The following is a 133,289-nucleotide window of genomic DNA, read 5'->3' as shown; positions in this document are numbered from 1 at the left end:
CTTCAGCTGTGAAGTTTAAGACTGTAGGGCAAAATATAATATTAATTAATGTAAGTTTGTCTTTGATTTATTTTTATGTGGACTGAAATTTAATTATGTCAAATATTTATTATACCTGTTGAAATGTTTGTAGGCTTCATGGTTCCTGTTCCAGTTGTAAAATGTGTTATGTTGGTATTTTGATATGACCATGTGGAAGAAACGTCAGATATGATAGTTGCTGTAACTGTATAAGGAGGAGAATTGAAAGAGTTACTTAGATTGTTGGTTTTTCACTCTTGTCAAAATAATATGAATCAAAACAAAACCATAAATGTATTTCATTAAAAAGCCCATCATGAGTATCATCAGCATACTGTACTTTAATCTTGTTTTTCATGTTGATATACTGCTCAAAAAATGGCTTTGTAGTAAAACAACTGAACTCAACTGCGTGCAGTCCAGACTTTTCACCAATTGAAAGTATTGTACACATTATCGCGTAATAAATATGACAAACATGACCAAAGACTGTGAAAAGGCTAAAATCCTGTCTCAGACAAGAATGGGTCAACGGTTTTCTTCTAAACATCCAGCAACTGGTCCTCTCACTTCGCAAACATTTGCAGACTGTTGTTGAAAGAGAACTGGCTGCTACACAGTGGTTCTGTGCCAACCTTTTTGAGATGTGTTGGCACCATCATTGTCAAAATAAACAAAGTTTTTCTTAAGTCACAATTTCTCAGTGTGATGTAGCATAACTTAAGCAGCAAGGAAGGTGATAAGTAAATAGCATTAGCAGACGATTGAAGTTCTTTTAAGCATACTTTATTGCTGGTATCTCCATTTTACCATAAAACAATCAATCAGGCATGCAAAAATCCCACTTGCTTTATACAGGACTTTGCCCACACCTGACCTCGTTAGTCCCTAACATTGAAACAATTAGGTCAGACCAAACAATACAATTCTAAACAAAGAACAGGAATAAAGTCATGCATGAAACTGACAAACTCATTTACTAAACTAAATGGTTTGTAAAGTAAAACACTGCATACAATATAACTCAAAAGGCTACTTTAAAGAAAACAAACAATACTATACAAAATGAAAAACCCTCCATTTGGTTACACCCAGTGATGCAATCATTGACCTCATGACCCTACATAAACAGGAAGTAGTGGGCGGCCCTTCCCATACACCTGTCTTACATATAGGACCTGAATACACAACATGGACACCATGGTAAGTAGTGATGTGACGTTCTGTATCGAGGCTTCGAAGCTTGTGTCGAGTAATGGACGGGCGTTTCCGCGATGCGCGTATCGAGGCTTGCTTCATTTATGGGAGGAGCTGAAAATGATGACGTCCGAAGCCTCGCTGCCCGGCTGTACCACGTGACTGGTTCATGAAGTGGTTCGAACTTTGACAGAGATATAAACAATGTTCAGACTTCATTCAAAATGTGGGTGTTTGATGGAGAGTTGCGGTTAGTGAGAGTTTGGAGACAGTTTGGAGGTTTATGAGAGTGAGGAGAGAAAGTCAGGAGAGAATGGAGCCAGCTAAGAAGAGGAGGATGTCCTCCCCTGTGTGGGAACATTTTGATCTTATTCCTCCCAACAAGGTATGTAAATTTCTACAGAAGATGTATTTTCATTATACTGATAGTGCAATACAATTTATGTTAAGCTGTCTTTACTTTTGTACAAGGTGAAGTGTTTGCTATGTGCCAGGGAGCTGGGATATAACAACAACACCTCATCCATGCTTAGGCACTACAGAGCTTTGCATGAGAATAAGGGGAACACCGATTGTGGAGCAAGACTAGGTGAGCCATCAAATGTCATGATAATATAGCATGCAGTAATGTTACTAAATGATATAACAATATTATACAACTGTTATAAGTTACGTGTGTGATATTTATATTTGTGCTTTGTTTTTGTTGTCTTTCCTCAGGAGAACAATCTCAAATAGATGAAGACCTGGTTAGCATGGTGATTGAGGACTCCCAGCCATTTAGCATTGTGGAGGATAAAGGATTTAAAAGATTTGTTAAATCATTAAATCCTAGCTATGTTCTCCCCACTAAAAGGTCATAAAAGCAGTGAAAATTTAGTTTTTACAGATTAAAATGTGAACAGGCAGGACTCAGTGTGTAGCTGTCCATACCTCAACGTTACAAAAGCACAACCGCTGTCCACACCCCAACCACACCTCACCTCACAGTAAATGATCATTTCCATTTTAAGCATTTCCAAATAATCATTTTCCATACTGCCAGCATAAATATACACAGTATACTGCATCACTACAATATACATGTTTTGCACACTCCTTTTGTTGTTGACATTTACAGGCTGTGTGCAAAAGGCCACACTCTTCAAATTCATGCCAACTAATATTTTTACGTCCAGTAGGTGTCCTACTAGAGCAAATGAAGCTTCAAGACGCTTTGCGCTGGGGTGAACCAATTGGATGAAAAGCTTCAGTGCTTCATGAAGCTTCATCTGCCCATCACTAATGGTAAGTATAACCAAAGCAACATAAAGAAACATAATTTACCAGACATTTGCCTGTAAACAGAAGAAAATTCAGATGACCTGATGGTTAGTAGTGTTTGCTTTAAAACACATGCATGGATGTAAAGGATGCAACTACTGCTACCACAAACAAAACCCGGGATAGTGTGTGTTAAGAGAAGTTACACCAGCAATGTCTAAATTAAAGCATTATGGCTGACTGTAAAATAACAGAACACAAAATAACAATATATGCAAGTGACAAATGGCAAATGAATTCTGTCCTAGCCACTTTGTCACACTCAGATTAAACATTTGACATTTTTTTCTATGTCCTATTATGACACAAATTTGACTTAATGAGATTTGCAAATAATTCCCCTCAGAGAATGAATGCATAGATGCACATTATACTACCAACTAGGAGCTGTTCCTCCATTAATTTACAGGTGTAAAATTAAGAGTATTGGTGTATTTTATTTAAAGGTGATAGAACAATATACGTACCTTCCTTTACTGCAAGCTGCACTTCAGTATATGTGTCCAAACCAGGCCTATCCACTGCACACCAGTATTTCTGTGAGTCTGACAGCTGGAGATGACTGAAGGTCACAGTGAAGGATCCATCCCCAGAGTCCACCAGAGCAATCCTCCCTGACTCTGCTCTTCTGCCAGGTTCTACAGTAACCAGTTTTTCTCCTTCGCCTTTACATGGATCTTTGCAAAAATACTTGTTGCTGTTCGATGCAATTTTGTGTTTGCACTGGAAGGAGACATTTCTCCCCTCGAATCCCTCTACATTGATTATGGCTCCATCAGTAAGGGGAACTGCCAAAATTGATCATGTAACAAGATATGAAAGATGAAATTAAATCATTCAATGAAAAAAATTTAAGTACTAAATTTGTGAATTCACTTACCAAACAAAAGGAAGTTGAGAAAAGAAATGGTCTTCATTGTTGCTGAAAAAGTAACAGCTATGTACCAGTAGTTCTTTCTTGCTCCCTTCAGGCTCAACATTTACAGCCTTAATTAAACTTATACAGTATACTAATAAATAAGACAACAAGGTGCATGTAGAATTAACTAGCCATAAGTGCACAAAGCACAGTTAGAATTGGTGAGCGGTGGAGGACAGAGTTGCTTCTGCAGGTAACTCAGATCTGCTTGCTTTGGTTTGTGGGCACAAAAGGGCGGAAATGACACCTACACAGCCTCCCTGACGAGAGCCTCTTTTAACTGGGTAGCAAACTGGGGCAGTAATTTAAGTGGCGTTTTATACCACATCTGCTTAAAATTAAAATTTGCTGCATCAACTATGAATTTAATTTTTTTAATATGTGCCTTTAGATTTACTGACAGTTGAGCACTTCATTCTCGGACTGAGACAGACACTATCTCTACTTTTAACATTAACCTTAAAACTTTTCTTCTTCTTTAAGCATATAGTTAGGGCTGGATCAGGTGACCCTGAAACATTCCTTAGTTATGTTGCAATAGGCATAGGCTGCCGGGGGATTCCTATGGTACATTGAGTATTTCTTCTTCAGTCACCCTCTCACTTATTATGTGTTAATAGACCTCTCTGCATTGAATTGTACTTGTTATTAATGTCTGGCTCTCTTCTGTAACATGTCTTTTATCCTGTCTTCCCTCTCTCGTCCCAGCCAGTCCCAGCAGATGGCTGCTCCTTCCTGAGCCTGGTTCTGCCAGAGGTTTTTTCCTGTTAAAAGGGAGTTTTTTCTTCCACTGTCACCAAAGTGCTTGTTCATAGGGGGTCATAAGATTGTTGGGTTTTTGTCAGTATGTATTATTGTAGGATTTACCTTACAATATAAAGCGCCTTGAGACAACTGTTGTTGTGATTTGGTACTGTATAAATAAAACTGAATTGAATCAAATCTAATTGAATTGAATTTTAAAGTCCAAGAGATTCTGGGGTAAGTGCTGAAGCATCCAGGCCTAAATGCCTAATTCTAAAAGACTTGCCAGCATTGCCACCCAGCCTCTCCTGGCATTGCTCCCTGAACTCACTTGCCTGCAGCTGAGTCAAAAACTACACCCAAGCCACCACAGTGTGCTACCAGCAAGTTAACTGGTAATAATTTTTGAATAATTTTGCCACTAACAGATATGTAATATATATTAATACTTAACACAGTTCTTCAGAAACTACAGTATTTCGGACATGCCAACTTCAGAGATCGAAGACAATTCATGGCCCACGCTGCATCATTTTTATTAACTATTACCCACAAAAAGGAACCAAGTTGAGTTTTATGGGCGTGACACTGTTTCTGCTTGGATCGGCTTGGATTGGTAAATAATATCATGAAATTCGCAAAAGGGCACCAGAAAAAATATTTATTTATTTTAAAAAGAGAATGCAGTCATATTCAGTGAACCTTGTTTGACTTAATTTTTTTTTTCCCAGGTTATCCTCGTCCCACCTTTTGCAACACCCTGCCCCACCAGTGGAGCCCTGTCCCACAGTTTGAGAAGCACTGTCTTACAGAGTGGCCTTAAAGAGAATCGAGATGTTTCAGATGGCCTCAGGGCCTGCGCCAAAATCCCAGCAAATGCCATGGGTGTTAGTTATCAACTCGAGAGAAATGAGAGGACATTGACTTCGTGTGTGTGTATACACTTAGTTTCAGTCAAATGATTCAATCTTCAGCATGAATTAACAAACTAAAACAAAGCAGGAACTGAAATCCAGCAAAGCTACAAATTGACAACAACAAAGCCAATTACACTTCGCTACATACTGCTACATTTTCATCTTCACAGCTTTGCTCATTCATATAGCCAGCTTTTTGCAAAGGATAAAATTGTATTATTTTAAACAATAGCGAGATAAATAATTCACAATATAATCTGTTCTATTGTCAAGAGGACAAAACAAAAAGCAAACACTTTTTTAATAATTTTTATTAAAAAGTTGATTTGTTAACACACAAAAATAACTGGTGGGCTTTTTGAGGGATTCACAGGGGGCTCTGCCAACACAAGGACATTCACTGTTTGTAGAGCTTTCTGTATTTTTTTTTTTTCTTTTTTTGCACATTTTCAATTTAAATGTGTAGTTTCTCAGGATACTATCACCTGTTCTTTCACATATACAAAGCTGGCAAAGGACTCATGTAGATCCCAGAGTTATTATCATTGTGATTTTGGTCCTCTGTGAGTGAATATCCTGAACCTGCAGGAAATTTGGAGAAAGAGATGTTTTCATAGATATCGAGGGGTACCCCACATTTGGTTGGTGTTGGTGGATCTTGTCTGTATTGGTGAGCAGACAAAGAGAAACTCTCATGTGACTTTTTACTACACTTTGTCTTCTTCTGTGTCATTGTAGCTGATGATCTGTTGAAAAGGACTAAGACAAAAGAAATGAGCATTTTATGTCCCACATTTATCCCATAATGTTTACTTTTGTTAGAAAATCCAAATTCTTCCGCTTATCTTGGGCTGGGTTGCGTGGGCACCAGCCCAAGTAGAGAAGCCCAGACCTCCCTCTCCCCAGCCACCTCCTCCAGCTTATCCAGGGGAACACCAAGGTGTTCCCAGGCCAGCCGAGAGATGTAATCTCTCCAGCGTGTCCTGGGTCTGCCCCGCAGCCTCCTCCCGGTGGGACATGCCCGGAACACCTCACCCAGAAGGTGCCCAGGAGGCATCCTTGTCAGATGCCCAAACCACCTCAACTGGCTCCTTTTGATGTGAAGGAGCAGCGGCTCTGCTCTGAGCCCCTCCAGGATGGCCGAACTTCTCACCCTATCTCTAAGGGAGAGGCCATGCACCCTTCGGAGGAAGCCCATTTCTGCCGCTTGTACCCCCGATCTTGTTCTTTCTGTCACTACCCACGACTCGTAACCATAGGTGAGGGTAGGGAGGTAGATTGATTGGTAGATCGAGAGCTTCGCTTTTACACTCAGCTCTCTCTTCACCACAACAGACCGGTACAGCGTCCGCATCACTGCAGCCGCAGCACCAATCCGTCTGTCAATCTCCCGCTCCCTTCTCCCGTCACTCGTAAATAAGACCCCGAGATATTTAAATTCATCCACCATGGTGGTGGCCATCACCCGATGAAGCCAACAGAACCACATCATCCACGAAAAGCAGAGATGAAATTCTGAGACCACCCAAGTGAAAGCCTTCCATCACTTGGCTATGCCTAGAAATTCTGTCCATAGAAATTACGAACACCCCGAGGGACACGGTTGAATGTCTTCTCCAAGTCCACAAAACACATGTAGACTGGTTGGGCAAACTCCCATGCACCCTCAAGAATCCTTGAGAGAATAAAGAGCTGATCCAGTGTTCCATGACCAGGACGAAAACCGCATTGTTCCTCCTGTATCCGAGGTTCGACTAGCAGACTAACTCTCCCTTCCAGCACTCTGGTATAGACTTTACCAGGGAGGCTGAGGAGTGTGATTCCCCTATAGTTGGAACACATACCCGGTCTGCCAATCCAGGGGTACTGCCCCTGATCTCCATGCAACATTGTAGAGGCATGTCAACCAAGACAGCCCTACAACATCCAGAGCCTTCAGGAACTCGGGGCGGACCTCATCCACCCCAGGGGCTATGCCACCAAGGAGTTGTTTAACTCCCTCAGTGACCATGCTCCGGGGATTGGCGGGCCATCCCCTTTGTCCCCAGAATCTGCTCTCTCTGCGGAAGACATGCCAGTGGGATTAAGGAGGTCCTCAAAGTATTTCTTCCACCGCCCGACGGCTTTCTTAGTCGAAGTCAGCAGTGGTCTGCCCGCACTATACACAGTGTAGGTAGAACACTGTTTTCCCCTCCTGAGTCGCCTGACGGTTTGCCAGAATCTTTTCGAGGCAGTCCGAAAGTCTTTTTCCATGGCTTCTCCAAACTCCTCCTACTCCCAAGTTTTTGCTTCAGCCACTACCCCCGCAGCGTTCCACTTGGCCTGTCAGTACCTATCAGCTGCCTCTGAAGTCCCTCAGGCTAACTATGCCTGATAGGACTCCTTCTTCAGCTTGGTGGCTCCCCTTGGTGACCCTGAACATGGTCCATTCGGACTCAATGTCCCCAGTCTCCCTCAGGGAGCTAGAAAATCCAATATTTTATTTTTTTAGACTGCTAAAGTATATTGTGTGAATTAGGAAAAAAAATCAGGATCTTTGTATCCATACATATATCTACTACAATTATCTGCAAGGATGCCCAGATCTGCCTCAGCCTAGTGGAATCCAGCTCTCCTGTCAAAATACCAACATTCTAAAATGGCGATCTAACCACCAAAAGGCTACTTGAGGGAGTAGTCACTTCCAAGTCACTTCCAACTTGTGATTAAAAAACCGAGGTCAGCCAATTGAGTTAAAAAAAAAAAAAAAAAAATACAGCACAAAGAAAAAAGAACAGGACATCAGAACCAGTTACCTCACATGAGTGAAAAACTGGGTGGCTTTCTCCTAACTTTTAGAAACAATTGTCAGGGTGATCTTCAGTTTCTGATTCATAGCTCTCTTTTGTTTGCATTGCTGAGGTCTGTTATGTTGCAATAAACTTGTAGGTCATGTTTTGAGTTTTTTTTGTACTTCCTGAAGCATACTGCCTGTAGCAAAATAGAGATCAAAGCAAAACCCCCAATGGTGGCGTATACAACAGTGCCTGATAAAAGCAAAAGAATTGTCAAATTTTATTCATGTAAATTCTTTAAGTCATAATATTGATCAGAACTTTACCTGTGCTGATTTTAGGTTCTTCAGTAATGAAAATTAAGGCTGTATAGGACAGAAAGGGATTTCACTTTGTTTTAATTTATATGTGACTCATATTTATATGGACTGAAATTTGATTATGTTATATATTTATTGTACCTGTTGAAAGGTATGTAGGCTTCATGGTTCCTGTCCAGTAAGTGGGTTCTGTTGGTGATTTGATATGTCCTGTTGGTTACTCTGAAAGGGTGAATGACGCAACTTGTATAAAGTTGACTAACGTTGTATAAAGTGCTTTGATTGCTCAGGTAGAGTAAAAAAGTGCTATATAAGAACCAATCCATTTACCATTTTACCATTTACTAAAAAGAGCATCTATAGAGAGTTTTTTAGAAGATGGGCTGAGGTACACCAATGTGCAAAACACTCCTCTCCATAAATAGTCGAACAATTTCACAATTATCCTGAAAGTTTGAGGCCCAGATGTACCCTACATTTCATGGTGGTGGGCTGCTCGCTGTAGGCCTTTGGGTCTATCCATATTGGCCCCACATCTGTCCCAAGGGGGCATGTGTGGTAGAAAAATGGATTGGTGGATATTACCTTCTCTTATTTGAAACACATTTGATATGCTCTCTATGTTCTATTCTCAATAAACTGAGATTTGAATATCACTGTATTCTGTTTTTATTTACTCATCTGTCACAAGGAGCTACAGTCAAATCTTAATGCAAAAATACTGAGAACCACAAAATTATTAACATTTATAAATACACTTTATTTTATAACCTCTGCCTGTAACATAACTTCAACTGCTGTAAGGTTCTTATGGGGTAAATATATATTTACTTTTCTGTAATCAAAAAGCATGTTTTTCTGTTGATTAGTAGCAGAAACTTAAATTTCCTGACTTACACTACACCATTAATGGGGAACAATACCTTTGTTAATCCAGAAATAGCAATTAAATTAAGCGTAACTATACGTTTTATTTAACTCAAATACAAGCACCTTTCTTTACTGTAAGCTGAACTTCAGTATATGTGCCGAAACCACGCCTGTCCACTCCACACCATTATTTCTGTAAGTCTGACAGCTGGAGATGACTGAAGGTCCCAGTGAAGGATCTATTCCCAGAGTCCACCAGAGTTATCCTCCCTAACCAGTATGTCTCCTGTGCTTGTACATGGATCTTTGCAGAAATACTTGTTGCTGTTCCATGAAAATTTGTGAGAGGACTGGAAAGACACTTCTCCCCTCAAATCCCTTCTACATTGATTATGGCTCCATCTGTGAGTGAAGCTGCTATAAAATTTGAGAGATATTAGGCATCAAAATGAATGTTTAATTAACTAAAGTATGAATTTTTAGAAATCACTTACCATATAAAAGGCAGGATATGAAAGAAATAGTCTTCATTCTCGCTGATAAAGTATCATCTTTCTTATTCTAAGTGGTCCCTGCAGGCTCTACATTTACAACCTGAATAGTGAAAAACATAAAAAGTGGTAACATGCATTAACATAATCCACAACCGTGTGAGCTTGCCACAATCACGATAAAATATGTAAATGAATATTTAGCAAGTAAATATATTCACTGACAATTTCAAAGGCTGGACAATCCGGCCCTAAGCTCACAATGCAGTCACAATGCACACAGACTTGCCTATTGAGTCGTAGAGGACATATATCTGTAAATGGGTCAGGTCTGCTATTAATCTGACTTTTGAAGGTTTGTCGGTACAAAAGCGAGTAAATGAGAGCTACATTTCCACCATTATGACAGTGTTTAAACTGTTTTGACATAAGTGCTGTTTTATGCCATATTTATTTATATTTTGAAAAGTAAAGTTTTCCACATCAACTATAAAAACTCGGTTTTAGCCATATGCTATTACATGTGCTGACAACTGTCAATAAAAAACATTCTTGTTGTTTGTTTTTTTTTATTCTGATATCAACATCAGAGGTCATTCCACCAATTATGAGAAACACAAGATCTAACCAAAGGCTTATATTCAGACCACATGAGGGCAAATAAAAAAAATAACCAAGCATGATTTTTTTATGTCATTTGTTGTGGGTAATGTAATAAGTTTTGCAATAGTAATCCCTTACTTTACTCGTTACTTGAAAAAAGTAATCGGATTACAGTAACGCGTTACAAGTAACGCGTTACTGCCCATCTCTGCTCATCATGTGGTCACAGTGCTTACGAACCATAAGTTCTTTAAAGAATACTGAAGCAGAACCACTTTATAAACTAAAAGTATATTTTCATATCAACAAACGTTTTAATAATTTTTGTTTCCTTTTGTCTCCTTATGAATAATCTAACTAAAATAATCTACACCTATGCTGCTTTATACTGCATGTATGATTTCCATCTAAATAATCTGCATCCAAAGTCACTCTTCTATATGCTTTCTGTAGGTTTAAGTAAGCCGTGTGATGTGACAGCAAGTAACAGACAAACTAAATGAAATAAATGTGACCTAAGGCCACATTCTGTAAAGGCTGCTAGAAAAAAGTGTAAAGGTTGAATATACCGCTTGTGTGTCGCACCATCATTTGGTATGACTATGATACCACTTTGAATTTTCGTTTAGAAATACAACCTTTAGTTGTTAATCATAGTTCTTTATGCTGTTGTTCATGTTTCTAATGTCTCAGCTTATTGTTTATGATATAAAACCAACTAAAAGATCCAAATACAAATATAGAAATATGAAAAATCTCTCAAAGAATTAGAGTCAAATAGTTTACTTTATTTTTTTTGTAAAATTCAAAGAAGAAAATAAGCTGTCAGGACAAAAAAGACTTTTCAGTCCATGGTTTGAGGTTCTCATGCCTCGTAGATGGCAGCATATTCGGAGGTGTAATTATCATCGGTCTCTGGAGCAACATCTGACTCAAAGGCCTGCAGCTCCACTGCAACCTGACCAGATCCAACATCTGTATTTTCCTCCCAATGATCACCCTGTGAATAAATCACCATTGTAGCTATTTTCTGAGCAGTGAACATTAGTGTTTGAAACAGCCTTTAGATTTGGAAACTCAGTTTTGAAATAGTTGAATAACAAATGGTCACTCACCTCACCCTCGCTGTCTTCAGCTCTGTTCGGACCTTTTGAGATAAACAAAATAATTTGTAATGTACCTGAACAATACCCTGCCATGGAATTATTATACTTTACTGTCTCTAAACCTGTGCTACTAGCCTGTGTGACTCCGCCAGTGTCCATAGAAAATAACAGGGATGATGGCACAGACCAGAAGAGCTAAGCTCCCTGAGACAATGATGACCATTGTAGTGTCTGCACAAAACAAAAGACTTTCCTTTAGTTTGGAGAACAGCAGGTTCAAAAAACAAATCAAGACAATTGTCCTAAACACATTTTAAATCTTCTTATTTTTATGGAAAAAAAGCACTAATCAATATCTTGTGTCATGTTAAAGTTTATTTCTGTTGATAATATTCCCTGTATTCTAGGAGTAAAGTTACTTTTATGGTGTACCACTTTGCCAAAGTTCGTGTGACAAATGTGACAGTTTAGTTAAAACTTTAAATTTTCATTTATTACAATTTTTTTTAATCTATGACAACATTTAAAAATTATCTCAGGTGAACTACAAAACATGACATTGTACACTGTGTCATTATCTATTTAACAAAACCTAAACCAAAATGGAGAAGCACTGTGTGAAAAACTAAGCAAACATTTGATGCTTGCATGGGAATTAAGAAGGAAAGCAGTAGCCAGGTGCTGCTAGTGTAAGTGGGACTACCTCTTGCACTAGTTTTAGCAGTTTTCAGGTCTGCAGCATTCAGGTATTCACCTGAATGTTCTTAAGACTTCTGGAAGTATGTCCCTTAGACAGATGAGAAAGTGTAGATGTTTGTTATGTGAACAGTGCCACATTTGGTGAAAGCCAAAAACCCAAACCACTAAAACAATTATTATATTACAAGTAAAATTTTAAGTTCTATCCATTCTCTTCCGCTTATCCTTGTCAAGGTCGCAGGGGGCTGGAGCCTATCGCAGCTATCATAGGGAAAAAGGCAGGGTAGAGACCCTGGACAGGTATCCAGCTGTAGCTAGATTGTGAGTACCACAAATACAACTATGACATCTGCACCATGAACACATCAAAACAATGAAATGGAGAATGTGTAAGCAAGACTGTGGAATGTCATTATGTTGTTATTACTGAGCAAGTATCTTCATGCCATCAGTTGGAAGCAATGCTATGCTGTAGCACACAAAAAAATCAACTTTGGTGTAATGTATAAATCTGAGTCTGATTAAACCATTCTTATCCAGAGTTTTGCTATACATACATGCTGTATTTGCTGTTGTTAAGCTTGCTATCAGATCCATTCGGCCTTGAAATACCTGTGAGTCGGGATGCTTCATGTCTGTTTCTCTTTCCATCTGAGGGTGAAGATGCTGCTGGTGATTGCTCGGTGCTGGATGTAAAGCTGTCATGTGACAGAAGTGCTGTTTTGTTCGGAATGATAGTAGTGGAGGAAGGAGATCTGGGAACAGTGGAAGCTTTGAGAGAAGAGGACGCAGGAAGACTGGTGAGAGATAATGCTTGTGTGCTCATCTGACACTGTTATTAACTTTGTTAATAAAGAAGTTAATATACATTTCAGTCTTAATTTAGTTAAGTATTGCAAATGCCAGCCACATACTGGTGGGCTCAACATTAGTGCACAAAAATGGTCAAATGATTGCATTATGCTAACCTACATTTAAAACTTTAACCTTAAAATGGGTCACCTGCAGAAACCTGCAGGAAACTTAACCTACCTTCTACAACTATGAGATTAATTTCCCGATACAACACATTCAAGGTTTTCTCCACTCCACAGCGATATCTCCCTGTGTCCGCTTTCTCCAGCTTCTTTATAGCCACATTGAAGACTCCATCTTCTCTGCCATTGTTAATGCTGTATCTCCCTTGACTTACGACAGTGGATCGCCTCCTCTCACTCTGAATGAGAATGCTTTCACTGGAGCAGACTCCTTTGCAGAAATACATGCTATTGTGTTTGGCACCGCTGTCTCTGTTCCAGCTACCGGAGCAGAGGATGGAGACCTCACCTCCAACACAGCCGCTCACCTCTAGCACTTCTGAGGCCACCATACTCACAGCTGCAGTTTGACACAAAAAGGCCTGGTTACAGCTTAACACTGGCTCTAACCAGCATACAAATGTGGTGAACACAAATTATATTTCTTGCTGTACTGACTTCTTTATCTTCTCATGCATTTTGATCTTGGAAAAACATTTCATTTCATTCAAATTGAAACTTGATGTCCACATGACATGGATCATGCCCTACTGACCTGCTCAGGGTTGATCTTTATGTTTGTTTTCTCTGAATGCTTGTCTTCTAGCTTTCCATTTTCTCCTCACCCCAAATGGTTCAGGCTTTTTTCCCTCTGTGTCTAACACCGCTGAGTTTCTTTCTTTCCAAGGGAACCATTCTCTTTAGCTTTACCTTATGATATAAAATGCACTGAGGAGAGTGCTGCTTTGCTATAGAAATAAGATCAACTGATATACCATAGTTAACTGTTGGTTTGAGTCAAGGAAATTATAAAATACAGTTTAATGGCATTAAAAGAAAGCACTGTAGACTTCTAATCCTTCAAACATTCTCTGCAAATTAGAAAAAAATGCATATCCATGCAGAGAAGAGGCTAAACAAAGAAACCTTTTATTTCACAGCCAGAGTTAAGTATCCTCAAGCATTATAAAACATTGATGAAAAGATAAACAGTTTAACTGATTTCTGCCAGACAAGCTCTCTGATATTTGTTTACTATTTTTGAAAGGGACTATTTTAACCCAAACCATGGTTCTTTCATAAACTTAACCTAAAATGTGACTGAAGACTAAATTAAAAATACAGACTACTTCATAATTTATTATACTTGCAATTCATCGCATTGAAATAACAACATTTTCCCACTCTATTCTATTCTATCATAATATTATGCTGCCATTTCATTATAAATATGTAAGTAATAAAGTTTAAAAAAAAGCATAATTATTAAGAATTGTATGACTGTAACTTATTAATATATATATAATATAATATAATATAATATAATAATTAATATAACACAAAAATGATCACACCAAACATCTTAACTTACTCTCTTGTTGTACATATCAATTTAAGATGATTTTAAGATGATAATATAATAAGAGTAGTACATTCAACTATACTGAATAAGATCGCTTTTGATGGCTTAACATTATGATTATATTGTATGCATTGCAAATAATCGCAAAATTTTGTTTTTATCTTTTTTTAGAGTTTAATCAAGATTCAAAGTCACTGTAGCTGCATTACAAATAAAAAACAGTTAAAGTCTATATATCATATTAGACCAATCTTTGATTGTATTATAGCCTCATAATTCACATACATTTAATTAATCAGACATTCATTAAAAGTAAAATATTCTATTTATTTTTGAAATTACTGGAGATGACCTGACAATTTCAAAACTGCTCTAACAGATCAAAAAGATCCATTTTCATTTAAGAAAATGCCATGAAGATAACTCCAAAAAATGATTCACCTACACATATTGCATTTATTTCTTCACTTCAATTCATGTATAAGTACACATTAAAATAGAATACAGCTTTTACTGATTAAAACAAATGTCTCTGGATAGAACTGATCAAAACTCACCTGAGAAGCAAAAAGACACGAGGACATGAAGGGGCTTCATTTTTTTATCCGAGTAGAAAATACGGTAAGTAAAAAAAATAAATAGCGTAGCAGAAATGTCTAGCAGTCCGCCTCAAATTAGTCATCTGATTCACTGCTCATAGACTGAGTAAAGGTACAAAGCTGTGATTGTACCAAGAAATGATTGCATCTTGTTTGCCTTCAGCTACTGTCATTATTAAATGGGCATGATGTTGTTTGACCGTCCCTCTTTAGCTAAAAAAAAGAGGGAGAAAGGGAACATACCATATGGAAGCCTTCATCAGTCTTCTAAGAAGAATTAGTTCATGACTCTTTCAGGGTATGAACTCTTCACCACTGGCTCTTCCATTTGTTTTAGTACATACAGTCCATGAAGCTCAAGGGCATCAAACTCAACAAGCAGACTCTGCTGACCATGTCACAGGTATCAGAGGACAGTCTGAGGATTCTTTCATATTGCAAAGTAGCCATTCAAACCACAGCTATATAAGAAAATCATACTTATGTTCATTAAATACTCCCAATGAACTCTAACTAACTGGGATGAGGAGGGGCCAATCCAAGGCATCTTCTTGGCATTGCTATCTCTATTATTAACTAAAAAACTGAAATGCCTTGTCTTCTCAATATCTCAATATTATAACTTTATTAGGAAATTTAAAATGCAGCCTTTAAGGCTGCATTTTAAGGCCGATTACATCACACCGACGCGACGAAAGCTGTCCCAATTCAAAAGCTGCTCGAAATGCAGCCCTCAAATGCGTCCTTCATTTCCCTGAATTTTAAGGCTGTGGCGGTGTAGACTTCGTGGCCCAACATATCCCACAATTCATAGCGCGGCAGTCGGCGTGGATAATTTTGCCGCAGACGGCAGAAGCGGAGCGGCCGAAGAGTAAACTGTTAAAAGTAAGTACTGAATATTATGTCACTCATTTATGTGAAAATGTTTAATAATGAGGAACATTAAAACATTACTGTTGGCCACATGTCGGCAAAGTTATTTGCCATTAGCGATGTTTGTACTTTCAGCGTATACTTGGTTTTAAAGCTTTTAAAATATAATAATACAATAGCTGACCTTAATCTTACAGAGAATGTGATGATTTTATGGATAATTAAAGTCAGTCATATATCCACAAACACAACAGGCTGAAAGTCAGTGATGCTGCTCGGTTTGCAGTCCTGAATATCACGGCACCAGCAGGATTCACTGCACTGTTAATGTTAGCTATGTTATATTGCTGCCTCTGTTCGGTGGTGTCGAGCCAAACGGACTTTAACGTGTGTTTGAACGAGCTGACGGTTCACTCGTTAAGCTGAAAGAAAGATGCTTTAATCACAGGAGTCACACATGTGTCCACTGTACCATCTGAGAACTCTTCTTGTTTAGCACTCGTAATAACACAAACACTAAATCCTCCTTCTCTTCTGCTGTTTTGTAGCAGTGTGTACACCTGAGACTGTCACCTGTCTGTCTGTCCTGCACTCTCTCTCTTTTTCTTTCTCTCTGATTGTGTAATAAAAGTATGAGCATGTATTTATAAGTTACACTTGTGTTTGAATCCTGCAGCTTATCACACATTTGATTTCCATGTGTGACAACTGCAAGTGTCCAGAGTGAGGACAGACTGAGGGACCCACTGCTGCACATCATCTGTGAGGCTTTGCATCCCTGATGATCCACCAGGACAAACTCAGCAGTGTGTGAGGAAGAGGAGGAGGAAGAGCCAGCAGCAGCTGACAGATGGAGAGAATAGACAGACTGTTCCCTGTTTGTGAAGGACTGCTAGGAAAGTTTAACATAACTAATTGTCTGTCCTGAATCAGTCTTATTGGGTAATGTTCAAAAAATTTTTATCATTCCAGTGTTTTCAGTGTGGGAGAAAGTACTCAGGGCCTTCAAGTTAAACACTATGAAAGGCAGCAACAAGTTTAATATTCAGAAACCTAAAGTATGTATCAGCAGCAGAATGGACCTAAAAATAGATGTTTGTTTCAGTTCTTTGAAGCTTTGAGTATTTTGGATTAGTAGTACTGCTGTGTTTATTGCATCATATTGCTGTAATTGTTTATATGCTTTATATATTTTGAGGTAAGGTGATCTATAGTGTTACATCATATTCTATAAGGATGTTATGTGTTTGTATACTTTCTGCCCAGTTTGACCCATTTAACAGAAGTCAGCCTGTTTAAGGCTCTGATATCTATTCTGTATGACGTAAAGCAGTTATGACATGGTATGATTTTCTCACCCAATGAAGGAATATTTTATATATCAGTCTACTCTTCATTCTATCAGAAACAGTTATCACAGCTCGTACATTTGCTTTTTACACATATATGTAAGCATTGAGCCACATTTAGTAATGCCAACATATTAAAAGAACAATATTTGTCTCTTACATATAATACACCTATATATACACTGTCAAAGATACTTGTCTTTGAGTGAAGATTTAAGGTGATAGGAACGATAAATAAATGCAACTTGAATCTTTACTGAAGCTCAGTATTTGACACGGAGTTCAATGACACGGAGCTGTAATGACTAATAATGATTAATATAATGACTATAATATTGGCCATATTATATTTACATTACCAAAGTGAGATGACTTTAATCTCGTGAACAACATTAGCTAATTGTTATTCACTAGCTAATCTTAAAATGACTGTTCAGTACAGAAATGAAGCCCAACAATCATGTTTTTACAGTCCCGTGGTCTCGGCCTCAGATACTTATTAAATCACACAGAGCTCATGTAGAAACAAATGAACTAAATGTGTTCTCCTTCATTTCTGTCAAACAAAGCTGTATGACACGTTTCCAGCTCTTAGTATCATGGTTGCTAGGCAACCTGGGTAGCGCGACGGAGGCTAGACCGTCCCATTTCACAAGCCTCGCACTTCCGGCCTTAGCGGTCTTTGAGTACGCGGCCCTTGAGGACCATTGAGGTTGCGTACTTTAAGGCTGCAGACCCTGAGTTGGGATACAGCCAGAGGCTGCCCAGGCAGGGAAATTTTGCTTTTACATTTTGCGACTCATTTTATTTTTCTATCTGATAAGAAAACTATTCAATCAGATAGTTATTTGTGGTGAATGAAATACAGTTACACTTTCAAGCACCACATCTGAAATTCAAGCACTTTTCAAACCTTAAAAAATGCAACATTCAATTCAAGCATTTTCAAGGATTTCAAGCACCCGTATGAACCCTGTGCATGTTGTGAGCAAAATCTGTGATGTGCAATGTATAAAACTGAAATAAAGATATGACTTTTAGGAAGTTTTTTTTTTTACCATATGTCTATGCTTTAGCATGTAGTCTGGTAAAAAACGACCCAAAACACAAAATAAACAAATTAAATAACCTTCTACTAATACTTTTATTGAATTAGGACAAATGTTAACATCCTGTGCAGAAATACATGGGTTCAATAAATAAAATTACATTTTCTTTTGTGAAATGGTTATCATGTGTATATATTTTGATAATAAAGAAAGCATTATTCAGAGATGTCAGAACTAGTCCAGATTCTGAATAAAGGCCATATATGAACAACATTGGGATGAACATCAAATTCGAAATGTAAATGAAAAAGAAGCAAATCTAAGTAATAACCACTGCAGGTGCTGTCAAGCCTGCCTGGTGATGTTGGCTGGTGGTTTGTGTAGAGTGTGCCCTACCCAGCACCATCTTTTCTTCCTGATTTCTTCCTCTATTGGGAGTCGACAGGTTCTTTCCCATAGGTTGATGTTGCTGATGGTGTCTGGCCAACAAATGTGGGGGTTCCTTTTGAGACAGCTATTGAGGAATGTTTATTTGTTTGAGGGGTTTTTTTCCCCAGGTGTCATCCCCGTACAGCAGTACTGACTTCACATTGGATGCCCAGATGTTCTTGATGTGGATGAAGGTGACTATTGTTTTGCCAATCCTTGACATTCACCAGAGGAAGAAAATCATGGGGTAAAATTTGCCCTTATTGAATTTTAATTTTCCTTCCATTACATGGAAACAGTATCACTTTTGACAGACCTTAATTTGAAATACTCACAGAGCAATAAAAAAACCAAACAAACAAAAACAGTAAGACTACTCTCTTTAACATTAAACAATTTTAATGTCTTTATTGTCCAAAGATAGCACAACACTTGTGATTTAAATGTCACTCCTTACAGCATCAACTGCAACCCACTCATTCAAACACACATAAAATCTCTTGATGTCAAGAAGCAAGTCTCTCAGAAAAGGAAACTTTTTATCCATCATTAGAAACTTTATAGGACCTCTACACTATATAAACATTGCAATGGAAACGTTCCTGTTGCAACTTCTTACAAAAAAATAAAAACTTCTTAATGAGACTTTTAGAATGAACAAGAGCTCCCGCAGAATAGTGCACATGAATTTTATATATTATACACTCAGTGTCATCAAAATATAATATTCAGTAAATCAAACACCACACAGTATCGGTCATATATTTACATTCTAGTCTGTGAATTGCTTCACCCATTCAGGTAAGCGTGTTCCAAAGGTGGTTCTGACACTACAGATGATCAAGTAGACCGAGGATGATCTGACTCATCAGTTTGTCCTATACTGGCTGGAGTGAGTTTAACCGCCACGAGTAACCACGTGATGTTTGAAAACATTTATATTGGCAGCTTTGTTTTCGTTTTGTTGGTATGATTGTCTTTTTTAAGATCGAGGAAGGACCTGAGCAATTGTGTCCCGCGTGCTCTGAGTGAGCCGCTCTGGGAACCTGACCTCATACTCTACTATTAGGTCTCCCCGACGATCAGGTCGTTTGGGATAAGGTAGCCCTTCTCCACTAATTCGTCGCTTCATCCCCGGATGCACAATATCTGTTGATGACACAGTGACTGTTCTGCCATCTACTGTGGGTGCATTGACTGTACAGCCACACAAAGCCTGGGGAATCAGAAGATAAGATAGAGAAGAAAAACATTAGGAATTCCAGTTAACTTCATATGTCGTTTAGTTAACATTTAAATTGATTAAAAAAAAAAACTAAAAAAAAAACATTGAAAATGTATTTTTAAAGTTATATGTACTCTTACTTACATCTCTGAGTGAGATCTTGGCGGAGTAAATGATGTCAGAGCCGTCACGTTTGAACACTGGATGTGGCTTGTCTTTCAACACAAATACAATGTCAGCTGGAATGTTTGTAGGAGTCTCGTCTCCCTCTTTAGGAAACGTAATTTTAGTGCCCTCTTTCCAGCCTTTCTTTATTTGCACCTCTAGGATTTTCTCTTCTTTCCTTAATGTTCGGCCATCAGGGTTCAGCCTTTTCCGAGAGATTTTCATTTTTTTGGTGCAACCTGACAACACTTCCTCCAAGGTCACCCGGAGATCGTGAACTACAGGAGGATCCTGCTGCTTCTTTACCACACTAGTGTGACCACCCATACCAGAGCTGAAGGAGCGAGGGAACCCACCCATTCCCCCCATTCCGCCGCCACCCATCCCAAAGCGGGCAAATGGGTCATCAGTGTCCATTTCCTCATCCATGCCTCCATTCCGCCCGCCAAAAAACTGTTCAAATGGGTTACGTCCACCGAAGAACTCTGCAAAGATGGCATGGGGGTCGCCCTGGAAGGTGTAGCTGAAGGTGCCAGGACCACCACCACCACCAGTAGGGCCTCCGCCTTTCAGTCCTGGAAGCGTAGTAGAAACAATCAGATTAAAAGGATTCAGTTTGGGTTTGGCACACTGCAGTAAGTTTGTTTGTTTGTTTTTTTTATTCTTGTAAGAAACAGTTGTTAGTCATCATTATCTTACTTTTGTGCAACTTATTTAATGCAAATTACTAATTTTAGATTTTTATTAGTAATGATTTTAAAATATCCCATACACTAATGAGGTTCACGTGAATGCTGGTATAAAGAGAATTTTATCATGTTTTTTCGTTTAAACAATAGTATGAACAAAGTTATTTTGTGCTTTGATTTTGCAAACACCCTTTAAAGTACAAAAGCAGATGTGAAACTAGCATAACACTAAAATCAGCCAGGAAACAGGGCTAAAACACATTTGTCATGTTAGAATTAATAGCACCCCCCCCCCAAAAAAAAAAGTGGCACAAACCGCTGCTGTATAACCAAAGTTATACAGCAGCTGCTGTTTAACTGTGTGCCAAAATATTACTTGTCAGCATCCTTATTTGGAAATGCTCTCAGTTCAGGAGGTACCAAGAAGAATGTGAAGAAATACAACACGAATGCTTGTGTAATGCTGTGATCACTGGGGATAACTGAGGTTTCCACTGCATGAGTGCACTGGATAGGTGATTTTTCACAATTTTACCAGGCTTTACTAGGAGTAACTTAAGTATTCCATGAGAGTAGCTGGGATCTGTCCAGTTGGGTGCATGGAGTGGCACTGCCCCCCCTCTACCAATAGCCTTGCGCTAGAGTACTGTTAATCTCACAATGTCCATCATCATTGTCTAACAGCATGAATAGGAGCAACGGTGGACTGCAGCTTAGTACAACGAGGACAACGCTGAAGCACTTGAAGGTTATGCTTCCACTTCACTATACTTTGGATGTAAATTTTTTACATTGATATCCATTTATTTTAAAGCTTTGCTTTGTTGTTGACTTTGAAGACTTTAAACTATAAGCATATTATGCTTTATACTTTGGCTTGTTGTAATGTTAAAACATCTGTGCTAATACTTAAGTAGAAGTTTCCACCATTTCAGGTTTTTGTGAACTAAAAATATCAACACCGAGGTTAGCTAGTCATCGTTAGGGCCTAAAAGCCGAGCCCCCCGCCCCTTTCCTGTCCCGTCAGATGCAGAACCCTCCAGCTTCTCTACGTACTTCATCAAGTTCTTGCAGAAACATGCAATGCGAGTATTGCCGTCAGCAGACCAGCTCTCCTGTCCTGGCTCAGAGACAAGCCACTGACTGAAGGTCGGAGGACAGGAGGAGAGCCAGGACAGCGCCATGACACACAGGATTATCCCAGTTTAGTCTACACATGTTCAGAACTGTTGTTTCCACCCAGCCTTGTTGACAGCTCGTAGCTGCTGTTGATGATTATTGGCCCAGCAATATTGCATGATTTAGAAAACTTACCTTCTTCGCCAAAACGGTCGTATATATCTTTTTTCTTAGGGTCGCTCAAAACGTCGTAAGCTTCAGCAATCTCCTTGAATTTCTCCTCGGCTCCCGGTGACTTGTTTTTGTCAGGATGATAACGCAGAGCCTGCTTACGATAAGCTTTCTTGATGTCGTCCTCCGATGCTCCTTTCTTAATCCCCAAAATCTCATAGTAGTCTTTACCCATTTTGACCAACCAGTGGTCTAACCTGTTGTAGCTGTTGGTAAATTGCTGGTGATGAACTTGTGCCGCACGTCCTCAGTCCTGTCTCAACTCGATCCGCTCAGCCCCGCATATTTTCTTTATAAACAGTGTGGAAACTTCCAGAGTTTTCCATAACCAGCCTGAACAATCTCCTCGGTGACGCTGCGCCAGGGACACGCCCAGCGGGACGTCACGCCATGATGCCTTCATGTGCTGTCGGACATATTTCTCAACCTACGTTTCATGCCTGATCCAAGAGTGTCAAACATATTTTAGTTCACGGGCCACACACAGCCCAATTTGCTTTCAAAAGGGCCAGATCAGTACTCCAGTAAGTACTCCAGAACAACCTACTCAAAACATTTTCTGCTAATTAAGCAGAGTCAAAGGAGCTTGCAAAGAAAAGCGTCTGGACTTCTTTAAGTTACTTGAAGACGTTTCACCTCTCATCCGAGAAGCTTCTTCAGTTCTAAGGTCAAATGGTGGAGAGTCCCAGATATAAACCTAGTGGGAGTGTCCCCCCACAGAGGGACAAAAGGACCCCCTGATGATCCTCTAATCGCCTGAGCCAAGGTGTGAAACTGGGTGTGGGTCCCAATCAGCCAGAGTTTCGGGTGTGTTCATTGTGAAACCTGGCCCCACCTTATCATGCGAATTCCTGAGGTCAGATGGCCCAGGATGTGAGTGGGCGTTAAGGCGTCTGGGAAGGGATCTCAAAACTGGATTATAGATGGCAGAGAGTTGGTGTCGTAAACCCCCGCCTCTGTTCAAAGATGGTCGCTCACAGTGGACATAGATGGCTTCTTTCACTCCTCTTTCAAACCATCTGTCCTCTCTGTCCAAAATGTGAACATTGGCATCCTCGAAAGAGTGTCCTTTATCCTTAAGATGCAGATGGACTGCTGAGTCTTGTCCTGTGGAGGTGGCTCTTCTGTGTTGCTGATTGGGACCCACACCCAGTTTCACACCTTGGCTCAGGCGATTAGAGGATCATCAGGGGGTCCTTTTGTCCCTCTGTGGGGGGATACTCCCACTAGGTTTATATCTGGGACTCTCCACCATTTGACCTTAGAACTGAAGAAGCTTCCCGGATGAGAGGTGAAACGTCTTCAAGTAACTTAAAGAAGTCCAGACGCTTTTCTTTGCAAGCTCCTTTGACTACGATGACCTGGATGACTGAGAACCTTCACAGACTAATTAAGCAGAATTTGTTTTTATTTAAAATTATATTAATGACATATAAAGCCCCATATGGTCAGACTCGTGTATGTATATGTATGTATGCTTTATAACACCAAATGGCCTCTCAGATCATCTGATCAGGGTCTCTTTCAACAATCTTATTTTAAAACCAGAGGTGATCACTCATTTGAGGTTGGAGTGCCTAAACTTTGGAGAAGCCTTTCTCACCCTGTTAGGGCAACTGAATCAGTTTTCTGTTTCAAGGCACTGCTGAAAACCCTTTTTATAGGTCAGCCTTTTCTGAATCCTTCTCCTATTATTTTTGGCCATAGTTTACATCTGATGTGTGCATTCAAGTGTGTATGTTAGAATTAGAACATAAGAACGTCTATTTAACTTTGTGTCTGTATGCTTGAACATATATACTTACCTTTAATATGGAGTTTTGTTTTTTACAAACGGTGTGTTTCAGAAAGCACCGTACAAATAAATAAATTACTTAAAAGCATAAAATCTTTATATGTAGAGTATTTGTAAGTAAAGGGCATAGTACTTTATGTCCATACATTTTTGCTCTTGTGTAGCAATGCTGGCAATACGTAACTTTACAGAGAATACCATTTCATTGAAAAACTTTATTTCGGGGCTTTTCTCCAATTTTCCCACCCCACATCCTGCAAAGCCATGACTAAGTTGTTTCTGGTATGTTTGACAGCCCTCGCTGTCTTGATAAACATAACTTTAGGTTTATTTTGATGCAAAACAAAAATCACAAGACCACTCTTGATTACTCTAAAATATTTCAAACATTAGAAAAAATCCATTCCTACATGTCCCGTGGGATTATTGGCTTGGCACACCAAATGCAATCTGAAGCTGAGTGAACTGCTGGCAGGAACTTACACGCTTGGGTGCGGCTCAGATTTAAGACAAATAAATTCACTGCTTACTGACTGGTGGTGAACAGGACGATGTAACAATAACACTGTGCCATCAGGAGGGATCAGCCTTTTTTAGACCCGTTACCTCAATCAGAGGAAAGCAGACAAGAAACATGTGAAAGAGATACAGTAACTGCCATGTTACTGTGACTTGGCTGTATTCTACCATGTAGCCACATCTGGAAGCCCACTTTTTCATCTCTTTAAACTACTTTTTTTTTTTTAAATCTGTTTTACACAAACTGATTTAAATGTTGAAGCTAGATAATACATAAATGTAATGATTTGTTGCCACTGCTAAGACCACCTTTTCATTATAATAATAATAATAATAATAATAATAATAATAATAATAATTATTATTATTATTATTATTATTATTATTATTATTAATCGCTTATTTTAAAAAAGGATCCAAGCTAAATCTGACTTAAGTACAAAACACACAATAGCATCAACAAACTCAAGTTTTATTATTTACTCAATAGAAATCTACCATATTGAGTGAACATTTTTGTCTATCAGTGGGTAACCAACCCACAGTTTGAGAACCTCTGCCTTAGAGGAAAGGTTCACTGCAAATTAATACAGACACCATCATCAAAACACCAAATGCTGTGATATTCTTTGGTAAAACGGGCCTCCATCTCTCTTGAGTTTCAGAGACTTTAATATAAGTTAAAATAACGATGCACTGGAGCAACAGCGGGGTTTATGGTAACATAGCCCCTCATTACCATACTATATATATAATTCACTATGTTTTATCAAAACGTGACTAAATCTTTTTTTTTTTAATTACAAGTATCACTAGACTCCTGTCTGCACTCTGTGGGTTTCCTCAGTTTCATTTGCTGTTGTGCAAGACAGCACTGGGTTGTATAAAAGTAATATATTCCAATTTGTAAGATAAACTTCTTCGTCATGTGAAGGAAAACCTGTTTTCCAGGCGAGTGCTGCTGCCAGTACAAACTGAAAGGGTGGTAACAGAAAGACCCACCCAAATCACTGTAGCAGTCTCCTTTTTTTTTTTTCTCATAGGACGAGAGGCAGGGTACACCCTGAACAGGTTGCCAGCCTATTGTAAGATTAACAACACACCAGAGTAGAGAGAGACAACCATTCACACTCATAGATTTGGCTAGTTTAGAATCACCAGTTAACCTAATCCTAAACCTTTTTGGGGGGGTTTGCTGTCATTCCCTTTGCTTATTACCAACCCACAGCATCATCTGCACAGCAGCATGCAGAAGAATTTTGGAGGCTTGCACAGAAGCACTTTTACACCTATTGAAAACTAGGTAAACAGGTATAGGTAAACATAAGTTACATAGGTAAATAATGTGTATTTACCTATGCACAGTGGCAAACTGACACAATGGCACTACCATGCGTTAAGCACAAATCCCAACTGCATGTTGCTCGACTTGGAGGATGCTGTCCATTGGTCAAATGTTGAGTGGTTGAAAAGTGATTCTGAAAGAGGAAATGGAGTGACAAAAGAGTCCACCAGTAATGTGACAAACAAAAACATACAGAGACACTAATGCATCAAATTTGAGACATTGAAGTGACACATGACAGGTAAAATAAAAAATCAAACTTTATTAATACAACACTTAATTTACAAGGATAAGATGACCCATTAGCTAGATTAGATGACCCAAAGACTAAGCAAACATTTAAAGTTTAAATGATGTAGTTCCAGTCAAAAAATATCCAAAGTAAAAGCAATTAAACATAAAAAGTACTAGATAATTGAGAACGGGTGACTGCAGGGAAAAACCGTTTTCTACAATCTCTTGTTCACTTGAGAGAGCTGCCCTTTAGACTACAAAAAAATCCAACAATATCGGCGTAGACGCGACCGCTCCCAATGCTCAAGTCCCATTGGCTACATCCTTGATAAGCCGGGCGTGTACGCGCAATTGATGCGGGAGCTGATTGGCTGCGGCGCGATCGCAGTGCTGACCTATGGTGCACGGCTCTGTGCCTCAGCAGTTGTGTATTACTTCGCTGATTGGACGGTCTCCTGTCACTCATCTGGGATACTAAGGAAGGGGTGCAAACTGCCAAGATGAAGCACTACGAGGTAAGTAGTATCTATGAAACTTTACCCGTCAGTGTGGCTACAAATGAATTAATTAAATAATCCCACAAGTTCCCAGACAATTCTCCAAATCAGCGAAAAGAGGTTCAAATTTAAAGCTTTAAACGTGAGCAGTGAAGCACGCTGCTGCATCGCCGCCTCTCATATACTGTGCCCTATATGAACGAGGTGCTGTGGCCTGTTGTCGTTAAAGTCGCGGTTTAATTGGCAAATCCTGTATCCGAAACACAAACAACACCCGCTGATATGATTAATTATACTTACGCTGAGCGTTTGATAAGTTCTCATTGTAAAGTGTAGGCTACTTCTCTGTTAGCTGAAGACTGATAACTGGGTGTAGGTAGGATAATGCTCGGCATCATCGCCATCTCTGGCCGGAGTGACTCATGGCGCTTCTTATCTTATTCTTACCCAATGCAGGTGAACGGTCAAGTGCGCAATCTCAGCACTTCTAAATTAACCCCTGTAGTATAACTGTGGGTTAAAAAAAAAAATAAAAAATACATTTTAAATGAGGTGGAATGAGTGAAATTAATTAGATATTTGTATATTAAGAAGGAAAAACGTGCATAAGGGCCTCTTTACTGCTTTATCGCAAACGTGAAAAGCTTCCTGTTTCAAGCAGCCGTTTTACTTGTGCAAGCACCTTACGTTTCTCCAGATGTTAACAGTTTCATGAGCACAAAAAAACCCATCAGACAGGATCTGAAGCAGTCTGACAGAAACCAACCCACTCAGTAACTGCTCTGGCTCCCCCTTTCTCCGTTGACAGGTGTCGCTTTTGAGACCTGTTGGCAGGATTAGAATTTAAATGAGGAAAAAAAAAGACGGAAAATGATTTTTAAAAATATCTAAGAGCAAACTCCATTAGATTATCTCTGAAGTAAAATGCATACTTGTATGCTTTTAAATTGTATAAAACAATAAATCATTTATTAAACATTGGTTTAATTTAACAATTTCTTCTTCTTCACACTGCATCAACTTTATTTGCACTGTAAGGGCTTTTTTCCATGCTTACAATCTGTCTACAGCACACTAGGGCATGCAGCCCTTATGTTGAGTTAATTTAAAGAAATATATACATTTCATTGATTTATGACTACTTATTGTACTTCATTACATTTCTGGTGATTTCCTCTAACTCTGGCTAAAACCAGTATGGGACGGTGCCAAACATTCCTCAGTACAGGATAAAAACTTGACTGGCCAATGGGGCATAACTGTCTCTTAAGATCTCTGATCAAGCTGCCTGACTCACCTTATCTCGTCAGTTATCACTTGTGTACAAGCCCTTTAGTTGGATTTGAAAATTCTAAACATTTTAGGTGTGTACATGGAGTTACTGTGTAATAACCAGATGTATGACAGCGCCACATGGAATCAAATACAGCAGGTGTTTATACTAACATTTATGACTCAGATTTTTTGGCAAAAATACCTATTAAATTGGTCAGTATTCATAAATATTAAGCATGGTTGTTCACTGACTTTTGAAGCAAAATGCACATATTAAACTTTAATTAACATCATATCTGTGGTTCTTTGTCTCTTTTGGAAACCAAACAGCTAAACTGGATTCAGAGCGCTCTGTCATCTTGACTAACTTGACTTGAGCTAAAATCAGTCCACCACATCCTGGGTTCTGTACGATGAAGTGAATTCAACATACCCAGGCTATCTTTCTGTTATCTAGATTCACTTAGTCAGGATAAGCAGTCACATGAAGCAGATTATTAACTAGCTAATACTCAGGTTCCCTCTGCGCGTTCACACGAAAGTGGTAGCATTGGCAGACAAATTACAAACATTCACAAGTGTATACGGCCATCAGAAAGGCTGATTTTTACAGATAGAACTGTAATATAAAAATATGACTCAGAATACTTTATTAATCCCTAAGGAAATTATGTGGTTCCAGTTGCTCCAAGACAATAAGAACAGTGACAGACTGAACTAAATGAAATAATACAATATATTACAAAATATAAGACATGAGTCTAATATATACGAATAGCTCAATTACAAATATCCAGAATATTACAGAGATTAAATATATATGATTGACATTTTACTCTAGAAATAAACCAGTATAAAATAAAATATTCTGGCACATGGCCTTCTCTGTAGCAGGTTAGATTCACAGTATAAGTTACTATGGCGATGTAGCCCAGTAAGAAGTGAACCACCTTTGTAGTCCTGAAAAATCAGGTTTACCCTGAAGTTAACTGGATAACACGAAATCCTAAATTCAATCTGTTCTGATGTTATTGTCCTACTTTTATTTATATATATATATATTTTAGTTAACTGCCTCCTCAGAGAGTAACCTATGAAGATAAAAATAAATTGGGCTGCAGGTGTTATAGCTCATGATTCTTCCAAAACATTAGTGTGACTTTTTGGTTTTAACTGTTTAATCTCTGTTTTAATGCATTTACACAAGATAGCACCGGAGAGCAACTTCACAGTCATCAACATGTAATGAGTATCTAGAAATGCATACAAAACCAAAATGTTTCTACTTTGATTGGTGAAAAATATTTTAAAATGATCTCTTACCTTGAATAAATAGGTTCTGTGTAGTCATTATGCAAGTCCACTTAAGCTTGGTGCTCCCTGTTTCCCACTGTCACCCCAGAGTGTATTAGCAGCACAGTCACTGCCAGAGCTTTTATATAGATAGATGAGACAGGGGGAGGTGCTCAGGCAGAGGGTATGCCTGACACAGAAACTGAGATAGGATTATTTTCCCAAAGTCTCGGCAGCATTGTCATGTGTCTGCCTCGTTTTTTTTTTCTTCCCAATCTATGTGACTACCTTTTTCAGGACAATAATAAACTAATTAAATCACTTCATTTAATCAGACACGCTGCCTTGCAAAAATGACAAAACAATGGTCAATGCGTCATCTGATTCTTGTACATTTAATCAAAGCAGTGTGAAGGTGAACAAGTGTTCACAATTCTGACATTTAAAACTTGTATAGTAAATTATGAGTGACACAAAGTTATTTTTTATTTATTAACCTATTTTTTTTTTTTTTAACCAGAATAACATTCAAATTTAGCCCCTGTTTAAATCTGATGTTTGGATACATGTAGTGGACATACGGGTAATTAGCTACATAAGATGGTCTGCATTTACACATCCAAATCCAAGTTCGGATCTGATCCTGCTGACACTTGTGACTGCATGTCTTTCATTCATTTTTTGAAATTGTATCCCAAGTCTTCGTTCTTCGGTAGTGGAATGGTGAAGTTTGCCAAGGGGAATACCCTGACTAAGCCCTCAGACTTGGGAGGGGGGGTGGAATTATCACCCTGAGGTGGCAGAAATAGGCGACTGTAGTCGTATGTGACTGAGACGTTTGGCTGTTCAGTTTGGTTTCATACTGTAAAACTCCTGTAGGCTGTGATAGTGAAACCTTAAACTGTGTTTAGTGATGGACATGGGGGTTGAAGTTAGGAGCTGATTGAATGTCAGCATAGTATGGTTAACAGTAAGAGCGTGACATCACAAAATAGACACAGATGGCTGTGGGGTCTGTAGGGAGAGGTCAGGTTATGTGGACTTAGCAGGAGGTGTTTTATATTTAGCTGGGTAGAGGAAGACTGGGGGGGTCTAACTAGAAAGGGGTGTTGTCACTCTACCTCTCCTTCATCATCCTACTTAGCTGGGAGTTGAGAAGTGCCAGTGGTCATCAGGCGTCTGTTTTTAGAAACGAGTTATATTTCAAATGCAAGTCACTGCAGCTCTGTAAGGAAGCTGCTGCTCTCAGCTCCTGAAGTTTCTTTAATGATAAACGCAGGTGACAGCTGGGGAATACTGGGCATTCCTACATATGCACACACACACAGGCGGCATATGTTTGTGCTGCAGGGGTCGCCTGGGAGTTAAAGTGGCACAACAGAAGTGAAGGAATGAGTGGGGTGCAGACAGGGAGGGAGGGAGAGTAAAAGAATGGCAGAGGAAGAGGGAGAGACAGATTTATTTCCACAGCTGAGAGCCTCCTCTCTCTTCTCCAGCTTAGCCTGCATCTGAGATAAACATTTGAGAGGTGGAGAGTGACGAGAGAACTGAGGGGAAGACGGGAATAAACCGAGAGCAGGAGAAGAACTGTGGACATGGATGCCCTAGCATTAGAGGCCACAGGCAACAAAAGGGTGGCTAACGGGGCAGTAGTGCCGGCCCCGCTGCCAGTCCAAGCCCAGAGTAAACGCAAACCTGCCAAAAAAACTAAAAAGGCTGTTGTTTTCTTTGAGGTGGAGATTCTGGACGCCAAGACCAAGGACAAGCTCTGCTTCCTGGACAAGGTAAGACGTCAGTCCTCTTTTTTTACACATTTGTGGAACCTTTTTTTTCTTAAATATTTATGCAACTTTAATTTTACTTTCACACCTAACTTACTTTGATACCTGATCTTTTTAAAAACTGCTTGTGCACATGTAATCATTGCTTCTCTGCTCAGTCCAGTAGACCCAATATTTCTCTCCTTATACTTCAGTAGAATGGTCTTTTTATGTAAGTCAGGTGTTTTCTAGAACATGGAAAAGCTGCTATAGCTGTAGTCCCCACTGTCTGTCAGTGGGTGTACACAGCCTTTGAGTGCTGCTGTCTGTAAATGGTGCACACACTGAAGTGCCTTTCATACATACAGCACAGCACTACTGGTTTTATTTATCTGGATATGGTAGAGGTTGTTGACGCACATACAAGAAGACATGTACAAAATAAGAGTAACAACTGCAGCCTAATGCAGTCTTGTGTTACATCTGTAGCCTGTATTTATCCCACACTTATTATTTTGGAGGGGTCGGACAGATGGTTCACTTAAAGCACTGGGCATTACAATATAAATGCAATCACAGTTGTGCATGGCCTCAGACATGCATGCGCTTATGTGCAGTGAAATATGTTGATAATGTATGATTACGCTACGTCCAGATGAACAGAATCAACTTTTGGAAATGTATGATTAAATATTGCTAGACACTTTCAAGGCATTCCCATGTTGCACTATGACACTTTATAAAATATGACCAGAACCACACTTGAGTGGTTGCCTGGTGATTGTGAACAATCACAAGTAGGTGTGACGAACAGCTGGTTGCTCAGAAGTTCAACATGCAACACCCTCAACATTTGGGCACTTTTGAGGTTACAGGACACCTGGTGGGAGGCATCCTGTCTCCAAACAGTCACAGCCCAACTCAGACTAACAGCTGTTTGTTTTGCATATTGGCAATGGTTTGCAAGTAGCCGTGTAATTTCTAGACACAGACAGTCTTTCAGCATGTTACAATCATTTGGAATCAGTCTGAGTCGATGACCGTAACTCAACTGCAACTCACCGCTTTGCAGTGAGAGACTTGATTCAACTGGTTGACAACTGGTTGTATTCTGGTTATTCTGGGTCCTGCAGCAACAATTTCACTATCTGTTGAGGAATTTCTGTTTCAAATCTATGTGCTTCTGGCTGAAGGTAGCTAATATGATTATCAATGTATGCAGACAGCAACACATTACAATCTTTGCTACTTTATCACGAACAGATTGTGTATAATTGCCAACACAAGTCCTTTCAATAGCAAACTAAATCGATCTTATTGCTATTTTTTTGCTATCTTTGCACACCAAAGAAACTTTAAAGAAGGCTACAAACTGTGGGTGTTCACAGACCTGGAGTCAGTTTTGCACACGTTGCAGCAATTTTGGTGGAGCTGTTGTCTCTAACCACTGTTTTCCACAGTGTGACTGCAGCATAAGAGCAAAAGAATGATTTCTACTATAGAAATACACCTTAAATTGAGCAGCTACTACAGTATTGCAGCACATGTGTAGTTTTTCAGATTTACTTCTTGTTTGTCACTGTCTGGTCAGTGGTATTAATCATGACAATTATATTGATCTTATATATAAAGTGTGTGTATATGTATGAGATTCAGGTTTGGCTCTATTTAACCACTCCTACAGTCTGTGAAAAATGCAAATATTTCTGCTTTTGTGCTGTTCATTCCAAAATATGATTGAACCTGTTTGAAGATACACAAGATATTAAGACAAAAAATATGAACAATAGTCTGTTGATTGCATCAGTTTAACTCTAACAGCTTTAGTAGCTATAAAATCTATCACAACAGAAGCAGAATTAGTACAAGATTGCTTTAGACTTTACATTCATTGACATTTAACATCAGTTTTAAATTTCTTTTTAATTTTGAAGTGTGCCCTGTTTCACTGCTGCAATACAACAAACCATTTAAATCGCTGTTACATTTGACCAATGTGTTGACTGATGGACTTCAGTTGTGTTTACAGTTGGGACTAAGTGGGTATCAGCACTGCATTAGCCATATTTACTTTGAAAGGATGTTTAAGCCAACTTTATCAGGCATATTTACAGTTATTTCTACTCCCCCTGTGCTTATGTCATTGTAATGTTTGACAGATTTAAATTGTTAGTGCTCAGCCTGCAGGTTATTGCTCTTGCATTAGAACTGTTCACGGTGTGATCAGCCACGGCAGACTCTGCTTATTAAAGGCTACTCCTCAGGACCGCAGAGTATAAGGTTGTATCCTTATGGGATTATACTCTGTTGTCAGCTTAGCAGAGTTTCTATGGTGATAACATCATCAATCTTATCACCTCTTTGGAGGCAGCTTGACAGATGTGACAGATATAGATTTGGAATCTGGACAGAAGGCCCTTTGGGAGAGAGGTTTGGTCCTCCAAAGTAGGCTAACGGAGCTAAACTGACAAGCTGTGTGACACATTTAAAAAAATAAATAAATAAAAATCAAGTTCTGTATTATGTCTGGCTCGGTGTGTGTATATGACTGACTGACTGACTTCATACTAAATGAGGCCTGCAGAAAGAGTGGGAGTTCAGAGAGGTGGTTGGTCCATCTAATTCAACCATAGTGATGTCATCCTGCTGAAAATGGCATGTGGTCTTCGGTGGGACATGAACAGAAGCCAAGTCAATTACAGCAGCAGACCTGCTCAGTCTACTACTGATTTGTCACACGATCTTTGAAAGCCAAGACGAGGGAGCGACACTTCAACAGGCAGATGATGACAGAATGTAAAGCAGTATCTCCTTACACTCCTTGTGAGCACTGAAATAAGCAATCAGCAAGTTTGATTTAAAGCTTAAAAAATAGTTCCCATCCTTTCTTAAAGACGTTTGCAGAGATGGCTTACCATTGCTAAATTGTCTACACTGAAAAGTGCTGGCCTGGCTGAGAAACTGTAATGGCATTTTAGTCTTAACTTAGTGTAGTGGTTCTCACAATCACCCAATGTGCAAAAAAGGTCCCTGGTTCCCAGATGGAAAGAAACGCAGGTTCATCGAGGGTTGTGTTATTGATACTCACAGCTTGCAAACAGCAGCATTTTAGCAAGTTAAAGTAAATGAAAGACATTTTCCTTTTGTTATGAGCTACTGCTGTTTATGAGACCGTACCTTATTCAAAGAGCGAGTCTACTGAAAAAGGTGCCTGCAGCAGCGTTATAGTACAATAGTAGTGACCCAGCAGTATATCCAGTGACATATTATAAACCAAATGTAAGCACAAATTTAGCTTAGGTAGTGTTTTCCCTGGAAATTTTAAGTTGAAGTATAAAACAACTGTTTTTAAATTAACTTAACCTTATTGTGGTTAAAATATCGTCAACTAGTAAAACACAAAAAATATTTTGTACCAAGAAGTTGAAGCTTGGGTTGAGCTTTTTAACGAGATGCTTAAAACCTTCATTTTCAATCTGCTTGCTCTTCCTGTCATATTCAGCGCAGTTAGCGAGTGCTCCAGCAATTCTTGGGGTCATTTGTTTACATTAAGATCACTGACCACCAGTTGCTGCCATCTCCTCCTCCATAGCCTGGTTGTACTTGATGGTGTTTTCACCTTAACTGGTGAGAGAAGTTTGTTGTTTCCATCTTCAGCAGAAACAGTTTTCTTCAGTTTTGTTTGTTAGAGGAGGTTGAAGTACCTCCCTTTTAAGGTAAATGAATCAAAGGCTGACGCACAGCTCTCGCTGTCAGACTTGCCCGGCTTGTCTCAGTTTTATGGGCACTAGTAAGTGGAACAGAATCAGAATCAAATACTTAATCCCCGAGGAAAATATGTTGTTACTGTTCTTATGGTCTTAGAGCAACTGTAACAGACTGAACTAAATTAAATAAGACAATATATTATAAAGTTACAAAATGTAAGAAATAGCTTTAATATTTACAAATAGCTCAATTATAGATATCCAGAATATCAAATGTATGGCGTTGTTGGAATAACAATATGACACTTTTGTCATGTAGAAATGTATACAGTGGCCCCTCGTTTATCACGGGAGTTACTTTCTAAAAATAACCCGCGATAAGTGAAATCCACGAAGTAGCCAAGTTACAGTTATTATAGATGTTTTAAGGCTGTAAAACCCCTCAGTATACACTTTTCTTAGACAGGCATGAACATTGTCACACTTTTCTCTCTTGTTTAAACACTCTCAAAGTTCAAACCTTTGTATTATAGAATGAAACCAAAGGCACCTGACGGTGCAAAACGTTTCGTGGACATTGTTGTGTTTGTTAGGGAGAAAACTTACATAAAGTACAGCACTTCAGAGTCGCACTGCTCGCGATCGAAGATTTATGTAAATTTAACAAGGTGAATGCATTCTATACTGTGCAGGAGACACAGCACGAGATTGATTGACAATGGTTTACAGCCAATCAGGGCGGAGAACACAATGCGCAAAAAAAGAAAGAAAGAAAAACAGGCATAATTGCACCAAAAAAATCCACGAGGCCGCGAAAGGTGAACCGCGTTTTAGCGAGGGACCACTGTATCTGTGCCAGATTTTATAATGGCACTATGCTTGGAGTCAGATGACACAAAGATGTTAAATTCATTTCTGCCTAATTGTACATTGCTCCAAATAAATCATATCACAGATAACATTAGAAGTTAGTATGTGCCTTAAGATTAGCAGAACTCACCACATTGTCAACCTGCTAAAAGCAGCCTGCTTTTTTAAGACTGTAGTTTTGTTTTGGTTGTTCATTTTGTTTGAATGCATGCCTCCTTAGCTTAAACAGATAAAACCACTTGTTCAAATAATTGTGACAGTGATTATTACTTTAAACAACAAGATTCAAGCTAATTCCCCAGGGTTTCACTGTTTGTTGTCCCGTAACAACTGTTCATGTCCATATTTACCTTTGTGCGCTCTTCGTGTTTCTGTTTCGTCGTCATTCCTTTTTTATATTGGGGGGTTGTTGAGCCATTGCTGGCAGCCTGGTATGAGGTTGTGTACTTTGGCTGTGTGTCTCTGTGCCAAGTTTCTTTGAAACCCTAATACCAGCTGTTAAATAGCTCACATCCATGGGGTGTGCGCACACAGTCAAAGCTAAATTTACCCCTAATCACCATCATGAATGGAAAACAGGGTTATTATCTGTTCCTTTGTATGTACACGTCCCTGCACTTATTTATTGTGATGTTATTTGTAGGTTGAGCCAAATGCCACCATTGGGGAGATCAAGTCTATGTTCCACAAAAGCCGTGAGTGCCATCTGTCTGCAGCCTCATATATCTAAGTCAAGATCAAGGAAATCTTCTAACGTAGCCTAGATAAATACTTCAAAACAGTCTTAAGAAGATCTGTTTTTGTTTGTTTCAGATCCTCAGTGGTACCCAGCCCGACAGTCCATTCGCCTCGACCCCAGTAGGTCCACTTAAATCAATGTTCTCCTTCTGACTTTAAATCATTTATTTTTATAATTTATTTATTTTAAATACATTTTAAATCTCATATTAAGTAACGTGTGTTTTTCAGAGGGGAAGTCTCTGAAGGACGAGGACGTTCTGCAGCATCTTCCTGTAGGGACTACAGCCACCTTCTATTTCAGAGACCTGGGAGCTCAGATCAGCTGGGTCACAGTGAGTACAACACAAAGACAGCTCCAAAGACAGGAACATATTGTGCTGCCATGAATGGGTCCAATAGCCCTGTCAAGCCCAGATACATCAGTGCAAGTGGGATCAAGCAGAGCTATATAGAGTTTTCCCTGTGTGTAGAAATTGAGTGTGTGTTTGTGGGTCAGACGTTTAGACCTAACTTTGAGGTTAATTTGCTACACAGAAGTCGACTTTGACAGTGAAGGTTGTTTTGACTCTGCAGGGAGATGCAGGACAAGCAGATGGAAAATAATTTATGACCAAGGTTAAAATGACTGAGAGTGTATGTTCATTGTTTGAGTCTCCAAAGTTCTGACTAATCTTTCTTGTTCCTTTGTTTTTTTTTTCTTTCAGGTTTTCCTAACAGAGTACACTGGTCCACTGGTCATCTATCTGTTGTTCTACTTCAGGGTTCCCTTCATCTACCCACCCAAATATGACTTTACCACCAGTAAACACTGGGTTGTACAGTGAGTGTCTCAAACACACTTTCAGAACACTTAGGTAGTCAAACAGAGCCTGCTTGTCCTCTTTTGTGACCATCTCAACAGCTCAAATAGAAGATAACACTCTTGTGCCTGTCATCTAAATATAAAGCTTTAGCTGTAGTAAACAACATTGTAAGCTTAGTGTTGTAAACACTTCTGATGAGTTTTATCCCCAATTGTATATCAAATACAAACACTGATAAGCGGACATTAAAGTATTTGCCTTATTTTAGCTCAGTGGTGTCAAATGTGGTCGTATAGTGTGAACATTGCACATTTAGGATCAAACTAATGACCTGCCAGAATTTTAGATGTAGACTACAAACTGTGTTCATCGGTTTATAAATGGATTTTATTAAATGTGAACTAGTCTGTAGTCTGACAAAACCCCAGAAACTTGCTGTAAGCAGTCAAAAGAAAGTTGCATTAAATAATCTAAACTAAAAGAAGCATTGCTTTGTTTGCAACTTAATGAAGGACACCTATTTTATTTATTTATTTTAAAAAGGCTGATGGGTTATTGTTGTCACCCTGCCAGGGAGGCAGCAAGGCTTAAAAAATACTAGCAGCCGCCAATATTTTTTAAGTTTATTTTAAAAAAAAATGTAATAAGGCTAATCAAGTGCCTATATTTTTCCAGTCTTGCCTGTATGTGTCACTCTTTCCACTACGTTAAGAGACTCCTGGAGACGCTGTTTGTCCATCGCTTCTCTCATGGAACAATGCCGTTACGCAACATCTTCAAGGTGATTTAAAAATGCATATCGTTTACATTCATCCATGTTACCTTACCTCATACATATGTGTTTTGAAGATCTGATTTAAGTACAGTACAAGATGAAAAGTGTTTCATTTTCTGACTGAAAATGTTGGGCTGACAATGCTTCTGTCACATTCTGTTTTAGAACTGTACCTACTACTGGGGCTTTGCAGCATGGATGGCTTATTACATCAACCACCCGCTATATACGCCACCCAGTGAGTATGCATGCAGCTACAATTTCTTACAATCAACGCTCACACGTGCCAGTGTGTCATTGTAACTCTTTTTTCCCCCTTTGCTGATTACATTGATTGCCTCTCTTGCAGTTTATGGGGAGCAACAGATAAGAATTGCCCTCATCATATTCTTGGTAAGAACATTTCTACGATTAGATTTTTTAAAACACTTTTTTTGTTTTGTTTTGATTTAACACGTTAGGAGTGACATGGTTTCTTTTTCCAGTTTTGTCAGATCGGCAACTTCTCCATCCACATTGCTCTTCGGAACCTTCGTCCACCAGGTAAACACACCTGTCAAATCTGTACATCAATATCTCCATACCTTTTCTTCTTTTTCTAGAAATAATATTTGAAGAGTATTATGATTTTAATATTTCCTAATAGAAAATGACAAAAACTCAAACTACACCTATGACTATGAACAAAGTTATAATGAAGTATAATATTGTGACATTAGACATTTTCAGTGTAAAATAAAAACTTCATATAGAAACTTCATATAGAACCCTGTTTTCGTGTGTGTGCGTTCATGCTATTTTCATAGTCCAAATCTGACTGAAAAATTAAATTGTGGTCTCTCTGCAGTCTCAGTAGTTTTAAACAAAACATTATTCTGTCAGCAAATAATAAAACTAAAGATCACTGCATGGATTGAAAATATTTTGAATTTTCATTCACCCACCCTAAATCCAGGCTCTAAGACCAGGAAGATTCCCTATCCAACCAAGAACCCCTTCACCTGGATCTTTCTGCTGGTCTCCTGTCCCAACTACACCTATGAGGTAACAGGTTTAATGACTTTGGTGGCTAAAGGTTTTCTGTCCACTGTAGTAACAAATCAGTTTTTATAAGGGTCATTGATGCTTTAACCATGCAGCTGAATGTTCTCTCACTTGAATATATAAATTGTAGTGTCTCACTTGTATTGAAGTACGTTCAGTTTGTTAAACTATGGGGTGAGCCAGTATAGGTCTGGGGGAAAATATGGATTGAAACTGCAGATTTAATCCCCCCCCCCCCCCCCCCTTTGCTTTCCTTGCGCTTTAATTCAACTCCGGACCCTTTTGTTGTTAACAGCTTTTTTCCTTCTTCTCAAGGGGGGGAGCAAGTCTGAAGGGTTCAGAACTGCTGCATTAATCAAAGAGTCTGCTGCCCTCTGGTGGCATTAGTACATCTTTATCACATAACTGGCTTTTCGCCTTGAGAGAACTATACATTGTTCATTTTTGTTCATCGATCAGGTTATGGACCCAGGACCTTTGATGTCTTACAACAGATTTTTTGGACTTGTAGTTGGATTGGTGGAGCTCTGTTTGACAATCTATAGCAGATAATCTAGTGATTGGAATCTGAAGTCTGAAAGTTAGGTCAGTTGGTGGTGAAAAAAAATTTGTTCGTCCCACCAGATTTTAATCTGACTGTAAAGTAAATCCATTGTGTAGTTACCTCCATTAATCTTTAGTGAAAAAAAAGTCATTTCCATCACATGTGTATGGATTCATAAAAATCTGAAAACTCAGTGTACAGCTCACTGTTGACAACCGTCTCTGTAGGAGTGTAGTGACAAAGGAACCAGATAAGGGGAAAGGAAAGCTTATGTCTCACATCCTTCTCCTTCCTTCTGCAGTTGGGCTCCTGGCTTGGTTTCACCCTCATGACCCAGTGTCTGCCAGTGGCCTTCTTTACTTTGGTGGGCTTCATCCAGATGACCGTTTGGGCAAAGGGGAAGCACCGCAGCTACCTGAAGGAGTTCCGAGACTACCCTCCTCTCCGCTCGCCCATCCTGCCTTTCATCCTGTAGAGGACTAGTCAGCACTGCCTGTTTGTAGGAATCAAACCCTCCCCTTTTCTTGCTTTAAAATCTACAGTGGAACTTGGACTGGGAAAAAGGAGCCTGGTTTTTTTTCCCCCATGATGTTCAACCTTTGTTTTCCCTTCCTGTAATCTGTCCCCTTTTGTCTTGTGTGAGAATGTAAAACACTAGTATTGCTCTAAATTTTTTTTATTGAAGACAGACAAACCCTGATTGGTAAATTGAGTTTTGATGTATGTTTGCTTTCCCAGAGCAGTTTTCACCTTTAAACTAACCAGTGTATATATGACACCAGTTCCTTTTTTTTTTCCATCCAGTACTGTTGTTTAGGGGTTGAATTTGCACCTGGTGATATTCAGCATAGTTCTCAGTTTTTATTTCCATAAATCCAAATCTGAAACCGTGACAGAACTTAATTTGTTAATGTCTGATGTAATTTATTAAAAAAGTAAACCAACATGTGGTTGTGTCATTTCAGGTTAATTCATGACATCTACACTACTTGAAAATTACCTTTTAAAACAGTAATGATCAAATAAATCAAAATCATTTTATGGTGAAATGGTTCATCTGAATAGGCTGAGTTGTCTTTTACAACATCAGTTTGTATTTTCAGTAATAAGATGCTGGATGTAGAGCTTAAACAATATTGTTTAATGTGAACAGTAGCAGGTATATACAAAGAAGTAGAATCAGAGGATGAACTGATTATGCCGCTTGAGCCTGAGCCTCAATTCTCTTCTTCCTCAGCTGGAGCCTCCTCTCCCTCTCGTACTCTTTCATACGCATCACATAGCTGCAGGCAGAAACACACAAGCATCAGGGTGAAGTTTATTGATGAAATCTGGGGTTTTGTGTTGCTTTGATATTCAAAGAAGAAAACTAGTTGCTCTGTTTATACCGAGCAGGAATTTCTGAGGCTTAAAAATTAGGAAGTGCAAGAAACTTCAGTTTCAAATGTGAATTGATCCTCACAGACTTCCATGTTAAAATCCTTTTTGGTACAGCTAGTTCAAGAAATTTACCCTCCTAGGACCTAGCATCCACATATGTGGACATCACATTTTGGGTTGTGTAGAGCAAAATTTAGTATTTTGGTCTTGACAAGGGCCTAATATCCACTTATGACGACATTATACTGCCACTGTTATATTGAAATTTAAAGCAAATGTCCTCTTATGTGGATCTCATTTTCTCAGAAACAAATCAGGTAAAAAAAAAAAAAAAACAACCCCCCCCCCCAAATCTGGTCATTCTTTGTTTTTACATTCATCAGGTCCCAATCAGCCCAAATAGTAAAGGGAAATTAAAAATGCATGCCATGAAAGAGTTCGGCTCTTAGGAGGTTAAAGGAAAGCTAAATGGACCTTGTGTTTTTTAGACTCCACATGACCAGATTGTTTTCATAGACTTCATAATTACTTTAGATATTACTTTAGAATCATGTGTGGCTAAGATTTACTTACATCTGACAGTAATACATGCTTCCTCAATATCAATAGTTTTAAAAAAGTGAATCTACCATAAATATCTACTCATAGGAGCAGACCTCAGTTTTCACTTTATATATATGTTTTTTTTTAAGTTTTATTTTTAAGTTTAATTATTATTTATCGTTTTAAATTGCAGCACTAACAGCAATGTCTATACAACTGTAAGCACTTACTCCTGGTGCTCGCAGTAGTCCCAGTCGTGTCTCTCATGCTTGCAGGCTAAGAAGTTGGGCCAATTGTCCCTCTTGCACTTCATGAGTTTCAGGAGGTAATGGGCACAGTAGTCCCTCTGCTCCACAGGCAACTGGGCCAAGTTCATCTGCTCCTGTGTCGCAATCATCTCTGACAAAGGGACACAAATTTTGAATCATTACCAAGTAAAACACCCTGATGTGCTAAATAGAATATGATATAGAAGCTTGCAATAAAAAAATAATTGGTCTGACCTTATTCTTAGTCACAATTATGGATAAACACAATATGGCTAAACTAATATCACCAAACATTTTCATGTCTTGATTGAAAATATTGAGAAAGCAGTTAAAGTGCAGTCTGAAAAAACTAAGTGAATCACAAAAGTAGCTGCTTCTGACACTTTTCAAACCATTGCTTGCACAAAATGGTTTGATTATGTTCAAAGTTTCTGGGGTGATTTAACTTTACAGCCTTTTCAATATCACACAAAAACATGCCAGCTGGGTCGAGGTCAGAACTGTTTTTCAAACAGGAAATTCATTCTTATTCTCTACCCTTTCCCCTCACCCCCCATCTGGCGATTGGAGACAGAAGTTCCTCCAAGGACTGGTTCTACTGGAAGTCTCTTCCTAGTAAAAACGAGTTCTTTTTCCCACCGTCGCTAAGTGTTTGTCAAAAGTGGCCTGCTGGATAATTGGGGTTGTCTTTAATGTACAGATTCTTTACGCTGCATTAAAAAGTTCTTTAAAATTATTGTTGTTACTATATGAATATGTAACTCTGCTAAATATAGTATCCTGGGAAAAGTCATTTTTTCCGACCAAGGATCTCTCTGTGCATTTTAGATAGCTTTGCCTCATCTCCCCAAAGTAGTATTGAGGAGCTTCCTAGAGGACTTCTGCAATGTTGCACTGGCTTCTGTCACTTTTATCACAGTGGATACATAAATATAGGTTAAGCAAGTCAGAGGTAGGCATTTTGAAGTTGCTTTTGGGACGCCCATTCGACATAAGAATCGAGAATTTCCTCCATTTCTAGACAGGATGTCTAATTGTAGTTTGATGAACACTCAGGTCTTCTGTAAACTGTTGCGAAAGAGATAATGCTCAAACTAAACTCTTGAGAAGAGTAAACTTTGTCAGTATAGACTTTGTTTGTATACTTTTGTACATCTGACTCCAAGTATCTTGGCACAGAGGTCCATAGAAAGTTTCTAGCCTAATCTGAACTGTGAGTGATTAAACCAGTTGTGCAATGCAACCATGAAAATACAACTTTTTCTGTGATAGAAACTTAGTTTGATGGCGGAGATAAGAATCCCCTTCATGAGTAATCTGTGCCGAAATCCTGGTACAGCTCATGACAAACTAACAAAACCAGTTAGCTGGTAAGCTAACCAACACATTACCGCAAAGCTAACGTAAGCTAACACTTGACAGGCCAAACTAACTGCTAATAAATCAATTCCAGTCTCAATTAATAAAAATAAATAAATATATAATGCAGCTGTAAAAGAGGCCGAGCTGCTAGCTGCAGACCAACCTCTCTCCTTCCTTTCTGCAAAGCCGAACTGCGGGTCGAACTCGAATTTCTTCGCCGGGTCGGGTTCGGTGTCCGTCTCGGTGACATATCTTTTGACCAGGTGGGCTCCCATGACACCGAGTAAACGTACACTGTTGAAATCAACAAATTCTGGTCGCTTTTCTTTGGCGCTAACGAAATCTTTACAGAATTATTCCGCTATCTGCCATTCGGTCACCTCCACAAGCCTCCTGCTACCACTTCCGGCTGTCACCGGAAAAAAACAGCCGAGCCGAGCCAGTCGGGAAACAAGACAAATGAGAAAGGTTCCGCTTGTTACCCCGTCACTGCACTCACATTCACCTTTCTCGTTGTATTTGTAAACTGTTGTTTCTACATATAATTCACTACTACTGATGAGTTTCTCATTTGAATCTCACAACTCATCAAAACAGTTTGTGACTTTGTCAATCAGAACTGCAGAGTTGTCACTTACCTAAATGCTGTCCAGCATTGCACTGGTGCCTTCAATGAAATCTTTTTGTTTTGTTTTTTAGATATGGATTTGTCTTCGCTTTGGAGACGGTGGCAATGACAATAAGATAAGACGCAGAGCTAAAGATGTTAGATTGTCACTGGGAGTTACCAGGAGGGATGGCTCAGCTTTAGAGACAAAGCTGAAATTGTTTGGACATGTGGAGTTCAGGGTTAGTCTATACATTGAACAAAGGATGTTGAAGATGGAGCTGGCAGGCAGAAAGAAAAGGGGAAGACACCAGAAAATTTTTTTATAGATGTAGTCAAGGAGGAAAACGTTGCATCGAGAAAAACAGAGTCAACTTTTTGGGACTTCCTTACATGGATAACTGAGCATACATTAAGACAAAGTTAATTTTTCCAGAGCTGAAACCTCATCAACTAGCTTATATTTTCATTATTATTAATGATTAATATAAGTAATATTATTAATGTTTAAACTGTAATTAATTCATTATTATTTTTATGGTCATGTTAGTTAACTATATAGCTTTGAGTGATGGTGTATGAAACAAAGACCCTGAAAATGTATCTAAATTGGGGCTTTTCCTGGCTAAGAATGGGGCTCTGGAGGTGACTATGTACTTAAGTACAGTCACTCTGTATGCAGTAAAGATTTGTTTTTGCAGATCATTTTCCCGGGCTTTCTGATCATTTGATAAATAAATTAACAACAACTGTACAAATGAACCAGTGTTGATGTGAAGCAACAGTGCTTGTGTGTTTGCACACATGTTTTGTTTTTTACTTAAGAGAACAAGAAAATTCCTTCGGGCAAGTAAAATTTATGTAAACCCACATTTCAACTTATTCATTTTATTATTTAAAGAAAAATGCAAGTCATTTAAACTGTAACATGGCAAAATCACTTGTGTGAAAATATGATAGTATTTGGTACACAGTACAAATCACGTTCAGTATACTACTTGTCAGCACAGTGTGAACATCTTCATGATGTCCCCAGTGAGCGTGAAAGGAATTTAAAATAAGCTTGTATTTAGCTTGTAGCTTGATCCAAGACCTTCTGCTGGTTGAGTCAAGCTTTGTCATATAGAGACTCACTGCTGCTAACGCTACTCATAAAATACAAATTTTCAAGAAGAAGACGTTTTTATTCATTTCTTAACTGTTAAACAGAAAAGTGCAAACTGATCACAGTGACAACCAAAGCATGTTGTTAGGGTATGTTTATGTTTATAAATTGACTGCGTGGGGACAGTAAAACAAATATTAGTCTGCTGGTCTGGAGCATTCAGGTGTGAGCATTCAGGTGACACCAGTCACCCAAAAAATTCACCCCAAGGTCAGACCGTGCAATGCTCAGACAAACTATAAAATCCTAAGAGCTACATCTCCGACTCTACAGTGACCCCAGTTAGTATGTTAAATGTTAATGTTCATGAGTTGCATCCAAACAATCAATAAGACTTCTAGAACAATATCCTCAGACAGATTTTACAGGAGATATTTAGCCATACTGCACAAACACAGTAAATCAAATACAAATACATCATATCAACTGACAGACACAGTGGTGGAGGGGTCATGATTTGGGTTTGTTTTATAGACACAGGACCCGGACACCTAATTTAGTCACCCATGAAGTTTGCTGTGTATCAAAGTATTCAAAAGTAAGGCCACCTGTGCACAGCTGAAACAATGTTGTAAAGAGGAGTGGGCCAAAATTCCCAATGATGTGAGAGACTGATAAAGTCATACAGAAAATGATTTATTATTCACCCTCTTGTTTTATGATTTTATTAAAATTTTGAAAAAGTTTTTCTTTTCTTTTTTTTTTTTGTTTACAATTTTTTACTTCCTTTAATCATCTGTCTCATTCCTCCAGAGAAGCAGTACACAGTAGCTGACTGCAGTTTTTGTCACTGGTAGAGATCATCATCGCCTTCATCTCTGTACAGACTCGGCCTCCCAGATCCAGAACCTTGACTTCCAGACTGGGAACCAGTAGCAGAAGGAAACCTGGGTGGGGAGAAAAGAGTTTCAAGTACAACTAAAACAAGACTGGCTTGTCCACAACTACATGTTTGATAAGCATGTGCACCTGAAGTTTCCAAAACCTCGGCTTTGTTGCAGAGTTTGAGCAAACATCTCATATTTGCGTATGTCATTGTCACTAACAGAGCGACGGGCAAATCGCATCGCCTCTTCAAAGTGGTCCTTCCTGATCTCTGGGACTGGATCAAAGTCCTCATCCTGCAGTCAGAAAAAAAACAGATAAGGATTTCATGCAAAAATAATACACTTTGAACATGTGTGTGTGTGTGTGTGTTCCCAGTCCAAAGGCTGAAAGTTACAAAACACACAGCCGCCCTTTAGGGAACGTTTTATCTCCCACAGTCTCTGTCTGTACCATGCACACACAGCCTGGTACAACTTTGAGATGTGATTTGTAGAGATAATAAAAGAAAGCCAGAGAAGCCCAATTAGCATTTTCTTCTATAATACATTATATTTTGGTGTAAACAAGCTTGAGCAGCTGACCATAGGGACGCCTGGTCTGTTCTGCCTCTGACGCTCAGCCTTGATCTCGGCCTCTATTGCCTCACGGATGGCCAGCTTACAGGCCCGCTGACAGATCTCTGTCAGATCAGCTCCAGAAAATCCATCTGTGATACCAGAAAGGTATTCAAGATCCACATCCTGAAGACAAGAGGAAGAGTAAAAGACAGAAACTAAGACAGTGTAAAAAATAATTTCTGTTTCTGTACACTCCCACAGTGGGTTTTAAATCAAACAGTGAAGATGTGATTGAAGTCAAGGGATTCAACAAAAGTTGAAGCTGTTTAGGAATTTCAGTCATTTTTATCCACAGTCTGCTCATTTTCAGAGGCTCAAATTCATTTGACAAACTAACATAACTGTAAATACAGGGATTTTTCAGAATAATGAGGAAAAATTCCAAACTCTTGCACCAATGGGTATCAAATGCTGTGTTTCCTCTCTAGAGAGGCTGTGACGGGCCTTTACTGAAGCCACATTCAGTTGCTATTTTTGTGCCTTTAGTTTTGTCTTCAGTAACTGAAAAGCATGTTTTATTTGGTTGAAGCACTGTCTGATCAGTTTCACAGCATTTAGTTGAATCTGAGGAGACACTTGAGATTTCATCCTGGTTTTTTGATCAGCAGTCACATCATCTATAAACACTACATTCGCAGTTGTGCTGGCAGCCGTACATGCCGATGCCATAACGGTGTCTCCACCATGTTTTACAGATGATGTGTTACGCTTTGGATTAGGAGCTGTTTCTTTCCTTCTCTACACATCATTTTGGTACAACTCAATCTTGGCTTTATTTGTCACAAGATATTTTTTTCTAGAAGTGGACGGGATTTTATATGTCTTGTGGCAAAATCTAATCCGACCTTATTCTGAATTGTAATACGTGGTTTGTACCTAGTTGTAAACTCACTTGATTTCCATTCATGAAGGCATCTCTTGATTGTAGACTTGCAATAATATGCTTACCTCTTCTAGAGTATTCTTGATTTGGCTAGATGTTGTGAAATTGTTTTTCCTCTCCCCAAAATTTAATTCTGTTCATCTGGACGTAGCGTTTTGTGGGAGACTCACACAAAAATTTACTTTCCTGGATGATTGAGAATGCATCAAGATGTTTTTCCTCTCAAACAAGGAAATCATTCTGATCATCCACTTTATTTGTCTTCTCTGGTTTTTCAGGGAATTTGTTGTTGACCAGCACATTCAATTTTTTGAAAAATGCTTCAGATGGTTGGTTTAGCTGCTCCTAATTTTTGGTTTATTTTGTTTTTCAGTCTGATTATAGCTGCCCTCACTTGCCTCAGTGTCTCATTTTGTATCTCATATTGATGGCTCTAGTGAACAAATTGCAGCGTCACCACTTGGAATCACCTACAGGTCTTTTATCTGGTTAATTTGTCATGGAATACTCAGGGAGCAGGACTCATCTGGCCACATAACTGCTTCTGAATTAATTGTCCAATTACTTTTTAGCCTGCAGTAAAGGCCTGGCAAAGCGTATCAGGGGAAAAAACACATCATTAGGCGAGGTCCATGGATTTTAGACTTAAGGCAGTCATTGAAAGCAACGCATTTTCATCCAAGTATTAATAGCAGTTCCTATATTTAAAATTATTTTAGTTTGTCTGATTACTTTTGAGCCTCTGAAAATGGGGGACTATGCATAAAAACTGCTGCAGTTTTGAAACTGTTAATGCAATCTGTTGGTTAAACACCCTAAATTAAAGCTGCAAGTCTGCGCTTCAATCACACCTCGATTAAGTTTAATATCCACTGTGGGGGTGTACATGGGTAAAATATCAAAATTGTGTAATTTTACAAAACTTATGAATCTAACTGTATAGAGCAATTGGTTTTTGTATGTGTGTATCACTAACTCTTGCAACAGGGGATTTGCGTAGATTGGCTTTAAGAATTGCTGTGCGAGATGGCTTATCAGGCAACGGGATGTAGATGAGCTGATCCAGACGACCTGGCCGCAGAATGGCTGGGTCTATGATGTCTGGCCTGGGATGATGAGAGGAAGGATGAAAGTGAGAAGAAAAGTCGGTAAAGAGTTTCATTTATTGACATCTGTACGATACAGACACGCAAAAATGTGTGCACCTGTTTGTGGCACCGATGATGAAGACGTTCTTTTTGTCCGACATGCCGTCCATCTCTGTGAGTATCTGGTTGATGACTCTGTCAGCTGCACCACCTGCATCACCTGCACCGCCTCCTCTAGATTTGGCGATGGAGTCTAGCTCATCAAAAAACAAGATGCAGGGGGCTGCCTGTCTGGCCTGGAGGCAGAAGGAAAAGGTCAAGAGGTCAAGAAAGGTTAAAGTGTAAAGCCGGAACTACAGATTTGATAGAGTACTTTAGTCTGTATTGAGCTCACACTTTCCTCTCTCCACTCTTACCTTATCAAACACATCCCTAACATTTGCCTCTGATTCTCCAAACCACATGGTGAGCATCTCAGGTCCTTTGATCGAGACAAAGTTAGCTTGGCATTCATTGGCGATGGCCTTAGCCAGTAGGGTTTTCCCGCAGCCTGGAGGGCCGTAAAACAAAACTCCACGAGATGGGGTCATTCCAAACTTCAGGAATTTGTCAGGATACTCAACAGGGTACTATGGTGAAGCAAGATGAAGATTCACAGATTATGGATTGAGCTTGTGTTTGTAGTATTGTGGCAAAATTAATGCATGAGTGTTTCTTCCACCTGGACAAGCTCTTGGAGTTCTCGCTTGACCTCGTCCAGTCCGCCGATGTCCTCCCAGTTGACCTGAGGCACCTCTGCAACCGTCTCTCTCAGAGCTGATGGGTTGCTCTGACTTAAAGCCCACTAAAGTGAGGCGATGTTTGGTAAAGAGATGCATATCTATTCATTTATTAATTCCTCAAGAAATATTGATATGCATCTCACATTCATGTTATATGTTGTTCTTTCACTCAATTCTTATAGTTCTACCAACACAAAGAGCTAAATTCATGTGCATTCATGTCTTTTGTACCTGGAAGTCATCCATAGTGACAGCCATAGAGTTGAGCAGGTCAGCGTCGATGGTCTCATCCTCCAGATCTATGAGGGTCATTTTCTTCCGGATGGCTTGCAGAGCAGCTTCTGAGCACAAAGCAGCCAGGTCAGCACCCACGTGGCCATGGGTCTCTGTGGCAATCTGGAGTATTTGAAATAAATCACAGTAATATTAACATACTAAGTATCAAGCAAGCAAATAATATTTATTCATATAATTTTTTTACTGACAAGAATCACAAAGGGATTTACAGAAGAAGAAAATAGCACATAAAAGTATTAAATCAGTTAAAAGGAAAACAAAAGTTTAAGTATTTGGTGAGTTTGCTTATATCACCCTAACATTCAACTATATTAAATTAAACTGACCCTATATTGATAAAAAAAAAAAAATTATTTAAAAGAGATAATTTGAATAAATATCATTAGTTTGTTGCATAGATTCCTATATCGCCCCTTCTCAGAGAAGGTTATGTTTACAATTGATATTATAATGCATACGGTCTAATACAAATTGCAACACTTACAGCAACAAAAGGAGGCATTGTCAAAATGTTTGATTTCATATTTAATTACAAATTCCATTTAAAATTTCAGTTTTATTTCAGTAAAAACTGTTATAACGAATCATCAGGGTCTTTACATTTATGGGGAATAACTCTAATTAAATGATACTCTCTTGCCATAAGTTCAAGCTGTATTACAAGAATATCAAAAAGACCTACTGCACCTAAGGATCCTTATTCATCTGCCAGGGCAGGAGGGCCAAGGTGGATCCTTGGTAGAGAAATGCATGTTTTCATCCTGATTAGTTTATTTATAATTGCAAAATAGGACACTGGCCTTGGTACAGGATGTGCTTCTTGTTGCTCTACTTGCAAAAAATGCTCACCTTAACTTTCTAGTGGTAATTTTTAGACTTGTTACCAGTACAGTGCTGTAAGATATTAATTTTGTTATCAGATCAGCTACTTTCAGCTGCTCCCTTAGTCACAAGGTTTCATCACGGCAGAGAGCTCCACATATGTGATTTAGCAGATTTTTACACCCTTCAGGGATGTTTCATTTGATTGGTAACTGTGTGTAAACTACTACACTGTGAAGCCACTAGCTTTGGTATAACGTTCACAAACTCCACAATTTAAAAAGTTGTTGGCTTTTTTTGCTTGAGCCTTTAAGGTGATTGATGAAAAAATTGCAGATTTATTTATTATTATTTAACTCACCATTTCAGTTTTAATTTTATATTAAAGCATTCATTCATTTTCCACTGGCTCACCCTCTCCAGATCGACATCTTGAGCCAGTTTCATGTTTTTGGTGTGGATCTGCAGGATCTCCAATCTACCAGTCGAATCTGGGATTCCAATATCAATCTCACGGTCAAACCTGCCTGGAAAGAAATTGCAATATTTGTAAATGTGTGTGTGTGTGTGTGTGTGTGCGTGCGTGTGTGTGTGTGCATATGGTTCTCCTGACCAAAGCGTCTCAGAGCCGGGTCCACACTGTTCGGTCGGTTTGTTGCAGCCATGACAATCACATGAGCTCTTTGCTTCAAGCCATCCATCAGGGTCAGGAGCTGGGACACTATACGCCTCTCCACCTCACCATGAGTCTGTACATACACACAGACTCACACGTGGTCAAAAACATTTAACTGTTATTTACATGGACACAGGAGAACAACAGGGGGTTAGGTCACTCCCGTCTTAAATCAGCAAATTTTTAGAACATTTTCTGCTTGAACAACTCAGATTTGCCTAAAATTGTAATGGTCCAAAAAAGGTCCATTGACCCACCTTCAGGCCCTTTCCACGCCCATTGAAACTAACTAATTATTTTTTGCAATGTGAAGAGTTTTTATTAGTTTGTGCTGAAACATGGGACTAGACTTTTTTCATATTTTAACTAGCCAGTATTCAGAAATCCAAACAGTGCTTTAGATTTCAATGTGCAAAAAAATGCCTGAAAGTTGGTCAACAGACCATTTATACACACACACACACACACACACACACACACACACACACACACACACACACACACACACACACACACACACACACACACACACACACATATATATAAACACACATACAGGTCCATGCTGATTTGCGATGGAATGATAGTAAAGACTTGCTGAAAGCCAGTTTTCTGCAGACACTGATCTGACCAAGCAGAAACAGGTTTCTTGAATTGTCCCCTCATGTTTACCTTCTCTCTCTTGGGAGCAATGGCATCCAGCTCATCGATGAAGATGATGGCAGGGGCGTTATTCTCCGCCTCCTCAAATGCTTTTCTTAGGTTGCTTTCTGACTCTCCGGCCAGCTTACTCATGATCTCGGGACCTGGTCACAGAATGATACTTTACAAACATCTCCTGCACAGGGCCAAGAACAAGAGAACCACTATTTACCACTATAACCTCTAATCAGGTTCTTGTTATTCAGCTGACTACATTTTAAAAGTTTTTCTTGAAAGGTCACTAGTATTCTTTGTTGCAGTTATTGGTGTGTTGTTAGTTTGTTGCAGATCTTGCACTTTATGTTGTATTTAATGGATTTTTAATATATGACCGCTACCTTGGCAAGAGATGTGATCTCAGTGGAACTTCCAGGTTGAATAAAGGTAAATAAATAAATAAATTCCCCTTTTAATTTTTCTCTCTGTTTATTTTTTTTTAAGATTTTGAGTTTTTGAGTAAAACGTTTGTTGTTTTTCCTTTTTCTATTTACTGTGCATTTCTGTTTTACCTTTCAAAGAAGGTTCAATCCGTATTACATCTCTTGGTTAATTGACACAAGACACTCAACAGAAAAAGAACTGGAGCACAGTTTTTACAAAAGTAAAGAAATGCAAAACCATATTAACTCAAAGTTTTAATTAATTTATTACTAGTATTTTTTGTTTGTTTGCTGCATTTATTTGCATAATATTCTGCTTTGCAGAGAGTCATTTATTTCCTCCTGTGCTTTAGATTTGAGCATTTTCAGGCCTCAGTAGACAAAAGTCTCACCATTGATGAGGAAAAAGAAGGCACCAGTTTCATTTGCTACAGCTCGGGCCACCAGGGTCTTTCCTGTTCCTGCAGGGCCGTACAGCAGGATACCTCTGGGGGGCTGAGAGAGAAGGGAAGAACATACCAAGTAATGCAAAAAGATGCCATGTTAAAATGGAAACAATCACTATTATTGGTGGCTGGGATGATAATTTGTTTTTGAACTGCATGTGCGTGTGTGTGTGTGCATGATACCTTAACTCCGATAGCCTTAAACAGTCCTGGGTGTCTAAGAGGAAGCTCCACCATTTCTTTGATCTGGGCCAGCTGCTTCCGACAGCCTCCAATGTCATCGTAGCCAATGTCATTGAGACTCTCCTCTTCATCCTGTCATGCACCAGAAAGCCAGACAGTTTATTACTGTATGTACTGATTAAAAGATGAAGCGATGAGATTTCTTTGGGTGCTTGAGGTTGTCATAACTGGATTACTGAAGTCTAGAAGATTATTCAGACTTTAGTAATGAGAATTCAGGAATCCATATTAATTCATTTTATCAGAACAGGCTATGCATAACAGCATGCACGTGTATCTTTGCATCGTCAAAGGTCCCTTTAAGCCATTTTTATAAATTTGATAGTATCCTGAAACAAGTAAGTAAGTAGTAAGTAGTAGTAAGTAAGTAAGTTTATTTATTAAGCGCTTTTCATAGACAGGTAGTCACAAAGCGCTGCACACAGAGATTAAAATAAACAGTACGATAAATAGCAAAATGCACAATATACACAATATAGAGTTTAAATGTAAATTAAAAATATAAAAATGTAACAAACAAGAAAGTCATTTGTCCTGAGTCAGACGTTCGGTTCTACAAAAGAGACTTCTTTTTACTGGAACAGGAAGAAATTGGATGGGATGAAAGAAGAATGAATGTCACACTAAAAAAAACCTGCAGAAACCTAAATAAACCCCATGTAGTCACAATCTTCATCTAATGTTTAATCTAAAAAGTATTTGGAGATTGTTAGTTCAAAATAACTAAAACTGGGGTCAATACAAGCAAACAGAGAGATTCATGGAGTTGCTCTGTAATATAATTTAATATAGATGTGAGAGAAGTGAGTCGTGGCTGGAAATAAGTGAAAGTATATGTCTATTTTTGATGCAACAAATGAAGCAACAGTTTATACAATGAACTAACAAAAAATTAACAAATCTATGAGAAGAATATTTACTAGTTTAATTTTAAATGAGCCAAATGCAGTCTGATTAATGTTATTTATTTATTGTACAACAACACATTGCCAATATGATACATGCAATTTGCAGTTTCATAAAGGACTTTACAGTATAAGCTCTACAATCTGGAACAAACTGGTGCAATACTTCTTGCAATAATTCCCCTGATAGGAGAATTTTGTTATAAAATGGTTTTCTTACAGTTCTTTAAATGTTAACACACACTAACATCACACAAAGCAGGCTCTTTAATCTCTCACAGACCTCTCTCTTAATTGGTTCTCCCTCACAGTAGATGACTGTGTCAGGGGCAACGATGCAGTGAGGGCTGGGGTCCGTCTCCACCACCTTGAACTCCACAGCTCGCATGCTTCCCCTCACCAAGAAGATGTCACCTAACAATGAAAAGGAGAAGCCACTACATTCACAGCAGCTTCTTGTGCTCTTTGAGTTTCTGTTTTATGTTATAATGTGACCTCAGCTGATTTTATTGCGCTATAGCTAGCAGCTGAGGTGTTGTTGTACCTTTGTGCACAGGCCGGTAAGCCTCCAGAAAGTACGGTTTGAGGAAAACATCAAAGAGGTTCCCTGATAGGCCTTCAATGGTGTCATCTATGGGGAGCACGTGGATCTTTTTCCCATACTTGATATCAGGACAGGCATGGATACTGTAATGACACGCACATCAGCAGACACCTGTGGATTATGGTAAAATCATAGCTCCACACTACACTCAAAGCCACAGGCATGAGGTCCACTGCACCTGATGACGTCACCAAGCCGGACACGCAGGTTGTTGCGCGTCACACGGTTCATCCGAATTCGTTCATCTCCACAGGTGTCATCCGTCAGGACGATGCACACTGTTTGCCGTCGTTTCCGCCCTCTCAGCACCACGGTGTCTCCTCGGAAAAGCTGGAGCTCCTCTGTCTTTCGCTAATGCAAACACACACATAAGCCTAACAGTCTAACAAGAAGACAAACAGGACTCTGTGTGGCTATATTTACACCTTACACACACCTGTGATAGGCTGACAATGCTGCTGTCTTCACTGACAGCCTCATCTACAATGAGCCTGTTTGGTCTATGCTTCTGCTTCAGGATGGCAGTGGAGTAATCTTCTCCCTTTGGGCTTCCAAACAAGAGACGCATTATGGCACTCTCACATGTACGTGAAGCTCTAATTTCCTCATGTGACTCTGTGCTGTATTTAGAATCTGTGTGGCTCTGCACATAGCAACTATTTGATTTCATAAACATGAAAATATTATTTGATTATCAATAATTAACTGTACAGGAGTTTTAACATTTTTATGATCTTGAACAGCTGCACTGTGATTTCTCATTATTCAAAGTTTCATGACACAAAAATCCATATTGGATAAAATGTCTTTACTCCTTAAAATATTTTACTGCATATTGAAACATGCATGACTAAGCACATACACACACACACACACACACGCATGCATACACAAAGTTACTGTGTGCATACGCAGCTGTTTCACTCACTCTGCTCCTCCTGAGCCTGGCATGACTGCTCCTCTTTGTCCTGTCACACTTTAGATTTCCTTCAATTTTTCACCCTCAGAGTTCACTCCCTCACTGTCTTCTGTAGGTGTTTGCCCTCGTAGATTCAAAAGTTGATCTTGTGTAGTTCTAATCAGCACTGAAGAGCTCAGATTTCCCTCTGATCTGACCAGCGCTGTTCAGGTTTTAGTCTTTCTGAAGCTCAGATATTTTCCCAGCAGTCAGAGTCCTTTTTCTTTTCCTCTGTTTTCTTAAAGCAGCATGTTTACAGGAGGTGCTGTCTGCCTGTTTATCAGCGAAGGTATAAATATGTCCATCTAGTTCTCTGTCTTATTATAACCCCAACATGGGTGGACCCATACACACACTTTCACACACACACTCCCTTGCACACTTACCTTGGAGAGTGTCCCAGAACAGATACAGTGTGATATTTCCTCCTCCTCCTGCTACTAACCAACAAATGCAAGCAAGAGCTGAGCGAGCCTCAAACGCTGTGAAATATTTATGGGTCACAATAAGTTCTGCTTTCAAAAGAACTGACATATCGTCCGTTTTATCTCCTGGACGAGTCCTCTCTTTTCTAAAACACAGCATTGTCCTTCGACTCCTTGTCACCGTGACTGAAGTGAACTGCTGTTGTGCTCCGGCTGCTCTCGGCCGTTGGTGTATTTATGTTTAGTACACACATACATAGACACACCCTCTCAAGGACACTCACAAAAACACCACCACAGCTTGCAAACAACTGAGCATTCACTCACTGTGGATTATTTTTATTTTTTATGTTTTATTACTAAATTGTTTAAACAAATGAAAGGAAACAAGCTACAAGGGCTTAAACATACTGTACATTCCCCCTGTGAGAATCAGAACTCGAGCTGTTCCCTCCAACAGATTTAACGAACAAGAAGGAAATGATGTTAACAACACATCGAACACTTTCTTCTTTCTAATGGTAATAATCTTTCAAACACAGTTATTGGAAAGACAGTGAGAGGTAGAGGAGGTTTAAATGCACAAAGAAACATTGAATCTGATTTACGCATCAGTGTACGTTGAAATGTATTGGATATGCTGAAAAAAAAAGAAATAAAAATAAGACAAAGAGACAAAATTACAGTTTTTTGTATCATAAACATGGAATGTATGCTGTTACAATACAGATGGAAATAAATTATGTGACAACTGGACACATTTGGTCGCCTTTTGTCGTTATCAGTCAATAAAAGCCATTAAAAAATGCTGGTGGTATGAGGTCACTTGATTGATCGACTCAACTTTACCCACAACATCTCTCAGTAAGTAATGTAATCTTAGTAATTAACAATCAGCCAAATGGGTTTGTTTTAATATATACACACACATACATACATATATATATATATGTATGTGTGTGTGTGTGTGTGTGTGTGTGTGTGTGTGTGTGTGTGTGTGCGTGTGTATATATCGGCTGATTTCAGTTCAATTAGCCAAACTTTACTCTGCAGCTGGTTTCACAGAGATATTTAGATGCTTCATAGGTGTTTTCTACATTAAATAGGCCACAAAGGCAGTATTTTTTTCTTTAATGTTGACTATCAGTAATATCTATAGGAACAAAAGAAGTAAGCATGTCTATAAGACTTGAGCCTTTTATGTAAGTAAAGCGCTTTTAGTGTTTTTTGCTCAAATTTGGGATTTTTTATCATATGTTTTTTTACATCGTCCATCAAAATGCACTGTCCCTGTTAAAAGTAACAGTCAGGTGTTTTCATAGACCCAGGAAGGCAAAAGATTGAACCAGCTGTCTGTCCCTTCAGGCTTTTCCTAGTTATGTATGACAAAATTAAAATCTATTTACTAAATATTAAAAAGTAACTGCCAAGTGTAACTAGCTAACAGAAGCAACTAACAAAGTTAATATTACCTTAAGTATGTGTCTGGAACTGACATATAATACACAAATAAAAAACCTACATTAAATAAAGACATATTTAGGGCCAATAAAATGTGTGTGTGTGTGTGTGTGTAAGGCATGCTACCTTTTGCTGCTACATCCTGTTTTACTTTTATCTTACATTGGTGTTGATTGAACAGCACTAAAGTGTTTTCAAGACATCGAGCGAAATCATTCTCAACGATTAAGCTAGTACGCTAAAAATACCATACAAAAGACTTTACATTTAAAGCTAGTGGTTGATTCATGATGATCTGACATATGCTGTCATATTAAAGAGGAAGTTCATACAGAAATCGAATTGAAATATTTTTTTCTCTGGTGTCTAAAACCATAAATATTTGGATGAATATTGGGAACAGTTAGAGAGCTGCACACCACCACAGAAGATTTTAAATCAAGCATTGAAGATGTGACTCAAGTGCAGACTTCCATTTGAGGGGTTTTAACAAAAGTATTGTATTAACCGTTTCGCACACATTGTTATACAAAGCCCCTGATTTTAGAGGCTCAAAAGTAACTGAATAAGAAAATTTTAAAAATAAGGATTAATTAAACTACTTTTGCTGGAAACCTTGAAGTCTAGAACCATTGGACATTACCAAATGCCTACTGCAGGCTAAAAAGTATGATTGTGATCAGATGAGGTCTGTTCCCTTGTTATTCCATGATAAATACAGCTGATAAAAGCCCCTGAAAGGATTGCATTTAATTCTCAATGAGGTCCAAAGCGGTGTTGATGCAAGTGAAGGAAGCTATCATTAGCCTGAAAAAGCAAAATAAATCGAAGATGTGTTTTAATATTTGGATGAAAACTGACATCATCAAATGCTGCATTTACTCCTTCAGATGCTCTGCCAGGACTTTACTGTTGCTCCTTCAGTTGCTCTTTGTGGGTCTTTCTGCCACCATTTTTACATTTAATAACTAAAAACATGTCAGGTGACTGTCTTAGCCATTGAAGAATATCACATTTCTTTACCTTGAGAAACTCTTGGGCAGCTTTTGCCCTGCACTTTGACTCACTATCCATCAAATTGAATGGTTCTTGGATCAGTTTCGAACTTTTGGCTGAATCTGAACCTCAGCGGAGATCAATGCCTCGCACACTTAAGAACTAATTTTGCCACTTCTATCAGCAATCACAATATTAATAAACACTAGAGGTCCAGTTGTGTTGGCAGCCACACATGTCCATACCATTACATGCCTTCACCATGTTTGACGGATGATGTGGTATGGTATGTTTCTGTCTCCATCATTCTGGTTATTCTTTGCAATATTTCTTCAGAACTGTGCAGGCTCCTTTAGATACTTTCTGGTGTAATCTGGCCTTCTTGTTCTTGTGTATAACAAGCAGTTTGAACTTTGTTGTAAACCCTATTTTCATTCATGAAGGTGTCTCTCGATTGTTCACTTTAGAAATACTTAATTAGTGGTTGATTAATATTTCAGTTTTCTTTGGACCTCATAATGAGAATTCCAGTGAACAGCTAGCAAATGCAAGCTTGGAATCAGCAACAAATATTTTATCTGTTTACTTTGTCATGAAATAACGAAGATAACAGCATCACCATAGAGGTGCCTGTCAGTCAGTTGTCCAATTACTTTTTAGCCTCTGGAAACTGAGGACTATGTACAAAAATAGCTGTTATTCCAATTTGTTTGTTAAAGCTGAAGGCCTGCACTTCAATCACGTCTTGATTTCTTGATCTAAAATCAGCGAGGAGGCGTCCAGAGTCCAAATTTCATTCATTTGGAATAATTCAGCAGTGACTCAGTGAAAATAACAAAAAAAAATCCAATCACTTTGCTTTTGGGTGAGCAGTTTCTGTTAGGAACAAGTTTCTTTCTACTGAGTTTCTTTCTACCCATCAATCTTTTCAATGTGACTACAAAGAGAGCGACTATTATCCCCCTCAGCTGAGCTGCAATATCTCTTTTAGTAATAAAGTACTAGATAGTTCCCTTTAATTGGATTTGAGGATGAACTGTCTTCAAGAAATCACAACATCTTAACTCTGGTCCAAGATGTCATGATAACTAAAGATACACTTAAACACTTTTAAATACACTTAAAAATTACACTCTTTGTGTAAGTCATCACTGATGAGCGGATCACTCCCAGTAGATCGATCCATTTAGTTTGTTTAGGAAAAAAGCTCTCAGTTTACTCATAATTTCTATAAAACTGGACCTACATAAGACAGTTAAACAGTTCTGTGTGACATGCGATTTTAGGTGTCTATTAAAGAAGTAAAGTCTGATGTAAAGCAAATATCAAAGTGTATCTCTGTAAAACCAGCATATAAGGTGGTGATGCATAGCCCTAAGCAGATTTAAAAAATACTTTTTCCATATGAGATATTAAGTTACACAAAATCAACCAGCTGACAAGCTGACATGGTCCAAAAGCCTCTCAAACATCTTAGTCAGTTTATTGCTTTGACCAGCAACCATTTCCAAAATTTCAATAACCCTGCACAGGTTTTGTTTTAAACATAGAGAACAATATAAAGGTTCATCATGCCAGCCATCATCAGCCTACTTCAGCTTTGGGAATGTCTCAAATCCGGTCAACCTCTAATTTCTTTGCTGTCCTTTTCAACATGTTCTGTCTATTTGTAGAAGGAAAAGTACACACCAACAAGAACATTCTCAGATCATAGCCCAAAAATGCAAATGACCCCTTCCCCAAGTCCCAGAAAAAAACCCATACCGCTTTCAAAATGTGCATAAAAGGCAGCATGAAGTGACAGCTTAAACCAAAACATTTTGCACAGTTTAATCAGTACAATTGCAAAGTGCTTAATTGTTGTTTGTCTTAAAGGAGAAATTGCATGGTTGTTTGAAAATCTCTGCTCTACTTTCTCCCTCCGACACTTGTGCTCTGATAGAAAATCCTTGTTGTCTACAAAATCCAGTCTCATTTCTGATGTCAAGAGGCAGGAGGATAAGAAACAACAGTGTGTGTGTACCTGTGTTTTTGTGTTTGCATGTGTTGTGTGACATGAGATGAAAAGTGAAGTGTATTGTACTGTATATCATGCATGCATTTTTATACTACGTTAGCTATATGTAGATACAAACACAACAGTCTGCTTGTATTTGATTCATGCTGTTAGCAGTCGTCATCCTCAAAGTGTGTTTTCTGCAGAACCTTTACATGACGTTCATAGATCTTGAGGGCGGGGCCAAGTCTGATTGACAGGCCAGTCAAAACATCATTACGCTGCATGAGGAGAAGTGACTTTCCATCGATTTCCTAATGAAAAGAGCAAAACAGCGCATGCAGGTGCATGTTGATTACAAGTGTTTAAAGTGAAGCGCAAGCCATTGAGCTTCTGTATGGTGCACTCTAGTGGCAACTAAGGAAGATCACAGCCTTACCTGGGTCCTGAACGCAGCAGCCTGCTCAGGGAAACCCGCTGCTGTGAAATAACTGACAACATCTGACACTGTCCAGTTTACTGGGCTCCCATTGACGCCCTCAGACTTCATGAGCCTGCAAAAATAACACAGTTGGTCAAACAGAAAACATGCAGGAGGAGATGTTGAAACAGTCAATTTTAACAGTTATAGTGCTGCCAGATTTATTTTTCCTCTCTTTTGTAAATTCATAGCATAGCATGACTGCAGAAAAACTATCAATGCTTTTTCATTTCATAAAACTGGTAGAGAGCTGGGGCCAGAGAAAAAACCTATTAGAGTTTGGTGCTGATCTGGATCACTTTGTCTAACCTTGCAGAAGTCATTCCCCTCTAGTATGCTATGCATTGACTTCCTGTGTTTCAGTGATTACTTTTGTGTCACAGTTGGTATAATCATATGTCTCACTTTATTTTAAGTGTATAATGTAATCAGGGAAGTGCTTATATTGCACTACACAATATCCTGTGATTAAGTGCTTGGTGGTGATTAGTTGGATATTAAGGTTGAAATTAAACTCACACAACTGTTAAAATGTTATAACTTTTTTGTGTCCTGTCTGCAGATTGAAGCTAAGATCTCACAGGTTAAGTACAATTGTTTAGTTTTGGTCACATCCATATTAGCTGAAAAGAGTCCATCAAATATGGGCAAATATCAAATATGACACTAAACAAATGTAGGATGTTCTTCACATGAAAAATAATGTGAAAATGAAAGTACACCGTCCTTGAATTTCAGGGTTTTTATATATTATAATAAATGTCACCTTGTAGAACCACCTCTGCCACATCACTGTCAAACAATTTTAGCCAGCTCTTCTTTACAACGTTGCTTCAGTTCAATGAGGGGAGTTGAATATGCACAGTTCTCTTAAGGTCCCACCACAGCATTTCAATCAGGTTGAGGTCTAGACTTTCAGTGGGCAGTTGGAACACCTTCCTTTTCTGTTTTTAGCCATTTTTTGTAGATTTGCTGCTGTTCTCATTGATCATTGTCCTGTTGCAAGATCCAATTTGGGACAAGCTTTATCTGTCAAACAGACAGTCTCATGTTTCACTCAAGAATACTTTGGTATACAGAGGAGTTCGTGCTCAACTCAATGACTGACAGATGCCCAGGTCCTGTGGCTGCAAACCAAGCCCAATTCATCACCCCTCGACCACCGTACTGACAGCTGGTCTGAGGTGTTTGTGTTCATACGCTGTTTGGTTTTTTCTAAATGTGACACTGAACATTATGGCAAAACATCTCCAGTTTAGATTTGTCATTTTTCCAGATGCAACTTTGCAAACCTAAGCAGCGCTGCCATGTCCTCTTTTAGCAAGAAGAGGCTTTCTCCTGACAACCCTTCCAAACAATCCACGCATGTCAGTCTTGTTCTAATTGACTTGTAATGAATTTAACATTAAACATGCTGACTGAGGCCTGTAAAATGTGAGACGGAGTTCTTGGGTTTTTTGCAATTTCTCTAAGCATTGAAGGGTCTAAGCATGGAAGGAATTTACTGGTACATCTACACAGACAGACAAATAGATATTTTATGATCCTGCAAAGGAAATTGCTGTGTTACAGCAGCAAGAAAAAGAAAAAAAAACATAGTATATCATACAATAAAAACAACATTTTCAAAGGAAAAGTACCAGAGGCCCATAGTGAAGGTCTTATAATGAGAGGTAGTGCAAAAAATGTTATGTAGAGAACAGTAAAAAGCAAAAAAAACCCTAAAAATATAAAACTAAGATTGTGCAAAAGTTGACCGCAAATAGCATTAATAAATAATATGTACACAACAAGAAAAAGCAGAAACAAGCTGGGAAGATGGACGGCTGTCTTGAATGTTTTCCACCTGTGAATAATCCTTCTCAGTGCAGAATGATGGACTTTAAAATGTTTGGAAATGGTCTTATAACCCTTTCTGTATTGATGGGCAGGAGCAATTGCTTCAGATCATTGCTGCTGTGTTTCTTCTTTTGCACTGTGTTAACACACACCTGAATGCTCCAGACCAGCAAACTGCTAAAAATCTGCTTTTATAGAGGAAGTCACACTTGCTGATGATTAGTTAATCAAGTGCATTTGGCTGCTTCTCACCCTGTTAATTCCTATCAAGGTTTACTTAGTTTTCCACACACTGCTTCTGCATTTAGTTATAAATTATATAAATAATAACACAGTATAATATGTCATGTTTTGTAGCTCATCTGGCGTTCTAATTTTAGAACCTGCTAAAGCCCAGGTGTCTTTTTAAGGTATCCTGATATTTTAAACCTTGCAATAGAATCAGGGCGTACTTTCTTCATCACATGACCTTATCTTAAAAAAAAAAAAAAAGCCTCCAAAACAAACAAGAAGTAAATCATCCGGCAGAATTGGCTCAGCAGAGCATCACCAAGAAAAAAATATGTCTTAATGTCTATCTAAAATTGATCAAAATATGAAATAAACTCAATTTTATTTATTTAATTTTAATCAGTCAAATGTTACAATGCACACTGGTCGGTGCAGGACTGCAGTGAGAAATCTGTTGCAGAGTTATTAAAGTTTTGTAATTCATCTTTTTTTTATCTAAACAGTTTTTAGTTTTAGGAATAGTTTTCTTGTTTGAGTTTGATTGTTTTTTCAAATTATTATTGTTTTGAAGAAAATGACAGCATACAGACAAGGACAACACATCACTCCGAAGTATTTCAAGAAACTGCAAGACAAGACAGAGCCTGTAAAGAGAATAATGGGAGGTGTAAATGTGAGTGTGTGGGTTTTAGTTTCAGTCTGTTTTCTTTTTTCTTTTTTTTACTTGGCAGGACAGTGCAGAGAGTGGGCAGGAAAACTCAGAAAAGAGAGAAAATGTTTGCGTTGAAAGACAGTTTGATGAACCTTCTGAATTCTGAATTCTTTGTTTTGCTAGCATAAAAGCAATTTTTTTTAAAAGGGAGCAAATACCCAAAAAGCAAAGCAGAAATAAAATCTGTATCAGCACCAAATTGATATTTTTAACATATATATTGGTATGTATCGTCAGAATTTCACACAAAGAAGCTGTTGACTTTTGTTCATAGTTTTCTAACGCTTGTGTGCATGCATGCATCAGTATCTGCAACATCTCTACTGTACTCACACTCCACTGCTAATGGTTATCCCTCGTTCTTCAGATCGGCTGGAGTCTCTCGGGGAGGCTGTGGGTGTTAGCAGGCAGGACGACACACCGACCTCTGTCTTGCACTCCAAATCTACGAAGGAGGCAAGTATGATTCCTTGTCGTGAAACCCAAACATGCACTCAGTTTGAGATTATCAATGAAACGAAACTCACTGTTAAAGTCTGAGGAGCTGTGGTTTATTTCATCATGCTGTGTCTGATTCTGTGCATGGAGAGGAAAGAAAGACGGGGGTTAAATTAAATGCAAAGAGGGAGTGTCAGAGCAATACAGAGAGAGTCATATGACCTCCACCTAAAATGAAGGACAAGAGGAGATAGCAGCATGAAGATGCATCATGACAAAACCACAGTGGGACATTGAGACCATCTGCTGTGGGAGTAAAAATGATGATGTGCAAAGGTATGAAGTGGACTGGTGGGGGGGGGAAGTTTGACAAAGCTGATGAGTCACCCTGGTGGAGAACTGAAGTCTGCCTTAGACAGCTTTTGTAATAGGATTTTTCTGCCCGACTTTTGAAAGCATAGAAAAGCCTCCTGGAGATAAATGGATGCCTCCACATACTGAACCTCTCATTACTTTAACCAACAAAACTCTGTAATTGCATTTGAAATCACTCCTCTGTTGACATTGTCATTACACAATACAGAAGAAGTGCTTGGATAATAAGTGCTATGTTGAGCATTGCATGGTATATGTTCAAAAAAAGGTATATACACACATTACGCAAACCACATTTGTGCTGCCATGCTGGAATTGATTAACTAATTTTTTTGTTCAGGAATGCAAGTGAATAGCTGTATTTTGGCATCTTTAATTAAAAAAATGATAATTTACTTTAGTGTTTTTTCTGCTTTTTGTAAAACAGTAAATTTTAAAATTTGTGGATAACAACAATAATTAAAAATTCAGTTAAAGAGCATGCACACAGTGGTGATTAACCAGTTATAGAAACATAAAAAAGATTTTGATAGTTACAAATACCTTTAATAAACCTTACACTGGGTGGTGGTCTAACACAGCGGTCCCCAACCCCCGGGCCTCGGACCGGTACCAGTCCGTGAGTCGTTTGGTACCGGGCCGCGAGAGTTGAGGCTCAGGTGTGAAATGTATGGTTTTCAGGGTTTTTATCGGTTTTCAGAGTTATTTTGTTATCGTTTGTACCGTTAACTCGGTTTTCCTGGGTCTTTTCACGTGTGTTATGAATAAATCTTCTTTTTTTTCGGTACCGGTACTAGTTTTATTTTGTTGTATTTATCCGCGACACCTTAAAGGCCGGTCTGTGAAAATATTGTCTGGCACAAACCGGTCCGTGGCGCAAAAAAGGTTGGAGACCGCTGGTCTAACACATTTTGAAGCAGTGTATATCAACATTCATATACCATATATACCACTGATACCTAATAAAGTCCTTATCGGGTACTAATTATTTATTTTAATCATTTTCATATAAAATGCCCAGCATGCACACGGCTTCAGTGTTTGGGTATGTTGTTGGAGAAATGTTAAGAGTGTGTGATAAACTGCTGTTTACTCTGATTACATTTTCTAGATCAGTGTGGATCGTAGTTAACAAATAATTACGAAACAAGAGTAATCTGCCTGCTACATTTTCTTATAATTTATTTGAACCTCTTGAAAAATGTAAAGTGTTGCTAGAGGCTTCTTTTCTGGCATTCAGAACTCTTACCAGGAATACTCATTTAAAAGCACTATTTTGCGTAAGTTAAAAAACGTGATAAAGGTATAACTCCCTCACCCAATCAGAACAACAGAACTAATGAAAGGGTCAGAGAGATGTCAGTCTAGCTCACTCTGCACTTACACCCTTTTTAATATTTTGTTCCTCCTTAATAACCCGTTAATCAGCATCAGGCTCTTAATCACATATTGGGCATATCCTGTAGTACAGTGTAAGACATTTCCTGATTGTATAATTATCTAAAGTGTGACAAAGCTTGGCCATTCAACATTAATCATAACGTAATATTTGCTTTTCCAATGAAAGGGAGAACTTGCACTTTTGAGATTTTACTGTTGCAGAGAGCAAAACACTGACTTCTGTGTCAAAAATTGACACAGCCTTCATTTCAAGGATAATCACTCCCATTCAGAGCTGGTTCTCTGATTGTAACCCAGTGAGCAAACAGCAGTTTTAGTTAAAGAGGCCACAGTTTGCAACCATAAAGTGACTCATCAGATCAGAAACCCAACTAGAAGCAGGCTTGTTGCTTTTTCAACACTAAGAGCAACAATTTGCCCTCTAGGTTCAGTTAACACAGACTATAATGCGCTGACATGTTTGATGGAGAACAGTAATGGAAAACAAGATGATTCTTGGAACATGCCATTGTGTACCTGAGATTTATTTTTAAAACAACTCATCAGATTTGGCTCCGTGGAATTTTGTTTTTGGAAATCCAGCATGTGTCGCTGGCACAAGTATTAAAGGTAACAAAACTTTCTTGGAATGATCTACAAGAATGTTGGAAGTGGTGCAGGACTGGCCAAGGAAGTTATCTTAAAATCAGGTTTAATTTTTTACATTTTTATACAAGTTTTGTAACTTCACAATCATGAGTTGTAGTTACATTGTGACAGTTAGACCTATAAGACCTACAAAACCATTTAAATAATAACTTCTACAAGCAGTGCAGAAAAAATATAATGTGAAATCTTTAATATTTTTAATTATTATTTTTATAGTTATTAGTGTCCCTGAATTAAATAAGCGGATGGATGGATGGATGGATATTTACTTGAGAAAGTTCTTTGATGAGTTAAGATAAATTAAATGAAAACAATTAGTGCATATTATTGAGTTTTCTTAAAGTTTGCTCTCAGATTTGTTGCTTGAACTGATCTGTGTGCTAAACTTGGTTTAATAGGTTAAACAGGGGAAAAGCATGAGATGGATTTTCTGTAATTGGTTGCAGGATTTTGAGTTTTGGGGTTTAAATGTTTGTTTCCATTCTCGTGCTCTAAGTTTTTGATTATTTGTTAGGCTGACTTTGGGATTTCCTGTTTTGATTTATTTATTATTATAAGTATATTGTGAGTGTTTTTTATTTCAAGGTTTCTACTGATATTTGTAGTAGGAGTAGTAGTAGCTTTCCTTACTCTGATAAAAAATAATTGGCTTGTATATTTAAACAGACTAATAACATACAGAAATTTCCTTAACAACGTAAGATCAGCCAAGTAAGTACAGAACTCTGATTCCGCCTTCAGATGATTCCTCCTTCCTTCTTATGAGATGCTGAAAAAACGCTTTTAAGGGAATTGAGAAAAAAATCAAATATGCGAAAGATGTCGATGAATTAAGGTATTCAAATTGAGTGAAGTCATTGTCATGTTGAAAATACCCCCCAGTTTTGGATGATTTGAGCTTTGTGATATGGCACGTAATCCTCAGAAGGTGGGTATGCCCTTATCATAAAGGGATAGCATTTTCTATGGTTATGTAGGAAAGTTGCAGCAGATCAGCAGTTTCTGAAATACTCAGACCAGCCTGTCTGGTACCAACAACCATGCCAGGTTCAAAGTCACTTAAATCAACTTTCTTCCTCATTCTGAAGCTCAGCTTGAACTTCAGCTGGTTGTCTTGATTATGTCCACAGGCCGATATGCACTGAGCTGCTGCCATGTGATTGGCTGATTAGATATTTATGTTAGTTGGCAGTTAGACACTTCTGAAATAATCGGAAAAATTAGTTCCTGACTAGGAAAACTGAAAAGTCTGAGAAGGCAGCATCATGGAGGATAAAAGTAGATGTCAATTCATGGTTAAAATAGTCCAAATTCAAATCTTTTGTTTTTTTGCAAACATTTAACTTGTAATTTAGGATTTTCACTAATGACCACTCCTCTAGGAAAAGAGCAATACTACACAAAGAATACTTTCACATTTAATGCTCCAGTATATTTGACTTATAATACTTGTGTACTGTCAGTCAAACCATTTTGAATGATTGAAAAAACAGAACAAAACAAAAACAAAGTGGACGACACATGTACTTACACTCACTTGCACCTCCATTGGTATCTGATCAGGGGAACCAGCTCTCTCTTCCATGACTGGACCATTACTCTGTGACTGCGAGGCTCCCTGAACTGGTGTGTCGGGGATGAAATCAAGCACCGGCAAACCTGAAAAAAAAAAAAGTCAAAGCAAGGTGAAAAGACTGAAGAAAGGAAATTCTGTATCTGAAAATAGTTTAATGGTAGCATAGGAGCAACTATTTATGTAATTTACTGTGTACAGTACTGTCAAAAAGTCTTGAGCTACTCCTCATTTCTATATTTTTTACTTCCAAGGAGCCAGACTTCCTTCTGATTTATTAAAGTGCTCTTGAGTCCAGGAAGGTATTTTGAAGGTTCTTTTGGACATTGGTTGCTTTTTCATTCATTTTCTGTCCAGTCCTGGTAACTGGCTATTCACAGAGGACTGGTGTTTTGTTTTTTACGTTCCCTAACACTGACCTAAGTGTAAAAAAAGTATAAATTGTATGTGTAGGCACTTTATTACCAGCACCCAGTTGCAAAAGTGCATAATGCGTTCCCAATCCTTTAGCTGAATTCACAAAATATGTCAAAGATAACACAATTTCTTTGTGTTATTAAAGAAAATGTGTATATGTATATGGACTGACCCAGTGAAACCTCATAAGAAATGGTCTCAGTGGAAGGGTGGTTATCAAGAAGCTGTTCTTAAGAAAGAAAAACAGGGAAAGAGCTGATGCATGGCAAATTACATAAGAACTGAACTGAAAATTAGTAGCAACAGGTTCAAATACAGACATCGACATTACTGAGGCACTGTGAGATCATCTTGCCAGAGACCTGAGCAAAAGGGAGCCAACATCCGAAGAAGAGCTTTGAAATGTCCTTCAGGAAGCCTGGAGAACAATTCCTGAAGACTACTTAAAAAATAACAGGAATGCTTACCTAAGCAAGTTCAGTCTGTGCTGAAGAACAAAGGTGGCCAAGCCAAATATTTACTTTGAAATGCCTCAGAATTGTACAAACTCTATTTCTATATATGTCTGCAAAGTTCAATAAGTTGCTGCCCACATTCCCATTTTCATAGCAAAACATAAAGAAAGAAAAAATTGTTCAAGTATTAAATAATTACTAGTATTAGTTATTAGTTATTAGTATTAGTCTGGAGTTTGAAATTGTTGTTGAAGCAAAATTAAAAACTTAAAAAAGTCCAATTTAAAGTTGGAAATCTGTTTGAAAAGAAAAAAACAAATAACCACTCGAAGGTTTTAAGAAGCAGCAGCAGTGGTCAGTAAAGAGCTATTTAATATAACCGTGAGAATATTACTAGTTCTTTAATGAGGCTGCCTCTGAGTACACACAGCCATTCAGTGCACACACCTTTGCCTCCCTCCTGCTGCTCCTGCTGGGGGCTCTCCTGCTTTGATGCTTTCTGGATCTCAGCATCTTCTCTGATTTTCTCAATGAGCACTGGTTCGGTTGTCATGGCTACCGGGGATAGTCCTCCCTCCTCCTCAGAACTCCGAGTATCCTCCTCCTCCTCTTCTACCTCGTTGTCTTCCCGTTCCTCTTCTTCACTGGCTGTTTCCATCGGCTCATTCTCCTGGAGAGAGGGTGACGGCGGCTGCAAGCACACATAAAGTTGTATCAGAAGAAACGCAATCAAAAAAAGGGTGGGGGTGCACTGCTTTTCGAGATGAGTTTAAAGCTAAGTTAATCGCTCCCTGAGTTTTGAGGGGTTTAAGAGCATATCAGGTCTGCTGAGCTTCTCCGGGGCAGACAGTGCTGCTCATAAACACCCCCCACTTGGAGAAAGACATCAGAAATAACGATAGCCGCCTACTATAGCTAAGTTTGCACGCACACACAGGGGGAGAGGGAGAGCGCGAGGGAGGAGAGTGCGCTGTCAGAAATGACACAAAGGACTTAATGAAGCAAGAAACGGGAGGGGTGGTGGGACATGAACGGGAAGGCTATAATAAAAACGTTAGAATGGCGCTTTTATTATATGAGTAAACACGATGTCCGGCTGATGGGGCTGAGTCCTCCGTCGGCCTGCGCGACAGAGCAGCGCTCACAGGAGCGCGGCAGCGGCACGTCTCAAGTTTAGACAGACACCGCCTACTGCGCGGCAGGCCCAGACACTCCGCGCTCCGGTGTGCACGGCTAAAGTTTATAGGAACGAAATCAGATGTTATTGACCCGAAAACAGCGAAGTGGAAACGAAATCTGTAGGTGCTCGGGCTCGCGCCGCGCACAGACGCTCTTTGGTGCGCGCTCTCGCCCTGGGAGCCGGGGAAAGCCGCTCCGGAGCTGTCTGCTCCTCTCTGTAACCCGCACCTTTTGTGCAGGAATCCGAGCTATACGTACACACACAGACAGAGACACGCATTTGGCGAGGCTACAGAGGACAAACGCAACACAGGCACGGTCGCATCCCACTGACAAGCAGCCGAGACAATAACGCATTTCCTCAAATCCCCTCAAACACTTTTTGAAACATTGAGGTTTGACGAGAAGAAGAAAAAACGAAGCACACGCCGGGCGACGGAAGCGCGTCCTAATGCTGTGCGTGCGGTTTCAACCCGCGATCATTAATTTATCGGCAATCCATCGAGCCAAAGCTGCTCGCTGAGCCCCGCACAGTCCAGACGTGTCGAAAATATTAAGTTAGCGTTGCCCACCTTTTTCACAGCGTGTTTGTCCTGCAGTGCGCTCTTTGCAAGTCTGTCAGCGGACGCATTCTTCAGCATCGGTTCCTCTACCACCACCCCCCTCAGAGGGAGAGTAATGTTCCCGCAGCGGGTCCTGCGCAGCCTGCCCCTCGCCACCTCTCTCTCCATGACCACTTTGACTTTGCCTCGGGTCAGCTTTTCCTCCGACAGCCGTTCCTGGCTGCTCAGATAGCCCAGGATCTCCTTCAGCCCAAGCGGCTTCATGTGGCCTCTGGTCACAGTGGCTGAGCCCCCTCGGAGGCTCTTCTCGGACAGGCTGCGAACAGAAGCGACTAATCTGTCGCCCAGGTCCGAGTTAGCGTGGTTCCCCGTTGTTTTGGTGCTCCCTCCTCCGATTCGAAGTTTGGGCTTGAGGGGCACAGACTGCTTCTGCCTTTGATTCTGATGAACACTGCTGACACTCCCAGGGCAAGTTTTGCTCTGCGTGTCAGCCCGGGACACAGCACACTCCTTTTCTGCGCTAACTGCACCGGCTTTGCTCTGAGCCGTCCTGCCGCCGTCAGCCCCGCTGTGTGCGCCTGTCCTGTGGCCGAAACCGGGCGACGGGCAGTCCCCCGCCGCCTGCTGTCCTAATCCCTTGTCTCTCGGTGCACTCGCTTTCTCCTCTTTACAGCCGCTCCCGACAGCACAGCCCGTTGTTGCGCCACAACTGAGGCACCCGTTTCCGCTACTCGGGCTGGAGGCAGGCTTGAGCTTTTTGCCGGTGGTGCTGCCTGATGTTTGAGTGTGTGGATCTGGGCTGGGCTCCGAGTCCTCCTCTGCCTCCTCCTGGTCCGTGAAGCTGTGCGCACTGTCGCCGTTGTTGTTCATTTGATCGTGTTTGGTCCGCTCCCTCGCTGCCTCCGCGCTGCTGCTGCTGCCAGCGGCCGTAAACTCACTCTTCTTTCTGCTTTTCCTCTGCACCTTCGCCGCGTTTCGGTACGATATGGACCCCTTGTAGCTAACTTTGAGCACCGTCTGCTCTTGAATCAGTTTTTCCAGTTCTGTCCTGGTTCGGTCCGGGTCTGACCCGTGTCGTCTCCGGACCATTCGACAGATCCTCTCCAGATCCGGACGGGCTTTTCTCGAGCGGAGAGAGTCGATTGTTTCCAGGATCCACTCTCGGTACTTGTTTGGCTCGGACATCTTCTCCTGCTGGTGCGGATGGGGTTTGGCCCGAGTGCGTCTTTTTTTCCTTCTCTGTTGTTTCACAAGTGACGCTGTGTCAAAGCTGGGAAGCCAAAGTGCGATCCCCGGCTGGAGAATGAGGACGGAAGCCTGGCTGGTACGCTTGCGTTCGTTTGCCACATTGTGCGCTTAAGGTGGACCGAAGATGGCGCCTATGGTCTCTGCCGCCAGAGACGCAAATTGCATTTAAGGTGGAATTGACTCGCATTCGCGTGGCTCAGAGCCACGTTCTTTGTTCGCAGTCTTATTCTGATCAGCCTGCGGTTTACAGCAGCACAGTGGATTTCAGCACAAAGAAACACGCACGCAGCCTCCGTCGAGGACACCCCGGGTATTTGCGTGTTATATTTTGAGCGTTATGGCGAATGAGAGTGAGCCGCGCGGTCAACAGATGGGTGGATGACGGCTTCACCCCGCATCAGGCGGGAGTGATGGATGTCACCTCAAGACTACGCCAACCTCCCACCGAGAACACTTTAAATACCTCAGCATCCGCTCACTTTTCGGCAAACGTGCAACTTTCACGTTTCAGCTCCACACCCAAATGAGGACGCGGGAGTTCAGGAGAATTTTACAAGTAAAACTTTATTGGAATGATACTCATGTTGCAAAATATTACACTTCGTATTTTTATGTCACCGTTTCCGTGACTTTAGACGCTTCCCTTTGCAGTGTGTGTATGTGTGTGTGTATAGTATGTCTGTGGCGGGGGTTAATATGGTTTATATTGGGGTCTCATTTCCCTAAAAAGTGCGACAGTATGTACCAGCATTGTGCCTGCATGGAGAGGAAGTTGTATCACTGCAAAAACATCGAGGAGACACGTAATAATATTGTATTATAACTTCAAACATTTTGTCCATGATGATATATTCAACATTAAACCTGACATGGAGGAAATACAGCGAATGTGAAACCTCAACAGGTGATGTAAACAGTTTATTATTAATAATAATAATAATGGTTTTTAAATTAACCAATAAGCCAGCTGATGACTACAACTAGGCTTACAGCTTGCAGCTCTTGCCACCATTTATCTGCCACTATGATTTTGGCGTCAGATTCATTGATAAAATCTGGAGTTTTTCAGCTGGTTAATCTGCCTCAGTGAGAAAGAAGGGGAAACATTAATACAGGAGAGACATGTCGGATCCATGTTAGTTGCCTTGTAAGTGACTCATTTCTCTGTGAAGCCCCAGGTTTACTGTGGCAGTTGGTTTGTGGTCATTTAACTTTACTTTTGGGACTATGCCACACACAAGCACAATATCCAGTAGCCTTAAAAGTGACCCAGCATTATTGTCCTTGTCCATTTATTCTGAAATGGTGTCTCCTGTTTCAGTTGATATCTCTTTCTCTCTGTTAAATAAACTAATAAAAGGAAATTAAATACACCACATCACCCGTGTAATTCTGACAGGCCTTGTAGAGTCACAAACAGCCTGCGTTACAAACTGTACATTTATGCAGAATTTAAAGGATGTGGGAGATGTAGGACTTTGTTTTTTGGAGCCTGACCCATGCAAGGCACTAATAAGATAACGCAGCCTCTGATGCAAGTTTACTAAACAGTAAAGCTGAATCACTGGAGTGGTCCTTTAAGACCTTCAGCTGACACTGTGCTTCTGTGATGCACATTCTCAAATTGATCTTTTTTTTTAAACAAATTACCATACTGTAAATCTGGGGTCACGCACAGAGTGGGAAAAGAATGTTGATAGAAAAAATAAGTAAATATGGCAAGTGGACAATTAGCTGTGGGGGCTATTGTTCCATATTACAAATGATAGACACAAACCATTACACATAACAAATGTGTATCCTGGAGAAAATGCTTGATATATATATATATATATATATATATATATATATATATATATATATATATATATATATATGTGTGTGTGTGTGTGTGTGTGTGTGTGTGTGTGTGTGTGTGTTTTTGCTATCTGAACTGTTTCAGACTCGAGGGAAGTATGTGAATTTATATTATCCAGTTTATAACGATGGGAGAAAAACCAAAGCGCCTGTATAAATCAAATTAGGAAACCATCATTATTGTGGCACATTAAATTACAGCAATAAAGAAGGCATTTTGATGTCTGAAACGAACATCAGTGTCACTTTGTTTTATATCATAAATTGTGAATGAACAAATCCTACAGTAACAACCCTCTCTGGCCATTGCTGAAATATTCTGTGACCATAGCTCAGGAGCCAAGGAGACACTGAATACCAAAAGTGCTATTTGTTGTATTCTTCAAATCAGCAGGTTGTATACCGTGCGCTATGATTATTTTTCTCTCTTCTCGGTATTAGCTCGATTCACCGCCAGAAGCTCTAGCTTTCACTAACTTGTTAAATGGAGTGCCAGTCATCTTTACATCATCACCAACACACAAAAAACAAAACGAAACAAAAACTGTGCATGTTTAAAACACATAAACAGTAACAGAGCTGCTGTCACATATAAGACTGTCACATAGAGTGTGGTCCTACTTTACAAGTGATTAGAAGAAAGGGATGGGTAATAAGATGAGGTGAACATGAATACATATTTCCATTGAAGACCATAAAAGCGCACTATCCAAACTGCCATCAGTGACTGGTCAAAATGCTCTGAAGGCCACCAGCCGGAAGCAGTTCAAGGTAGTTTGCCTCAGGCGGTCTCTTTCAGTTGGAGTAATCAAGGGCCAAAGGCTTGATTCAGTAAGCAGAATCACTGTGGCCATTACGTAAACTCTGAGCCGAGACAGGAAGTGCTTTCATGAAAACAAAGTTGTCGAGTCAGTTAGCAAAATCAAATCTTCTGGAAGGGCAAACTGTGGAAGACGCTAACCAAAAGTCTGAATATTCCCTTTTGTTTCTCTTAATTTGAACCAGAACTTTAAATTCCCAAATCCATATCACAGATTTACCTGCTGATCCTAACGCTGTATGTTAATAAAATGTCTATTAAGTGATATGTTCAAACCTGAGATACCATTACGTTACAGTGTTTCTTTAAAACACCCTTAAAAACTGAGTTAATTCCATCCCCTTACTCGTATTTCCTTGTTTGTTAGCGTGACATGATATCATTGGAGCCACTAGTATCTAATAACATTTAAAATGGAGTACCGTAGATATGCACTAATTCTAACAATGATAAGAACGGTAGATGGATAGTTACACAGTAAACGTAACTGACTTTTTTTCCCCTTAAAACATCATCTGTCTCTCGATGAAATTTATTTTGCACACACAATGCATTCATTTTTTTTTTTGTTTTTTTTGTTGGCCCATCAAGCCTTAAGTTATGTCGTGTGTCTATGATATGAAAGGGTAAAAGTTTAAATTCTGAAGGAAAAATTGAAATAAAACTGCAAAATGTAAAGTCATCCAAGGTGAAAGTACATATGTGTGCAAGACTTATTAAACCTGCTACTTACATGCCCTTCCTGCTTAAAAAAACAAAGAGCATGTTAGCCAGTTGTCGGTTAAAATTTAAGAAACTTTTGTCCAGACTGAGACCTAAACTTGCACAAAACTCATTAGTCTTCATGTAACGACTAAGAGACTGGACTAGATCAGCACAGACAGACTGATTTCTCTTTGCTGCGGTGCGAATATGACTAAAAGATGGATTTAAAAAAAGGAAAAGGAAAAGGGAAGATCTCGGGTGAAAATGTGTAGAGGCAACTCCAAATTAGTTGGATTCTCAACACCCATGAAGCACACCTTCATTATAAAGGGATCCATAAATAAGACAGAATAATAAATAAAACACAACAAAAACACAACAGAAAAGGCAACACTGCTGGTTATCAGTCTCCTTGCTCTTTTTTCCTTCTCTATCCGATTTTTCCTCTTTGTAGCTGGTGCTTGTGATTGGACAGGAGACAGTACTTTCTCCTTATGTCTCCCACTTGACCAGCCTACCTTTGACTCTCCCTATTTCCTTCTTTCTTCCTCTCTTGCTCTCTAACTCTAGAACTCAGCAAACTCCTTGGCACATTTCTCAGTGAAGGAGACGCGAATCTCCTCCTCCTCGTAGTCGTCGAAGTTGCTGGTGTCGCCTGGTCCTTTGAACTTGGGGATGAAGGGAGCTTCCACCTAAAGTCACATAAAGGAAACTATTATAAAACAAACTGAAGGGAAGAAAAAGTCTCACATGCCACACAGTACACTCACCAAAACATACCTTTTTCTGATAAATGGCAATCCAGTCAGTTGTTGCAAACCACTTGTGTCCCTTGATATCATTGACCCCATTTTTGAGGTTTCCATAACGTTTTGTGAGATCCACCTTAAAATAACACAAACATATTTTTCTCACGGTCACATTAAAGAAAAATAAATGTAACCTAAACGTCTGAATGCCTGCGGTATTTGCTCTCACCTGTAACAGGTTCCTTAGGAGGTCTTTCAGGTCTGAACTGAAGTGAGACGGGAAACGAACCTAAGGGCAGAGCACAAAATGAGGAATGAACCAGTGATAACTTCATGTAGTGATGAGATTTAGGCTCTCGGGTTCGTTATCTTCTATAGTGAAGCACTGGTAGATTCTTATAATACAATGACATGGCTCTATGTAGTTCTGGGAAACACTAAGTACATCCTATGAATCAGTAGCTTGTAGAAGCACCTTTTCCAGCAATAACTTCCAGTAATTGTCTTGAGAGAGACTTCCCAGACTTCTCACATTGTTGTGGAGGATTTTTAGCCCACTCTTCTTTACAACGGTTGCTTCAGTTCATTGAGGCTTGCTGGCGTGTATTTGTGCACAGCTCTCGAGTTCCAGCTACAGTAATTCAATCAGGTTTAAGTATGGACTTTGACTAGGCCGTTGCAACACCTTGAACCTTCTGTTTTAGATTTGCTCGTGTGTGTGAGATGACTTTCTCGTTGGTCAACCAAGCTTCCTTTGTCGGAAAAATGGTATCACATTTGACTCTAGAATAAGCACACAATAACAGAAAAACAAAACACATCACCCCTCCACAGAGTTGATTGATGGTTTGAGGTGTACGTGCTATTATGCTGTGTCTGGTTTTCTCCAAACGTGGAGCTGTGCATGTATGGCCAAACTTGTCCGCTTTGTTCTTATGTGTCTAACAGTCTGTACTCACAACAACATTTCACGCACAGATTTATCAATGTTTTCGTAGGTTTGTATTTTACATAATTAGAAGTCCTTCAGACTGTGTGCATGAACAAATGAGGGCATGACATAGGTCTTTAAAATGAGTATTAATACTTCTACTATACCACTGCTACTTATCATTATTATTATTATTATTTTTCAGTCATCATTTACACTTGACCGTAAGGCCCCAAATACTCAGAATTACAATTAAATAAATAAATAAATAAAAAACTCAAAATAAAACATATGTAAACATAACTTCAATCATTGTCTGATGTCATAACTTATCTTCTAATATTCTCTTTTTTGACACTATACCACAGATGATGGAGAATTTTGAGGCGTATTTTTGTTTTGTTTGTTTTTATTGCCGTGCGTTTCTTATCTGGGTTTGACAGATCATGTGGTCCATGTCCTCCACCTAATTTCTTCTTTTTCCTGTAGTTTGTCTTTTTCATATCAACTGATCCACAGTGACTAGCTCAGGCTAAACATTATTCAGCACCCGAGTTATGTTTCACCCCGAAGCAGATGATTAAGAATGAGGCTGATTTATTAACATATGCATGGTGGTAAGAAAAATTGGTCAGTGTGCACCTGTCATAAATCTGACATTGATTTTCCTCATTTCTTTGTGCAGTATACCAATGTTTCCATGCACATATTAGTAAATGAGGGTCCCAGAAGTCTTATTCAGATGAAGTTTTGTAAACCTAAGCTGTGCTGCTTTGTTCTTTTTAGAAAGAAGTGGCTTTCTCTGGCAACTCTTCCAAAAAAGTCATACTTGCTCAGTCTTTTTCTATTTTTAATGTCATGAATTTTTAAGATGTTAACTTAAACCTATAGAGTCTGAGATGTAGCTTGTTGGTTCTTTGCAATCTCTCTGACCATTGGACGGTCTGACCTTGGTGGGAAATTGCTGGGAAGGCTCAGAGTGCTCTTACCACCCAGTTTCAAATATTTTTTCCACGTTTGGGCTACATCCACACATACACAGGTACTTTTTTTAATCTAAGTTGATTTCCATCCACATTTAAATGCAAAAAAAATCTTAGACACTGTCAATTTCATGCTAAAGCAACAGATGGTGATATAACCCAACCATAAAGAAATGTTGGCCAATAAAAAGCCCACAAACAATAACATGGCACACAGTCTGACATAAAAAAAGATAGGGAGAGATAAAGGTGCACAGCTTTCATGTTGCGAGAGAAAAACCTAAATGTTCCTTGTCCACACATAAATGCAGATATATAGATTTAAAAAATTTTCACCCTCAAAGGTATTTTTCAAAAGCTGTTTTCAGTGCTTCAAACTGCCACACAGTGAAAGTTAAGTTTACTAAAATACTCATATACAAGCGAACATAACTTTGGATCTGCATGATGTCAAAAGATAGCAGATAGTCTCAGTATGGTTACCTCAGGTACAGTGAACACGGTGCTATTCAAATTCTTTGTGTGAGGTGGACAGCCAATCAGAGGAAAGATGAATTAAAGAGAGGGTGGCTTCAAAGGAGGCAGAGCCAAAATAGCTTAGTTCAGACAGTCGATGAACTGAGGTGCTGTATCAAGGGTTGTTATAAAATACGTAAGGATTATTTTGGAATCTGAATCATGCAACACAACTCTATTAAAGTCCAAATATAAAATTATGGAACTGGAAATGATCACAATACTCCCCTTATAAATATACAAGAAATAAATAAAGGAAATATGCTCCTCTTACATTCTCCCTGATCAGATTTATTATGCTGGATCAAGGCTCTAACTGCCACGTTCTCTAATATGATGGCGTAAAAAAATTATGCTTTTTACACATCTGGAAACAACAATGTGTGTGGAACAAATACAATGCAAACCACAGAGTATTTTCAGAGACCAACAAAGGAAAAACATGGCTGAACAGATCAAAACAGATGCTTCTACTTGGTCTGTGTTTCTGTGGTAAAAACACATTTTTTGAAACTATACCATACCCACTCTACCACAAAAAAAAGAAAAAAACATTGCCCAAAACTCTTTCAGGATTAACCTAAAACTGAAATTTAAATACAAAGTAAACTAAAATACATTTTTACAACAAAAAAAACAACCTAATATCACATCATGAGTCATGTTCTCTTGTGTAAAGCATTAAATATTAGCACAAAATGCTAATCAGACAGTCAAACTCACCTTCCCTGAAACAATCTTTTCATAGATCTGAATGGGCTGATCAGCAAAGAAAGGCGGGTACCCTGCTGCCATCTCATAGACGAGTACACCCAATGCCCACCAGTCTACTGCTTTGTTATACCCCTGGTGGATGTAGCGGGGGCATGACAAGGATGGAGTAACGGAAGAAGAAAGAAAAAACATTAAGTTAATTTAAGATAAAATATAAAATGACGCAGTAAATGTATATATATTTCATCATATGTCTGTAATGAATTGTGTACACAGGTAATATCAACAAATGCACCAATTCCCCAGACAAAAAAAAAACCCCACTGAAAATAAATAATGAACTATCTTGATAGTCTGTTATTTACAGTAAAATTACAAATCAATAAAGTGGCTTGTTTTATTCCACATAATTAATTGTCAACTCAGTATCTCCAGATTATAAAGTGTTATATAAAGGATGCATCCTTACACAGTAAGGATGCATTCACAACCTGTTAGCCTTAGTTACTGTCAGTTACTGGACAGCTTGTGTCTACACGTGTCTGTATCATAGTTAGTACACATGGTTGGAGTACTTGGACCAAACCTTTAAAAGGTCCACTCACACTACACTCGAGGTCCCAAATGAATTCCTATATACATGGTCTCAGAGATTCAATTTCATTCAATCCTTATTCCAATCTAACTACATATTAGCTTTCCAAGATATCTTACACTCCATATGTTTTCCTAATGCAAAGTGCAGATATGTACTGGTACAATGTTCGACGCTCACATTAAGCATAGCCAAACTTTTAAAATAATAAGGCTTCAGACAGCTTCCAACACCCAGTTTCTGGCACTCTGTTTAAGCTTGTGGATCTGCATGATGACAAAGACCCCAAGAGTTAATATGGTCATCTCAGATACACAGCTTTTGCCTGAGCACATAAGCCCCACCCACCTGCTATTCAAATCATTCATTTGTGAGTTGACTTAAAGCGAGGGTGGCCTCAAAGGGAGAGGAGTGAAAACTTGTTTCAGTCACAGTGGAGGAACTGAGGGGCTGCACCAAGTCCCAGAATAAGACAAATGATTACCTCGAACTGTGAATCATGCAAAACTACGATAATAAAATAAAAAAAAAAAAAATACAGAGCACGAAATAAAGAGAATAGCTCCATTTTAATAATGGGATGCCTTTGAGACAAAAAGCTTGTCTGTTAAGACTAAATTTGGTGACTTGTGGTACATTTTATTATATACACTGGATTTAATAATTGCTTTAATGACTTTTCCTGTCTGATTGTAAACATATATTTGTAAGAGGAGACTTGGGTTCCCGATTTTATAAAGATCTAGTAGTTCAGTCATTTAGCGGAAACCTCACTTACATTATAGTTTGGATTTATTTGAATTAAAAGTTTAGCCACATTATTTAGTATTGTTTATAATATTGGGCACTACCATTCAACACCATTTGGATGAACTACTTTATATAATTATTTGTGTAACATTTAAAAGTTGCTTATTTAACGCCTCCACCCATCTCTGACAGCAATTTTTGATCCTACCTTCAACTGTTGGGGAAAAAAATGAGGAATGTGAATGTGGCAGTCTTCCAGTGACCTGAGCTACAGAGAGCACAGTGAAAATACTCTCCCATCATTTTGGCGTTTAAGAAAGAGAAACTTGAACCTGCTTGTCACTCACAGAGTCTATAGATCACAACCCACCAGGGTTACAAAGCCCATAAATGTCTCTATATACAAACTGCAGCACTTCAAATGTTATTTTAATGCTTATTGCACAATTTTAAAGTTGCTGGCACGTAAGCTTCCCAAAGCCTGGCACCTAATGAGGATGCTGCCAGTCTGTGCAAACAACAATATTCTTAATGAGTTTTGTCACCAGTGTTTTGCTAACATATGTCAAACACTGAAGAGAACTGTGTGTTCTCTACTCAGGAGTACACAACTTCTCATCTGTGTGCACACACATTCATAGAGCATCTGGGGTGGGACTGATACAGACAGATGGGCATGTTTTTGTGTCACAATGCTCCCAGTATCTTAAAGCGTATATGCACATGTAGAGTGAACCGCAATTTGCTTGTCAAAAGTACTGCTAAAACATGTCCTGCTAGGATTATTTATATGACTGTATATTACTGCAGATTATTCGTGTGATCAGCTTTAAATTCACAGGGGTGTAACGCTGGTATTATAGTTTGCAAGTAAGCAAAGTAAGCTATTGGACCTTCACATATTTTCACGGAATTTTTAGGACTTGTCCTGACAGAAAAACCAACAGTTATGCATTTGTCTTCCAGTTGGACTCCAAGCAAACCGGAAAAATGTATAATAGAAACAATCTTTCCTATGAGGTACCTACAGCTATCCACAAGTGAATATAATCCTAGCCTTAAAAAACGAAGAAGCCTCTACCCCAAGCTTAAAGTTAGTTCAGCTGGCTGCCAAGCGCACCTTGCTGAGAATGATCTCTGGAGCCAGATATTCTGGGGTGCCACACAGTGTCCAGGTCCGGCCCTTCACACGTTTGGCAAAGCCAAAATCTGTAACCTAAAAGGGGACAAAGAACAATGACAACGACAGTGAGTAAAAAAAAAAAAAGAATAATAAAAAAAACAAACAAGAAAAAAAAGAAAAAGAAAAAGAAAGAAAATTCAAATAGGCTAAATAACACCACATGAAAGGCAGCAAGAAAGAGAGGCACTAAAAACAGCCGCATCAAGGGAAATTGTCACCAGCTGTTATGCAACAGTTCGCCACTAGAGGGTGGTACACCAGCACACAGAGACGATTCCAGAGTGAAGAACACCTTTGTAAGGTTAACAAATCTCACACTGAAAATAAATGTCCTCATATCTGTTGAGCTGTACGTGGCATAAAATATTCTAATTTTGAGCTCTAGAAAACTCTTACTGTGATGATAGTTTTAAAATATTTAAGTAAAAAGATGTTAGATAAATGGAATAAAACAGATGGATTAATGTGTGCTAAAAAAAATTACTGTCAGTTGCAGACATAATAAATATGGAACACAAATGCATCAGCAGGGTCTGTGAAGGATAAATAATTAACAGTAAGTTTGTTACCTGTATGTAGCCCTGTTGGTCTATGAGCAGGTTTTCAGGTTTCAGGTCTCTGTAGATCAGGTCCAAAGCATGGAGATACTCAAAGGTCAGAACGATTTGAGCAGCGTAAAACCGAGCGTGAGGCTCACTGCACATAAACACAACGAGACAAAAGGGGATCTGTTTGGTGATCGAACAGTAGAGATGACTTGAGTCTAGCATAGAGATGAGAAGAGCTGGAAATACTGCTGTAGGTTAGGAGACATGATAGAAGAAAGAATACTGAATGGGAATTAATACGTGGAAAAGATGTAGGCAAGCAATACTCTACATTATACTATAATCTGAAATAGCATGACATTTGTTTGCTGCTTTAGGATAAGCCAGATCATCTTGCAACTTTGGACTAAGCTGTTAATTAAGTTATAATGTCATGTAACTCTAGACATGGATAGTATAATAATTCTTCTGGGGGAAAAAAGGCTTTTAAATCTTATTTTGCGACACAGTATCCAAACTTTTCTAGAGTTGTTGTGCTTTGTGCCTATGTAGAATACAAGATAACAGAAATGCTTTCAAAGTCCACTGTTTACTCTTGTAGCAATCCACAAAATGCTTCTGGATATAAACTTTATTCAAACACTGACCTAAATCTGCCAATTCTCCGTAGATGGGAAAACATCTCGCCACCTGGCACATACTCCATCACCATGTAGAGGTTAGTGTTGTCCTGCGGAAAGGAGGACGAAGGTTAGTGGCACTCACACAAACACACAAACGCATGCCCATATATGGATGCACTTCAGGTACACACATATACAGCAGTTACAACTCAATTACGTGAGCTAAAAAAGAGAAGAGCAATTTCACCAGTTACCAAATTGTTTAATCTAGCTGGTATTTTGCTAGTTAGCATTAACTGACTATTATTTATAGTATTGCCATATAAATAATAAAATGCTTTAACCCAGGAACGTTACTGAAGGCCTGGTTTGTATATTGTGTGTTGTTTATATCACAGTTTTGCAAGATATAAGTAGTGTAACCGACTAACACAAATCACACTGCGTATGTTTTGTTCTTGTTGACTCTTCCTCCTGTGTGTAGGACAACACACGTGGACCGGAATATTCTGTTAATAGGTTTATTTAAGGTGTCTAGGATAGTCAATCCCTGGCTTTCCAGGTGCATCTAAACAGCTTAACCTGAATAAGGCATTAATTGGAGTATAGCCATCAGCAGGATTAGTCTGTGCACGTCCATGTCACACGCTCATGTGACATCTAAAGCCAACTTCACCATGTACTTACATACAACTCAACAGGACTGACAGTGGTGATGGAAGGGGTAGTAGACTGAAAGATTAATGCACTATAAATTATTTAATTTTAATCATTAAAACAATCAGAGTTGGTGCTCAATTTTCAAAAATATTACAAATAGGCTTCTCATCTGCTGGCCATCTACTTGTAAACACTTCCAAGAGGTCTTTAAAAACATGCAGACTTAATGTGACCACTTAGTTCATAGTTTGAATAAATAAAGCAAATTATTTTTTGAATTAACTAATTTGTCCGTGAGTTGTCGTTTGTAGTAACCAAACCATCATTGGATCTGTAACAAATTTTAGCCGTTTTCTGCTTATTATTGTTTCAGAATCATTTTAAGTACAGGTATGCATAACACATGTTAAATAAAGCACTGACCATTGCCAGCAGTGACCAAAGTAACAACTAGCAGTTGAAAATAGTATTTAGTGGCAAGTTAGTAACTTCAGGAGTTGGTTGAGACCAGCACAAAGATGGATATATATTAATCAGGCAGCTAAGAAACAGCTTCGAATGGATCATAACATTTGTCTGTGGCTTTGCAATGAATTAATAAGCGAAACTTTGCTAAAGAGTTCTTTTAATGTTATTTTAATTGTGTGAGAAATTAAGCAGTCACTCGCTGTCATCAAACAACCACAGGCATGTGTGCTCTCACACACCTAAAATAATCCGTACCTTGAATGAGTACTCTAACCGCACCAGAAAAGGGAAGCTGACAGCCTGAAGAATCCTCTTCTCATTTAGAGTGTGCTCTATCTGCTTGAGCTTGACCACCTGAAAGGCAGAGAGAGACAGAAAGAAGAAGGAGAGAGAGAGCGAGAGAGAGACATTTTACCCAGTAAGACAAGAGTGTGAAATTTAAGGCAAATATGAAACTAGCAATTTTCATTTAAATACATATCTGTTAAGACATCTCTCACAGGTTGAAGTAATATGATGCTGCCTATGGCCCAATCATCACAATATTTGAGTGTTTTTGCAATTGGAGGATTATAACATGGGTGTCTGTGGCACCATTACTGGAAAAAATGCTGTATTAAGTTACTGATAATGCAAACCGAACATTTCCTACTGCTGCATCTTCCCATTAAAACCATTTAACTTTTGAAAAATGAGTTTGCTTTTATTATGAAGTATCAGCTGGAAATGCATTGTGTTTTTTACTGTTATCATTCATTAAAAATGGATCAACAAAACAATATAACTGACATATTTCTTTGACAGCAGATCAGTTTGAGATACTGCAGAAAGTAATGGAACAAGAAGCAACAGCCAGAGTGAGCTGTAAGCGCTGCAGGCAAAAGACTGCACACCTCCAACAAACTTCTTTCACTGTACCCTCCTGCTGACATTCAAAATCATATCTCAGCTGCTCACCAAATGATAAAAAGACTCTTACTTATTACATTACTTCTTTATGAAAAGACAGTAGTATTACTGTCTCCAAAATTGTGTAACTTTAACAAACAGAAACTCCAGGTACAGCAAGACATCTGTGGCATTTACGAAAACAACCTGAAGTCCGTATTCTCAAGATTTCCCTCCATAATTAAGACTATAGGCCAGTGTGCTATTGTGCCATGTCTTTGAACTTTAAAATAACTATGAAACGTGTTGGGGTTTCATGGGAAATCAGCTTAGAGTTAGAAGTAGTTTAGATGAAAGGAGGTTGCAAGGCGGATAGTGTAAAATTCAACAGGAAACAACAGTTTGTGGCAGATTTTTGGCTGGGAAGACTTATGAACATATTCTACATCACCAGTTACAACAAGGCTGCATCGGAAAGGTGGCAGCACCTGGTTAAAATAGTATTCTCTTTTAAACCTCACTTGGTATGCCACTTGGGCCTCTCTGGCGAGACCAATCACAGATACTCCATTTCCACCACTTCCATCTGTAACAGACCAATCACTTCAAGGACACAGGCTTGCCCGACCCCCTTTATAATAGGCCCCGGCCCCACACCAGGCATTCTTGCTTTCTTCCCTGTGAAGATCATTAGAGCTTAACCAGTGATCCTGGACCAAGGTTATCCACTTAACAGTGTACAGATCCAGTTGTGAAAGGTATTCCCTGAACGTTTCTGGTTTCAGGATTACTAACATAAATATTTTATTTAATTATATTTTAATTACGTCAATATATTTTGGTGCCTATGGGTGCCACTGCATTCTCTCAGGGAAATGGTAGTGGTAGCAAGGTTAGGGACGTTGCTTTTGCTGGTTGAATATCTCAGGGACCCCCCCCCCCCCAAACCCCTCTGAATCACTTATGTGGGTGTCAAACATGCAAAGGCGTCACATGGGCAGACAGAATCCTGGAGTCGCATTTGCAAGTGCCCAGGGCCTCAAAAGCCGATCCCTGTCTTTCTGACACTGCAGCGAAGCTGAGCAACATACCCAGCTCAGGTTGCACTTGCTGGGGGGATATGATCAAAGACCCCAAGGCTGAACTTACTCCTTTTTTAATCAGCTCCTCAACTCCAAGGAGGAAGAAGATGAGGATGAGTTAAAAAGTATCTTCTGATGATAATGATGACGATGAGGAGGATGTCATTTTCCCTCCTATCCAGGCATTGTGGCCATTTTCCATCTTCCCCATAAGGTCACGCTTATATATATGATATGCAAGCATGTAATAGCCAGTGTCCCAGGAGGTGTCCTCTCTGCAGATGGATATGAGATGTCATCTGAGTCCCAGTCACAATTTCTCTAAATATCTGGTAGCTATGTCTCACTGGAGTGACCCAAAATTGTTCATAACCAGTGTCCTCTTATGTATCGTGGTTATGAGGAAACAGATGCTTGATTGAAAGGTTAGAAGGCTGTTTTTGAGGGGAGGGCTGTCAGTGGTACCTGGCCCCAGAGACTCATATAAATTAGCAAGAGCTGATGGCAATTACCCTAAACTGAGGCACAAAGGCAAGTTTAGGCCTTCAGGGATTTTTTGGTATCTTGCCATAGTTCCTGTTTGCAGTCCCTTCCCCTGCCTTTGTGCCGAGGTTTAGGGAATCTAGCTTAGCTTTTCATTAGGGCTGTGACACTAGACGGTGGAGGCTATAGTGATGGCATGATTACCAGTGCAACCAGCATTCACCAGCATCCACATTCTACCAGAGAAATGGCTTTCTTGTGGGGCCTTGTTAAGGGTGTTTCTGTGGATTACATCTTTGTTATTGCTAGTTGGGCATCCCACACATTTTTTAATTTGTACTGTTCTGATGTAACTGCGTCCTCACTTGCATGCTCAGGCCTTAATGAGGCCTGCTAGCTGAACGTTGGGGTTGGTGTGAGGTGTCGGCCTTCGAGGTGCTATTGGCAGGAGAGCATGCAATTTGGGAGTGAGCTACATTTCCAATAGTGCGATACCAAGTAAAGCTTAAAAGGCAATGTTTGTTTACCAGGGTAACCCCAGTTCTCTGAAAACTGAGGGAGTTATTTCATCGCATTGCCCTATTTGCATATGCAAAAATGGCTTGTGTGGGGCCAGAGGCTATTTTTAAAATGGTTTGGGGACCCTATGTCCTTGAAGTGATTTGGTCTGTCTTAGATAGATGCGATGGTAGTTTAGCTTCTGTGAAAGTATTGGGTTTACCCTGGGAGATGACCCTGTGGACCAAAAACTCCATCTAAATTGTTTATTAAAGTTAATTTTCAGTACAACAATATGGTGCTATGTATGCAGAGGCAATAAATAAATAAATAAATAAAAGTATAATGCCCACCTCCCTGAAACAAGTGCAACATAGACTTTTTTGTGAAAACAGCCATAGCAAAACAACACCATCGTGTTCATGTACATTCACTCTCACTCTCTCAGGCATGTGTTCTGTCAGTAGTACTTGCAGAAGACTGTAAATTCATGGATTACCTTCATGTCCCTACTGATGCAAAAATTATTTTGCCAGTACTTTAATACAGCATGACACATAGATAGATATAGATATTCATTCTGATTTTGATCTTGCTAAAATCCCAATCTCAGTGTTTTATCAATAAGATGATAATTAAGCCATAATATAATTATATTGTGGATTAATTATCATCTTATTCACAGATTAAGTCAAAGATTTATTTTAACTGAATATTAAAATTACTCTGGTGTTATCCACGTAAAGACAACCTCCGCTCTGTCAGTGTAACTAATCCCTGCTTTCAGCACAAGTGGGTTCAGATAATAATTTCACCTGTATTTGAAGGGCCTTTAACAAAATGCATAAAAGAATAAAATCTTCTGAGTGCAGTATTCACATCAATTACATTTCTGTTTTCTGTGGGAAGACTAACTAAAAAATGGATGGGAGCGCATTTAAACACCCCAATCCCTCTGTGATTCTGGTGACCCCTGACCCAGACTGACCTTCTGCTTGTTGAGGATCTTCATCGCATAATGTTGTCCCGTTTCTCTGTGCTTCACCAGCATAACACGACCAAATGAGCCCGTGCCCAGGGTTTTCAACCTCTCAAACTGCTCCAGGCAAGCAGTGTTCTGAACAGACAAAACAAAAACGGTTAGCTGATTTTTGTGAAAATGGGATATTTAGGGTCATGTTGCTGGTAGCGAGTTTTTATTTTCAGCTACTCGTGTGCTCACATTTACCACTAATTCTTGTATTTTCATGGTATATATTCTTTGCACGTCATAAACAAATATGCAATAGATAATATATATAAATTAATATATTTGGTATGTATGGTTTATAATTTCTTAATAGAAAGTAATACACATGTGCATACAGGATACAATGTAAATTTGAAGAACAATAAAGAAAAAACTTTTACTCATGTTTGTGGTACCTGAACTGTTTCTCAGGCTCAGATGGTCCCAGAAACTTATTTATCATAAATAATTGATGTTTTCCTACATAGAATCAAATCATGCCTACCACTCATATATTTTTAGATACTGCCATAGACGTTTTTGCATACATATGTGATAAATATTGGTTTAGGCTTAGATATTCAGCTTTATCTCAAAAGTCAAAACAAAAATATTGCCTTCACTGCAATTTTTATACCCAGTGCCATAATTTGAGCTGCTCAAGTGTAATTGGATCATTGCTACATAACCTGTTTCACTGACAGCTGTGGGTTGTTTCTTCATTACTTCTTCCTAAGCATATTAAAAAAAATAAAGTTTTGGAGATGATTTCAAGTGTGGTACATGCATTTGGGAGCTATGAACCCACAACATGTGTTTGAAAGAGCTCTCATTTCAAGTGAAACAAGCTATCCTTGAGATCCATTTAAAAAAATGCAGTACTGGTGAGCTTTGCTCAGTATTACAGTATTGTAATGGGCCCTTTTTATCATTGTGTTAATTTGTCCATTTGACAATCTGAAAATAATAAATAAAATTGAATAAAAATTCAGTATATTTTTTAACCTCACATTCATCATTTAACTTCAATAAGCTTAAATAAATACAAAAATAATAAACCAGTGTCCCAAAACATACGGAGAAAATTATATACAGTATAAATTAAAACAATGTTGATACAGATTTATGTATATTTAATGGTTTAATTAATGTCTATGAAGAATATTAGGTGATCTAAAACAAGTGAATAAAAAAAAAAACCCCACACACATAGCTTTAGGGTTGATACAGTTGACATTGCCCTGGAGATATTTTCTAACTTTCTTACTCATACTGCATACAATATGAAATATGTATACTGAATTTAAATTTGCAGCATTAAATATGACAAAACATATGGAGTTGTTTTATGTCACAGTTTACTTGAAACAGTAACTTGCATTTTAAAAACAGTCAGACAGTAGCATCATCACTAACCAATAGCCAATAAACAATAAAACTGATGCTATTTACAAACAAATTTATTTATACCGCCATCTGTATATATTAAAATTATCATTTTCTATCATTTGCATAAAGTGATAGCTGGTAATACTGAACAAATAAACAATAAAGACATGAAACAAGTGAAATTTCAGTAGCTATGATTGGCATTTTCAAAAACAGCAGCCCACACAGAAGTAATGTATATATTTCTTTGGCCATACAGAATTGGGAGTGAAAATTCTGTTTTTCTAACATGCAAACAAAGTTAGGATTAAATTACAAACAATAAATCCTGTGTATCATATTTCTGAAGCTTAGTGGGCAGACTTAGTACACACACTAACCTGTGCAGGATTCTCCCACTTTTTGAGGAAGTCCTCTTTGGCTTTAGCAAGGAATTCCTTGACTGTGGAAAAAACACACACCAGTGTTTACATAAGAAAGGCTTTAGTGGGGCATCTGTGTGTATACAGAAAGTGAAAAAACAGCAAAATAAAGAAACAGAACACCTACTTTATTGTCTGAAGTCAACAGCACACAACAGCACAAAAATTGTCAACAGCACACAACAGCACAAAAATTGTTAATTAAATCAAATTTTATTCATATCCATCATAAAACCACCTGCTCAAAACTATTACTCACAAAGACCCAGTGGCTACATGGATGATTTGTCAGTGTGTATAAAGTTTTGAGACGTACACTGATCGTCTTATCTGTCTGTAAGGTAATTCAGGCTGTTGGGATTTTTCTAAATGTACAGCAATTAGTCCAGATATGGCTGATAGTCTGAAAACTACATGCAGAATATTCTCAAGTGCAAAAAAAAATACCTGAACTTGAAATCTCATGAACAAGTATACTCATTTAAAAGCTTAAATCCCAGGACACATTTCAAAACACTTGTTGACCTATTAACTATCAACACTTTCCCTTCTCACCTTCACTAAAAGTGTCAGCTGCTCAGTGACCAGTATGCATTTATACCAAGTAACTATGCCATATACTTAGATGTCTTGATTTAAATGTCAAGCATTTAAGCCTTTTGGAATAACTGTTTCTTTGATTTTCTTAAAAAGAAATCAATCACAGTATTCAGATTTACTCCAGTTTGTGACACATACATAACTAAATAAACCTTTACATATCATTTCCTAGTAAATTGCTATTTCAAAAATGATGAATTTAAAAACAAACACAAAAGTATAACCCCAGACATGAGCACACTCATCCTTCTATATTTGGACTTACAGTACAGCAGACAATCAGACTAGCTCAGTGTCAATCTGCAAACCTTAAGGGGGTTCACCAAACAAAATAGCCCCCACAGTTTCAGCAGCATCTCTTTCCAGAGACAACAGGCACTGTGCGTTTGGGAAATATCTGACACATAGCTTGTTGTGATCTCGCCAAGATTTGAGTACAAGAGGATGTGAAGTTGCCAAGATTCTTGCAGCTTACAATAGCTGTTGGTTGTTTTGCACCTCGTGAAGTGATTTGGCTATGGAAACTGTACTACCACCTGCTTTATTATAAAGCAGCATCAACTGAATCCAAAGAAAAAGCTCTGTTCAAAGCGGAATACTACTACTGAGCACCTATTCATCTGTCTCTATATTATGAGGTTAGTTAATTGAAATGTAGCTGCCTAATTTGGGTTCTTGAAAGCTATCCTGACACAGGCTTATTTAAGGACTGAGCAGGATGAGTGGATCTTTTTAAATCAGACAGCAGAAATAGGCCGCTGCATGGAATGTTAACTGAAGCTAACATAGCCGCTGTGTCACACCGTCTCTGGTGATTTCGTGAGTCTGGAACAGAGCAATGTGTTATGTGTAGCGTACAGGCGACGGTACCCACCGCTTTCCATCTCGCTGCCCTTCCTGGCCGTGGGCGCGTTGCCCATGATGACAACCTGTCAACGGGCGATCCGTGGCTTTTTGGCCGCCCTGCAGCCTTCTCAAGCCGATCTAATCTCGATTAGGTCTGTTCGGTATTTTCTAAATCCAAAAGCACCAAGCGTTAACTCCGAGGTCTTGGTCTTTAATAGCCTGGCAGCTGCTGATGCGGTGCCAGGGCGAGACGAGATGGTAAAGCGGGCTCACTCACTCCTCAGTCATCAGCAACCGGCAACCGATATATAGTTCAAATCCACGGGGAGGATACCTTTGAGGTATCTCGGTCGTTGGGGCTTCACTGGACCGTAAGGCCGAGCTCGGCGCAGATGGCCTGAACACGGAGGATCCAGTCTTCGCCTGTCCCTCCTTGCAGCCCCCGCCGAACGAGCCCCCCCGGCTCCCCACCTCTCCCCAGCCTAAAGAAAAACGACACCAGAGGCGGGGACGCGATATTCTTAGCCCAAGAGCCGCCACTTTTTGTTACCAAACCCAGCTTTTAAAAATTAAACCTCGGCGGGGTCCGACGACGACGGGAATTCACCCAAATCAACATTGGCCCCCCGTAGCCTCGGAGACGAGCGAGATGACGGAACTACAGTCGACTGAACGTCCCGCCTACTAGCCAGAACCGGTTTTTGATTGACAGCTGCAACCAGCCCGCGGATTGGCAACCTATGTATGCCGGTATCCCACGGAAGGCACTGATTGGCTCTTCGCAATCCATCAAGAGCGGCACCATCCTACCGCCCTACACAAAGCGAGTGAGGGGAACGTCACCGATTATTTTCCTCCCGACGACATACCCGCCCACTTTTCCTGGTTTCCGTCCTCCATTGGCTCGATGAGGGCGAACCGTGGGAATCTCGGCGAATGTGAAGATGTCCATTGGCTCTGAGTAACGATTGGCAGGTAGAAAAAAAAAAACCCTCTTCAGCCCCCCACTCCCACCGCCACCAAGCGACTGATACACGTTTGGCCAAGTGACGTCAACCGCGAGCTATTTTTAGAAATGTTGGTCAGAATTTAACGCACGCGCGGCGCGGTCGGGCTGGCAGGACTTCTAAACATTTCGCAGACCGCCGTGCGTTAAATGATGAGTGTATTTAGTGAGAAATAATATTAGGAAACAAGACGATCTTTCTAAACACTCAGAGAGATACCGTCTCTCTGAATGTTTTACAGCCTCCTTCAACACAGCACATCCACCCCAGCACCTGGAACACCTGCAGGCTTAGCCTACCATATGACCGAGAGTCCTTTTATGAACGGGACCTTCAAAAGGCTCGGTTTCACATGGATTTGCATCTGAATATCTAATTTCAATAACAATTTCACCTTGTGTTGGTAATAAAAAAAAAAAAAACTTATGGTATGAAAAAACATCCATTCTATGAATACGAGATCTCTCAGCTGTTGCAGGGTTTGACACCATCATTTGGGCTCACACGACACCACCACGGTTATGTAAAATGGACTCAAAAACCAAATCACTAATTCTGCTTATACTTGGTTGTAACTTACATATCACAGTCCCCCCACACCGTACAGAGTGCCGTTAAAGGACAATTGAAGCTGCATATGGGTTTTACTGCTAAATATGAATATATGAAAATAAACTGGTCAACTGTGCAGACATGTGAGAAGTAGACAGATGGATGGATGGGGGAGTTGGTCCCTTCAACTAAGATAAAATGTGCAAGAGCACAGACAGGCCCCCCCTTCCTTTTGTGCAGCAGTTGCCTAGCAACATGAGGCTGGAGTGAAAATGGTGGTGCTGCATTTTATGAATGAAATCGGAAAACAGAAAGGAGCCAGAGATGGGAGGGCGAGGAGCGAGCCAACGTGCTGAGTCTCTCTACTGTTGCCGTGCTTCCTTCCACACAAATCAAGGTGGAAAGCAGCCATATGTAACATGTTCTGATTAACAGGAAACACAACAAGGTCAACAAAAAAACTTTATTAACCCCATCACTGTTGTTACAAATACTGAAGCTGAGAATATATAGTAAGTACAAAATGAAAACATGCCTTCTTGTTTTGAAGACAAAATAAGAACAAGGAAAACATTTACAGTAAGCCTAAATCATCCACACACACACACACACACACACACACACACACACAATGCAATTTGGCATCCATCATTACCTACATGTTTTGCTCATATAGGCGTTTTATGTAACAGTAGGTGAACTGTTGCCTAGTCACAGAAGCAGGTTTACCGAGTAATCTAGATAACCCTGGGGCAAAACATGTTAATGCGAATAAAGCCACTTGATGCCACAATATCATAAACATGGCCCATAATTTAAACCCAATTCCCTCCCCCCAGTAGGTGTCACAAGAGACAAATCTTACAAAGAATGAAGTGCTCTACTACAAGCAGCTAGGTGCTATATCCTTCCCATCGCATAGCACTAGTTGATCTGTGCAGAAAAGGACAAAATGAACAGCACGGGTATCAGAATCTTGAGTTTTTCCCCACACGTTTCAGGTCTGTTGAAGTGACCTGGCCCAGCACTGATGATCTGCACTTCTTTCAGCCAGGCATGAAATATAATCTTATACAGAAATACAATAAATTAAGGCAAATCTGACTGTGCACACCTGTGTGTGTGTGTGTTGAAAGGAAGTGCGTAAAGAGGAGGAACCAAAGGTGGTAACCATTCCAGACCAATCCCATTTTTGAGTGCTTCATAAAAAGATAATGTCTATGCTGTGGTGTCCTGTGCTTTCTGTTAAAGTCCGCATGTTATACAGAAACATCCATGGCCTCCTTGTATAAATGTGTGTTTGCAATGTGGGTGTGTATAGATAAGAAGGGCTCCTTATCCATTGCATTAATCTGATGCCTCTTACATGCAGTCCATGGAGTTATCTGGCATCACTCCTAGATGTGGCATCTTTCCTGGTATACAGGATGGAGGGAGCATGCCACTGATGTTGGGGGACGGGTCAACATTCTCACTGTCTTCCATCTTGTCTGCCAAGCCCTCCCAGTTGATATGAAAACGGGTGACACGAGGATTTGAGGCCAAAATATTCCTCTGGAGCTGCAATGATGAGAACTTGTTAGAAATAGGGGTGGACTGCTAATGTTTTTACATGAGGACATAATTAGATTGCTAATTAGGGAGCCCAAAAGTTAGTTATGACAGTCATCCTTAGGAGTGCACATTTCCCCTCAGAACTTGGGATAGCTTTGAATTAAATACAATGAATAGTTGGTTTTATGTTGGATTTGTAGAAGGAAAAGACCAGTGTAAAGAGAATGAAGCACAAGATAATAATTTTAATGCTAATGTTAAAGTAGATACTGGTACAAGAAAGCATAAAATTCCACCTGAACTAATGCATTCTTTTAAAACAGGGGTGCTCAATACGTCGATCGCAAAGGTAGTATTGGTAGATCGCATGGCATTAAAAAAAAAAAAAAAAAAATAGATGCCAGCCTATCATCCATCCCGTCACTTGATTGATACAGGGAAGCCAGTCAGATGACATCAGATTTTTTCTGACGCTTAGGTCGCTGCGCATGCGCAAACAGCAGCGCAAAGTGTAGTAAAACTGACAAGCTAGTCAGCGAGTTAACTCCAATTTTTAGCTCTCGGTTTTTTCTCTTAAACCTAAGAAAGGGTTAAAAATGAGTGAGGGAGCTGGACCAAGTAAGAAGACAAAAACGTATCACTTACATACGGAATGGGAGGAGGACTTTTTTTTCATGATGTCATTTTCGAAGTGCGTTTGCCTCATCTGCCAGGCTACCATCGCAATGCCAAAGAAGGGAAATGTGGAGTGGCATTTTCGAACTGTTCACGGAAAACACGACACTACATTCCCGCCGAAAAGCGAGCTAAGAAAGAAAAAGGTGAATAAACTAAAATCCCAGTTGTCCGGACAGCAGTCATTTTTCACACAACAAACTTCAAAAGCGAAAGCCGCCACCGAAGCATCGTTCCGGGTGAGTCACATCATCGTTAAAAACAAGAAGTCTTTTCAAGATGGAGAGATGGTAAAAGAGGCATTTGTTGAAGCAGCTGACTCATTGTTCCGAGACTTTAAAAATAAGGCAGAAATAACATCTTCGATCAAAGCTCTCCAGCTGTCAAGAAGTACAGTTACACGGTGCTGTGAAGCCATGGCGGAGGATTTAACCCAGCAACTTTGGAAGGACATCGGAGATTGCCAGTGTTTCTCACTGCAGTTGGACGAATCTACGGACGTGAGTGACACAGCCCAGGTGTGCATTTTCATTCGTATGGTGTTTACTGATATCACTGCAAAAGAAGAGCTATTAACAGTCCTGCCCATGAAAGAACAGACGCGAGGAGAGGACATATTTCAGTCGTTCAAAAACTTTATCGAGAAAACCCAGCTCCCAGTGTACAAATTGGTGTCTATTACCACAGATGGAGCACCCGCAATGGTTGGCCGCTTGAATGGATTTATTGCCAAGTGCAGGCAGGACGATGCTTTCCCGGACTTCCTAAATTACCATTGCATAATCCATCAACAAGCGTTATGCGCTAAAATGCTCAACATGAAGGAGATCATGAATGTTGCAACGAAGATCGCCTGTTCTATTCGCGCCAGATCTCTTCAAAGACGGTTATTTCGTGCACATCTGGAGAAGGCTGACTGCGACCACTCTGAGTTGTTGCTACACACTGACGTGAGGTGGCTTAGTCGAGGGAAATTCCTGCAAAGATTTCGAGAGCTCTGTCCGGAGATTAAGGAGTTTTTCCGTGTAGCTGGACAAGCAGAATACATGCAACTTAATGACGGTCAGTGGCTGTTAGACTTGGCATTTTTAACCGATCTGACAAACATGTTGAATGACCTTAATCTACAGCTGCAAGGAAAAGACAAAACAGTGATCAACATGATCAGCTCAGTTAATGCTTTCAAACGAAAGATGCAACATCTCTCTTTAAAGCTGCAGCGCCATGATTTGATAAACTTTCAAAACCTGGCGTCAGAGCTGGAGATGCAAGGGATGGCCTGTTTGCAACTTGACAGTGCACGCTACACAGAGCAGATTGACAATTGTCTGTCAGAGTTTGACAAACGCTTTCAAGACTTTTCTTTGCTCGAGCCAGTCGCTACCTTCATGTGCTATCCTTTTCGGGAAGATGCTGAGGTCGATTCACTCGCATCAAAAATTGCAAAACTATTTCACCTGAACTCTTCTGGAGTGGAAGATGAGATTTTGACACTACAAGCCGACATTGAGCTGAAGTCCAGAGATCATGGACAGTTCTGGAACTTACTCACAGAAGTAAAGTACCCCAACATGAGGAAATGTGCTGCCTCTTTGACTGCATTATTCGGCTCCACTTATTTATGTGAGTCATCATTTTCCCACATGAAGATCATTAAGTCCAAGTACCGTTCCACCATGACTGATGAACATTTGGAAGTGTGTTTGAGGCTGGCCGTCAGCAGCTACTGTCCGGACTATGCATCCCTGGCTGATTCAATTCAGTGCAAGTCATCAGAGTAAACTCAGGTAATGACAAAAAATTTACATTGTTAATTGTGTTGTGAAATATTGGATATTGCGGTTATGCATGTATATACATTGTAGATATAAAGAATCCTCAATATATTTATAAATAAGTATATGTTTTGGATTTTTGTAGTGGGTAGATCATTTTGACTTGGTCATTTTATAAGTAGCTCACATGCGGAAAAAGTGTGAGCACCCCTGTTTTAAAACAATGCAAGACCAAATAAAACAAAAACACAGTGCTAAACAATCCCCAGGTAATTCTACACACACATACACGTACACAATGCTACAGTTATCTGTAATTGTACATTTCTGGGCACAAGAGGGCAGCAGAGAACCATTTATAGTACTTTTCCACAAATATGGCCCATATTCTACACTTAATATCACCTAATGCTGATGTAATCTGGTCACATTACAGTAAATGCAGACAGCTGGAAACAGCTTTCCTCAGTATTATTCATGATGGTCATTTGTGTACTTGTGTATGTTACCTGAGAGTAATCTGGTTTGAGAGGTGGGTTTTCTCGCAGTTCAGGGTCCGTGTATTCATTGTTGACATAGTAACCGATGCGGATGAACTCCTGTCCACGGTAGGTGCAGGTTATAAGGACTACGGTCACTCCTACAGCATCGCTTTCTGGAATCAGCCCTGTGTTAGGAGCGTCAGCCTGATAGGATAAATGAGCACAGAGAAGAAATCAGATGAAATCTAATTATGCTATAAATGAAACAGTAACTGGTTAACCAAACCAGGGATATCAAATACATATATGATATTGTGCAAAAGGAGTATGTGAAAAATCCCGTTTATAACAATTTTCAAGACATGGAACACTCAAAGAGCTTTATAGAGGTTAAAAAGACAAAATGGATACACATGAACTGAGAAAAAACACAAACATAACCCAAATGCCTGTCTGAACAGATGCATTTTAAGCTGCTGTTTAAAGGATGCCACTGAGTGGGAAGTGCAAAGAATGAGTGGGAAGCTGTTCCAAAGTTTTGGAGCTAAGGTTTGGAAGCCACAGTCCCCTCTTAGTTTTCAAAAGGATATATGAAATCACAAGAAGGCCTCTGAGGACCTACGAACCCAGCCTAGAGAATAGGGGTGGAGCACTTTGATAATGTAGATGAAAAACCAAAATTTTAAACTACTCTAAACCTGAGAGAAAGCCAGTGCAAAAATGTTAAAAGTGGACTGATGTATGAAGACTTTTGAGAGTCAGTTAAGAGTCTCACAGGAGCATTTTGGACATACTGAAGGGAATTAATAGATGCTTCAGTCAGAACAGAAAACTCCATTCAATAACCTAAGCAAGAGGAGAAGGAGGCTTGGACAAGAACCTCCAATTCACTTCTTGAGAAAACAAGCTGAGGTGCTTGTCCATGCCTTCTTGTCCTCTTAAAAGCAGTCATACATCAGATGAAAAATCTGACGGTACTTTTCTGCACTTAAAGTTCACACCACTTTCTGAAATTTCTCACCATTAGGTGCCTTTTTTCTTTTACGCTTGAATGGTTCATAGGTCATTGTTAAGTGACTGTAAGAAAAAAAAATCCTTTGAAAATATCCAGGTACAAGGACTAGATTGAAAATTAGTGAGGAAAAAAGTAGCCAATGTCCAAAGAAATACTGAAAGGTCAGAAGACTTTGGAAAACTATTGTTCAAGACCACAAAAATGATAAGTCTTGACTCCTTGATAGCAAAATATAATAAGAAATTAGGCTTGACTTAGTATAGGCTTGCACAGTACTGTATAACTCATTGAGAAGTTAAGTGCAGAGAGACTTGGTTGACAATTAGCATCACAAAGTTCAAGCTTAGTCAGAAAAGGGGATACGATGCTGCCTCACATGGAGAAGCTCATCTGTCTTGGGATCTTGTTTAGAGACAAGGGTAAAGTGGAGCAGGCGAATGACAGATCTATATGATCTATTGCGTTCGATTGACATTTCTACCTTCACCTACGGACAAAAATACAAGGTAGAGACTGACAGATGTAGACCACAAATACTAGCGGAGACAATCCTCCACTACATCTCTGCATCAGGTGTTGTAGCAACATGCACTGATCCCAGTGAGAACCCAGCCATGATGTCTCTTGGCCGGTCTGGGAACCTCTCAGTTTCCTCTCAGAAAAGCTGGGAAAAAGATGCTGGGACAGTGCGATCTGGTATGTCTGCTTTGAATACTACTCAACAGGGTTTGTTTTAAATAAAACTGGATGTTAAGTATTACATGATAAAAGCTCACTGAGAGGACTCACCTGAAACACAAACATGTGTCTGCCAGCTGGTACAGGGCCCACTAAAACAGAGTCCAAAACCTGGTCGTACTCCTCGCTCTCAGCTGAACCCACATAAATGATCTTCCATTCCAGGTCTGCCAGTACACAGAGGACAAATAGGGAGGTTTGTTTTTAAATTATTATTATTATGATCACCATCATTATTACTACTACTACTACTACAACAAGGTAGGCTTAATTTTACTTTTTTAAATGAATAATTATAGTTAAACATGCACAAGCTACTTTTTTTTCTTTTACACACACACACACACACACACACACACACACACACACACACCTGTAAAACAGGGTGTTGTGAATGATACCTTCACCAGAAGGGTCACTTTATCCAATTTACATAGAAAATGTTTCATGGTTGTCCCTTTTTGTTCTAGTTCACCTTGTATTAATTAGTATTAGTAATGCAAATAAAATTTACCTGTAGCACTGGCCAGATATAACCAAAACGGCATCAGTCTCCATAAAAACCTCAAGTTTCCACAATTTATTGATTTGAATTTTAAGGGAGAAAAACAATGTTTAATGGTGCAAATGTTGTTTTGGGATATTAATAACTGGATTTGGTAATGAAAGAAAAAACAAAAAACAAAACAAAACAAGATTTGTGACTCAGTCCAACTAGCACCACAATACGAAAGAGACAAAAAGCAATTCAGTTTGTTTGAGGTGCTGACAAAATTTGAAACTCCACTTGCTCCTAATGTGTATTTGGTAATATTATTTGGGCTCACTTTTAAATGAACGGCAGAAAACAGGAGACTAAACTTGGAAGTTGTAGCATGATGCTATTGGTAGGCTTGATTTTAAGACAGTTCAGTACAGTCTATATTTAATATCTGTTTATCCATTAATTTTAAAATCAAATAAATGTTAAGGGTGCTGTGTCAAGAACTAGTAAAAAATGGCCCAAGATATAATACCTACAAATAAATTCAGACTGAAGCTTATACTTAAATTTTGTTGACAGGAAAATAGATTTTTTATTTTTTTTTTTAAATCGGAAAGGTAATGAAACTTACGTTTCAGTGTTATAGATACCAAATGTTCACAGCAAAGCAGCAATGAATATAATGCCACTTAGGGCTCACAAGTCCATTGTGCTATAATTAGTAGAAGAAAATGCGGGCTAATTTTATATCCTTAAAGAAAAATATATGATGTCCTAAAGGCGGAAATGATCGTTAGATGAAAAAAAAAAAAAAAAAAAAAAAAAAAGTATGTATATATATATATATATATATATATATATATATATATATATATATATATATATATATATATATATATATATATATATATATATATATATATATATATATATATATATATACACACATGCCAGCTGGATTCAATTTTATATTTTTAACTTTTAACGATTTTATTTCCCCGCTATCCCGTCGCGCGGTTCGCGGCAAATTACGAGCTTGTTTATTGCTACAGTAACATGTGACCGACCAATCAGCTTCTTGAGAAATACTTACGAGGAAGGTCCTTTAACCAATAGCGGTGGGCAGGAGGCGGGGCGCTCTGCACAAACGCGCCAGCGCCAATTTTCAACAACTTTACAAATGAAATATAACTTTACAGCCCAAACGACAGCTAATACTGAATAACCATCGAGCAAAATAACATGCTTATCGTTCACTTATGATGCAACAAATACATCCAGCGGTGAAATTAACACTTAAAGCAGACTGCGCCCACACGACGCTGCTATTCTACAGCTAACATATAACAAAAGAGTAATTCAACTAGAATGACACGCTAGCTAAATACCCACCTTCCGGCAAGTCCTCCATGCATTCAAACGTTATTTCGAACTGAAACGGGTTTCCAAACGGGCTGGGGTTATCCAACACAGCAACATTTAACACTTGTACCTTGGCCATATCTTCAGACGCACCTCAACCTGAGAAACTCTTACGCCTTTTTTTCTCTTGAACCAGATTTAGTGAGTCACTTCGCACTTTACTATCGCCGAGCTCACACGCTGTCAAAGTTGCCTGGCTTCAAAGACGCAAGTTACAGTTAGCCTCTTTTATTCTCCAAGTACACCAACAGAAGGAGCCGCTGCTTGGCTGAAGGAAGTACGTCACTTTCGTCTTCTTCGACGTCTTTATTTTCCATACTCCATAGAAGGGTGGTGCTGCCCTCCAATGGTAATTTGTTGTATTGCAGCTAGATTAAACTAAATAAATAAATATCCTCGAGAAATATCAAGAAAAATATTTTAAAAATAGTGTGTGTATATATGCATATAGTAGAGAAATGCCAAGAGCTGACATATAAATGCCTTTCTGTTGTTTACTTGTTCAAAAGAAACAAAAAAATGATTACAATGCCACAGTTATTTAGACCTGTATATGTCTCTTCACTGACTGATCAAGTTTTCTACACAGAGGAAAAGTTTCAGACTATGAAATAAATACTTTATTGCAAAGAAATCCAAGGCGCCTCCAAAAATGACCTTTACTTCGTTTTTGTTCTAACTTTCATTTGACTTGTGTGAGAAAACCAGTAGCTGCATTGGCAGTATTTCCACAGAGCATTAATCAGTGCTGAAAACCAGTGCGTTACAGTGTGATTCTCAACATTTTCCACTGTGACTATGTTAGCTTATCAAACACAATTGCAGCCACTAAGATCAAATATGACGGCAATCTGTTCTCGCACAGTTCACAGTGCATACATTGCCAATGTAACCTAAGTTTTGAGGAAGGAAAAAAAGCTCGATATAAAAATTTTTTTTTTAAAAAAGGACAAGTAGTGCAGATATAACTCAGGTTATATAATTTAATTTGTTGTTACATGGGTAAACATGCTGACATTTTATTTTTGTTATTATTAACTATCTATTAACCACCTTCGTACACATGATGTTACATGATGTTTTACAAACGATTCTTACATGTTCGTCCAAATATAGGTACCATTTACACTGTATTTTTTCAAAATGTAATGTAAATGTGGAGTAACTGATTATTTTTCTGTATACTACTTGAAAAAATCACCTATTATCTCCTTACAGTCGACCAGTTCTATTCTTGCCTGTCTTCATCTTCCTGTCTCTCTGTCTCAGTCCATCAGGGGACATTTGGGATGTGGTGGAAGAATGCATGTTTAAGACACTTCCTCACTGGCCTCACTACAGACCTGGAAGTCTGTCTTTAATATACAGTTTATGATTTTTTCTTTATTTTCTCCTTCAGAAAGCTAGCCTAATTCTCTGTGTTGCTGGCAGGTTTTTGTTTGCCTTTTTTTAAAAAGTGTCTTACTCAACCTTTAAAAAACATTTATAGATTATTTTTATTCTCTTCAGTTTCACTAATTTCGACATCCTCGGATCATGTATTCATTGACCATCTCGTTAATGGCTAAACAGGTAGAATTATGTTCCTCAGTTGTACATTCTGTTACTGTAGGCCAGTACTCAATCCAGGTTCTCTCACCAAGGACATACTGATACCTAATTTGAAAGTGAAAAACAGAAAAAAATCTTACAAATCTATGAATACTCCCAATATCACAAGAAGAAAAAACAACAACTTACGATTGACTCTTTTCATCTTTGAAAATATCTCCAGATGTTCCCATCATAAGGAAGGTTTTGCCCACTCCCAGATCTAAAGCCATTCTGCAGTGTGGATAACCTAGGAACGTGCGCTGTCTACCCTGAGCACCCACATCATAACTTCCTGTAATCAATACATAGAAGAACAAATGCAAATCACACATAAAGGAATTTTTTACATTTTCTTTGTATTATTTATAGCTCTAATCATCACTTCTGAAAGATTGCAAACTACCTGAAAACAAACAAACACATAAGTAGGCAGTTTCGGGAAGAATTATTGGTCAGAGCCCAGAAAATGAATCTAAATCATACTTAATTGTGATTCCTTTAAAATTCACACATTAAGAAGAAGCTCAGCTATGAAAAATTAGGTGGCATTTTAATTCTGAGAAATTCTCAGCCAAATATTTGAAAAGAATGATGGCTGAAAATGTCTTAAATTCAGACAAAGAAGATATTTGGTATCACCATAGGGGATCAGATAGGGAAACAATACAAATTGCAAACATTTTTGGTTCTGTCACAGGTTTAAATAAAATCAACCTACCTTCTTTGATGACTTCCAGCACCTGCACTGTGTAAATGTCTGTGGACAAACCATCTTTAAACTGTTCCACGCTCACTTTGTATGCTGAGGACAGACAGTATGTAGACTGTTAGCTCACCTACTCTGTTCCTTAGAGTATTTATTCCATATTTATTAAAAACAAACTTACCAAAATCTATTTTGCTCCTCACTGTAGTCTCACAAATCTTATCTTTGCGTTCATCATTGTTGATTTTTCCCTTCTTCTGCATACTACAATTCTCTGGAAATATACAACAGGCACAAAGGGATAAAGGAACTAAATGAGATTATGTGGAATTTTGTGGACTGGTGATGGCTGCATGGATCTAAGTCACATTTTAAATATGTTAGAGCTGTGTTCGTGTTATCTGCATTTGACTGACAGATGAGCTCCTATTAAACAATAGAGCCACATTGATGCGATTGAATCACACGGGTGTATTTGTCACGGAGTGTCTAAAGTACTTTTATAGTAAAAAAAAAAAGAAAAAAAAGTTCCAAGTATTGTGTACAATCTACCTGTTCTAACCTTTGGATACCAAAAATGTTTAATAAAGAATTTCAGAGGTTAAAAAAATGTATGTAGCGTCATGTCCTGCTTACCTTCAGCACATATGCATTCATCATTTCTACAGAGGCGCAGCAGCTCTCCAACTTTCCTTTCTGGATGATAGAATCTCACACATTTTGTTTCTGCATTGACAAATAAAGATGTTTTTGCACCATTGTAGTACATTTAAAAATGTAATATTGCACCCAACCACATGAAATGAAATCTACTGGAAGCAAAGACGAATCCTTTACGCTCAAAAAATGATTCAAAGATGCCAAACTCACGATCACTTTGTAGGTGGTCGCTGAATTCATAGACATATACAGAAGCTGGTTGTAAGATGCCCACTTTCAGTTTCTGATGGACCCTAAAGGCAATCTCCAGCTCTGTGTAAGGAACCTAGAGGAGAGAAGTTATGAAAAGGAATTAAAAACTGATGCGAGCACAGGTCAAAAGAGAAAAAGTAGAGAGAGGGGGAACACTGATCGCTTACTTTGTTCAGGTAAATGGTGAGCAAGCTTCTCTCTGACTCAGTGCTCAGCCTGTATTTTGAAATAGTGCGGGCATGCCCTTTGGCTTGCTACAATGAAACACACACATCCACGGTTCAAAATTTAAAGATGTCTCCTTAATTAGAAATACTGAATTCTGAACAATTTGAGCCCATTTGTGTTTATTTTTCTTACTAAATCCAGATCTTTTGTGCTAACAGTGAAGCCAGTTAGCAAGCCTATATCCAAGACTGGTGTGGTTGCATTACGCTCCTTGTTCTTATAGCTGTAAACAGAACAGGGAGAATAAGTAATCAAAGAATGAAAAGAACAATTATAAAGACAATTATAAACAATTATAAACAATTATAATAAAGAACAATTTCTTTATCAGCAGTAAAAGACACAAAAGTTACAAATCTGTATAGCTCTAAACAAGAGCTGTGAGAGAAATGTTTTAAATAAATTTTTTAGTGCTGTCAGCGCTAATCTTGTTAAAATGACGTTAACGGCATAACCGCATTAACGGGGCAAATCTCCGTTAGCGAGTTAGTGCAGATCGCCCCGTGCGTGGTCGCTACAGGTGTTTTTCTGCCTGGTGACTTAATTTCACAATTTTTCCAAGTGTGAGCTCAAGGTTGTTCATTTGTTGGTGGGAATAATATATAATATTGTTAAAACCTTTAACGGAAATCAAATCATTTGAAAAGTTCAATGAAATATACATATATTTATTTTTTGTCTACTTACAAAACCTTAATTTTTAGGTTGTAGATATTTTCATCATCACCCAGCGACTCTGCAGAGGCAAAGCAATGGAAGACTTTAAATCTGATTTACAGTATTTATTTTTAAAAAGCTCAGAAAAAATCAAATTAAAATAAGAAAATTACCTCACATAGATAGTCAAAAAATGTGTACAGTTATCTTAAGATGGATAAACCGACAGAGGGCAGCAAATTACCTGGAAGGAGCTGCACTGACAGGTTAAATTTCTGACAGTTGTCTTCTTTTTCTTTCGGCAGTTCATAATACAGCGACGTTATCTGTGATACAGACAACAGGAGCTTACAGCAAATTCAAACACAAGGAAACAAATAAACAACAAATAAACAACCAAAACATTGCATTTTACTTACCGTCAGTGTTGCTTCTCCTGGTCCTGTGGCTGACACTTTCACGTCTTGGTTTATGACGTTGATCTGTCAGGGATGCAGAAATCAACACATAGCAAGCAGAAGGAACAGAGATGCTGTGTATTTACTTATGTGAAAAAGAACACTTTCTCACTTTAGATGTTCTTGTAGCAAAGTGGTTTTCCCAGTTAAAGTTGTATTTATCAGGCTTTGACCTCCCCGGCAACAAGATGTCCACATTCAGATCGTAATCTGGCTCTTTTTCACTGGTCCAGTACTCTGCTATTGCCTGGTACACTGTCATTGTGGCCTGGGGAGAAAAATGATCAGTGATCAATAATTTGTGGCCAGAGCAAGATTAACTTCATCAGTGGATCAGTACATGAGGATATTAAGATGTCTTCTTTACCTGAGCTGACCCATAGCCTCCATTCTCTCTGATCTGTTTGTTGAACCATCGGACAATTGGTCTTGCTTCATCAAAGGCCTTTAATGGAAGAAAAGGGTTGAAATACAGTGTATTTGTCTTATTTTAGTTAAATATAGAAAATCTTATCAAAGCTGTTATATAATAAGCACGATTTCCACAGACCTCTGCATATCCTCCTACACTACATCTATTATCTTCTCTGTGGTCTTCCTTATTTCCTCCTGCCTGGCAGCTCAATCTTCTATTACATGTAAACTTTAGCTACATGTACTGCTCTGTGACACAGATACTTACCTTGGCCCTAACAAGAGCCAATAGAGCGTAAGCCGTGGCCTCCACTGTGAAAACTCGTCCTGCAGGTGAAGGCCAATAGCACGAATCTAAGCAAAACACAGAGACAGTTTTGCATCAAGTAATGTGGTGCTCTGTCTAATCTTTAATTTTAATAATTGTTATAATAAACTTGATAATAGGTGGGTAAGGTTATATAAATGTATACACAAGTTCATACACAAGAAAATGCATTCCATTTTTTCAAAAAGAAAGCTGCTATTTGACAGGTGCTGGCTGGGTGGAGGATTGAAGAAAAAAGGAGTGAAATGCAGAAATGCAATGCTTGTTGTTACTTTAGTAATAGTTACCAGATACAACTCAGTAGATAATTGTTGGTCCTATGGAAAGAGAAGGAACCCAAAGAAGATTGCTAGGAATAAATGCACACTGGATAAGCAGAAGAAGATGGATGGATGGAGGGAAAAACACAGAGGTGCAAACATCAGTGTCTTACTTTCTTTTTCTTACAATGTGGCAGTTGAACGTGCATATAAAGATGGAATCACAAACACTCATGTCATATATTTTAGAATCACGCTTAAAGAAATATACCCCCCAAAAAAGGTTACACATTCATCCAGCAGGATGTTGATCCAAAATGTTCGAGTCACTCATTTAGTAAAACCTCCTACACTACATAAATGATCCAAACTAAACTTCTCCACTTACTGTGGCTGCTAAAAAATAGATTAAAAAAATGTCATGGAGAACAAAAATCTGTTAATAGCTGTCGCCAAAACTGTCACAGAGACTGGTTGGGTCCACACTCAAATGTTGTCAAGCTGCTCTTCAAGCTAACCGACAGAAAGCAATAAAACCAAAAGTTCCATCTCTGATCTTTAGTAAAGTCATTATTGGGTGTCAGAATACGCATCTATTTGTACTGATTTTGAGTTGTATACAACTTCAAAACTAACAAACTCATTTGTGTGGAACTTTCTGCTTGTCAATTGTGCTTTCCAGTTGACAGATGTGTATTAAAAAAATCATTTTCTTTCACATTTTTTCTCCTTCATTTATGTCAAACAAAGCTGTATGTAACGTTTCTCGCGGTTAGTATCATGGTTGCTAGGCAACCTGAACAGCGTGACGAAGGCTAGACCGTCCCATTTCACAAGCCTCTCACTTCCGCACTTCTCGTACTTATAGTACGCACCGTGCGTAGTACGCGTAGTGCGCGTACTTCAAGCGTGCAGACCCTGAATTGGGACACAGCCATCGTGAACGCTTCCTGGCCATCCAGCGAAACTCTTGGGAAGACAACGTGAACATTTTATTTGTACTGTATAATCTGCAGATTCTGCCAGAAATCTGCAACTATCCTTTGAAGCACCGCTCCTCTGTAAAACAGCAATAAGGATAATTATTAGGTTATCTACATTATTATGTAAATAACAAAATAACTTAAAGCAAAAATTGGGAAACGTAAAGTCCGAAGTCTTTATATTAAGGGCCATCAGTCAAACAATATTGTTTGCTCTGGGTCTAAACAGAGCGCGTTGTGTGTGACGTCTTCTTTTGCGCATGTGGGCCGCTTTGAGCGTTCACACTGGAGCGCGTTTGCTGTCGCATTTTAGTTGTAGTGTGAACAAGCAGACAAAAAAATCGGATTTGATCAAAAAATCGGAATTGAGCATTAAGACCTGCAGTGTGAACGTAGCCATAATGTCAAAATACATTTTTAGGCCACTTTATCTTGCGTTTATAGAAAGCTAGGATATGCACTGAACTACAGAACAATTCCTGGAATGTTAAATAGCACGCATATATTTATAGCATTTTAGAGCTTTTCTTTCTTGCAGGTAACTACACAACCACACTGATGCTTTACATGAATCTCTAATAAGCTGACATGTACAGTGAATGTTAGACATGAGAGTCAATCCGTTTGACCCAAGTTTTTGTGATGTGGTTGTTGATGTAGTTTTGCACAAGCTATTTATTATTCCACTTTAGTACTACTATCTTTATATTTTGGATTGTTGTGTTACAGCACCTGGGGAAGAAAACTTAAAGAAGATCTCTCGGTTTAGTTTGTTTTCATTGGCCATGGCGTATGATGTTATGGCAACAGCATAAGGGTTGACTAAGCTTGGCAGACGCCTCTCCAGGTAGCCCACTGCTTTGTCTATGCTCGCTTGCAGATTCTGGATAGAAAGAAACAATGAAGGAAAGAAAGGTAGAAGAAATGTAAGATCACGTCGACAGGTAAGATTTAAGTTGCAGCTGCACAGATGTTTAAAGATCTGCAATATGGGAACAAAATGTACAGACTGCCAGTCTTTCAATAGATCAGTAAACGCACTATCCTTCATTTTTTATATTTGACTACTGGGTTTCACATTCTGTGCGTAAAAGTTTAAAAAAAGAGAGATAACGAACAAAAAGGCACTCACATGAACAGTTGGAGCACATATTGTGTGTGACTCTTGCATAGAAATGACGCAGAAAGCTGTAAAGGAGGCATCTGAGTCTGTGTCAAGCACATCACCCTGTACATGCAAATACACACAAGCATGTCAAAACTACTGATATATATACTACTTCTTAATATATTTAATAATAAAAGTTTGCTGATTCATCCAAAATGACATTCGGTATACTATTCTGCAGGTTTGTATTTTATGCAGGCTTTTGTTAAAATGAAGAGTTAATGTTAATGAAATCCGTGCACGCACAAGAATCTCTTTGAGGGACACACTTCCAACTTCCATAAACATGCCGTTACGTTGCTGTGTGTTCACGATCAGAAACCTGACAGCGTTACAGATCACTTCACTTTGCACTGCTATCAGATTGTTGGCCAGGGCGAACACCTTGACAACATATGCTGTCAACCTAGTAGAAGAAAGAAGGTGTATATGTAAAATCAACACATAGTCATAATCCGAGTGAGAAAATATGCAAACATTTACATATTAAAACCCAACAACTGTAGGCCTCACCAGGTGCTGCTGGGTTCATCCTGAGTCCTAGCGAAAGATCCATCTTTTTTACTGTATTCAAGTTGGTTGTGGTATCCTAAACAAACCAAAGAAAGTAAACTCAAGTTATTCACTATTGTTCAAACTCTGTACTAAAAGTTACTGAAAACCAATTTGAATAGTATTTTTAAATTAGGTGGTTTTGTATTGCTGGTTACTGTGAAGTGTGACCTTTGGTTTTTACACACAGGGCTTTAAAAAAGAAATCTCTCATACCTGTGCTAACAGTTTGTGTTAACTTACCAGTTGTGATGTGCTGGAGGGCCTGATGACGCTGGTCAATGTTCGCAATCTCCCAGAGATCGGCTCTGTCTAAATATGTGATTGCGATAACTGGTAGGGTCATGTGAATCATGTTCTCCTCTCCACATCCTGAAGGCTGATAGATCAGACCACCCATTGACTCCCCACTAATTGTGTTCTTGAGCACGTTTCTCTGTTGTTTCCCTGAAATTAATACACAACCAGTCTCATCATTTGCCACTGAGAACAAGGTGGAACACAGGGGCGTAATTTCCAGGGGGGTAAGGGGGGTTATGACCCCCCCCCCCCCCCCCCCCCCCCCCCCAATAATCAGACCCAACCAATACAACCCCTACAATAAAATTATGAATTAGAATAGAATAGAATAGAATAGAATAATCCTTTAATTGTCCCACAAGGGGAAATTTGGTTGTATCAGCAGCAAAGAAAAGCACATATACAAAAAGAACAGGACACAGAACAGAAAACAAAATTATTATTATTTCTTTTTACATATTTACATCATGGACAATAGTTACCAGAGCAGAGTACAGTACAGCTGTTGAAATTAGCGTACAGATAGTGTGCAAACAGAGCAGGATACTGAAAGATGTTTAAATAGTTAAGAATATTTAGAATAATTAGAAAAGTGCAGATTGTGTATTGTACCTGTGCATTAAAAAGTAGACATGTAACTTCCAATAAGTTAGTGTATATATAAGCTGAGAAAAGTAATGTGCAGTTATAATAGTAGAAGTGACCCCCCCAATGTTCAGCACAAAGTTACACCGATGGTGGAACACGTAGCTCTTACCAAATAAATACAGTAATCCCATACGCATTCTACATATAATTTTCATAATATGAATGATTTTAATTAATTAATATGCTTGAAATGTTTGGGGTTTTTTTTTGGCAGGCTCGCCAGATATGATGTAAGCATTTGAAGGCTGATCATTAGTGTGATCATCACTGACGATATGTCACTGCATGTTGAATATTGCTAGTGCTTTTCCCAAGCAGACAAGACTGTGCTGAAAGTCTGCAGAAACGATTACTGTGAGGAATCTGACATGACACTGGAACTGCCAATGAAATTTAGTCCTGTTGGCACCACTGCCTCTTATCTCTGCAGTAATACCGAGGTGACACTGCAGGCACTCTGATGTGTATATCTTACCTGTTAGTGAGATTTGTGTGCTGGTAGGTGAGTTGGGAACAAAATCTATCACAGGAATCTTGCTATTGAGGATTTCCACTTGTCTGCCATCTAAAAAGTTGAAAAAGTTTCATTAATACTTACAAAAAATAACCAGAGATGATAGCTGTTCATTATCAGGCTATAAGCAAATGAATAAGTTACTATCTTTTCTTTAACTGGAGCTACTTAACATTGATACTCACCTGTACCTCTTTGTTTAGGGTCCAAAGTTAGAGTATGAGAAGATTTGATCAATATGCCTTCAGGCTGAAAAAACAAGCAGTCACAACTTTTTAACTTGCTGTACATCAAATTTAGATGAGAATTATTTGTCCTAGGTGGATTTGATTATAAGAAGTATCTCAGTTTAGTTCAGGCAGATCCACTAAAAAAAAGAACAACTTTAAGTCAGCAGTAATTTATATTTTCCACATTTACAAGCACACACTGAGGAAGGATGGTATGGGAAGAGCAGCGAGTGTGCCAACCTGGCTCGAAAAGCCATGGCAAAAAGGGTGGATACTGTGTTTTGGCAGTTTAACAAAGTAATATAAACTCAAACAAGCAAACAAAAAATGAAACCTTAAACCTCCCCAGAAAACTACTGTATGCTGAGGAAGAGTTGAGTGTAAAACGTGTGGATTGTCGCATCAGACACAGGATAAAAAGGAGGATGGAAGTAGGTTCCAAAGCATTTTTTAGATAGTATTTAATTGTACCCTGCATATCTGGCTGCATTCAATGACTTCATGTGTCTCTTAAAGGTAGGGAGCTAAGTGAGTTGGTAGAATATGTCTTTCTTTCTTACCACTACTTGTAGCATTTTCACAATTCCATCACTGATACCAAATTCTGAGTCTTTGACAGCTGCTTTGATCTCAATGCGGTGCTGTCCCTCTTTTGTAGGAATGATGGTGAATGGTACAGATCGTATACTTTTGGCCCCGACTTTAATCTCCTGACGATATTGCCCACGTTTAGATGCTGCACTGCACACATGTTCCGCCTCAGTCAGATCAATGCGCACCTTGAAAATAAGTTCATTCAAGGATTTCAAACACTTTTTGTCATAATCTACAGAATATAAAAAATCGCTACAGTCTCTGATCAAGTTCCACTGAAGAACAGTTAACTGAATAATAATAATATTAATGATAAAATGTCATTGAATGGAACATTATGGTGGTGTTGACGTGCTTTATTGAACCAGGCTTACTATGTAAAGATTGGGACCATGGTTGTGGATGACTGCCTTAATTTCTAGCTGCTCCCCACGAACAGCAGAGTCCGGTAGCTTCAGATCAACAAAGAAATCTTTACGGACAGCTATCTCTAATGGATCACCCACACAGATACCTTCAAAAAAGAGAAAAAAAGAAAAACAAACAAAGACACAAACAAAGCAAAAGAAAGACCAGTTGATGAGCTATAGGTTGGCTCCTTGATCTAGAGACAAATTATATCAGTTCATCCTCACCGTGAGTTCTTGATAGACTAATACCAGTGAGCTGCCAGGTTGTAATTGAGTCTTGCAAAGGAACATTTTTCGAAACTAATGTTGTTTCACTGAAAAACGAAAAATTAACACTTTGAGAAGTGAAGGTACTAATATATTTCAATTCTATATTTCAGCTCACTAACCATTTAGCTCTGATCGCAGGGCAAGCAGGCAATTTGATATCAGACCACAGCCAACTTTCAGGGAAATTGGTGCGGGAAACAATTTCATTGCTGTCCATGAAACTGCTGTCATCATCCTCACCTGAAGTTTTAAAACGTTCACATTTTTATTCCTTTATAGTGACCAGTAGGACCATTTATAACCACCTTCCATCCATTGTTCGTGTTTCTTACTGCGAGCCAGTTTGAGGCCATCCTCCTTCCTCTCAGCTCTCTTTTTTTCCATTTCCTTGCAGCAGTGCAGGAAAGCCTCAAAACAGGCTGTATCAGCGATAAACTCACTGCGCTTCTCACAGTTAGATGAAGTCGGGGTTTCCCGGATTCCATCTAAGCAACAGTCACGTTCCAGTTTGTCTTTATATTGACTCACTGTAGAGAAAATAGCATTTAACAGAAAGACAAAAGGTGAGACTCCTTCTGACCCTTATTTTTTTACACAGAGGTATAAAAGACTAATAATTAGTTTATTTATTAGAAATAAAAAAAGTTTCTAAATTTAATTGAATTTGACAATCATTGTCACATTTTTTTACTGGTCATTTATGTTACTTTAGCTCAAAATAGAAAAAAAAAACTTAAAAATGTTTACTTTGGTACAACAACAGAGCAAAGTGGAAAGTCTCAAATAGTGATAAAACTAGTACTTTAAATCAAAACAACCTATAAATGTTCTCCATATAATTAAACTATAATTTGAATAAGAAAACACAAACGCAGAATGTGGAAAATGAATTGGAGTATAAAAATTGTTGTAGCTGTAGATGAGACAGACTGAATTATTGTACATAATAAATAAATCTTGTAGTATTGTAGAAAAAAAAAGACATTTTACTTATTTTTTCTTGTACAATCATATAGCATGGAAAAGTTAAGCTTTAGAAATGTTAGCAACACAAGGAGTTGTTTGTAAAGCCTGAAGTGTATGACAGAAGATCATGTAAGTGTTTGTTGATCTTACATAAGGTAGTTGTGACATTCATCATATCAACGGCCCTTTTTCTTCTGTTGGGGTTCAGACATTTCAGCTCTGGAAATGAAACACAGACTAGACTTTACTATTTTGGTTTTAGAAGAAAGAAGGAATACAAGTGTGAGAGTAAAAAAGAGGTCACCTTGTCTGTAAGGAGTTCCAGAAGCTGTATTTGACTCAAACAGCAGCCCAGCATCATAAAATACACTCATGCTATCCTTCCCCCCACCTGGTGTGCACCCTGTGTCATAGTTCTCCACAGTGTCCCAAATCTACAGTATGGAAGTTATACACACAGAGAAGCAGATAGTTTAAGTTTAGGGTTCAGCTATGAGTGTGCTGGCAGTTATTTCTATAGTTTTTGGTTTAGTCTTCCTCCATACCTTTACATATTAAAATGTTCTTGAGCAAAAAATGCAACAACTTGTATCTTTAGTCCACTGCCGTTAAAGTGTGAGCCTTAAACTCCTTAAAGTCATTTTGAAGGGGAATAAATGAAAAATAAATTACCTTTTTTTGGGTTAGACGGTGCTTACTGTTTAGGACGTATACACCTTTGTCAACTGCGACCAGTCCAACTGTGGCTTCTGGATCACCTGTGATTTTCAGGCTTAATATTTTGCGAGGCTCATAGAATTTAGAATCATGAGGTGCAGGTTCTGATTGAAGCTGCAGCTGGAGAAGGAAGGAAAAGTAGATTTGTATTCGTTAAAGCAACCAGACTGTAAATGGGAAATATACTAACTTTAACTGTGGTGCGCAGGTGTGTAATTTTCCCACTTAAATTGCTACATCATTATTATGCGTCTCACCGAACCCATGCAGGAGTCTTCTACATCCACCCAGACAGAGTCTGACACAACTTCGTTATCATTTGGATGATAATAGGCGATGATGCGGAAAGATGGCAGCAAGTCTTTGGTAACAGTGATGATTAAGGATATCATTATTTGACCACTTGTTCTGTAACGGCCATATTTCACGAGCTGACCTCTGCTAAGTATCTAGAGAAAAGAAACTGAACATCAACACTTATCTCGTATGTACGTACAGTCTACTATGTACGCTTGTTGTGTAAGTAAATATGTATCTCACCAAGTACGTTATGTCATTTTGAGCATTTCGCTGCCCACTGAGGTGAATGTTGATCTTCATGTTTTGCCTTTTTTTTACTTCAGCTGTATCCACCCCTTTAAAAACATTAAAAAAATCTGACTTAAGAATTCTTTTTTTTTGGATGTCACTACCTCTCTAATGTTATTTCAGTACATACCTATGTGAATGTAACTGTTGCTCTGAGAGGCATATGGGAGAGCAGTCATGGTGGCTGACGCTTGCCTTTCAGGTGAAATTTTAACATCGTTGGTCTTTGCCTACAATAAAGCACACGTAAGCTAATAAAGTAATTGACTTCGCTCTCACTTTCATTCAGCCTGCATATAGAGGTGACCCATGTACAGTACAACATTGCTTTATGTGCAAAGTTGAATTTAATTATATCAAAGCCAGTATTCAGTAACAACTAAATATATACAGAATAATGATTATGAGACAATTAACCTAACAGTATCTTTAAAAATTTATCCCACTGGGGATTTGAAGATTCTTGCATATCAGATAAGCTTATCTAACAACTGACAACTATTAGGTTTTATGACTTACTATGATTTTCATTGGTTGAGGATTATTGACTGTATTGATAGTAAGCCTCGCCATGCCATTAGCTGCGGTAAAGCCTTGGACATCACCTGGGTCAATCATCACTGCAACACCTTGTGCAGGAGAGCCATCAGGATTCAAAACCTCAATCTGCAAAACAAAGCAAAACAACAATGATTTATCTACTCCTTTTGACCATCTTTATACTTCTCCGTCAACGCTGTCAAAGCAAATATTCACATTTTTCACAATGCCTGTCACAATCCTGGTAGTGGCGATTTTACGATTTTCTTTCATGTTTATTTTTTTGTTCTTCTCTTTTCATGGGGAGAAGGGGGGGGGGGGCTCTGTCACGATCCTGGGTCTTTTGACCTAGCGTTTTGAGTTTTAGTTTATTTTTTATGTTTATGGTTTATGTTTAATGTTTAAGTTCATTAGGTTATCTAAGTTCATTTGTTTATTAGATTCCCCTTGTTTCTTCTACCCCTGTGTTTTAGTCTCCCTTTGCTCTTTATGTGTTTCATGCTGCATGTCTTATGTTTTCAAGTTTGTATTGTCATGTCTGCGTCTCATGTTTCCTCTTTTATTTTGAAGGTCCATGTCCTACGTCAGTGTAGTCAGCTTTGCTTCCTTTGTTTCGTAAGTGTCAGCTGTTTCCCCATGTGTTTCCACTTCCCCTAATCACGTAATCATGTATTGTTCCATCCAGGCCAAGTTTCATGTTGAGGGTTTTTTCATGTTTGTTTTTAGTTCACCCAGTTTAGGTTAATGTTAGTTTTGCTTCAGTTTGCCTTGCCCTTTGTTTGTACCTTTTTTTTACCTGCCTCATTAAATGGCTCGATTTTTGTTAATATTCAAGTTTTGTTCCCTGTTCCTTGGAGTCTGCGTTATGGGTCCTTTTCATCAATCCATACCGTCTGCCTCTGCCAGACTGTGACAATGCCATCCAGTGGTCATTTCTAAAGTGACCATTTATGTATCTCAGATCATCTAACCGTAGTTTTATTTTTACAAACATGCAAATAAAGGTAATTCACATTACCGCAACATCGAAGGACAGTCCTGGTTTGAAATATCTGGACGTTTTCTTGAAGTGGATGGTGTAAGGTGATGTAACAATCTGAATACCTGTCAGCTCTGCCTCTGCCATTTCACTTCCTGTACAAACAATTACATTAAATATATGAATTAAAAATGATTATTAGCACTTTAAAACACAATAAAAACAGACAAGCAAAGATTTCAGGGAAACGGTAATATAGAAAGTTAAATGTACATGTTTTTGGTGCAGTATTTCAAAAGCAACTTAGATGCATTTTAAGTTGTTGGCTCTCAGTATATTAATAGCACAACATAAATACAATATAAGGACTACATTTAATATTGCGCCATGAATGCTATGATCCCAATTAATCCCAATAAAATGGAAGTGAAATTTCACACACAGGACAAGTCTCCGTCTGTCCTCTGTTGTGTTTTCCACATGGTTGTCTCTCTCCCTGTTCTGTGTTTTTCTATGTGTGTGTGTGTGTGTGTGTGTGTGTGTGTGTGTGTGAGAGAGAGAGAGAGAGAGAGAGAGAGAGAGAGAGAGTGGAGAACTGAGAACTGATTGTACAGGCATTATTAAATATTTACCAAAACTGTGTTTAAATTTATAAAGATAATAATATCAAGAGTTAATTTGGCTGAAAAGGGGACTTTAATAATCTGACAATGTAATTAATTAATATAATTTATCATTTGTAACTTTTTAAAATTTACTTGTAGGATTTGTTTTACGATACACGGATCAAAAATGTTAAGGGAACATAAGACAAAGCCAGTTAAACTTCAGGCGTATAAGTCTATCAAGTTAGGAAGCATAAATCATTGTATATGAATCTTATCTTTTTTGATCCAAATGAAAGCAACAACAGGAGCACTGGAAAGGCAACAAGAAGACACTGCCCAAAAGACAGTATCAGACTATAGACATATAGACACAGACACAGATGGTTGCTTTTTGCTAGTGTGCTTGTCACTACTGATAGCATTAGACTGTTACTGAAATGTATTCAGGTTGCACAGGAAGTTAGGTAAGGTTTGCTGTGTCTCCCAACATAGTCTTAATATTACAGAGGATATACCAAGAAATGAGGTGGAAAAGAAGACACAACGAGAGCTGGACAGGACTAGGAAGGGCATTAACTGAACAGCTGGGCTGATATCTGCTCCTCTGTGCAGAGAGAAACACTGCCAGAGCCCTTCAAAAAGACCTTGAGATGGCTCACATACATTATTCTGAGATAACTGCCAGAGAACACCAGAACTCCAAACACAGTTACACAGTTATATAGTTTACTGTGTAGCTTTTTGCACAGAGAATGACTGCTCACGGGATATTTCCTATTTTTTGGTTATGTGTGAAAATATCAGACGATCAGCAGTTTATGCAATCCTCAGACCAGTTTGTCACTCAAAACAGCCATCTCTCTCATTCTGATGCTTGGTTTGAATTTCAGAAGGTCATCTTGATCATGTCTACAGACCAATATTGAGTAACTGGCATGTTGTTGGCTGATTGGGGATTGACATTAACAAGCAGTCCAACAGTTGTATGCAACAAGGTGGCTGGTGGGTGTATTTCATCTTATTGAGAGTATTTCAGTAACACAGCTATTTACACACCCATTAATGCTTGTGTTAGCTATAGGTGTACTACTATAATTAACATTCACCTTTGATATTTTTAATTACACTCACAATGCTCTCTTTTACCATTTCTTACCGCTGTCTGTCAGCACATTGACAGCTGCAAATATGGAGCTCCCCACCAGGCTGGAGATGTTTTCAAAGGTCTGTTTGATGTGCTCTTTCTTCAGCGTGACTGTTCCTACACCATTCTCAATCTACAACACATAACACACATAATGTTAGTGCTTTATTTCATCTGGATGCAAATGTTGCAGCTCAGACCCAAACAGAAAACATTTGTTCTTTTCTTTGCATGTGTTTTAATACATGTGCGTAAAAGAAAAATGTGTGCAACAGAAAGACACAATAATAAAGATGAAGTGATGGCACACAACAGTGATGAACAAATGTGTGAGCATGTACCGACACTTTCTGAAGCGAGGCCTGAAAATTTGTCTTTTGGTCCTGATGCAAAACTCCAAATACCCCAAAAGCTGACCCATCCACCTCTTCACCAAACAGATAGCTAAAGCCACAAGAAAGTAATTAATAAGCTAACGAGGCCAACAAATGGGTATGATTAAAATAAAAGCATCAAAAAACATAAAAAAACAACAATCTAAAATCTAAAAAACGTTTTACATACGTAGCTTTGATGTTGATGGTGAGCTCATCACTGTCCACATAGAAGAAAGGATTTTCACGCGTCAGCTTGACCTCGAAATTGGGCAGCACTGAAATGACATTTCACTGTATGGTGAAGATAAAGTAAAGAGGGTAAAAGTATTGTTGTACAGGTTATATCTAAAGTGGATTTAACCCCTGGGCCTGAAAAGTGAGTCCAGAAAATGGGGGGAAGCCTTAAACCTGCATTCTTTGTAGCAAGTAAGAAAAAAAATTCTGTTTTGTTTGTTTATGTTTCGGTGGGTATGGTATTATTTTCTTGTGCTTCTAATTTTTTTTTGTTTGTTAGGTGAGTTAATTCCCTTTTCTGATCCATTCTGTCCTAGTTTCATTTATGTGTTTTGGTCCTTCAGCCTAGTCTCTGTATTTCTGTATTTTTTGTTCCACTGTTTAGTTGTGTCAAGTTGATGTTCTCTAATTTTAGTTAACCTCCCTTGTGTTCCCACTGGTTTCCTCTCCCATCCTCATCTCCCATTGTCCTTTGTTGTGTCCTTCCTCATGTCTTCCAGCTCTGTTTCCACATTTTTAGTTTTTTTGCTCCCACCCTGCTACTGTGTAGGACTTCTGCATTCCATTTAAAGTAAAGCATTAAAGCTAATTTTGAATTTGATTCCTACCTTCTTGGGTCCCAAATCCTGCTTGGCACACAGCTATTTCATGACAACGTGATCTTTACATTGCAAATGATGCTCCATATTAGTGAATAAGCAAGAGTGTGCTACTAATATGGTGACAGCCAAAAATGCTTAGAGACTTCAGAAACAGAGCTTCACAAGGCAGTGGCATGATACCTACATCCATCTTTTAAATGCAGTCTATGATGAAAATGCCCATGAGATAGCTCACCATAGTCCTTGACCTCAAATTCTGCAGAATAGCTCGACTGTGGTTTACTCTGGAAACTCGCCATCACTTTCCACAGTCCAGTGCTTTCAAAAGACAAACACATGTACACAGAGTCAGACTGACATGTGAAGGATATCTTCCAGGACGATGGCATGTTTCAGTGGCTAATTCTGTTGCTGTTTTGGCTTTCTCAATTCCCTAAAGACTCATCCAATTTAAATGTGCATAGCTGAATCCCCAATTTAATACACTCATAGTGCTTAAATATCCAGAATGATGTGTGTGTAGTTTGGCATATTTTTGTTTTTAACTGAGACATGGTGATGCTTTTAGATGAGTAACATAAATGCTAACATGCATATGTTGAAATGCTGATGTTTATGAATAATTGTAAGTGTGTTTGCCAGGTTTTGTGTGTTAAGCAGATTCCACATTTACTGTATTTGCTGAAAGTTTCCTTTGTTTATCTTTTAATGTCTACTTTAATGTCTGCTTTAGTGACATCACAACAAGCTTGGATAAAATCCTATGCACACCTTTTTCAGCAAAATAGGGCACATCTTACTGCCAGACACAAACACCTTTTTGTGATGAAAACGCAAGACAAAAATGTTTTAAGGGGCATTAAATGCATGGCATACTGCCAATAAAAATTACCCTGTGATGTTTAGTTAATTCTTTATAAAATCATTCACATATAATGTGAAACTACTTTCTAACTGCTCTGTCCACTTCTTTGATGCAGAATACCCCTTTCTCACATCAAGTATCTAGGAAATGTAAATGGATCAGCTGCCTGCAAAACCGCGCACGTTCTCAATAATAAATTCCGTTATAATAAACACAGAGACGATGGTACAGGTGCTTAACATGTGCAACTTGCAAATATTAGAATTCTAATAAGTACTAAATATAAGCATGTTAAAACTCTACTTATCACTATGTCTCAGTTATTACATATATGTAAAATACAAGAAACCCAACCTCCCCACCCCACCCCTCCAAAAAAACAAAAACAAAACAAAACAACAAAAGCATGGAATTAAAAAATATATACCTGACAATTTCATTAAGTTGAAAATGTCCAGAGTGGATTCCTGATTTCACAGAAACTGTATCGAGTGGGAAAATGATGCCTTCAGGGTTCTAAAAAAGAAAACAAAATAAAAACCAAAAAAAAAAAAAAAAAAAAGTTTTATACTTTGATTTACAAAAAAAAAATCTAGCTCCTTCATTGATACTTATTATCTCTTCTGTCATACTGTTGTTGTATTATTTATTCTATACACTTAATGTTTTCATGGCATATTAAGTTATATTAAGAGTCTATTAAGACTCCATAAGCTCAAGCCTTTATCAATCTCAGTCATACTGCCTTCATACTACCTAGATATGAAAAGCAACAGAACATGTAATACGACAATGAATTCTTCAACCAAATGACCTCAAAATTCAATCAAATAACACATTTTAATACCCATCCCAAATTAATCCATATAGTCAAATTCTAGTCTGTCTGCCAGTTAGTTTATTGCTTGGTGCAGACTGATGGTAGTGGTTTATCCTCTATAAAACAATGACAACTTGCCTTCATCTAAAAAGAAAGTTCTACAATATCACATTCATTATTAAATAAAAGAATAAAACAAAAGCAATACCACAAACTGAATGGCAACAGAGGTATCACTTATGGTGGAATTGTCCCGCTCCACTGGTTCCATGTTAGGGGTCAGTGCAAATAACCTGTAATGAACTGAGAGAAAGGTTATTCATGTTATTCTACATTTAGCTCTGTGACTGTTTGGCTTTTTCAGCTGCTTGTAACAGTAGTGTATGTAACGTGTTACAAAGTAACAAAGAATTGTATGTTTACGTCCTCATCAGGATAGAGCTTTGTGTCAGTGTGTGCCTATGTGACAATGTCTGTGAAGGTTCTCAGTCATCCAGGTCATCGTAGTCAAAGGAGCTTGCAAAGAAAAGCGTCTGCACTTCTTTAAATTACTTGAAGACGTTTCACCTCTCATCCGAGAAGCTTCTTCAGTTCTAAGGTCAAATGGTGGAGAGTCCCAGATATAAACCTAGTGGGAGTATCCCCCCACAGAGGGACAAAAGGACCCCCTGATGATCCTCTAATCGCCTGAGCCAAGGTGTGAAACTGGGTGTGGGTCCCAATCAGCTAGAGTTTTGGGTGAGTTCATTGTGAAACCTGGCCCCACCTTATCATGCGAATTCCTGAGATCAGATGGCCCAGGATGTGAGTGGGCGTTAAGGCGTCTGGGAAGGGATCTCAAAACTGGATTATAGATGGCAGAGAGTTGGTGTCGTAAACCACCGCCTCTGTTCAAAGATGGTCGCTCACAGTGGACATAGATGGCTTCTTTCACTCCTCTTTCAAACCATCTGTCCTCTCTGTCCAAAATGTGAACATTGGCATCCTCGAAAGAGTGTCCCACTGTCCCACTCAGACCCATAGTCAGTAGCATAAACTCAGCCACTTATAACATTGCAAAACACCTTGCTACCATCCTTGCTCCTCTCGTGGGGAACACCCCACACCACATCAAGACCTCCACCGACTTCACTGACAAGGTCCAGAAACTTACCCTGGATCCAGATGAAACCATGGTGTCCTTTGATGTAGTCTCTCTCTTCACTTGCATACCCACCACGGAGGCAGTGGAGACTGTCAGAAAACGACTACAAGAAGACAGCTCCTTGGAGGACAGGACCAACTTCACACCCGATCAGATTTGCACACTGTTAGACCTCTGCCTCACCACTACATATTTCAAATACAACGAAGGCTTCTACAGACAAAAACATGGCTGTGCCATGGCCTCCCCCGTGTCACCTATTGTAGCCAACCTTTACATGGAGGAAGTGGAAAGGAAGGCTCTTGGCTCTTTCAAAGGAAGAGTACCCAGCCACTGGTACAGATATGTAGACGACACCTGGGTCAAAATCAAGACACAAGAAGTGGAATCCTTCACTGCGCACATTAACGCTGTGGATAAAAACATCAAGTTCACCAGGGAAGACACAAAGGATAACTGTTTGCCTTTCCTGGACTGCGCTGTGCACATTGAAGAGAATGGCAACCTCAACATCGAAGTTTACCGGAAGCCCACACACACGGATCAGTACCTCCTGTTTGACTCCCATCACCCTCTGGAACACAAACTTGGAGTAATTAGGACCCTACACCACCGGGCAGAACATGTTCCCTCTAAGCCTGAAGGAAAAAAGAAGGAACACACACATGTAAAGGAAGCACTCAAAACGTGTGGCTATCCTAAATGGGCGTTCTTAAAGTCAGCAAAGAGGCACAGAAAAGAAGATCAGACACCAGCGAGGGAGGATAAGAAGGACAGATGCAACAACATTGTCATCCCCTATGTAGCCGGTGTATCAGAAAAACTCAGGAGGGTTTTCTCCAAGCATGACATCCCGGTGCATTACAGACCCAGCAACACGCTCAGACAAAAACTGGTTCACCCGAAAGACAAAACGCCAAAACACAGACTTAACAATGTGGTGTATGCTGTACAGTGCAGCGAGGAATGCCCAGACCTCTACATTGGAGAGACCAAACAGCCACTTCACAAGCGCATGGCACAACACAGAAGAGCCACCTCCACAGGACAAGACTCAGCAGTCCATCTGCATCTTAAGGATAAAGGACACTCTTTCGAGGATGCCAATGTTCACATTTTGGACAGAGAGGACAGATGGTTTGAAAGAGGAGTGAAAGGAGCCATCTATGTCCACTGTGAGTGACCATCTTTGAACAGAGGCGGTGGTTTACGACACCAACTCTCTGCCATCTATAATCCAGTTTTGAGATCCCTTCCCAGACGCCTTAACGCCCACTCACATCCTGGGCCATCTGATCTCAGGAATTCGCATGATAAGGTGGGGCCAGGTTTCACAATGAACTCACCCGAAACTCTGGCTGATTGGGACCCACACCCAGTTTCACACCTTGGCTCAGGCGATTAGAGGATCATCAGGGGGTCCTTTTGTCCCTCTGTGGGGGGACACTCCCACTAGGTTTATATCTGGGACTCTCCACCATTTGACCTTAGAACTGAAGAAGCTTCTCGGATGAGAGGTGAAACGTCTTCAAGTAACTTAAAGAAGTCCAGACGCTTTTCTTTGCAAGCTCCTTTGACCCCTATGTGACAATGCATCTATAACCATGTTATGTAGTATTGTAAAGTGAAGTAAAAATGGGGCAGATCATTTTAAATATCAATTGAATATCACTGGTATTGGCATTGGATTGATACTAGCATGATAGGATCAACACTTTGTTTCTATCTTCTAAGTTCTATATGTAGCTCACTGAATCGTGTTAGATTAAATATTTTTTGAAAATGAAAAAATGTGCCTCAAATATGTGTGTTCTGACTCTTCAATTTCTTTTATTTATAGCCTATAGCACATTTCAGCACCTGAAGTTGACCTAAAAAAATCCTTTAGAGACAAGCGCAGTTACAATAGAGGTCTCCAAAAAAAAACATGTCAAGTTGAAGTGTGTGTGTGTGTGTGTGTGTGTGTGTGTGTGTGTGTGTGTGTGTGTGTGTAAGAATTTGTAAACTGACGATGATTCATCTCATACAAAATGACACACTGCCCTTCCCTACATAAATTGCCTTTATATTAAAAGTATTGGTTATCAGTATTGGCAATACAGGCCCTGTATTTATTTTATCAGACCACTAACAAAATCTGCAGTATTGCACAGCACTAGTAACAAGTAGAGCAAGTAATTTGATATTGCAATAAAGTAAAAAAAATGCTTTTAGAAATCCCCAACACTACAAAGGGGGTTGATTGTACACATTGTAGTTTGCTGTGGGAGCCAAAGGGAGGCGCCAGATTTTCAGGTTTAGTTGTAACTCTAAGTAAAACATAAAGGTGAGCTCTTTCATTCCGCATTTAAACAGAGTAATGCTGTGCTTCCAAGGGTATCAGTAACCCTGCATTTAACTTCACTTCCAGCGGAACATCTTTTTTTCACCACTAGAACTATAAGTCAAAGCAACAGCGCAGCATTGGCAGGAACAACAGCTATATCAACATAACATATACATATATTTTAAAACACAATTTCCTTAAACTCAAAATGAAACACAAAGCTTCAGAGACATGATATGACATTTTTTTTCCTACACTAGAATGATTGTATGATGCTCTTTGGTCTGATTTTAAACTTTGCTGTAGGTTTTGTGTTAATACTTGAGAATGAAAGAAAGACTTTGTTTATGTCCTCATTAAGATAGAGATTTGTGTTGTTGTGTGCCTCATATGTGACAACGCATGTTGGGCCATGTTATGTAGCATTGTAATATGCCACATTTCCCAACATGCCACAGTGTTTTTCAGCACAGTTACATTAAAACCATCGGTATCTGTTACGTCTCAGGGAGAGTCCTCTCCTTAATTTTTAATAGTATAAATGCAGACAGGCCTGGTTTGAAAACTAGATATATGGTATATTTCTAAGATAATACTCAGAAAATCCCACATGTTTTGTATTGAAGAAAGACTTCCGCTATTTTCAACAGACCTTCATTTATCTATTGAGCTCTACTTAGACCTCTTTATATACTTTTCTTGTTTCTGTATCCAGGATACAAGCATGCAGAGCAGGATTTAAGATTTTCCTTTTTCAAGGTATAAAGGAGAAGCTGAACAATGACCTCTTTCTTTTATCATAAATTACTGTTTGAACAAAACAATAACAAGACAATCCAACATAAAGAGCTAAGACTAAACAACTTTATTTCTATTATGAAATTCCTCTTTAAATTCAGAATGTCTAATAATACAGAAGCATTTTATCATTGTGTATTGAACTTACCTTTGCTGTTGGGTGTGTAGAGAGTCTTGTCCGTCTGGATGAAGATGTATCCAGAGTGGAAGGACACTAGGACAATTTTCTCCAGTTTCACATCAGGGAACTGAGCTTGCAGGTAAACATACTGCTTCCTTTGTGGATCCCTACTGAAGCCTTGAGTGGGGATCTTGGACCAGTGTGAAGAAACAGTACAATGCAGGGTACATGAGATAATTAAGTTAAGGTGGTAGTGCAGTGCCACTTCAGAAACTATTCGGACACTTCTACTTTTTGCACACTTTACAGTTTTGCAAATGTAATTTTTCAATGAAAAATTAAAAGTTTCCCAACAATGTATAAACTTATAATAAAAATATTAAAAAGTGTTTTTCTATTTATTCTCTTTCCTAATTTGTAACAATCTGACATGTCATTTTTGAAAGTATTCAGGCTCTTAAGTCTTTTGAAGCCTGAATAAGAAGATTTGTCTGTAAAGTGCTGTCTTCAGGCTCCTTCACAGATTGTATGTGCTTTAAATCGAGGCTTTAGCTGGACCACTCATTAACAGTCAGAGACATGTTCCATTCCAGTATTTTTTTGGCTGTATGGTTATCATCTGACCAATTTCAGGTGGCATGTACTTTGAATAAGGTTTTCTTCAAGTATCTGCATTTGGCAGTGTTTATCCTTCCCTTACTATTTCAGATCTCCACCAAAAAAAGTGCAAATACCATCATGCTTCACTGTCTGGACTGTATTGGCCACATGATAATCATTGCCTGGTGTAAATGGATCATAGCTCTTGATGTTTTGCTGAAATAGTTCTGTTTTTGAGTCATTACATCTTTGTTCTTGTGTGCTGTGACCTGAAAATGTATCTGGAAAACTTGAATTTTCTTCTCTAAAAGTTGCTTCCTGAAAACTGAAAGGGTTTTCCATTGAGCACATTCTCCCATTTTTGCAGAGGACTTTCTAAACCTCTTTGTGTGATCACTGGGTCCATGTTTACCTCCCTGACCAACTTTCCTTTCTAATCTGTCTGGCTAAAACACTATAAAAAGTATGTGTAGTTTTATACATGTTACTTTCAATTATAGAGCCAACTGCTCCTGGACAATGGAAGATTTGCTAATGGTTATATAAACTTGCTTTAATCTTTTCTTCACCACTGGCTTTGTTTTTTTAATACAATTTTTAACATTTCTAAAAACATTTTTTTTAGTTTTATCAATGATTATTGAATGTAGGCTAATATGAAAAAGTCAGTTTGATTAATTCAAAACAAATTTATAACAAATCTTATAACACAAGAAACATTTAAAAAACGTAAGGTGTCTAACTTAATGGTGTACATATGCTAACCTTTAACTTAAACTCTTGTTCTGTATCACTTTGCTTATTATTATGCAAAAACTGAGGGCTGACAAATCCAAACAAGACTTACCTACCAACGAAACCAGTTAACAGTAACATAGATTTCCATATTTCTACATTACCTTAATTTGTCCAAAGGCCTGAAATTTATTTGCACTGGTGAGGTTCACAGATGTTGATATCAGCCTTTTGGATTTGGTCGGATAGCTCATTACACTAATTTCAACCATTAAATCGCTTTCATCAGTGCAGTCTTGACACTCCACAAAGATGTTTTGTGCTGTTCCTACCCCCAACAAGTTGGGGGCAGACATCACCTTCCTATGGAGCAGTGGTGAGACAGAGAGGAAAAAATTAAACATTGCTTCTAAGAACAGGCAAACACACTGTTGTTTACCACTGACAAATACAAATATTTACTTTTTTCTTTTTCCCCAAAAGCTGACGGGAAGTTCTGGTTTAAACAATATGTTTGACTCTCTTCTGCTTCGAACTGGACTTTACACATAATAAGTGATCCATTGATTATCTTGACTAAGGTACTAAGTACTAAGTCAATATAATATTTCATCACTGTTATTATTGTTTATTATGGTTGGGATGGGAAAAATAAAAAAACATCTAAAAAGTAATAAAAAGTCTAGTTACTTGCAACAGAATGTTAATTTATACAACAGAAACTGCTAAATGACTAGTCATTATGGAAGTAACAGATGAAATGCAATTATTGAAAATCTTTGCTCGTATAGGTTCAATTGGAAAACCAGTAAATCAGTAAAAGAGTAGGGACGGAGTTCCCAGACAAAGACAGCTTTTATTTGAGCTTTAAAAATAGACTGGAACTGAAGCAGCATATTAAAATGAATTAAATAATACATTATTTCATCACTACCAAATTTAAATTTAATTTTCTCATCAAAGATATAGTGTATGATATAACACTCTGACATGTCTGAGGGGTGCAGAGCCTACATTTGATATTGTGCTGTACATATAAACATTACAGAAAATATTTAATAGCACCAGTAATATAAAAAAAACAATAAATTCATGCTGTTATTTTACAGACAAACATTTTCAAATCACAAACTCTTGTAAACTTAGAGTTTGGATCTTGAACTCTACTTACATGGGTGATCCATCAGTCAGAAAAATTAAGGACAAAAAGGCCAGTGAGGCTAATAGCCAAAGCCAAGTCCTGTATGTCCCCCTGCCTGATCTCATATCTGCGCTTACCATACAACTCTGGAGCATTTTTATCCACGTAATGCCCTCCTTCTGCACTTTGACTTTGACCCAGTGCAGTTTTGCCCAATCAATCTACTAGATCAGGTAAAAAAATCATTGAAAATGTTAAAAGTATGCACATTTGCATACTAGAGCAGAGTTCTCTATGGTTTGATTTTAAAAAATCAGGACACACACTATCAGACTTAAACAGCAACCACCATCTTTTTTTCCAAAGCTAACACTGTTTGATAAGCTGCTGTATCTCCAGAAATTGGTGAACAGTATTTTTTTAAAAAGTAATATCTAATGCAGCATCATTCATATAAAATATATGATTCTATTGCAACAGCAAGTATCATTTGTTCATGTTAAACTAAGAAAGGTAAAATTAAAATGCAAAATCTTTCTCAGCAATGGAAATAAAATCAAATGAGATAATGTGTAACTGGAATAACACTTTATGATTGACACTTGGCCCAGAGGTTACTTGAAATTAGATTACTTGTGTGTGTGTGAGAATAATCTTCTAACAGGTGTACTTAAAATTACTTATGTAGTACTTAAAGTATAATCTGTATCTCCTTTCCTGTAAGATATCCATAATTTCCAAATAAAGTACCTTACATTTACTTGCAGAGTAATTAAATGTGGGGTACCTGCAGAAAGTTGATTCTGTTTTGGACCTAGACATTCCCCAAGTCTTGAGTCAGCGAATGGCTACATCCAGATGAACAGAATCAACTTTCTGGGCTTTTCTTACCTGGATGATTGTAAATGAAGCGATATATTTCTATAGTCTATATAATGCATCATCAAATTGCTGTATTAAAACAACATAAAATGCTGTCTACATGATAAATGTTGTCATGTCATTTTTTTGTTTTTGTTTTTTTAAATCTTCCTTCCTATGGGTTTTACCTATATTCAGTTAAAAAAAAATTCCAGGTGGTTTATACTGTAAGGTAAAGAAAGGTAAAGAAAAGCTTAACAAACCAGATTATCCTTTATGAGAAAGCACTGGGGGATGCTGGAAAAGAAAAAAAAAAGAAAACTTTTCTAACATGGAAAAACCTCTGGCAGAAACAGGACCTGGAAGTGGCAACCATCTGCTGCAACCAGGTCCTTTTGGGGGTGAGGCCATGCTTCTCAGCTGGAAAAGGGTGGCATACCCAACCCTCCCATGGTCTGTTGACCATGTGGGCGTTAACCTCCCTGAGCAGAGGTTGGATCACATACAAAAAGCTGGTTACAGCTGGCCACAAATGACAGTCAGGACCTAATTCCTGACACAATCCTTTCATTCACCTGGAAAAATGCCAATGTACAAGCAACTCACATGATTCATTTTTAAATGGCATTTTAAATTTGAGTTTGCATGTGTTTTGGATTTTGCATGTGTTTTGGATTTTGTAAGTGTTTTGGAGTTTGTACATGCTTTGTCTCTAGGGGCCACCGTAGGGATAAGAGATAAGAATATCCTCAGAACAAATAAAATCAATATTTAAACCCAAAGTAAAAACAAGGTCCAGTGTTTGTCCTTTGCTATGTGTGGGGCCGGGCACATGCTGGGTAAAATGAAAATAATCCATAGTGCTGATAAAACCTCTGGCAAAGAGGTGGGAGTCATCATCAACATGTATGTTAAAATCCCCAACTATAAGCAGTCTGGACCAGGGGCGGATCTAGAAGGGTGGCAATGGGTGGCAAGTGCCACCCTAAAATGATCCCTTGCCACCCCAAGTGGCACCCCAGTTTTGCAAATGACAGTGTTGTTTATTAAAATAAGATAGCATTAAGAGTTTGAGCGTAGTTACAGTCAACAGTGAATATAAATGCTAAAACTGAATATATTGCATAGTGTTCCCCCCCTCCACCATTAACAAGTGATTCAGCCCATAGCAGGACCGGCTTTTTTCTTGTTTTCGGTAGCAAGCGATGGTTATGATTGTGCCAGAACACATTTTGAACAACACCATGGGAATTTCGCTTTTTACACAGGTGGTTGGATGTTACACTGTGGATTTAACTGCCATAAATGTAAATTATGTCAGTTTGTTTAATTTATTGTGTTCATTTATGTTATTTATTTCCTTTATTTATTGTTGTTCCTTTTGGGGTAGGAACTAAGGTTCATTCTGTGTTGCGCACAGGCCTTTAAGTAACGTAAAGGGAAGTAAAAAGCATGTGCAAAGAAGCTAAGTTAATAAGTTAACTAAGGCAGAAGAAGGAATAAATAAGCAGTTTAAAGTAAAAGAAAGCTGCAAAGAAGAAGAAATTGGGAATTATTTTCGTTAAGTTTTTGTTCCTGAAGCGGACTCATTCCCTCACGGTTACGTGCAGCCAGCGAGGTACGTTAACTGTGTTTGTTTATCGCGTATTTTGTTAACTTGGGTTTAAATGTTTATTTGTAATATTTATGTTTGGTCATTCTGTACTTTTTTGTAATAACAGTTTGACGGTGGATTTTATGGTGTTTCGGAGGAGAAGTGTGACGGAAGAATAAATCCATCTGTGAATGAAGAACCGTGGTGTCGTGTATTAACTGGAGGGAGTGATAGTCAAACTCGAACCTGCCCAGACTCGCCCTATCAGCGCAATTTCGACAGCTCATCAAGACGGGACACAGATAAGCCACTGTTTAGGACACACAGGTTCATAAGGTTTTCATGAAGACGTCTATAAGTCAGACTCTAAAGTTTTTGGTCTGAAAAGTGACACAAGAGTTGGAAACTAAAAGGGACTGTGTATAGCCTGACAGCCACGGTGTTTCACGTATATGAATGTGCATTTACGTAAGAGATGTAAATTCATGTTCAGCTGAATAATTATAATTGGCTCTGAAAGGGCAGAAGTAAACTTTGTACATTTTGACAGAAATTCAGTTTGTATTTATGGTTCAGTGTCTTTTAAGAACTCTGTTAAGTGTACTTACTCTGTAATATTCTACATGTATGGGCTAATTTGAATGAGAGTGACTTCATTTAGTTAAGCTCATTCTTTCAGTATTCACAAATGTTGTTGCAGCTTGCTCTTGTATGCTGCCTGTGTATGTCTATGTCTAAATAATCAAAATGTCACATACAAGTAAAGAAGCTCAGGGTGCAGCAGCTGCTCTGGAAGAAGAGACAGAGTTAGAGCAGACAGGTGAATCAAATATCGGGCAAAATATAGCACCACCTGAAGAGCCTCGTAGAAGTGAAAGAGCCCGGACATTAACAGAAAAAGGAAAAGAGTTTCAGAAAGAGCAAATCAAAGGGCTATTGCTTCGCTTTGACAGCAAATATGAACGATGGAAAGCTCTGATTAAGGTAGCTAAAAGATCTGTGTTAAAACAGGATCCTAGTGACATCCTACAAGAGCACATCACCAGTATTCAAAGGGAATTATCTGAGTTGAACATTGCTTATGATGATTACAGAAGAATTGATCAACCAGCCCATGACATGCGTCGCAAGATGGATAACTGCATCTCGATCACAAAGACTGTAGTGCAAAATGCTCAATCTGAAATGCAGGGAACAGCGGAGGAGTTGATTTGGCCAGATCATAGTTCTGTATTCTCATCCTCAGCCTCCAGTGTTTCACTTCCTGCCTCTAATGGTTCTAAAGCTTCTTCTATTCACTCAAGTGTATCTTCACTTAGAAGACAAGAAGCTGCTGCCGAGTATGCAGCTACACAGGCTGTACTGCAGATTATGGCTGAACAAGAGGGCCACCAAGAGAAACTGCAAAACCTTGAAGCTGAAGAGAGGTTGATCATTGCAGACCAAGAAGCAGCAGCATTAGCTCGTCGTCTTGAAGGAGAAAGGGAAGAAACTGAACGTAGGCTAGAAAGAGAGAAACAAGAGGCTGCTCTCTTAAAGAAACAGCAAGAAGAGAATGCTGCAAGAAGAAGGTCTTTAGAAAACCTAAAGAGAGAACTTGAGCGTTTGGAAAATTTGAAAAGGCTGAATGCAGCCAAAGCAAGGCTTCAAGTATATGATGAGAGTGAGCTCAGTCCAGCCCAAGGGAATGCTCCACAGAGCCTGGATCTACATAAGGTTATGCAGCCACTCAATCTGGTGAAGCCTGAGGACCAGCACTCACAACCACCAAAGGATGCAGTGCTAACACATGTGCTTCAAGATAGCACAGGAGAGCTTGTGAAGGTCTTAGCTGAGGCTATATCAGCAAATAGGCTACCCATTCCAGAGCCCACAGTTTTTAGTGGTGATCCACTCAAGTTTAACCATTGGAAGTCATCCTTCCAAACTCTTATTGAAAAGAAAAACATTCCAAGCTCAGAGAAAATATTCTTTCTCCAGAAATATGTTGGAGGAGCAGCTAGAGAGGCATTAGAAGGTTATTTTCTGATTGGTTCAGATACTGCATATGTTGCTGCATGGGAACTCCTCAATGAGCGATACGGCCAGCCTTTTATGATTGCCAAAGCCTGCCGAGACAAATTACATGCCTGGCCAAAGATAGCGTCAAGAGAGAGCGCTGACTTAAGGAAATTTGTGGACTTTTTACGCAGTTGTGAATGTGCCATGGCTCACAATGAGAGTCTGCGTATTCTTGATGATGGCATTGAAAACCAAAAACTGACAGCCAAGTTGCCTGATTGGTTAAGCAGCAGATGGAACCGAAAAGCCACACAGTATCAGCTGGAGCATGGAAGGTTCCCAGATTTCAAGTATTTTGTAACTTTCCTGACCTTGGAGGCTAGTATTGCTTGTAACCCTGTTACATCTTACTATGCTTTGCGGCAAGGGGAGCCGGAAAGGACAAGATCTAAACCTCAGAATGTAGTGACCTCTAAGAACCAAGCAGCAAGTGCAAGGATTTTTACAACTAACACCACTGAGAAGAACATAAGCACATGTATGTTTTGTAAGAAAACAGGGCATGTCTTGCACAAGTGCCGTAGACTAACTGCAAGGCCAGTTGCTGACCGAGTGAAGTTCATACAAGGTGAGAAACTGTGCTTTGGCTGTTTGAGTCCTGGCCATCAATCCAAGAATTGCAGCAACCGGATGGTCTGCGACACCTGCTCAAAGCGCCACCCCACATGCTTACATGAGGATCGCTCAAAGCAAAAGGAAAATGACGAGACAAGTTGCAGTAAGGAAAGAAAGCCACAATCGCCGCAAGACACCACTCAAGAAACCACATCCAATAGAGTTGTGCATGATGGTAACAGTGCTCAGACTTCAGCAATAGTTCCTGTTTATGCATCAATGCCAAGTGATTCAAACAAAGAAGTCCTCGTCTATGCTCTGTTAGATTCACAAAGTGACTCTTCATTCATTCTTGAAGAAGTGGCAGATGCTCTTGATGTTAATGCAGAGCCAGTCAAGTTGAAGCTGTCCACAATGTCTTCCAAGGAGACAATTGTACCATGCAAAAGACTCAAAGGTCTACAAATAAGAGGGTTATCTTCTTCTAAGAAGATCACAGTGCCAATGGTCTACACTCGTGAATTCATACCTGCCAATCGTACACACATTCCAACACCAGAGACTGCAAGGGCATGGCCTCATTTAGAGCATCTTGCGGAACACATTGCCCCGCCAAAGAAATGTGAAATCGGTCTTCTTATCGGGTATAACTGTCCACAAGCACTAATGCCTAGAGAAGTTGTATGTGGTGAGGACAACCAGCCCTTCGCACAGAAAACTGACGTAGGCTGGAGCATAGTGAGCTATGGTGATCCAGGCGAACACTACAGTGATGCAATAGGAGTAAGTCACCGCATCATTGTAAAGCAAGTGACTCCTGAACCCAAAGTAACAAGTAAGTTGAAGAGCGAAGTTCATTATGTTTGCAAAACAAGAATTAAGGAGATGACTGCTCCAGAAGACATACTTAAGGTGCTGGAATCTGACTTCAGTGAAAGGCTTGGAGAAGAGGCAAATCTCTCGCAAGAAGATCTCCGGTTTTTGACTAAAATGAAAGAAGAAATTAAGCACAAAGAAGACGGACATCTTGAAATGCCTCTGCCTTTTAAACAGAGCAGGCCAGAGCTACCAAATAACAAGCCATGTGCTGTTCAACGCCTCATGTGCTTGGAAAAGAAGCTCAAGAGAGACCAGAAATATCAGACAGATTACATGAACTTCGTGAAAGACATTATCAGTCGTGGTGAAGCAGAAAAGGTCCCAGAAGAAGAGCTTGATAAACAATCAGCTTGGTATATTCCCCACCATGGCGTATACCACCCTCAAAAGCCAGAGAAACTGCGAGTGGTCTTTGATTGCTCGGCAAGATTTCAAGACATGTCATTGAATGACTATCTTCTTACAGGACCAGAGCTCACAAACACCTTGGTGGGAGTT

The 133,289-nt window shown here is 38.9% G+C and overlaps 11 protein-coding genes across 15 annotated transcripts in view; 3 read left to right on the top strand and 8 right to left on the bottom strand.

Annotated features, from left to right (window-relative positions):
• Nucleotides 1-1,172: 1,172 nt before the first annotated feature.
• Nucleotides 1,173-4,377, top strand: LOC146385146 (uncharacterized). Its single transcript, XM_084929962.1, has 3 exons — nt 1,173-1,603; nt 1,690-1,807; nt 1,939-4,377. Exons 1-3 carry the CDS (start codon nt 1,502-1,504, stop codon nt 2,079-2,081), a joined length of 363 nt encoding a protein of 120 aa, XP_084786088.1. The 5' UTR covers nt 1,173-1,501; the 3' UTR covers nt 2,082-4,377.
• A 6,667-nt stretch (nt 4,378-11,044) lies between these two features.
• LOC146385145 (uncharacterized) lies at nt 11,045-13,353 on the bottom strand. Its single transcript, XM_084929921.1, has 5 exons — nt 13,017-13,353; nt 12,597-12,755; nt 11,421-11,516; nt 11,295-11,326; nt 11,045-11,179 (listed from the first exon to the last, which is right to left on the bottom strand). Exons 1-5 carry the CDS (start codon nt 13,351-13,353, stop codon nt 11,045-11,047), a joined length of 759 nt encoding a protein of 252 aa, XP_084786047.1.
• A 5,690-nt stretch (nt 13,354-19,043) lies between these two features.
• Nucleotides 19,044-22,453, bottom strand: dnajb1b (DnaJ heat shock protein family (Hsp40) member B1b). Its single transcript, XM_084930732.1, has 3 exons — nt 22,056-22,453; nt 20,032-20,627; nt 19,044-19,878 (listed from the first exon to the last, which is right to left on the bottom strand). Exons 1-3 carry the CDS (start codon nt 22,264-22,266, stop codon nt 19,645-19,647), a joined length of 1,041 nt encoding a protein of 346 aa, XP_084786858.1. The 5' UTR covers nt 22,267-22,453; the 3' UTR covers nt 19,044-19,644.
• Nucleotides 22,454-26,397: 3,944 nt separating this feature from the next.
• On the top strand, nt 26,398-40,237 carry tecrb (trans-2,3-enoyl-CoA reductase b). 2 transcript variants are annotated; one of them, XM_084930730.1, is made up of 12 exons: nt 26,398-26,499; nt 30,783-30,833; nt 36,030-36,081; nt 36,200-36,244; nt 36,356-36,459; nt 36,832-36,947; nt 37,606-37,711; nt 37,871-37,943; nt 38,055-38,098; nt 38,191-38,248; nt 38,661-38,749; nt 39,595-40,237. In XM_084930730.1, exons 1-12 carry the CDS (start codon nt 26,485-26,487, stop codon nt 39,766-39,768), a joined length of 927 nt encoding a protein of 308 aa, XP_084786856.1. In that variant the 5' UTR covers nt 26,398-26,484; the 3' UTR covers nt 39,769-40,237. The 2 variants fall into 2 exon arrangements, with proteins under 2 accessions (XP_084786856.1, XP_084786855.1); XM_084930729.1 differs by lacking the exon at nt 26,398-26,499 and having other exon boundaries at nt 29,604-30,833.
• Nucleotides 40,238-40,413: 176 nt separating this feature from the next.
• Nucleotides 40,414-43,280, bottom strand: ndufb7 (NADH:ubiquinone oxidoreductase subunit B7). The gene is made up of 3 exons (XM_084930731.1): nt 43,011-43,280; nt 41,447-41,615; nt 40,414-40,576 (listed from the first exon to the last, which is right to left on the bottom strand). Exons 1-3 carry the CDS (start codon nt 43,120-43,122, stop codon nt 40,489-40,491), a joined length of 369 nt encoding a protein of 122 aa, XP_084786857.1. The 5' UTR covers nt 43,123-43,280; the 3' UTR covers nt 40,414-40,488.
• A 1,078-nt stretch (nt 43,281-44,358) lies between these two features.
• Nucleotides 44,359-59,426, bottom strand: LOC146385141 (transitional endoplasmic reticulum ATPase-like). Of its 2 annotated transcripts, XM_084930718.1 has the most exons (18): nt 54,821-59,426; nt 54,329-54,440; nt 54,071-54,243; nt 53,833-53,975; nt 53,572-53,702; nt 52,324-52,455; nt 52,087-52,189; nt 51,285-51,418; nt 50,550-50,685; nt 50,351-50,463; nt 49,049-49,213; nt 48,757-48,879; nt 48,452-48,664; nt 48,153-48,331; nt 47,924-48,053; nt 46,029-46,187; nt 45,589-45,740; nt 44,359-45,506 (listed from the first exon to the last, which is right to left on the bottom strand). In XM_084930718.1, exons 1-18 carry the CDS (start codon nt 54,841-54,843, stop codon nt 45,407-45,409), a joined length of 2,421 nt encoding a protein of 806 aa, XP_084786844.1. In that variant the 5' UTR covers nt 54,844-59,426; the 3' UTR covers nt 44,359-45,406. The 2 variants fall into 2 exon arrangements, with proteins under 2 accessions (XP_084786844.1, XP_084786843.1); XM_084930717.1 differs by having other exon boundaries at nt 54,329-59,426.
• Nucleotides 59,427-59,547: 121 nt separating this feature from the next.
• On the bottom strand, nt 59,548-71,732 carry samd1b (sterile alpha motif domain containing 1b). 2 transcript variants are annotated; one of them, XM_084930719.1, is made up of 7 exons: nt 70,050-71,732; nt 68,746-68,989; nt 67,385-67,512; nt 63,519-63,567; nt 63,325-63,436; nt 60,168-60,282; nt 59,548-60,042 (listed from the first exon to the last, which is right to left on the bottom strand). In XM_084930719.1, the coding sequence occupies exons 1-7, from the start codon at nt 71,223-71,225 to the stop codon at nt 59,899-59,901; spliced, it is 1,968 nt and encodes a 655-aa protein (XP_084786845.1). In that variant the 5' UTR covers nt 71,226-71,732; the 3' UTR covers nt 59,548-59,898. The 2 variants fall into 2 exon arrangements, with proteins under 2 accessions (XP_084786845.1, XP_084786846.1); XM_084930720.1 differs by having other exon boundaries at nt 67,391-67,512.
• A 101-nt stretch (nt 71,733-71,833) lies between these two features.
• prkacab (protein kinase, cAMP-dependent, catalytic, alpha, genome duplicate b) lies at nt 71,834-91,298 on the bottom strand. Its single transcript, XM_084930724.1, has 11 exons — nt 90,636-91,298; nt 89,120-89,181; nt 87,330-87,458; nt 83,646-83,744; nt 82,287-82,369; nt 81,661-81,787; nt 81,029-81,124; nt 78,573-78,695; nt 75,649-75,708; nt 75,451-75,555; nt 71,834-75,362 (listed from the first exon to the last, which is right to left on the bottom strand). Exons 1-11 carry the CDS (start codon nt 90,679-90,681, stop codon nt 75,237-75,239), a joined length of 1,056 nt encoding a protein of 351 aa, XP_084786850.1. The 5' UTR covers nt 90,682-91,298; the 3' UTR covers nt 71,834-75,236.
• Nucleotides 91,299-92,615: 1,317 nt separating this feature from the next.
• Nucleotides 92,616-100,612, bottom strand: LOC146385138 (histone chaperone asf1b-B-like). The gene is made up of 4 exons (XM_084930725.1): nt 100,282-100,612; nt 98,457-98,572; nt 96,680-96,856; nt 92,616-93,726 (listed from the first exon to the last, which is right to left on the bottom strand). The coding sequence occupies exons 1-4, from the start codon at nt 100,388-100,390 to the stop codon at nt 93,529-93,531; spliced, it is 600 nt and encodes a 199-aa protein (XP_084786851.1). The 5' UTR covers nt 100,391-100,612; the 3' UTR covers nt 92,616-93,528.
• A 645-nt stretch (nt 100,613-101,257) lies between these two features.
• Nucleotides 101,258-127,011, bottom strand: LOC146385137 (complement C3-like). The gene is made up of 43 exons (XM_084930707.1): nt 126,872-127,011; nt 125,865-126,063; nt 124,393-124,555; nt 120,185-120,279; nt 119,584-119,672; nt 118,527-118,609; nt 117,643-117,730; nt 117,420-117,522; nt 117,091-117,211; nt 115,366-115,481; nt 114,327-114,473; nt 113,938-114,037; nt 113,760-113,854; nt 113,477-113,668; nt 113,175-113,339; nt 112,807-112,936; nt 112,653-112,721; nt 111,869-112,063; nt 111,656-111,776; nt 111,492-111,580; nt 111,231-111,370; nt 110,823-111,041; nt 110,218-110,281; nt 109,994-110,083; nt 108,814-109,017; nt 108,532-108,607; nt 108,265-108,424; nt 107,983-108,078; nt 107,583-107,733; nt 105,548-105,633; nt 105,233-105,310; nt 104,978-105,133; nt 104,827-104,889; nt 104,652-104,733; nt 104,438-104,486; nt 103,883-103,973; nt 103,690-103,776; nt 103,481-103,595; nt 103,247-103,336; nt 102,792-102,884; nt 102,623-102,706; nt 102,052-102,196; nt 101,258-101,967 (listed from the first exon to the last, which is right to left on the bottom strand). Exons 1-43 carry the CDS (start codon nt 126,994-126,996, stop codon nt 101,826-101,828), a joined length of 5,046 nt encoding a protein of 1,681 aa, XP_084786833.1. The 5' UTR covers nt 126,997-127,011; the 3' UTR covers nt 101,258-101,825.
• Nucleotides 127,012-129,062: 2,051 nt separating this feature from the next.
• Nucleotides 129,063-133,289, top strand: part of LOC146385136 (uncharacterized) — a 5,747-nt gene continuing 1,520 nt past the window's right edge. The window contains exons 1-2 of one of the 2 annotated variants that reach the window (XM_084930711.1): nt 129,063-129,320; nt 129,424-133,289. The exon at nt 129,424-133,289 is cut by the window's right edge and continues 1,520 nt beyond it. In XM_084930711.1, coding sequence (XP_084786837.1) covers nt 130,044-133,289 — 3,246 coding nt within the window. In that variant the 5' untranslated portion in view covers nt 129,063-129,320; nt 129,424-130,043. The other variant, XR_014800450.1, reaches the window with a different exon arrangement.

This window comes from Perissodus microlepis, chromosome 6 (assembly GCF_051167445.1).
Source record: "Perissodus microlepis isolate ML-2025 ecotype Zambia chromosome 6, ASM5116744v1, whole genome shotgun sequence".
In the NCBI taxonomy this organism is placed as follows: Eukaryota; Metazoa; Chordata; class Actinopteri; order Cichliformes; family Cichlidae; genus Perissodus; species Perissodus microlepis.
The sequence above is the reverse complement of the archived record's forward strand: the minus strand, read 5'-3'. Positions and strand labels throughout refer to the sequence as shown.

What these genes read in the sequence shown, in the direction of transcription:
- LOC146385146 (XM_084929962.1), top strand. Translation starts at nt 1,502, where the DNA reads ATGAGAGTGAGGAGAGAAAGTCAGGAGAGAATGGAGCCAGCTAAGAAG. An exon ending in ATCTTATTCCTCCCAACAAG is followed by an intron (nt 1,604 to 1,689) that starts GTATGTAAATTT and finishes CTTTTGTACAAG; the next exon opens with GTGAAGTGTTTGCTATGTGC. An exon ending in CGATTGTGGAGCAAGACTAG is followed by an intron (nt 1,808 to 1,938) that starts GTGAGCCATCAA and finishes GTCTTTCCTCAG; the next exon opens with GAGAACAATCTCAAATAGAT.
- LOC146385145 (XM_084929921.1), bottom strand. Translation starts at nt 13,353, where the DNA reads ATGGTGGCCTCAGAAGTGCTAGAGGTGAGCGGCTGTGTTGGAGGTGAG. An exon ending in TAATCTCATAGTTGTAGAAG is followed by an intron (nt 12,756 to 13,016) that starts GTAGGTTAAGTT and finishes CTTCTCTCAAAG; the next exon opens with CTTCCACTGTTCCCAGATCT. An exon ending in TGAAGCATCCCGACTCACAG is followed by an intron (nt 11,517 to 12,596) that starts GTATTTCAAGGC and finishes TGTTTTGTGCAG; the next exon opens with ACACTACAATGGTCATCATT.
- dnajb1b (XM_084930732.1), bottom strand. Translation starts at nt 22,266, where the DNA reads ATGGGTAAAGACTACTATGAGATTTTGGGGATTAAGAAAGGAGCATCG. An exon ending in CGACCGTTTTGGCGAAGAAG is followed by an intron (nt 20,628 to 22,055) that starts GTAAGTTTTCTA and finishes CTACGCTTCCAG; the next exon opens with GACTGAAAGGCGGAGGCCCT. An exon ending in CCAAGATCTCACTCAGAGAT is followed by an intron (nt 19,879 to 20,031) that starts GTAAGTAAGAGT and finishes CTGATTCCCCAG; the next exon opens with GCTTTGTGTGGCTGTACAGT.
- tecrb (XM_084930729.1), top strand. Translation starts at nt 30,645, where the DNA reads ATGGATGCCCTAGCATTAGAGGCCACAGGCAACAAAAGGGTGGCTAAC. An exon ending in GTCTATGTTCCACAAAAGCC is followed by an intron (nt 36,082 to 36,199) that starts GTGAGTGCCATC and finishes TGTTTGTTTCAG; the next exon opens with ATCCTCAGTGGTACCCAGCC. An exon ending in CCCGCTATATACGCCACCCA is followed by an intron (nt 37,944 to 38,054) that starts GTGAGTATGCAT and finishes CCTCTCTTGCAG; the next exon opens with TTTATGGGGAGCAACAGATA.
- ndufb7 (XM_084930731.1), bottom strand. Translation starts at nt 43,122, where the DNA reads ATGGGAGCCCACCTGGTCAAAAGATATGTCACCGAGACGGACACCGAA. An exon ending in TGCAGAAAGGAAGGAGAGAG is followed by an intron (nt 41,616 to 43,010) that starts GTTGGTCTGCAG and finishes TCCCTTTGTCAG; the next exon opens with AGATGATTGCGACACAGGAG. An exon ending in GACTACTGCGAGCACCAGGA is followed by an intron (nt 40,577 to 41,446) that starts GTAAGTGCTTAC and finishes TTCTGCCTGCAG; the next exon opens with CTATGTGATGCGTATGAAAG.
- LOC146385141 (XM_084930717.1), bottom strand. Translation starts at nt 54,568, where the DNA reads ATGTTTATGAAATCAAATAGTTGCTATGTGCAGAGCCACACAGATTCT. An exon ending in TTACCGGCCTGTGCACAAAG is followed by an intron (nt 53,703 to 53,832) that starts GTACAACAACAC and finishes TTTCATTGTTAG; the next exon opens with GTGACATCTTCTTGGTGAGG. An exon ending in AACTCCAAGAGCTTGTCCAG is followed by an intron (nt 48,665 to 48,756) that starts GTGGAAGAAACA and finishes GCTTCACCATAG; the next exon opens with TACCCTGTTGAGTATCCTGA.
- samd1b (XM_084930719.1), bottom strand. Translation starts at nt 71,225, where the DNA reads ATGTCCGAGCCAAACAAGTACCGAGAGTGGATCCTGGAAACAATCGAC. An exon ending in ACAAACACGCTGTGAAAAAG is followed by an intron (nt 68,990 to 70,049) that starts GTGGGCAACGCT and finishes GTGTGCTTGCAG; the next exon opens with CCGCCGTCACCCTCTCTCCA. An exon ending in CAATGGAGGTGCAAGTGAGT is followed by an intron (nt 63,568 to 67,384) that starts GTAAGTACATGT and finishes CTCCATGCACAG; the next exon opens with AATCAGACACAGCATGATGA.
- prkacab (XM_084930724.1), bottom strand. Translation starts at nt 90,681, where the DNA reads ATGGGCAACGCGCCCACGGCCAGGAAGGGCAGCGAGATGGAAAGCG. An exon ending in CGGAGAATTGGCAGATTTAG is followed by an intron (nt 81,788 to 82,286) that starts GTCAGTGTTTGA and finishes GTTTATGTGCAG; the next exon opens with TGAGCCTCACGCTCGGTTTT. An exon ending in CAGAGATCATTCTCAGCAAG is followed by an intron (nt 78,696 to 81,028) that starts GTGCGCTTGGCA and finishes TACATCCACCAG; the next exon opens with GGGTATAACAAAGCAGTAGA.
- LOC146385138 (XM_084930725.1), bottom strand. Translation starts at nt 100,390, where the DNA reads ATGGCCAAGGTACAAGTGTTAAATGTTGCTGTGTTGGATAACCCCAGC. An exon ending in CATGGAGGACTTGCCGGAAG is followed by an intron (nt 98,573 to 100,281) that starts GTGGGTATTTAG and finishes GTGTACTGGCAG; the next exon opens with ACCTGGAATGGAAGATCATT. An exon ending in GACACATGTTTGTGTTTCAG is followed by an intron (nt 96,857 to 98,456) that starts GTGAGTCCTCTC and finishes TTATCCTATCAG; the next exon opens with GCTGACGCTCCTAACACAGG.
- LOC146385137 (XM_084930707.1), bottom strand. Translation starts at nt 126,996, where the DNA reads ATGCTCCAGAGTTGTATGGTAAGCGCAGATATGAGATCAGGCAGGGGG. An exon ending in TAGTCTATCAAGAACTCACG is followed by an intron (nt 111,371 to 111,491) that starts GTGAGGATGAAC and finishes TCTTTTTTGAAG; the next exon opens with GTATCTGTGTGGGTGATCCA. An exon ending in TCACCATTTACCTGAACAAA is followed by an intron (nt 103,596 to 103,689) that starts GTAAGCGATCAG and finishes TCTCTCCTCTAG; the next exon opens with GTTCCTTACACAGAGCTGGA.